Source organism: Talpa europaea, assembly GCF_964194135.1.
Source record: "Talpa europaea genome assembly, chromosome: 9".
Taxonomy (NCBI): Eukaryota; Metazoa; Chordata; class Mammalia; order Eulipotyphla; family Talpidae; genus Talpa; species Talpa europaea.
Window position 1 is genome coordinate 115619485 of NC_140076.1, and position 121896 is coordinate 115741380.

The following is a 121896-nucleotide window of genomic DNA, read 5'->3' on the forward strand; positions in this document are numbered from 1 at the left end:
CGGCCCCGGCACGGGCGGCCGGGCCGGCGCCGTCCACCCGGAGGCTTCGCCCCCGGCTTCGGCCCAGGGGCACCGAGCCGGCCGCCGCCCGCCGCCCGGCCCCCCCAGCGGCCCGGGCCGCGCGCCGGGAGCAGCCGAGCGGGAGGGGCGGGCGCGCCCCCGCCCGCAGGAGGGGCGGCTCTGCAGGGGGAGCCGCAGCCGCGCAGCCGCCGGCGCCAGCGCCAGACAAAGCCGCGAAGCCCACTCGGCTCTCCCCGCCGCCGCGAGCGCAGGCCCGGAGCCCCGGTCCCCACCGTCTTGGGAAGGCGCCGGCGAGCCCCGACGACAGGTGAGCCGAGCCGAGGGCGCGGGGGAGCGCGGCCGCTCGGGTCCGGGCGGAGACCCCAAAGGAGGCTGAGGCTGGGGGGCCGCGCGGGAGGGGGACCGCGGCGCGGGGACCCGCGGGCGGTGAGGCCGGGGCCCCGCTGTCCACCTCTGCCTCCAGCCTCCGCCCGCGGCCGCAGGCCCTGCACAGCGCTGGTTCCTGACAATTTCCGGGAAGTTAGCATTTCCCAGCTTTTATTTCTTCATTTCAAGCGCATTTGGCTGTAATTCACTGTTCTGCGTCCTTTATTATCTTCATCTAATTGTCGGTCTTTTCAAGGCATCATTTGTTTTATCAGGTTTTTGAGGAAGCTTTGTCTATCTGGATTGCTGGAGCCTCCACTTCCCGACATTTCCAATTTTTTTTCCAGTACCGTTGTACTGATGTCCCTACCCTCACCCCAAATTTGCCTTCATAGGAGGGAGCTTTGGGGGAGCATGTATGATGATATTGAGAGAATCCTGGCCTCTCCCTTAACAGCCCCTTGCTCCCCATCTCCAACCGTTGCTCCAAAGAGGCATCTTGAGGTACACAAGGAGGGGTTCTCTGTATTGGAGAACTGCCTCCTCGCGTATTGAAATCAGATTCTGTAAAAGGAATACTCACCTGCAGCTTGGGGGGGGAGAACATGGCTAATAGGAAAACCCAAGTCCAGAATGAGGCACAGATGAGATGCGAGAGCTTCCGTCACGCGCCACCACCACCCCTGTCCTCCCCACAGTGGCGGCATGACACAGCAAGGCCTTGCTGGGTAGGCCCCGCAGCCCACGGAGGGTCTGGACAAAGGGTATTTGGGTGTGTCCGTTCGACTCAAAGAGAATGTGTCCTTCCATACTATAAATTTGCTGACCGTGTACGAGTGACACTTAGAAATTACCTTTGCCTACTATATGTAGGTAATTTTAATGAGCGATAGTGGGAAGGAGCTATTGAGCACAGGGTGGCTAGAAGGCATTGTCCAAGCCCTTCAGACAAGCGAGCGGGAGATGTGAAGACAGAAGAGGTGTGGGTGGCGGACATCTGGGGAGGGGAAGAGCAAGCTAACGGAAAGGGACCTCTCGCAAAATTTGGGGGCTTGGGAGTTCATCCACCCTGATTACATTTGGCAGTTTCATTACTAATGTGAAGAGTATTTTAGCTTCAGTTTTCTGACAGTCAGTGTTCTTTACTTGAGTTTAAATGCCAGTATGAGCGTCTTCCTGCAACGGCACATGTCTCCAAGTGAGTGGCACAACTGGAGGTTTTTTGGCCCTTTAATAGTTCATAAAATTTCCTTTAGTTTTTTTTCTTTTTTTCTTTTTTTTTTTTTTAATTGCAAGAGGAGCCCTACCAGACACCCAGGGATGGTTTGGGTGATTTTTAAATATACTCCGAACTTAGGTCGGTCTATCAGAGCTTTCCCTCTCAGTTCTCACTTGCTGCCTTTGGCATTTTCACCTGTGAGGTCAGGATCACCAGAATAGTCATCTCCTAAACCACTGATTTTGTTCTTCAGGAACTAAGAATTGCTGCAAGTTTTGAGAATATTGGTACCAATGAACCAGACTGGGAGTAGGAGGCCCGGATTCTGTCCAAACTGGCTGAAGGTCTTATCAGTCACTAGATAATTTTGAAGGTGTTTTCTGGTTTTAAAATTCTTTGCTGCTTCCCCCCAACCACCATGGTTTCTGTTTTTTAAAGAGTCTTTTATGTGCCCAGCATTATACCAAGTTTGCTCTGGTGAGTGCTGGTAAGGGTTGGGGGACATTAAAAAAGAAAAAAACATTTTGGGAGGCACATAACTGTAATGTTATCGTAAAAAAAATTCCTGTGGCAAGTCAGTAACACGGCTGACTCCTAAGATCTGCTTCTTGGGATTTCTGAACATCCCCTGAGCAGCTGGTTAATAGGTAGAACCTTTACTTGTAGCTCCCTTCTGTGCATGTCTCTGCAAATTACATGGGGATGATCAGAGCGGAGTATCACAGGGTGATGATTTCACCTTCCAACACGCTCCCCCACCCAGTTCCAGTTCCCACACCACCCTCTTAAGCAGCTTCTCTGCTGAGTAATGCTCAGGTTCCAAAGCTTATTTTGGAGCATGAGTCTGAGGAGAAAAAGAGCAACTCAGTTCTTTTTAAACATTAAAAATAGCCTACCCATTCACCATTCCTAAAGCCCCCACTCATAACCGTGTTCTAGATTAAGACTTTTTTTTTCTCCTGAGTAGAGATTTTTCACATTATGCAGGGTTACAAAGTCTCTGTACTGGTTATCAGGTTTGCCTAACACATTATATGGTGCCATTTTAGGAGCTATTTTGGGCCACTATTTAGGAGTCTCAAGGCCTGGGGAGCACTAGTGGAGCACGTTGCAGGAAGGCCTCTGAGACAGGGCCTCTATTTTAGGAGGCAGTGGAATGTTTTTTCTGCTCCTTTGGGAACATTTCAACAAATGCTTCTTGCCCCTTCTCTTGGTGAGTAAAGCAGCTTGTGCTTGCAGGGAGGCAGAACAGTCATAGATCAGGATGTGGGTAGGATGAGCCAAAAAGGCAACAGAAATAGTCCTGAAGCATGGGAACTTAGCTAACTCTGTAGAGGACTTTCTCCTTCCAACCTAGACTTTCCTTTCCTTCCCTGAAATTTCTGATCCATTTGCTCTTGCTTTCATCAGATACGTTCTAACACTGGGATCAGAGAAGAGATTCCATTCAGCATAGGAAGATTCTTCTCTAGCACCAGGGGTTTTGTTCTGCAGGAGAGGTAGTCTAGAGAAAGAAAAGCAGATTGTTAAGGCTTATCTGTGGGCTAATATGTTAGAGTGACAAGGTATTCATTGTATTAAACAGTGAGGGAAAATTAATCAGCAGCCTGGAATGTCTTTTGTGTGCAAAGCCCAACACTTTTGACAAACGTACAGAGAAGATTGGTTTTTTCCCTTGGTGACACTCTCTGTCCTTCGAAGGCGAGACTATCCCTTTACACAGGAGACAAAACAGTGATCTATAACCCCAAACTCATGTAGTCAGGTAAAACTCTACAGGGTATTGGGGGCAGATGCTGGAGGAAATAGTGGAGATGGAGCTGAGTAAGCTTAAGGAAGTCAGTTGTCCAAGAAGAGACTGTAGACTTTAGAAGGTAGGGAGAGGAAAACAGCTGAAATGCCATGGAAGTCCTTTTCAGTGGTACCATTACCTATTAAGCCACAGAAAGGAAAAAGTCAAATATTGGGTCTCCCTGGTGGCGTGAGGGGTTAAGTCTCAGCACTGTGAAGCTACCTGCAGCCACTGCAGCACGAGTTCGATCCCCGGCCAGGGAGCTACCCACTTGGCGCAGCAGACCTCTCCTGTCTCCCCGCTGCTCCCCTCAGCAGTGGATTTCAGTGGACCTGTCCATTCTGCTCTTCACTCTGTCTCTAGGGAATCCTCTCACCCAGCCTTTGTATTCATAAATACATAAATCTCTTTAAAAAGTCAATAAAATAAAAAAAAAGAAAAAAAAAGAAAAAAGTCAAATATTTGCAAATATAGTTGGAATTCAGGGGAAGGATTCCTCTAGGGACTTGGAACGTGGGTAGCATTTAAGCTGAGAGTGGACAGGGTTGAGCTGTAGCGTAACTAGTAGAGAATGTCCTGCTAAGAGTGGGGCCAGATTCTGGAAAACCAGACCCATGGACTTGATGTAGTAGGCGTTAAAATGTCATTCCCCAATGGGGTGAAGTTAGGAAATGATAAAAAAAAAAAAAGGTTATAAAGGGTTCCTGGCTCTTGGGATTGGCTATATACACAGGCAGATGGGGATGTGAGTTTCTAAGCAAGGACAGGCCCAGGGCCAGGGAGCTTGCTATAGCAGGAAGACTGACAAGTGGCTTCTTTCTAGGAAGTTATGAGGGACCCTGTGAGCAGCCAGTACAGCTCCTTCCTTTTCTGGAGGATGCCCATTCCAGAACTGGATCTGTCAGAGCTGGAAGGCCTGGGTCTGTCGGATACATCCACCTACAAGATCAAGGATGGCAAAGCCGGCAAAATGGCTGGGCAAGCAGCTGGAGCAGAGGAGAAAAACCTGGACGGCGAGGCCCTGCTCGAGTACAGCACCTTCAACTTCTGGAGAGCGCCCATCGCCAGCATCCATGCCTTTGAACTGGACTTGCTCTGATGCCCTGACTTCTCTCTCCCGCCGCCTGGCCCTCATTGTCTCCTCTCCAAACCCCTCCTGTCCACCCTTTGCCCATTTAACCTCGCTCTCCCCTCTTCTGTGTTGAGGTGGTGCTGATGAACCTGCCAGTCGTGTTGTATTTATTTATTTATTATTTATTTATTTATGTAACTATCTTCCCAGTTCTCTCAAAGGCCCGCAAGCCACCTAGGGGCTTCAGCAATGGAGGGATGGGCGTGGGGGCACCAGAGAGGAGGCCAGTAGTGCGAAATGGAGGACTGGTCTTCACTTTAATCAGCTTCAGAGATCGCCTTCCTAATTTGCTGCTACACGCAGTGAACACAAGCATTTCTTCCAGGGTTGATGAAAACCAGGTAGATTTTGAGATTATCTCCTAGGAGGCAGGATTTCTAGAAGGCTAAGGTGATAAGGAAGATTTGCTTGTTTGATCCTATTCCTCCTTGTAATATACTTTTTCCTCAGAGATTGGGGTTAAGGTTACCTAAAACAAAAGGAGCTGATACGTTCTGGAAAATGAGAAGCACCGATGGCGAGCTGTGCTCTCAAAAGGGTGTCCCTTCTTCGAGTTAGCTCACTGGACAGCCTGGCTCCCCACTGTGGGCTGAACCGAGGAAATCAGTTCTACATTGTAAGCTGCAGCCCCGCGGGCGGGTGTAACCATCTGTAAGGTTCTGCCCGCTTCCCAGGGCACAGGTTTCCTGGCCGGTGTTAGTCTTGCCTCTGCTTCGCCATGTCCAGCACCGCCTGGGCCTCGGCTCAGGAATGAACACCCCTGACCCGCACCTCCCCGCCCCCCTGAAGTGTTGCTGCTGATTGTGCTGCCCTGACTGTTTCTTTAATAAAGACATGCAACCCCAGCTCCGCGCCTCTCTCAGGGAAGCGGCTGCGCCTCAGGGCCTCAGGGCCCGGCCTCCACCTTCTAGACCTTCCCTAGTGCTCGACCCTGAGGGACCAGAGTAGCCTTTATACTCACGTCACGAACCGGGAGGGGGGGGGCACATGGGGGAAATGAATTTAAGACTACTTTAGTGTTTGGGGAGGAAACTGCAGCCCCCGCCTCCGCTTGCCGCCGGCTGCCAACACTCGGGAGCATTCTAGATGCTCCGCGCCACGGTGCCCCGGGAAGTAAACGCGTCCCCCGCCCCAGTAAGCAACCGGCGCGCGCTCCCCCCACTGCAAAATCAAGGCGATCTGGCCCAGCTCACAGTCGGGGGTGCCCACGAGCCAGGGAGGCGCGCCCGACGCCGCAGGAGGACGTGACGCGGGCAGACAAGATTCTGACTCTGGGGGGGCCGGGGAGAGCGGGGGCTGTGCCGGGGCGCAGGGGGCAGGGGCAGGGCCAGCGGGGTGCAGGCCCGGCCGCCCGGCGCCCAGTCCCCGCGCGCTCCTTCCGGCGCGGGGCGGGGGCGCGGCCCACAGCCGGGCGCACTCACGCCCCATCCTCCCGGGCCCCCCGCGGGCGCGACTCCGCGCTCAGCCCCGCCGGCCCGGCCGGCGCCGGCGCCCCACTCCGCGCGGCCGGGCCGAGACCCGCCATCCCCGCCCGCCGGCCCGGCCCGGCCCGGGACTGCGCGCGCAGCGCCGCCTCCGCCGCGCCAAGTAGTCCGGGCGCGAGGCCCCCCCGCGCGCACCCCCCGCCCCGCCAGGCCGTCGGCGCGCGCGAAGGGGGCCTCGGGGGCGCCCCCCCTGCCGGCCCGGGGGCGATGTGGGCTCGCCAGGGGGGCCCCGTCTTGGATTCCTCCGCCGGCGCGGGCCTTCGCGGCGAGCGCACTTCCGGGTCCGCCATTTTGTTGCCTCCATTTCTCCGCGAGGGGGGGTTCCAGGCCCCCCAAATGTGCATACACGAAAAGGCCAAAAGGAACCGCCACTGACAGGGGCTCCTGACTAGCGGAGGGGCCGGGACCAAGCTGGCGGGCGCGGCGAGCGCGCAGGCGGCGGCGCCCCGCGCGAGGAGGTGAGCGGCGGGGGCGCGCGGGCTCGGCCGGGGCTGGCGGGGGGCGCCCCGCGCCGCGGCCGCTCCCGAGCGGCGCCCCTTGCCCGGCGCGGGGAGCTGGGGAGGGGGCCGAGAGGAAGGGGACGCCGCCGGGAGGAAGGGGAGGGGACTGCGGAGGTGCGGGGGGGCCGACCTGGGGCCGGGAGCGGCCGGCGGGGAGCCGGGGCCGCGGGGGTGACCGCCAGGGGGCGGCGCGGAGCGCGGCCGGGGGCGGCCCCCGAGGCTGACCCGGGCTCCCCGCGGGTTCGCTCGTGCTCAGAAAGAGAACTTGGCGCCGGGGGCCGGAGGCCGAGGGGGCCGGGGGGCCCCCAGGCCCGTGACCCGGGTCGGCGCCTGGAGATTTGGGGCGACCGTGGCCCGCGGAGCGCGAGCGCGCAGCCCCGCCTCCGGCTGCGCCCCGAGTCTGCACGGCGGGGGGCGCGAGGACGCGGGGAGCCTGGTCGCGGACTGGACCTCGGGCTGCAGCCCCGCTCCTGCGGCCTCCGAGCCGGCCGGCGCGCCCCTCCCCGCCCGGCTCGGGGCGCCGTGGACGAGCCCCGGGTCCCGCGCCCTCGCGCGCCCTGGCGGCGGCGGGCCCGGCCGGCCGGGTTGTGGCACAGGGCGTGGCCCCGAGGGCAGAGCGCCCGGCGGCGGCGCAGCCCTCCCGGTCTTTAAACAGCCGAGGACGGATCTGGGTGCTTCTTGCGGGGGTGCGCTCCTCCCCCGGGTCCTGGGGACTCCCTCGCCGGTGGGCGTGCCGCCTAAATGCGGTTATTTAGAAGATACACTTCACTTTCCTAAGATCAGTGTTTGGGGTTAGCACAGGAGAGAGTAACTTAGGACAAGGGGAGGCAGGAGCCCTGACGCGTTAGGAGACCTGCTGTGTGTACCAGCGATGAGTATAAAGACCCACTTAAGTTCTAATCCCAAAGTTCAGGTCTTATTTTTATTTTTATTTTTTTTTTGTAAGAAATAAGGCTTTTCACTGCCTGCTTAAATGGGTGACAGATTGAGATTGGCTACCATTCAGTGCTCACGAATGCATGGACTCCAAAATTTCCTTTTAGATTATGGAAAGACAGTGTTTTTTTTTTTTTTTTTTAAAGACGTGAATGTGGTTTATAAAGATTTATTTATGCATACAAGAGCTGAGGTACAGGCCAGAGGTGCTGGGGGCGGGGGTGAGAGGATTCACCAAGGACAGATTGGGGAGCAGAACAGGCGGATCCACTGAAATCCACTGCTGAGGGAGCAGCCAGGAGGCAGAGAGGTCTGTTGTGCCATGTGGGTTGCTCCATGGCTGGGGATCGACCTCTTGCTACAGTGGCTGGCAGTAGCTTGATAGCGCTGACTTTTAGGCCTGCACTACCAGGGAGGTCCAGTTTTAAATTTTTGAAAGGAAATAACCATGGGGAAATGTGAGGTATTAGTTTTCTGTAAGATTTTGTTATCCTTTTTTTTTTCTAGCATTTTCTTGAGTTGTTAAAAACTAACACTTAGATCCCATGATAGAAGTTCACACTGTTAAAGTTCACCCTCTATTTCTGAGCTTAGAGGACCTGGGCTAGAACCTTTGGTATTTTCATTTTTAACAAACCGCCCTGGTGGTCTCCTGGACACCCATGTTTGAGCACAGTATTCTGTGATGGGAAAATTAAGTTCACATAGTGAAGCATTGATTCTGGTTTCAGAATTTATTTATAATCTTAAAAATTACTGAGGGCTCCAAGATGTTACATCTGTTGCTATTTACTGTTTTAGAAATTAATTTTTTAATGTTCTTTAATTAAAATACAGTAACAGGGGCCTCCCTGGTGGCGCAAGTGGTTAAGTCTTAGCAGTATGAAGCAATCCACAGCTACTATAGCGTGAGTTCGATCCCAAGCCAGGGAGCTGACCCACATGGCGCAGCAGATTTCCACTGTCTGACCTGCTGCTCCCCTCTGCAGTGCATTTCAGTATAGCTGCCTGTTCTACTCCCCACTCTGTCTCTGGTGAGTCCTCTCACCACCCACCACCCCCGCACCTCTGGCCTATACCCCAGCTCTTGTATGCATAAATAAATAAAATAAGTCCTTTGTAAAAATACAGTAATAAATCTAATATGTGTTACAACACATTGTAGTGAAAAATATATTTTATAAGTTAAAGAAATAATGAGAGGAATGTACTTGAAGAAGGGGGGATATTTTAATACTTTTTTCTGGTAATTGTGGGAATTTAATGCCACACAAAAACTCGGTGAATGGCGTTTTCTTAAAAGTTAGTTGCAGTGAGGAATCAGAAACCTTGTCCATGAACTTTTTGTATTCTGTTACTTTGAAGTCCATTGATCTTTCACTTTGAATGACTCTTTTACCCTTGCTTGACTAACATTTATTGATCATTTGAAAAATAATGGTTCATATAATGCACCTCAGCCACATGTTGATTCATTTTATTATATAATAATAAAAAAAAGTCACCACTGATTTCATCAGAACCATTTGTAGTAGACTGTCAATTTATGCTGATGGATACGGGTTTCCTGAAATTCTAATTTTTACTTGAAAGCCCGAATTATAACTGATAATTGGCAATAAATGCTATCAGTTGATTTCCTTGAAGTGTCAGGCATACTTCATTCATTTTTTCAAAAAGTGCCTGCCATATACTTGAGTCTCAGTGACCTTGGTTTGTCTATTACTCTTTCCTCCACATAACATATGTACCCATACATTTTATTTCAAAGAATAAAATTCTACTTTATTCGTTAAGCTGGAGAGGTAATAATGTGTTACACATATTTCCTAACTATTTTTCTGGAGATTGAAAGTAAGTGCACTATCCTTAAGTACCTGAAACTTCCCCAGCCATCTGATTGCGTCAGGTGAGGTAGGCAGCGTAAGAAGATACTGCCGTAGGTTTGAGTACGAGGGTTTTTTCGAAAAACATTTTACAGGCACCTTCCCTTATGTTTGAGTTATAGCTTCCCGAAAACTTTTGTTCCTATGCATAAAGATGTCTTTGGTGGACTTGGGGAAGAGGTTGCTAGAAGCAGCAAGAAAAGGCCAAGATGATGAAGTGAGAACATTGATGGCAAATGGTGCCCCTTTCACCACGGACTGGGTGAGCCCTCTTCATTATTCCCAGTGTCAGCCGTTACCAATCTTTTTCTTCAAAGCTAAACAGCTTTTATTGATTTTTCTTCATTCCCTTTCTGTCTCATTCTTCTACAAGAGTTTTATTTTCTTTGTCTCATCTGAATATGTGGTTTTCTTTCTCTTTTAATTTGCCACATTGAAAAAGTCTCCTGTGAATATATTGGTGGTAATTGTAAGGTATTATATACTTGTGATTTTCTATAATACTTTTAAGACTTTTTTTTTTTTTTTAAGATTTATCTATTTATTTATACAAGCACTGGGTACAGTCAGAAGTGCGGGAGGGTGAGAGAATTCACCAGAGCCAGAGCGGGGAGCAGAACAGGCAGACTGACAAAGCACACTGCTGAGGGGAGCAGCGGGCGGCAGGAGAGATCTGCGGGACCCTCACCGGGGCCGGGGATCAAAAGGCACTGCAGAGGCTGCGGGCAGCTTCGCAGCCCAGTGCTCAACTGCTGTGCCACCAGGGAGGCCCTAGAGTATTTTTTTTTTTTTAAGATTTATTTACACAAGAGCTAGGGTACAGGCCAGAGGTGTGAGAGGATCCACCAGAGACAGAGTGTGGAGCAGAACAGGCAGAAAGCACTGCTGAGGGGAGCAGCAAGGCATGACAGGAGAGGTCTGCCGTGCCATGTGGGCATCTCCCTGGTCGGCCAGGAATCGAACCAGCGCTGCAGAGGCTGCTGCCAGCTTCGCAGTGTGGCGCTCTACCAGCTGCACCACCAGGGAGACCCGTTTTTTAGAGTATTTTTGTAAGGTTTAATTCTCCCTGGAGTGTACTTGGGCTGTAGGCTTCTATAATTAGCTGGAAATTGAATAAAATCAGTATGAGCGAAATCCCAAGATAATAAGCCCCTTTTTCCTTTTCTCTAAAATGTCCTGGTTCGTAGTCTAGCCATTTTGTTCCTTTACACTGTTTAAAAAAACATTAAAGAGTAAGGTGTGATTTCATGAGCCTAGACAGTCAACGTGGAGAGCAGTTCCAGAAGATCCAGGCCCAGGGTGTCACTGGGCTTGCTTAGCATGCGCAGATAGTTGTGAGCACTGCCTGATTTTACCAATTCAGTGAATGAGTATCCTCTATTCTGGGGTGATTAATTCATGACTTTAGAGGTCAGCAGGTTCTTAGCACTTCAAGAAAAGGGAACCCATGAGATTAGCATTTCTATAAATAGACCGGAAAAGAGCAGTGTGAGAATGAAACCCAGTCAGGCAGAGGGTGAACATATGAAAGGCAAAGAATAAATGAACAGGCAGAAGATAAAGCGCATAATACCGAGAAAGGGACAGGCTGCTGAGCACAGTGCGCACTGACAGATGACTCCGGAGAGATTTACTTTGAGATGATAGACTTTTTTTTTTCTGTAGATGAACTGGAGAGTTGGCCAGAGGTGGGGTGGGGGTGAGAGTTTTCACCAGAGACAGAGTGGAGAGCAGGACAGGGAGTGCTGAGACTTGAACCCTAGGCCACCAGGGAAGCCTGATTAGACTGTCTTACTGCTGTTGACACATCATTGCTAAAATTGTATCACCTCTTCATCACATTTTTTTGCTTTATTTTAATGTGGCAACAAACTTACTCCAGCCAATAAATGAACACCCCAAATACCACCTGTAACTTTTTAGGTTTTGAACTTAGTATCCCTTCTTTTTACCCCTGACTCAGAATGCTTTTGTCTTGTCAGGTATTTTACCTTCTTCTAAGCCCTGCTTCAAGCACATCCTTTAGGGGATCTTCCCTAATAAGCCCACTTCACTTAAATCCATTGGACTTAGCACATACTTAATTGCTGGTGTTTTTACTGGCCCATTAGTAATGTTATTTTTTATTAAATTTTTTAAATTTTTTACATCTTTGTTCATTTTTAAGCAATATTTAATTCCTCCCACCCCCTCGGGTGGAGTCCCCATAGAGTTTCCTTCCCCAGTGCACCATCACCTCAGTCCCCTGTGCTCCTCCCTGCCTGCCTCGGATCCCTCTCCCTCCTCCTCCCCTGCAGTGTGTCTCTGGTTTATAATTGTCCGTATTTGCTTTGTTGTGTTTTGTACTGTTACTATTTTTTCCCCGATGTCTTATTTGGGTCCCCTGTATTCCTGCTATAAGTGAAACCATCCGATATTTTTCTTTTTCCTTCTGGCTTATTTCACTGAGGATAATTCCTTCTAGCTCCATCCACGTTGCTGCGAATGGCATGAGTTTATCTTTTTTGATTGCTGAATAATATTCCATTGTGTATATGTACCACATCTTCCTGATCCAGTCATCTATTTTGGGGCATTTGGCTTGTTTCCAGGTTTTACCTATTATAAATAGTGCTGCAATAAACATAGGGGTACAGGTGGTCTTTTGAATCAATGTTTTTGTGTCCTTTGGGTAGATCCCTAAGAGTGGAATTGCCAGGTCTTATGGTAGCTCCATTTTTAGCAGGCTGAGGAACCTAGTATGTTATTTTTTTAAAGATTTATTTATTTATGCATACAAGAACTAGGCAGTGAGAGGATTCACCAGAGACAGAGTGGGGAGCAGAACAGGTGCATTGACTGAAATCCACTGCTGAGGGGAGCAGCAGGGAGACAGGAGAGGTCTGCTGCGCCATGTGGGTCAGCTCCCTGGCTGGGGATCGAACTCGTGCTGCAGTGGCTTCATAGTGCTGACACTTAACCCCTGGCACCACCAGGGAGGCCCAGTATATTATTTTTTTAATAAATAATTTCTTCTGTCCTATCTGCCCAGCTTCTCTCTCCAAGGACAGGAACCATAGACTTTACCTCTTGTTCAAGAGGTTTGTTCATACCTCTTGTTCATGGGATGAGTTAGCGCTCTGCACCCGCTTGACATTCAATGAGTATTATTTCCCTACAGCTTGGAACCTCACCCCTCCACCTTGCAGCCCAGTACGGCCATTATTCCACAGCAGAAGTACTCCTCCGGGCAGGCGTTAGCAGGGACGCGCGGACCAAAGTGGACAGGACGCCCTTGCACATGGCCGCGGCTGATGGACATGCTCGCATCGTGGACCTGCTCGTTAGGGTAAAGCGAGGCAAAGGTCCCACCTTCTTCTGTCCTTGAGTGGTGGCAGGACGCGGCCGGGGGAGCTTAAGGTCAGGGCAGTTCCGGCAGCAAGTTCAGGGCAGTTGTGGCAGCAGGTGGCATCTCTTGCAGGAGGCATCGTGGCTGTGACCATTTGTTTCCTACGCTAAACAGACTTTATTGATTTTCCTTCCTTCCCTTTCTGCAGGTGTTCCCTGCACTCACGCTTAGTTCTCAAGCGCTCTGCTCTCTATTAATAAATGCAACAAAAACCTGTTCTTTTCCTCTTTCTCTCCCATCTGTTATGACTTCCCAGTCATGTCCTTAGAAGACCCTCTCGCTGAAGCCAGTATGTCTGTCAGCATTCAGGAGAATGTGAGAAACGTTTTTCCTTTTGATATTTTTGAGACATGATCTAAATTTGAATACCTGTGATCTCTATGGAATCCTGTTTGGTGATGGGCCCTTGCACCTGTGCTGCTATAACCAATGTCTGTGTGAAAAAGCTGCTTTTCTGTGACAGAACGGCGCAGATGTGAACGCCAAGGACATGCTGAAGATGACAGCACTGCACTGGGCCACAGAGCACCACCACCGGGACGTCGTGGAGCTGCTTATTAAATACGGCGCTGATGTCCATGCCTTCAGCAAGTTTGATAAATCTGCCTTCGACATTGCCCTGGAGAAGAACAACGCTGAGATCCTGGTCATCCTTCAGGTGTGCTGCTTTTTACACCCCCGAGTATGCGTCAGTTAACGTTAAGGATATTTTTGGTAGGCGCTGAAGCAAAACTGAATTATCCATGTCTTATCAAAGTAGTAATTCCAGTAAGCCTCGGTCTTGTAATTCGTGTCATTAGTGTCTTTCTAAAAAAAAAAAAACAAGGTTCTATAAAGTCGTGACTTGCAGCGATTGAAGAACAGTGTCATGGCCAGTACACAAACGAGGTTTATTTCGCCTTGGAATATTTTTTCCCTGCTATGAAAATTTCCCTTTTTAATTAATCTTGACTTGGGACAGTATTAAATGCCTTTCTCTGTTTCCTGAATGTCCATCAGCTGATGTGAAATAGCATGTAGCTCTAAAGCATGGTAAGAGATAAGGAAGACATCTCAGAATTAAAAACTATCTGAAATTATTTCATCCATTAATTTCCTAAGCCAGCATTTGTTACCAGGGTGAAAAGGGATACAGAGATTAACAGGACATGGCCCTGCCCTTGGAATGAAGGAAATAAAGCATCACACTACCACAGCGTAAACACGTATCTAGCAAGTGCTACTGGAGCACAGAGGAGTGTTAATGATGCTTAAGGCAAGGATTAAAATCTGTATAGAATTTGTTTGGTTTTTAGATTTATTTTTTATTCTATTTATGCATATAAAAACGGGTGCAGGACAGAGGTGCAGTGTGTGAGAGGATTCACCAGAGACAGTGAGGAGCAGAGCAGGCAGATCTACTGAAACACATGGCTGAGGGGAGCAGGGGAGAGACAGGAGAGGTCTGCCACGCCATGTGGGTAGCTCCCTTGCTGGGGATAGAACTCGTGCTGCAGTGGCTGTGGATAGCTTCATAGTGCTGCATCTCAACCCCTTGCACCACCAGGGAGGTCCCTCCAACTAAAGCTCTTAAATGGTGGATTGATGTGATTAGGTTTTTTGTTTAAATGATTGTTTGGAGTGTGGTACACACACTGGAGTGAGGAGACACTTAATGCTGAAGAGCTATACGGTTAGGCTTTCATTAGGGCAGGTAAAAACCAGTGAGGGGGCCTCCCCAGTGGCGCAGCGGTTGAGCGCTAGGTTGCGAAGCTGCCCGCAGCCTCTGCAGTGCCGGTTCGATCCCCGGCTGTTCCCCGGCCACCGAAGGAGGGTCCCACATGGCGCGCAGACCTCTCCTGTCGCCCGCTGCTCCCCTCAGCAGTGTACTTCGGTCCTTCTGCCTGCTCTGCTCCCCACTCTGGCCCTGGTGGGTTCTCTCACCCTCCCACACTTCTCACTGTACCCCGTGCTTGTATAAATAAATAAATAAATAAAGCTTAAAAATACAAACAAACCAGTGAGGGCTTGAATTATAGAAGAGGCAGATTCAAGGAGTTTAACAGTAACTAGAGAGTGGATAATCTGTCTCAACCGAAGTTCTCAGTCAAGAGGATAATTACGCGAAACACAGATCACCTCTCCTGCCGCATTTTCAGGGGTTGGTTGGTTACTGCAGATGGTTGGTTCCCTGTAGACCGGTTATCCTGCTCAACTTTCAGGTCCTTGCTCAGAAGCCCTTTCATAACTGGGGTCTTTTTTTTAGGAGCGACCCTGTTTGTAAAAAACTGCTTCTGAAAGTACAATAAATGAATACAGATAAGCATCTTTATACTGGAATTGTACAACTGTCCCTGGAAGGAAGAGTCCAGCATATGGAACTAGAATTTCAAACCTGGCACTCGTTATTTGTTCATTACATGGTCTCTCGGGCATGTCTTCAGTGGCAGAATGGAACAAGTTGTTGGAGAAAACTCTGGAGAATTTTGTTCTCTGTAGAATCTCTGCAGGGACAATGACTGGTAGATAATTGATCATAGAATATTAGTGCTTGAAATTACTTTTTAGACGATTCAGGTAGCACTCTTGTGTTTCAGAATTAAAAAAAAGAATACTCAGGATCTGGATGTGAATTTTCTAGAAGTTTTTGCAAATAATACATTTTGCTTTTCTAAAGTTCAAATAAGCATGGGAAAGCAACCAAATATCTCTGTTCCCCTCGGTCTGAAAAAACAGTATCTTAATGAGAACTCTCAGCTGCCTCCCTGGGACATTGTGTGCCGGAACTAGTTCTGCTTGATAGAGCATTGTAGGGGGTGACTGTTTAGTAACTGTATAACCTGAGCTAGTGAGTGTTCTGACTTTGAAATATTCTGCCTTGCTGTGTAGGAAGCAATGCACAACCAGGTGAACGCTCACCCCGAGAGAGCTGCGCCGGTGACCGTGGCCACCCCTTTCCTCTTCACGTCAGGAGAGGTCGTCAGCCTCGCCAGCCTTGTTTCTTCAGCCAACACCAAAACAGCCTCAGGTGATGTTTTGATAATGTATCATTTATTTTGGACTTAAAATGAACAGAACTCCCACAGATTCCTAGGAGATGAAAGCACACCCTGTCTAATACCTGCTCCTTTATTAAAATATTCCCAAATAGAAGATTTACAATAAAACTTAAAGCTAATGGAGTTAACCTTCCTAAGGGGAGGGTAGGTCATACATAGGAATTATACCTGAGTGCTTACTGTGTTAAAAGTAAACAATTCCACGGATTAGTCTGTTACAGTGCTATGCCTGTCCCCAAAATGAATCCGTAGGGTGCTTCACTTCTGGACCTGTTCAGGAGAATAGTGAAATATTCGTAGTCTAAAGTAGCAATCAATAAAGTAGGATAAGTAATTATAAGTAAGTGGCTGTTGGAGTGAAGGATGTATATGTGATTATTTGAATAAAGTATGAGTCTTGATTTGTTCCTGAGAACATATATAACAACAAAGTAGAGAAAAGCATTTTCTGAGCATGTTTTAATGAAACATCTATCTAAAAAAGAGCAAACGGAGCTTATTTTCAACATCTTCTTACAAATTTTTTTTACAATGAAGAACTTTTATCCTCATTTAAATCTAGATTTTCCAATTGACTATTGGTTTCTTTTTCTGTTTCTGATGTTCATTTTAAAGTAAATGACTGTATTCCTGGTTAAGTCTATACAATATCAAAGAGCACTGTGGTAAAATAGCAAGACTGTATACAAAGTGTACACAGAATTTCCCATTTAGAACAGTGTTCAAATATTGATTTATTAATTGACTAAATGCCTTACATTGGCAAAATGATTTAATTCTGTAAGCCATCTTTGCTTATCTGTAAAATTGGGATATAATAATACATGCTTCATGAGGTGGTTGTGCGACTTCGAGATTCTGTAATTCAGCATTTATAGATGTCCACTTTATATAGCAAGGCTTCACGAGCAACTGAAGTTAAATGAAAATGCAACTTCCCAGTAAAAGTTGACTCTGTCATGCCCACAAGGGGGCAACAGTAACCTTCATTTTATACACCGACAACTGTCATTTACAAGTCATTGTGCTTTGCTTTCGGCCAGATGATGCAAAAACTTTAGCTCAGATACACACGCATATAATCACAGTGGTCACAGCCTTTTGGATTTGTAGTGGTTCAGGCCACACTGATAAGAACAAATGCTTTTGTAATCCAAAGTCTTTAGGAGCCAATAAAGTTGCATATTCACAAACATATGAAAGGAAGCAGAGTTGGTCTTTCATTTAACTACTGAAATTTTTTTTTTAAGATTTATTTATTTATGCACACAAGAGCTGGGGTACAGGCCAGAGATGTGGGGTGGTGGGAGGAGGGTGAGAGGATTCACCAGAGACAGAGCAGGGAACAGAACAGGCAGATGGACTGAAATACACTACTGAGGGGAGCAGCGGGCAAGACAGGAGAGGTCTGCCTCGCCATGTGGGTTTCTCCTTGGCCGGCCGGGGATCGAACTTGTGCTGCAGAGGCTGTGTATTGCTTCACAGTGCGGTGCTTAACCCCTTGCGCCAACAGGGAGGCCCTAACTACTGAAATTTTTAAGATCCTGTTCTGATGAGCAGAGTTGAAGACACTCAGGAATGAGGCTCTTAGCCTTGGTTTCCATGGGCCTACATGTTTGGCAGACCTCTCCTTTCTCCTGTATGTTGACAGTTACAGATTGAAATTGCTGAATCATCACTTTCAAGAGCTGGATTCTGCAGTGTTCTCTAACTCATGAAGCAGTTCTCCCTAACTGCCCCCTCAAGCTGATTGACCTCCCGAATGCTTAATCAGTACATATAAAAGAAAGGAGAAAAAATTATAAGACAAATTCAGGTTATGTTACTCAACTGGGTTAAAGAATTATTTTTTCCTGAATGTTTCCCATCATTCAGGAATATTTTTAAGAACTTAACTGAACTGGGGCCTCCCTGGTGGCAGAAGGGGTTAAGCAGCGCACTATGAAGCAGTCCGCAACCTCTGTAGCACGAGTTCAATCCCCGGCCGGCCAGGGAGCAACCCACATGGCGCAGCAGACCTCTCCTGTCTCGCCCGCTGCTCCCCTCAGCAGTGTATTTCAGTTAGTCTGCCTGTTCTGTTCCCTGCTCTATCTCTGGTGGATCCTCTCACCCCCTGCATCTCTGGCCTGTACCCCAGCTCTTGTATGCATAAATAAATCTTTAAAAAAAATTTAACTGAACATATCCTAGGATTTATATATATATATGTATTTAAAGAGCAGGTTTATTAGGGAAAGGGACAAAGGAATAAAGGACACTTGCATAGACACCAGCGGGCAGGAAGAGCTGCCCGAGAGGGACAGGTTTGCTGAGGGAGGCCTGCGTGGTTGCAGGCAGGTGGCCCTGAGAAGAGCTGCCTCTGCTGAGGGAGGCCAGTGAGCAGAAGTCACGGCAGGTACAGGTCACGGGCAGGCAGGAGGCTATTGTCCTGCAGAGGGAGAGAGTTGGTGAAAGGAAGCACCTGCATAGTCACAGGTGGGCGGATTTTTTATGCCAACATTTGCTTTCAGATTTCCATTTGTGACTAAAGACCCCAGACATTAGCAGCAGCACCACACTGCAGCAGATTGGGGAGGCAGACTAGTTTAAACAGTCACCAGGGCAAAACACAGTTGTGAAGATAAATTTCCTGTTTCTGGAGAATAAAAAGATGCACTCCAAAATCAAATATAAAGTTTTGTGTTGGTTCATAAAGAGAATATAGGTTTTGAAATCTAATGAATTGTTTCTAACCTGGACTCTGACATTACTAGCAGTGTGACCTTGGGCAAGTTACTTTGATTTTCTTGGTCTGGTTTTCACTAATGCACTGAGATTGTCTAGCCTGCCAGAGCGCACACCCCTAATTCCTGGACTGAGAGTTTATTTATATAGACCACATTCTGATTAAGTCACAAGAGTTGTTACTGATAAATGCCATTTCCTTTCCAAAAGCAATAGCACCCATACACACTGCACTTGATTTGATGTTGGGTTTTATATTGAAGTGAAGCAACAGTAAAGTACTTTACTTTCCTAGAATCCACTGGGATAAGTCTAAGGTAATTTACATTGTCTCTTCAGTTTCAGCTGTGTATGTCAGAATACTAAACTCAGTTTTTCACTATGTTCTTTGTCATTTTGCTGTTGAGGGGAAGTTGAGTGAGCCATTATATTTGAATTAAAGCACAACCTTAGGGTGAACTGTTCATATGCTAACTTGGATATAATGCTTTTCTCATCAATTCCATGCCGCTCTTCTCCGTTAGCTGGATAGCATACTTACTGTATTTGATTTTGGTATTTTGGTTTTTAGTTGCTAGTATGTTCCAATCTCCATAAATATGTATATAAGCTGCTTCTTCCTTGTTTTTCTTTTTAATTTGTGAGGTTTTTTTTTTTTTTTTTTATGTATACAAGAGCTGGGGTACAGGCCAGAGGCGCAGGAGGGCGAGAGGATTCACCAGAGACAGAGCAGGGAGCAGAACAGGCAGAAGGACCAAAATACACTGCTGAGGGGAGCAGCGAGTGAGACAGAAGAGGTCTGCTGTGCCATGTGGGAATTACCCTGGCTGGCCTAGAATCGAACCGGTGCTGTAGAAACTGTGGACAGCTTCACAGCGCTATGCTCAGCCTGCTGCGCCACCGGGGGATGCCCAATTTGTGAGTTCTTATATCAGCACTTGTTGTGATAGGATGAGTGATGCGGAAAGCATGAATTAAAAAGGAAAATTAGGGAAGCGACTGTAGCTGGATCTGGCTCTGCATGAAGTCGTCAGGTAGAAGTGGATCCTTTCTGGAGTTCAGGTACTGTGCTCGACTCAAGGTACTTGGTTCCCTGAGTATTTTAAAGAGAATTAGATAATATAACATCCCTATTATATCATTACTATCTCCATCCTCATCCCCACTCTAACAGTCATCTTCCAAAAGCTTTAAGATAATTTACAGGGGGGCCTTCCTGGTGGCGCAGGGGTTAAAGACACAGCACTGTCAAGCTATTGCCAGCCACTGCAGCACGAGTTTGATCCCCAGCCAGGGAGGTGACCCACATGGCATAGCAGACCTCTCCTGTCTCCCTGCTGCTCCCCTCAGCAGTGGATTTCAGTAGATCCGCCTTTTCTGCTCCCCACTCTGTCTCTGGTGAGTCCTCTCACCCCCAGGCATCTCTGGTTTGCATCCCAGCTCTTGTATGCATAAATCAATAAATCTGGGCCTCCCTGGTGGCACAAGGGGTTAAGTACCACACTATGAAGTAAGAGTTCGATCCCTAACCAGCCAGGGAGCTACCCACATGGCACAACAGACGGCTCCTGCCTCTCCTGCTGCTCGCCTCAGCAGTGTATTTCAGTCAGTCTGCTTGTTCTGGGCCCACTCTGTCTCTCGTGCATTCTCTGGCCTGTACCCCAGTTCTTGTATGCATAAACAAAATCTTTAAAAATAAATGAATAGGGCCTCCCCGGTGGTGCAGCGGTTGAACGCTGGGTTGTGAAGCTGCCCACAGCCTCTGCAGCACCAGTTCGATCCCCTCATGCCGGGCGAGGGTCCCACATGGCGTGCATACTTCTCCTGCCGCCCGCTGCTCCCCTCAGCAGTGTACTTCATCAGTCTGCCTGCTCTGCTCTCCCCTCTGGTTCTGGTGGATTCTCTCACCTACCCGCGCTTCTGACTCAGTGCTTGTATAAATAAATAAGTAAATAAGAATGAATAAATCTTTCTTAAAAAAGATAATTTATAGCTACGAGTACTCCACAAGTAATCCACCTTTTTAAGGAACAAAGTGTTTTATTTTTAAAACATATCATGACATAACTAAGGTAGATAATTATTGTTTTTTTAGCACTATTTGATTGCCCTCTGACGTTTAACATGTGAAACTTTAGTTTTTAACTGCCCCTGCCCAAGAGGTCAGTCACACTCTCCTCACCCCGCTACCTGATGACTAGTGCTTGGTGGCTGAGTGAAGTCCAGGAGGCGCCTGTTCCCTCACCACCACTTAGCTTGGGCTGAGGCCCACTGCACATGCTTGCTGCCCACTGCCAAGGAGGACCCTGCGCTGCCAGCCTGGGGAGTGGGTGGTACTCTCCTGGTTTGTTAGCTGCTGATGCTCAGCATGGGCAGTGCCCAGAGAGTGATCAGAGGAGGGAGGCAGTGCCCTGCACCAAGCATGTTACTTTAATCTGCTTTCAAGGGGAAACTTTTTAAAACTTAAAAGTTTTCAACACCATGATAATTGGTTTATTTCAGTTTGAATTAGCAGAATTAAGGACAGTTGGATGAAAAGCTGAGGTTTCGAGTTAATAGGCCATTTTCAGTTAATCTCAATTCGTTCTCTGCCTCAGGCCTCATTTGCCTCTTTTACTGAAATAGGTGGCCCCCATGCCTCCTCAGCAGCACACTTCTCAAATTGTACCACCTCAGTGCTGGCCCCCCTCGCAGCTCTTGCTGGGGCATCAGCCCCCCTCGCCAACTCACACAGAGCCACAGGTAGGTGAGGGCTCGTGGCCAGGGGAATCACCAGTTCTTATTTGTTCTTAAGCCTCCAGCAACTTGATTTGCACAAATTATTAAAGAGTTAGGATTAATTAGAGACAGCTAGGAGAAAGGGATGTCGACTCACTGAGCATCAGAGTGAAAACATCGGTAAGTGATCCAGTCAGACAGCTGCATAATATCAGGGAATGACTAAGTTATTCCTTTGTGTTTTTGCAGTTTCCAATTTGTTTGCCCTGACTCCAGTTGCTTCAGAAGGAAATGTTTAGCCTTATATTAGCAGATTTTTTGGGAAATAATCTACATTATGTTTTGACTGATGCTATCATAGACTGATTCAAAAATACAGCCTAGGTATCTTGTAGCAAAGCATCAAGCACATAGGACTGCTGTCTCTTCCGTGTTCAAGCCTGTGTGCTTCAGCTGGCTGGCTTGTATTTGCACTGGTAATTTTGATATTTCTGATGGAAATTGGGTAGATATTTGCTGTATAGTGTCTGTAGGGTAAGGAAAAATGTCAGGCTTTTCTGCCCTCCTGCTTTCAGGATAGATGATGGATCCTTGCGGTCCTGAATGCATGCCTGATGGCGGGCACCTGGAATAGGGTGTCGGCATAGGTAGATGGAATTCACCTGGGCTGAGACTGGGCTTTTAAGGGCGGCGTCACGGGGGCGCCAGCAGAAGCTGAGAGAGAAGCAGAGATCACCAGAGAGCCCAGATAGAGTGAGGATTTGCTGGGGGCTGCGAGGCCTGTCAGCCTCCTGGCCCCCCAGCACACTTTCCTGCTGTGTACCGGGTAAATCCCAATAAAAGACCTGCAGAAAAACCACTGAGGACTCTGACTCCTCCTTTACCCGGTCTGTTGGATCAGAAAACCTGCTCCATGTCCTGTCCTGACCCTACAGTGCCCTTCTGGTATTTAAAACAAGACGGTTTTATGTCATTTAGCTGGAGTTTGTGGTGTGTGGGGAAAAGGCGTAAGGCTTCATATAGGCAGGGCAAATAGAAGTAGAGTCATCTAGGACTCTGTCTGAACCCCCTGGCAGCCTCCTCCATCAAAGAAAAAGCAGATTATTCTGATTTCTTTCTGCCTTTGACCTTCAGATGGTGAGAACTTCCCTCTCATCATGCTTTTCTGACTAGCAGTGACCATAAAGGTCTCTAGTCAAATGTGTGTGAGTGAGAGTATGGAAGAGGGAAAAGCAATGTAATAAATTTGTGCTTATTTCTTTTGATTTGCTCTTTGGTCTTGACTTCTCTAGATCTCAGTTTCCTTATCTCCGAAATGATGGTTGGATTAAGATGATCAGGGTCCACTCAGCTATACCATTTGACTGTTCTTTGTTTCGAAGAGATGTTCATGCTCTGTTTCCATTGAAAAACCTGAATGTGTCTTCCTATGGAGAACCTGTGTGCCACTTATTGCAAAGTATTACTTGTGACTCTTTAGGTGGAAAAACTCCTTAGTGGTAGGAATGGTCTCCCCTACTAGTTACTATGGATATTGACTAAGCACACTGAAAATCTTGATTCAATATAACGCATGTGAAGGTACCTGGCACTAAGTAAGTCCATGTTAGTTACTGTCAATATTATTGCTGATCTGTCAGAGAGAGAAGCCACCTACCATTTTTGTCTGTCAGACTCCTTCAATGTGTTAACTACTGGTTATATTAATTTACTATTAAATACCTCAGTTTTCTTACAAAAATTATGTATTTTTTTCTAAGTTCTTTAAATTTATTTAAGCATTGAAGATGCCTCCTTAAAAAGCATTCCAGGGGCCTCCCTGGTGGCGCAAGGGGTTAAAGCACAGCACTGTGAACTTTCCATAGCCTCTGCAGCACGAGTTCGATCCCTGGCCTGGGAGCTCCCCACATGGCAGCACAGCAGACCTCTCCTGTCTTGCCTGCTGCTCCCCTCAGCAGTGTATTTCAGTCAGTCTGCCTGTTCTGCTCCCCACTCTGTCTCTGGGGAATCCTCTCACCTCCGCATCTCTGGCCTGTACCCCAGCTCTTGTATGCACAAATAAATAAATCTTAAAAAAAAAATAAATCTTTGGGAAAAAAAAAGCATTCCATAATAAATTTGCTGGGGAAATTCAGCATGTCTTATTCTCTGCTGGAGAATCACAGTACTCACTAGCTTGTCAGGGCCTCTGATACTTCCTACAAAGCAAACAAATATTTAAACATATTTGAAACAGCATTTTGAAAATATATTTGTATATAAAAACCCATAGTGAACACTATTAACATCTCGGTAAAGATATTTTAGAAAGTACTGTTCAGGGGCCTCCTTGGTGGTGCAAGGGTTAAGACACAATTTATGAAGCAATCTGCAGCCACTGCAGCACAAGTTCGAATCCCTGCCAGGGAGCTACCCACATGGTGCAGCAGACCTCTCCTGACTCACCTGCTGCTCCCCTCAGTAGTGTACTTCAGTCAGTCTGCCTGTTCTGTTCCCTGCTTTGTCTCTGGTGAATTCTCTCACCCCCCATACCTCTGGCCTGTACCCCAGCTCTTGTATGCATAAATAAATAAATCTTTTTAAAAAAAAAGTACTGTTCAAATATATTCCCTGTTTTTTTTTCCTCCTCTGCCTTAGCATTGTTGTAAAGGCTAGCTTTTGTGAACTGTTAAGCCTAACATTTTTTCCCGATTTTTCCTATCCCTGATATTATCAACTTCAAGGAGAATGAACGTGCTATGTTACTAATTTTTTAAAAAACTGAAATTCTGAATTTACTTTTCTCATCTCTAGCTAATACAGAAGAGATTGTGGAGGGAAATTCTGTTGAGTCATCAATCCAGCAAGTAGTAGGGAGTGGAGGCCAAAGGGTCATCACCATAGTCACTGATGGAGTCCCTCTAAGCGGTATCCAAACTGCAATTCCTGCTGGAGGCCTTGGCCAGCCCTTTATTGTCACTATGCAAGATGGACAGCAAGGTGAGTTACCCTGTTTAGACAACTGTTAATTAAACGGTATTGTAAACCCTCAACGTGCCTGTGAAAATGAGGCATTAAGGCAAGTAGTGGGAGTAGGGGAATGCCAGATGCCAGATGGGGCAAAGAAGCTCTAAAAAAAAGAAACCAGGCTGGCAAGGGCTAATTTGTCTAATATACAAGTATATAAAATTTATGAGTTAAAAAATAATAGCATGATAGAAAATAGAGCAAGTAACATGAACCATTAGATCACAGGAGAGAAAATACTGGTGATTCTTAAAAGTGTGAGCATATGTTCAGCTTACTTCAACTATAGTAAGAGAAATGCAAATGAAAAATATACTGAGATACCATTGTAATACTTCGTTGTCAAGGGTACGTGTAATCTTTTTTTTTTTTTAATTTATTTATTTATGCATACAAGAGCTGGGGTACAGGCCAGAGGTGCAGGGTGGGGAGGATGAGAGGATTCGCCAGAGACAGAGTGGGGAGCAGAACAGGCGGATCTATTGAAATACACTGCTGAGGGGAGCAGCAGGGAGACAGGAGAGGTCTGCGCGCCATGTGGGTAGCTCCCTGGCGGGCCGGAGTCGAACTCTTGCTGCAGAGGGTTCAGATAGCTTCACAGTGCTGTGCTTACTTGCACCACCAGGAAGGCCCAGGGGTATGGGTACTCTTATAAATCACTGGTATGAATGTAAATTAATACATCCTCTAAAGAGCAAATTGGCAATATCTATCAGTATTAAATATGCACATACTTTTTAGCTAAAAATTCTTTTTGTATGAATTATAGTCACACGCAAAGAAATGACGTATATACTAAGCTATTAATTATGGCATCATTTATAATCATAAAAGACTGAAAGAACCGTAAGTATATTTCAGTAGGGGGCTGGATAAATAAATTATGTGCACCAATATACTGGGATACTGTGCAGCTATGAAAAACAATAAAGAAATGGGCCCTCCCTGGTGGGTTTCATTACTGTTTATTTATTTATTTATTGCCATGCTGACAGCATGGCAACGTGTGTATATGCAGATGTGTTGACCTTGACTCTCTTCTCATTTTTTTTTTAAAGATTGATTTATTTATGCATACAAGAGCTGGGGTACAGGCCAGAGATGCAGGGGGTGAGAGGATTCACCAGAGACAGAGTGGGGAGCAGAACAGGCAGACTGAAAATACACTGCTGAGGGGAGGGTCTGTTGCGCCCTGTGGGTTTCTCCCTGGCCAGCTGGGGATCGAACTTTTGCTGCACAGGCTGAGGATTGCTTCATAGTGCGGTTCTTAACCCCTTGCGCCACCAGGGAGGCCGACTCTCTTCTTATTTAGAGGTTTCTTTAAAAATAATAATAGTAATAATAAGGGCCTCCCCTGGTGGCGCAGTGGTTGAGCGCTGGGCTGCAAAGCTGCCTGCAGCCTCTGTAGCACCGGTTCGATCCCCAGCCACTGGGCGAGGGTCCCACATGGCGCGCAGAACCTCTCCTGCCACCCGCTGCTCCCCTCAGCAGTGTACTTCGTCAGTCTGCCTGTTCTGCTCTCAGCTCTGACTCTGGTGAATTCTCTTCACCCTCCCGCTCTTCTGACTGTACCCAGTGCTTGTATAAATAAATAAATCTTTTTTTTTTAAAAAAAGATTTATTTATGCACACAAGAACTGGGGTATAGACCAGAGGTGCAGAGGGTGAGAAGATTCACCAGGAGAGCAGGGAGCAGAACAGGCAGATCTACTGATACACACTGCTGAGGGGAGCAGCGGGCAAGACAGGAGAGGTCTGCTGTGCCTTGTGGGTTGCTTCCTGGCCGCCTGGGGATGGAACTCGTGCAGCAATGACTGGTGATAGCTAGATGGCGCTGTCTTTTACCCCTGTGCCACCAGGGAGGCCCAGGAGAGATTTCTTTTTTTTTTTTTTTTAAAGATTTATTTATTTTATTTTTATACAAGCACTGGGTACAGTCAGAAGCGCAGGAGGGTGAGAGAATTCACCAGAGCCAGAGCGGGGAGCAGAGCAGGCAGAAGGACCGAAGTACACTGCTGAGGGGAGCAGCGGGCGGCAGGAGAGGTCTGCACGCCATGTGGGACCCTCCTCCAGTGGCCGGGGAGCAGTGGGGATAGAACCGGCGCTGCAGAGGCTGCGGGCAGCTTCGCAACCCAGTGCTCAACCGCTGCGCCACCGGGGAGGCCTGAGAGATTTCTTATATAAAGACATCAGGCCTTCTTTAGACAAGTTATTTCTACAAAACTGTAACTCACCCCTTCTGACCTAGCGTCAGATGTCTTCATACAAGTGCCTCAGGCCTGGATCCTAGCTGCATAGCTTCCAGCCCTGCAAATCTGTGCCCTTCCTTTCTGAGGCTTCCTAGCACCTCTTGAATTCTTTCTGTTTCTTCCTGCAGAGCCTTGCCGTATCTATTGATCCTAAAGTACAAAGGGACATGAAAAATAAGATGTGAGAAAACGTGCTTCAGTTTATTTTCTAATTCGAAGCAAGCTCACACTTTTATTATATATTCCTCACCTCCAATTGGCGTCCTTTATCTTGTAGTTCTAACGGTACCCGCCGGTCAGGTCGCAGAGGAGACTGTCATTGAAGAAGAGGAAGTAGAAACAGAGAAGTTACCACTGACTAAGAAGCCAAGGGTAGAAGAGATGACTGACAGTGTGGAGGAAAACAAGGTAGTGTCCTCAGCCTTGCTGGAGAAATGGCAAGGGAAGGAATTCAAAGCTGTCACTTTTCAGCCTCTCTGCCTTTTAGTCTACTCTGGATAATTTGTGATCAGGAGTTCTAACCTGCTGGTAACATGATTTACCTCTACAGGAAGACACAGAGAGAGAGTTACTGCAGCAACAGCTCCAGGAGGCCAATCGAAGAGCCCAGGAGTACCGACACCAGCTGCTGAAGAAAGAGCAGGAGGCAGAGCAGTACCGCCTCAGGCTGGAGGCCATGGCCCGGCAGCAGCCCAATGGAGTTGACTTCGCTGTAGTTGAAGAGGTGGCTGAGGTAGATGCTGTAGTGGTCACAGAGGGGGAGATGGAAGAGAGAGACACGGAAGTGACTGGGGCAGAAGGGACCACAGAGCCTCATGCTGGCGTTTCCATGGAAACAGTTTCATCTTAATGTGCCAGGTCCGCAACTTGTATTGCGTCCATCTTTTCCTTCCTTGTGAAAGAACACACAGAGGACAAACATTATATAAAAATTAAGAATGTCCTTAAGAAGAAAACTAAGCGGGGTACAGTGTTGGGGCTTAGGAAGGCTCTCTACACAACTGGAAAATTGAAAGCCAAATTTAGGGAACACTTCCGCAAGGCCGAGAGAAGATGGACGGAACTTCTCAGGTCACGTCTTTGCTGGAGCATGAAGCTGAGGGAAGGCTGGACGTCATAGTTGCTTATTTTTTCAATAACTGACTTTCTAACAAAAGATTTTAAGATGATATTCCTAATATGGATACACCCAGAGCCTTTAATAATTTGTCTCAGATTTTTGAGGTGTACCTGCTAGAGAAGAAAGCGGATTAGGGTGGGAGGCTGCGGCATGAGAAGCAAGCTCTGGGGAAGAGAAAGGAAGAGCTTCTGCTTCCCCGGCAGCAGGCATTCCCCACCATCCTGAGTCAGTTTCCCTGAAAAGGAATGTGATTGCTTGATGACATTTGCATCCATTGTGTGGCCTTAGTTCAGATGTCAAATTAAGAAACTGAAATAGAATTTTTAAAAACTGGAAGGGGAGGAAAAGTTGTTTATGTGGGAGAAGTGTATGTAAGTCCAGAATCCTCCAGGCTGTGCTTCCCCATGCTGGAAAGTGGCCAGGAAGAGGCTTGTGGGGTTATGAAACAATCTGGTCTCAAGATACAAACTTTGCTCTGGCTGCATTTTGTAAACTCACAATCAGGCCGGTAGTCTGTTGTTAGAACAACTTGCTCCCAAACACTTATTTATGTAATATCAAGCTTTAAAATCAACTCTTAATTTTATAAGATTTTGCTGTTTCCTAAGTGCCTTTCGTGGAACTTACATGGTATCCTCTGACATGCAAAAAAGGTAGAAGGCGTAAATGCTGAGGGTTGTGTAGTTTTTGTCTCCACTAGACTTGGGGAGAGTCAGTGGCTCTGCAGGCGGCAGGGTCACGGCTCCTTATAGGTGCTCGGTGTGTGCGCAAAGGGAGCAAGCTGGCAAGCGGAGGGAGCTTGTGGGCAGATACTTAGGCTGCATTGCCCCCGATTGCCCCCTGCCTCTGTGCCCGCTCCCTTTGCCCAGACACTTGCAGCGTGTGTCATTGCTGGGTTTTCTTTGTGTGTCAACTTGGAGTTTTCTCCGAAAGAGAGTATGGATGGAAAGAGAGCGGTCGTGGAAAAATTACATCATAGAGGTTATCGTCTTTGAAATTGAGCCCTCATCATTCTAGACTTGCTTGCTTGCTTTGTTGTAGATTAGAAGTCGAAACCAGAGGGAAATGTGCCAAGTAAACATTTGAATGACTGTTTAGAATACAGTTTTCTTAATTAGCGATCGTGGAGAAAACATACATTTTTAATTTGGCATAAAACTTGACAGTTGACATGGTTCTCTTTACCTTGATTAGTGGAGTAATTTGCTGCAGCTTTCCAGAGGTGCAGAATCATTTGGGGGCATAAAATAGACTGAAAAATTAACTCCCCAAACCAAATTCAACAAATAGGATTGACTAGTAAAAGCTTATAGGCAAAAAAAGAAAAAAACATTTTGAAGTTAATCTTGGCTACTGGCCACCTTAACTAGGGTTTCTCAAGGACTTGAGTACTGGACCCTCAAGAGGACCAGAGACCGGTTACCCCCTGCTGTTTGGGGTGACGGAAAATGTGGTGGGACATTGTAGGGGCAGGTTTTCTGACCCAGCAGACCGGGTCGAGGAGGAGTCAGAGGCCTCAGTGGCTTTTGCGGGTCTTTTATTTAGATTTACCAGGCACATGGCAGGCCGGGGCGCCGGGGGGGCGCCGGGGGGCACCGGGAGGCTGGCAGTCCTCCAGCCCCCAGCACATCCTCACTCCGTCCGGGCTCTCGGGCGTGCTCTCTGCTTCTCTTCTTCTCTCGGCTTCCATTCGTTCTTGGCTTCTGCTGGCGTCCCCGCGCCGCCGCCCTTAAAAACTCCGTCTCTCAGCCCAGCTGCACCCACGGCAGGTGCCACCATCAGGCCTGCATTCGGGACCTCAGGGTTCCCTCATCTGTCCTGATGGCGGGAGGCAGAAAAGCCTGATACTTTCTCCTTACCCTACAGAGATCCCAGGTCAGGGCGCAGACAAAATGCGGTCTCTGCTGTCGGCTCTTCCTGGTTGCCATGTTCTCTTTCTCCGAGCGCCCCTTTGAGCCGGGCGCTAACAATACGCTGCTATTGTGTCAGAGCTTTGCTGCTTGACTGGAGGGACCAAGCCTCGGTGTAGATGTACCTGCTTCTGTTCTTGGTGTGTATATTGACTTTAATTCTTTTTTCCCTCCTTCCTATTAAGGGAGTGGAGGCTGATGGTGCAGGAGCATCCAGGCCCAGCTGCCTCACTCTCTGAGGTGGTGTGATCCGGGCGGGAAGTTCCACCCAGCGCTCCCTCCAGAGCGTTCAAACCCTATTTGGGCGTCCCTGCCACCTCAGGCTCTGACTTCCTGTGGAGGCTGTCATCCCACCCGGAAAATCTCTGTTATAGCCCAAGTCACCTTTGATAACGGAGGGTCTCTGAGGTAGGGAGAAGAGCGAGATGGGAAGATGTCGGAAAGGAGCGAGCTAGCCAAAAAAAGTATTTGTTTTTATTTACTTGGAATAGACCTTTTAGCATCCCGGAGAATCAGAGAATGCGTCCCAGGACTTGATCTCCAGAGGAGGTGCCATGGCAGAGAACGGTAGATCAGGGTCCCCTGACCCCGTGGTTGCGCATTGAACAGGAAATGTATGACGGGAATACAGTTTATGATTTCGCATCTTTCTGGATCAGCCATGGAAGTTGGGAAATGTGACTCCACCTCCTGGGTTAGGGGATTCCAACTGGCGTATTGGCAGGGTTGGACTAGAGAATCAAGTAAACAAATGGCGAGCGTTGGTGTCTGAGCAGGAGAACGTGGAGCGGGGCTGGCTGCCCTCCCTGAAGTAAAGCTGCTTTGACAATGTCAGTATTAGCGCAGCAATTTCTAGACTATATCTGCATTTGGTCCTAAGCCTTCCCCCGAAAGAGAAGTACATTTTCATATTTCTGTTCTTGTTCCTGGCTTCAGGGAAATTAAGAATGTGTGAACGTACATTCCCTTGCTGTCACTACCTCTTGCTCCTGGTGCCAGCCAGCACCGAGGTCTCTTCATTGAAATGTGGGAGAACTTGGCTTCAGGTGTCTATGTTTTGAACTCAGTGCCTTCAAAGATGTTCTTTTTCTCTGTCAGACTGTGTTTGGTCTTGTTGGCTGGCCTTCCCCTCTCTCCAGCTTTATCATTGCAGAGTTAACATGTGTCTCCTCAGTGGTGTTAGAAATATTTGGCATTCGAATTACTTTTGCTTTGTATTGACGTAAAAGAAATGAATTTACCAGAGGCCCCTCCAGTTGAAGCCAGGTGTGTGGCCGGCGCACCTGAGGCCCCTTGCGGGGCTGCGCGCACGTGTTCACAAGCAACACGATTCCCCTCGTTTCTCTGCAAGGCTCAGCGATAAAGTTCCTGGTGTAACCCGTGAGTACTTTCATGTCAGCAGGCGCGTTCCAGGCTCCCTGGAAGGGGAAGACAGAACATCCCTTTGGCCCTCTGGCGGAGGTGTGCTGTGGCGGGGTGATGGGAAACCCGCGGGAGGCTGTCCCGGGCCTGGTTCAGAGAGGCCTGTCTGCGGCGTCTGGGTCTGGCGGGTGACTGCAGGTGAGCCGAGAGGTTGGAGTGGTTGGAGCAGAGCAGCGTCTGGGCGGGGGGGGGGGGGGGGGGGGGGGGGGGGGGGGGGGCTGGACCTGCCCCTCCTCCGCAAGCCTCAGCTCCTGGGGCTGCTGTTTGACTGGCCCTTGTGAAATCTCGCCCACCTCCGAACACGGGGCAGAAGGCCCTGGCCAAGCACCCACACGCTGCCCCTCTCCCCTCCCAGCCCGCGAGCGCATCCTCTGCGGCTGGAGCTCCGTGACAAATGCCGCTCTCCTGGCGCACACTGCGGCCTCCCGACCGGGTCTCCGGCCCCGGAAGGCTGGTGTGGAGCGGGCGTCAGTGCCCCGCGGAGAAGCAGCGGCCAGGACGGACCGCGTGCCCGGAGTGCCCCGTGCCCCCGGCGGTGCCCGCCTGACCCCGTGTGCGCGGGGCGGTGCCCGGCGAGGCCTCGTCCCTGCGCAGGCAGATGTCAGGGGACCCGCGCGAGGGTATGGGTTTGGATGAAGCCGCAGAGGAGCTCGTGGGAGTCGGGCGGGGACGTTCCTAGATGCCCCGTCGCAGTGTGGCCCGTGAACGGCAGGAAGTTCCGACTCCCCGGCTTCCTCCCTCCGCTTCCCCCCAAGTGCTTCTGCCTCCGTGACCCCATTGTTCTCATCTCCCCGGCCTTTCCCAGGCACCAGGACTTAATTAGTAGGTCACCCTAACCCGCGGGCCTCCCCTTTCCTCCTCCACCCCCCCCTTCCGCGTGCTTGTTTTCTGTTTGCTCTGAAGTGGTGGTGTCTGAGAATGAATCCAGGTCACACCCGGAGCCCGTGCGCTCCCCGTTGCCTGAAGCCTGCGGCGGCTCCTTCTGGCGGCAGTTTTGACCGCGGCTCTGTGTACGGCCCGGCGAGCGCCTCCGTGAGGGCGGGGAGAGGGAGCGGCGGGTGGGTGCCTGGGCTGTTCTCCCTGCAGCCTCCGTTTTTCAGGTCGTCTGGCAGCTTTATGTACAGCGTGATTGCCGTGGACTAAAGCGTACTTTTCTTTTTTTATTCAGATTTGAATGAAATAGGGTTTGATTCTAACGAGCGTGTGAGAGAGAGAGCGAGCATTCGTGCGATGCACAGCGATACGGAGCTATAGTATAGACTCGATTTTTGTACTGCCATTCAAAAATAAAGATGTTTCTTAATAAAACGGCGCAGTCTTACCATTTCGGGGCGTCGCTGAATTTTTTTCCCATCTCCCGAGCAAAAGTTCTGTCTACTCCCTGATCACAGGATGAAACTCAATAGCCAGTTTTCTCCAAAGGGGGGCAAGGCGTAGGGGGGCAGGCTTCTTCCCCTGCTGGGGCTCCTCTCGCCCAGCCACTCTCTCTCCTTGTCTGGCTGCTCAGCCGCTGCTCTGAACGGGCAGGGGCGGAGGTGAGCATGGAAGTGAGGCTGGGGAGAGCTTGTGACCACCCGGTAGACTTCCAGCTTCCTCCCTTCTCTCATCCCTCCCTCCCCCCCTCAAACAGCCCGCCAAGGGCAGAGACCAGCAGCTGAGGGAAATGGTTCTGTGCTTTGTGTGGGGGTGAGGTCAGTGCTGAGGTGGGGGGGGCGGGCATCAGGCTCAGGGAATCCTGGGAATAGTGGCTTCTCTCTGCTGGTTTCTCAGCTGTTCTAGTGAGCTCCTTGCTTGCTGTCTCGGTCTGATCCGGCACATGTTTAGTAAGCAAACTCGAGGAGCAGCCTAGTTGTGGCACAGCCCCCCGCCCTAGTAGCTGGGGTTCCAGGGGGTAACCCTAGCACCCTAGAGGGATGTGCCCACCTAGTGCACAGTGTTCTCAGCTGCTCCCTTGGCAGTAAGAAAGCCTTTCTCAAAGGAGGGTGGGACCAAAGTCATGGACACAGGAGCGTCTCCCCGGCACATGAGCATCAGCTAGACCTTTGGACAAGCTCTCTCAGTCAGTAATTAGGAAGCCCTACACCTGCCACTAACAGGTCATTGCTTTTTGGTGGATACGTATAGTCACTGTTGTGTGCGTGTATTAATTAAAGTAATTCTGGCAGGTCCCTCATAAATGCCTGTGCAGTTTCTGCTGAGAGAAAAAGCAGGGACTTGAGAAGCAAAGAACTAAGAGTCTTGTTGAATTAAAATCCTGGTGAGAGGGCCTCCCCAGTGGCGCAAGGGGTTAAGCTCCGCACTGCGAAGCTGTCCGCAGCCTCTGCAGCATTGAGTTAGATCCCTGACCTGGCCAGGGAGCAACCCCACAGACCTCTCCTGTCTCGCTTGCTGCTCCCCTCAGCAGTGTTTCGGCCAGTCTGCCTGTTCTGCTCCCCACTGTGTCTCTGGTAAATCCTCTCAGCCCCCACATCGCTGGCCTATACTCAGCTCTTGTGTGTATGAGTAAATCTTTTTAAAAAAAAATCCTGGTGGGCCTCCCCTAGTGGCGCAGCGGTTGAGCGCTGGGCTGCGAGGCTGCCCGCAGCCTCTGCAGTGCTGATTCCTTCCCCAGCCACCAGTGAGGGTCCCACAAAAAAAAAAATCCTGGTGAGAGAAGTGTCAGGACCATGGGACTGTTGGAGGGAATCAGAGACAGGAACCCAGAGTTGTCTGAAGGGTAATGTGCTTATGTGAAGGGGAAGTTGAACTGGAAGAACTGTCCTAAGAGCTCTCTGTGAAAGGGAGCCCCCCAAGGAGAGCAGCGGCCAGAATGTACAAGAGAAGGTTGAATGGGAGCCGCTTGGTGATACCCACCCCTGTGTAGGTTTGTGCAACGTGTCTGCGGGGAACAGGAAGGCCGTCAGAGCCCCTGAGCGTAGCGTAGGCCTGCCCTCTACTCCCACAACCTGCCCTACGGTTTAAGAAAGTTTTTATTGCATGCAAGAAGACACTAGCAGGACAATTGCAGTCGCTTCCACGTTTTACACCTTTGCTGAACGTCTGGCAGGAGGCGCAACACTTTGCGTGGGCACAGACACCGTCCCGGAGGTTTTCTCCTCAGCATATAGCTACAAAGACCAGGCCGAGACTTTGCCCCAGCACCTCAGCTTTCAAAATCTCTTCTATCGAAAATGACAGTTTGTGTGGTTACGAGTCCTTTAATCAGAACACCGCCTTACTCAACAGCATCTCAAGCTGCAGTTCAACAACTAGGGACCGAAGTAACTTCTCCAAGCACCTTTCCTACAAACTCCCTAAAGCAAATTTTGCTCCAACCTAACTGAGGAGGCATCTGCAAAAAGTGGCCACTCAGCAGTACTTATGGGAACTGCGCCTCTCTCCCAGCAGGGCCCAGTGACAGGAAACTAGAGCGTTGTCCTTGCAGACCACTCCCCTCCCTCCTGTACTTTTTGTCTTTCCCGGGAGGCTAATCTGTGTAACTTTCATTCAGGATCTCACGTGTTTTGGCTTCCAGTTGGGTTAAGCCATACTTTTGGATAAATAGTCCATTATTTTGAGCATGGCATCTGTTCCCCATTTATTACCCAGTCCAGTGTTAAAGGTGGGTGATCTAGAGCCTCCCTGGGGGCGCAGGGGTTAAGTCTCAGCGCTATGAAGCTATTGGCAGCCACTGAAGTACCAGTACGAGATCCAGCCCCAGCCAGGGAGCTACTCACAGGGCGCAGCAGACCTCTCCTGTCTCCCCACTGCTCCCCTCAGCAGTGGGTTTCAGTGGATCTGTTACAGGACAACCACAAAGCCTGTATGGAATTAGCAGAGGACATCCTTTCCCCCTAACAGATCCACCTGTTCTGGTCCCCACTCTGTCTCTGGTGAATCCTCTCACCCCCCACACACTTCTGGCTTACACCCCAGCTTTTGTATGCATAAATAAATCTTTAAAAAAAATAAAGGTGGGTGATCCTTAGAGAGGTTTCATAATTCATGGTGCACTTGACCCTGACACTCAAACATGTAATCTTAATTCTTGAGTCAACAGTTCTGACAGGTCAGCTGCTGGGTTAGCAGCAGAGGCTGAGTAACTCATGCCAGCGTGGCTCCCGAGTGCGAGGTAGTGGCATCGAGGAGACACAAATCCGAGAGACAATAATAGCTCAGGCCCCTGTGACTTGGTTCCCAGAGAACCCAAGATGCTGAACAGCTTTTCCAGCTTTGTGGCTGTGGAACCTTCTGTGTTTCAGGTCCCCAAAGTCTTGCACAAGCTGATGGACTCTGCCCGCTGGGGCTCTGGTTTCTCCATAACCTCCCGTGATGCCTCTGAGAAATCAGCTTAGAAAGCCCTCAGGACGCCAACTTTATCCTCCTGTTGGCACATTCTGTTTTTTTCTGAAGACAAAGTTGGAGCTAATTCCTAATTTTAAAAAAAGACTAACAGCCGATTTCTTAATTGAGGTCGTGTTTACCCCTCTGTTGTCAGTGATAACTTCGCTGAAATCATCCCTTTAATTTAGTCACTTTGTTGGGATGAGGTATTTTGTGAGTATTAATGAATTACATCCTTGATAGTCTATTTTGAGCACATAACTCTTTCCCACAGAGCAGTTCACTGAAGCCTACGCGTGTATGGCGAGTTGCAGACCCTGCGGGCTATGCTCTCTGCATGTTTTCCTCCGAAGAATGCTCAGATTAGTTGCACTGCTAACTTCCCATGAGAAAACTCCTTGAGGCCGAGTGGAAGAACCGCTGCTCTCACGGCAGGGAGGAGGTTCTGAGTCCGGCTCAGGACTGCGGCCTGCAGCGGTCAGCATGTTCCTGGGAGCCGACGGGCGAGCGCGCTTCACGACCAAGTGGACACCAGGGCTTCCACCTGCCAACGGCTGCTCCGGGCAGCCACGGGTTCCGTTTCTGTACTATTTCCCCTTGGGGTCTATATTCAAAACCGGGGGTCATTCACCACTTTCCCTTGTGACCACCTCCGGGAGAAGAGCTGCGAGGTGACACTTGCCCCCCAAGGCTGTGACATCCTGCCCTGTCCCGCCGCAGCACCTCGGGCTGAGCAGGCCAGTGACGTCACGGCACCGCCAGTCCCCATCCCCCGCGCTTCCCTCCGCTCCCCGGGAACCGAGCACTCTGGGCCCAGAAGGGCATCCAGCGAGGGACGCCGGGGCCCAAGGCCGTCGCCCACCACGACGGGGATGCGAGCAGGAAAGGGGCGGCCCGCGACGCCTCGGGGCGCAGGGGGCGCAGCGCGCGAGCTCGGGGCACGCGCACAACCTTGACAGCTGCACACGTGCCTGGAGGGGCGAGCGCGGCGCGCGGCTCGAAGCCTGCCCGGCCCAGCCCGCGGGGCGCCCGCCTGGGGCAGCGCTGCCCGGCGCGGGGCGCGCCCTCCGGGCTCCAGCCGCGGGGCTCGGCCCGGCCTCCAGGGGGCGCTCGCCGGGGCGGACGCGGCCACGCGCCGGCTCGAACCCGGCTCGTAGATCCGCGGGAGCGGCCACCGCCCGCGCGAGGCCTTCGGCGGCCTCCTCGCCGGGGCGCTAGGCGGAGCGGCCCGTCCCTGCCTTTGGCCCGGGGTGACCGGTAGGCGCCCGCGCCCCGCCCCGCCCGCCCCGCCGAGAAACCCCCGCCGCGACCCCGGGACGCGCGGGGCGGGGCGCGGGCTGCGCATGCGCGCGAGGGCGCCCGCGGGACGGCCCGGGCCCCGCCGAGGGGGCTGCGCTCGCCCCGGCCCGCCCCGCCCCCGCAGCACGAGAGCTCCCGAGGGGCGACTTCAGTCACTTCCGCTGCAGCTTCATTTATTTCTCCAAAAACGCCCGCCCCTCCCGCCGTCCGGGCCGCGAGGGCGCCCCCCGCCCCCCGCGGGGACCCCGCCTGTGGGCCGCCCGGCCTCGGGGCGCTCGGGGCGCGGCGGCGGGCCCGGGCGGGGGGCGCGGCCGCGCGGGATCCTACACAGTAGGAGGGCCCGGCCGCCGCCCGGGAGGCCCCCCGGGGCCCGCCGAGGGGCGCCCGAGGGCGGGTTAAGGCAGCTCGGCGGGGGGGTTGCCAGCGCCCCAAGCTGGCTCGCCGAGGCGCGGCTCCCGCGCCCCCCGGCGGGAAGACAGTCCACGGTCAATAAATTAACCCGAGGCGCGGCCCCGACTCCCAGAGTCCGGAGCGGGGGGCCGGGCCACGGGGTCGGGGAGCGGCGCCCCTAGAAGTTGAAGTGGCCGCCGCCAGGCCCGGCCGGCGGCGAGGGGGGCCCGGCCGGGGGCGGCTTCGGGGGCAGCTGGGGCTTCTCGGCGTCCACTCTCTTCAGCGCGCGGCCCCGGTAGCCCTCGGGCCGGCCCAGGTACAGGAGGTGCCTCCCCGGGCCCCCCGAGTACCTGGCGGGGCCGCCCGAGGGGACCCGCGTGAGCAGGGCGGGGGGCGCGCGGGGCGCGGGGCAGGGCGGCCGCCGGCCACCCCCGACCCCGAGCCGGGGAGCGGGGGCCGAGAGCGCGGGCCGGGCGGCGGGGGCCGCGCACCTGCCCTCGGGGGGCACGTCCAGCCGCAGGGGCGGGGCGCACTCGCGGGGCAGCGGGCCGGCGCCCGCCAGGAGCGCGGGGACGGGCTCGGGCGGGAGCGCCCGCGAGGTGAACGGGGGCGGCCCGGGGGGCTCGGGGCCCCCGCGCGGCGGCGGCGGGCCGTGCAGGTAGCGCAGCAGCTCCTCCAGGGTGGTCACCTCCACGGCCTGGCCCGGGCAGCCGGGCGGCGGCGGCCGCACCAGCACGCGCGGCGCGGGCCCGCCCGCCGCGCTGCCGCCGCGCGCGCGCCCCGGGCCCTCCTTGGCGTTGTTCCCGTTCTGGTTCCACTCCCAGGGCGCCCCGGCGCGGCGGAGGTGCTTGGCCGGCAGCTCGGGCGTGGACTCCGGCGTGGGCAGGCAGGCCAGCTCCGGCGGGGGCACGGCGTCGGGGGGCGGCAGGAAGGTGGTGTAGAGCTGGGGCGTCTGCGCCCCGTCGGCGTCCTTGGGCGGCGGCGCCGGCTCGGGGCCCGCGCCATGCAGCCGGGCCAGGCTGCGCAGGGAGAGAGGCCGCGGGAGGCCCGGCGCCTCCACGTCCTTGCCCCGACGGCGGTGCGCGCGGCGACAGGCGCAGGAGACCAGGAGGCCCGAGACGGAGGCGCCCAGGGCGAAGGCGGCGGCCACGCAGGCCAGGAGCAGCGGGATGGGGACGGAGCGGGCGGCGGAGGCTGTGGGCAGGTCCCGGCGCACGCCTGACCGAGGGAGGAGCGAGACTCAGCTCCAGGCGGCTGTGCCTGGACGACCAGGCACCTGGACGGCACCTCCCCGACCCCTGAGCGCACACAGCGGCCGGTTTGTGGGCCGCGTAGCCATGCCAGGGGCAGGCGCCACCCTGCGCGAGGTGTTAGTGAGCACCAAACACGGGGCGGTGAGGGGTGAGTTCTTCCAGTCAGCAGCCGCGCACCTCGCACCTGCCCCGCCCCCAGCCCCTTACCCTGCGTGTGCGCTCCAAGAGTGGAAGACTGGGGCCCGGGGTGGGCGTCACTGGGGGGGCTGGGGGTCTCGGGGGAAGGGCCAGGACCCAGAAGCACTGGTGACAGAGACCAGGTCAGAGCCAGTGAGGCCCCTCCTCGCCGCCCCGGTCACCCACTTGGGTCCCCCACCCTCGACTCTGGAACCCAAAGGTGCACAGCTCCAGCCTCTGCTCTCCTGCGGGTGTGGGAGGCTCGCCAGGCCCTCAAGGCCTACGGGCATTTACTAAGCACCTGGATGAGCCGCGCCCGAGCTCTGTGTGGGGTGAATGTGGGGCACGCTAACCCCCTCTGAGGCTGCCCAGCGTCCGGGTGCGGGGGGCTGAGCGCGGGAAGGGGCGGCGGGCCGAGGCGCTCACCGTAAGCAGAGTCCCCTGTGCCAGACTGACTCCCCGTGGATCCATCTGTGACGAACAGAGAGGAGGTCAAGATGGGGGCAGGGAAACCCTGAAAATCTGCTGGGGGTGCCTGTACCCCGGGTGGAGAGACAGACAAAAGGCCACCCGCGGAGCCAAGGCCACGAGCAGCAGCGGCTGCGGTGGCAGCAGCCCTCGAACGTTCACCTTGGCAGTCACCCTGTTCCGTGGGCTCCTGGCTCCCAGATGGATCCACATCCGTCCTGGGAGGAAAAGGGGGTGCTCAGGGCAGTTACATAGCTCCCCGCCCCCCTCCAGCCCTCCACTTCCTCTCTCAGTGGGACCGAACTCTTTCCTAGGGAGCCAGGGGCCCTTCACTTACCCACCAGGCCCCCTGATGTCCACACAGCCTCTGGAGCTGTGCCATCCACAGTAGGGGTCCCGAGAAGCCAGGCAGCTCCTAGGGAGAGCTGAGTCACGTGCGGCTGGGACCTCTCCCGGCAAATCGCCTTCCCTCCCGCCTCTTCTCACCCGGAGGAGGCGCCCAGCCTGCTGTTCCTCCTGCCCGCCAATCCCTATTCTGGTCCCATCCCCAGACACGCCAGGCAGCTCCCCGCACACCAGCCCCTTGCATCCCGCCATGCCGGTGGCCCGGGGGGCGCGTGTGCAGCAGGGCCTGGCAGCGGCCCCTCACCTGCGGCAGGCCCCGTGTCGGGCGCACCGGCTGAGGGGGAGGTAGATGATGCAGCCAGAAAAAGCCACAAAGAGCCTGTGCCCCTGGGCGTCCAGCTCCAGCCCGATGACTCGCCGAGCTGTTTGGGGAGCCCGCCTCCCACTGCACCTAGGGTGAGGCAGAGGGGTCAGGGGGGCAGGCGAGGCTCCTCTTCCCCTGGGTGAGTTAAAGAACAAGGCGGGCAGCACACAAGTAACTCTCGGAGCTGGGGCTGCCCAGGCGCCGCCCTGCCCCCCCCATGTCCAGCTTCCACCCTGCAGAGCCGGCGCTGGCGGCCCCCAGCCATCACCTCCCGTTACCACTTCACGTCCCATCCTCGCCAGGGCCTCACCGGGAGGGGCTGTAGGCATCAATCTCTTCCAACAGGACGGGCTCGTGGCCCCCAGGCTCCCCCCCGGGGGGCAGCACCTTCAGCACTGTGCCGTCGCTGGAGCCGAGGAACAGCACGGTGGCGTTCCCGTAGCGACCGGCCGTGCCGTCCACGGCTACCTGGGTCAGCAGGGCCCTGGGGGAGGCGGGACGGGCCTCGGGTCAGGGCGGCCTGAGCAGCAGGAGCCCGCGTGTCCTGGCTCCCACTCCCGGACCCAGGGTGTCCTGAGCTCCCCAAGGTGATTCACATTGTGGGGTCAGAGGCTGAGGGCGAGGGCGTGGTCAGCGCTTTGGCCCCATACGTACCTGCTGGTGAGGGTGAGCAGAGGCTGGTGGGTAGCAGGTGGCACGGCAGGGTCCAGCAGCGGGTGGGCCTTGATGAAGGTCAGGACGTCGTCAGGGAGGTCTCGGGAGGAGGGGAACGAGGCCGCTCCACCGACCCCGGCACACGACCCTGGCCTGGGGGCACAGGGGCAGGCCTTAGGGGCAGGGCTGGGCTTCCAGGGCCTGTGATGTGCGCCCCCCACCCCGCCGTTCCCATATGTGTAGGTGGTCCTGGCTCCCCTGCACAGTGACTCTCACGCGACCCCCCTCCCTGCGCAGCTCCCCCGCGGAGTCCCGCTCCAGCCCCTCCAGGCCCTCCAGGCCTCGGGCACCGTACTCCCTGCTCATAACCCCATCTGGGGAGCGGATACTGCCTGCTTCTGCCCCCACAAAAGCCACCCCCACCTTGTACCTGGGGGAGGGGACCCTGTCCTCGGACACCGGGGTCCAGGCCCCATCCACACTCCTCTGCTCCTTGAACTTGCCCTCAAACCCGCGCTCAACATCATCCAGGTAGAAGGCGCAGACTGCAGAGCCGGGGATGCTGAGGGAGCCAGAAAAGGGTGCGGCTAGTGTCAGAGGGACAGCCCAGCCCCTCCGGAGACCTGGCAGCTGCCCTTCAGGCACCATAGTGGGCACAGCCTGAGAGGGCGGGCAGGAGAAAAAAGATGGCAGGGCAGCAGGCGGGTTTTGAGCGGCGCTTCCCCTCAGCACCCCGTGGGCCACCAGGGAGGCTCGGGCACTGGGCCGCCAGGGACAGGCAGCCACTCTGCTCAGGCCGGCACCAACCTGTTGGTCTGGGTGGTGAAGACCCCGAAGAGAGCAGCGTGGCCATGCAAGTTCGCAGGCCCGGTCAAGGCCTGCAAGACGTCGAAGTAGAAGGTGGAGTCCCCGGGGACGGAGCAGTTGAGCCGCAGCTTCAGGAAGGATGTCCAGTGGCGGTCCAGGGCCCGCGGGGAGCCGCCCATGTCGCGCTTACACACTCGGGCCACCCGCGAGAACTGCACCTGGGCGGCGGGGACGGAGCGGGGGCAGCGGGAGAGGAAGGCGGTGAGGCGGTGAGTCGGGGCAGCAGGAGAGACACGGTCGGAGCTCAAGGCCAGGTGTGGGCGGTTGGTCCTCGGGATTGAGGATGAGGGCACCGTGGGGCCGGGGCGCACAAGGCTGGGGGGCTTGGAGTCCAGGGGGCTGTTGAGGTCGGGTCAGGAGCTCTCCCTTGATCCCGACTGGCCCCCGTGCCCGCCGCCTTACCCTCCCCAGCCGGACGTCCTCCACAGAGACCTCGCGGAAGAAGAAGTAGACGTGGTCCCCATGCTCCAGGGCGTGGACAAAGTGCGGCTCTGGGGGGCGATGAGAAGGGGCGTGAAAAGCACCTGCTCCTGCTCAGGCGCTCCTGGCGTCCTGCCCACTCCACCCCGTCCCCTGCTCCCTCCATGGCCGCCCCGCACCCCCTCCCCAAGACCGGTCCCCCAGGCCCGCCCTGACCTCGGAGCCACTTGGAGTCGTACTTGGCGGAGCGGAGTGGAGGCTGTGGCCCGAGGCTCCTGTAAACCACAGCGTCGCTGGCCTGGAAGTCTGCGGCGGTGGCCGAGTACAGGCTGCCCTCTGGAGGGGTGGGAGGCCGGGCTCTGGGGACATGCCCTGGCTCTGGGGGCCTCCTACGCCTCTACCCAGGCCCCACCCGGCTCCCGCCTCAACCCTCCACTGGGGAGCCCTGGGGAAGACCCATGGGGAGAGGAGCCAAGGTGGGCGCTTCCTCCAGTCACAGGCCCCGGTGCACACCTGCGAAGACAGCCACGTTGGACTGGGTGGCATCAAAAGGGCATCGAGCCTGCCCACTCAGCTCCTCCCCCTCCTGCTGCAGCGAAGTGATCTGGAGGCAGAGGGAACAGGTGCTCAGAACTCTCGGGTGCTGCAGTCCTGCCCCAAGGACCCCCTCAGGTCCCTGTGCCCCCCCGCCCCACCCCTCTGGACCCCTGCACTCTGGGCGGTCCCCCACCCCATGGATCCCTCCCCAGCAAACCAACCGCCCCGCTGATCTGGCCGGGCCCCTCCGCCTTTGTACCCCATAGCTGCGGCACACGGGGCTGAAGGAGTTTGTCCCACAGGCGAGCAGCGTCTGGGAGTCCCAGGGAACGAGGACGCGGATATAGTTGTGGCACTCGTCCTGCGGGGAGGCGGCTGCGTCAGGACCCGCTCCGGCTGCAGGGCCGCTCCCGTGGCCGTCGGCCCCGGGGGGAGGCCCCAGCGCCTGGACAGGCCTCTGGCCTCCCGGAGCCGGGCCTGCCCTTCACGAGGCACCGGAGGAAGCCGGAAACCGCGATTCTCTCCCCTTTGTGCTTTCCTCTGTGGCCTGGCCTGGGAGAAGGGGGTGGGAATGGGGTGCAGAAGGGGCCCGTGTGGGCAGCCAGGGGCGGGCGACCCTGCTCCTCACCGTCAGCTTCCCCCGCACGGCGCAGTTCTCCACATCCTGGCTCCGCCATGTCAGGTACTGGAGAGAAGGGGAAGACGGGGGTCAGGGGCCGCGCCCCGCCTCACCTCATGACTCCTCATGACTCCTCGAGGCTTCACCTTCCCGCCCGCTCCACCCCTGCTAACCGGCTCCCGCCCCGGCCAGCCTGCCCTCCCCACAGGGCCCTCACCTTGTTGGGCACCAGCCCCTCCCCTTCTTCTTGGGCTTGGAGATCGAAGGAGAAGACGTGGTCCCTGAGGGAGGGTAGGAGGGATGAGAGCTGAGCCCCGGGCCCCACCTGCCCGCGCGCCTGCTTGGGGCCCAACAGTGCAGCCCCGCCCCTCCCCCAGCCACACCTGGGCCCCTGCGCTCTGGGCTGCGGCTCGCACACCTGCGCGTGTCCCCTGCAAGACGCTGCAGGGGCCATGCAGGCATCCAGGCGGCCCAGGAGCGTGCAGGTCGGCCCGCGGCTGTGCCACGGCCAGCTTACCGGGCAGCCACCAGCAAGGTCTGGTTCAAGGTCAGGAATCTCTGAAAGTCCAGCCCAAGCTCTGCCACCCCAGTATCGTCCTCCAGGCCACGGAACCAGGATGATGGGGAAGTACCTAGAGCAAGGCGGCGGGCGCTGAGGGCCAGCAGGACACCACACCCCACGCCCCTCCAGCCGCGGGGAGCAGCCGCGCTCAGCCGGACGTGAGCTGAGCTGTGGGTACCAGTCCAGCTGGTCGTGAGGCTGGTTATAAAAGAAATGATCGGCTAACCCCAGCCCTTCCCCGCTGCCAAGCGCTGCGTCAGCATCGAGCTGCATCCTCTCGGCTAATACGGCCCGGGGGTGAGGACTAACAGCGGCCCCATTGGTAGGCCACGAGGCTGAGGCTTGGGGCCATGAAGGAATCTGCAGAGCTCATCCAGCGCATTCAGCGGCAGGTACCCGCGTTCAGATCCGCGCCGTCTGACTCCAGAGCCCAGCCGCATCCGGCCTTGGAGTCGCCGCCGAGCCAGCGATTTCCTGTCGCTGCCAAGCACACCCCGTCCCTTCTGCAGCCTTCAGTCACCCCCTCTCTTGGCACCCCCACAAGCCTCTTCACCTGAGCCCCCAGGCCTCCGCCTCCTCTGAGCAGCTCAGCGTCCCCCAGGCCCAAGCACAGAAGCCACGGTCAGCTGCACTCAAGGAAGCCCTGGGTTTAGGGTAAGTGGACACCGGCAAGGCGCATAGACTGCGTCTGGCGCCCGTTTGCGATTCTCCCCCAGTCTCCCCAGTAACCCAGCGACGCCTCCCTCACCCTGAGCCGAACTCCAAGTCCTACACAGAACAGGAACCAGAGAAAGGTTCTCCTCAGAGGTAGCGGGTTTCTGGGCCTCTGCTTGGTACCAGGGTCAGCAGTGGCACTGCGCTGGGTGCCCCGCCCTCGTGGGCAGCTGGGACGGAGCCAGCACGGACATTGTTCCCGGCCATTGACGCGCGTTACCTCGCTTTACCCTAAATAGCTCTACCAGGTGGGCAGGCTGTGGTCTACATTTGCAGAAGAGGAGACTGAGGCAAAGAAAAGTTAAGGCACCTGACGGCAGCCCCTGGGCTGGGAGCGGCTCGGCAGGGCCCGACTTGCTAAGGTTGGCCCGGCTGCACACGCTCCGCTCTTCAGCACAAACGAGGTTGCCTGAGTGAAGGAGGCGGCCGGGGAGGGCGACCGGCCCGAGGGACCCGCACGCTCCACCTCTCTGGGCCCCTTGCTGGCCGGGCCAGAGGCTGAGGGCCTTCCCGCACCTGGTCTCCCACGTAGGGCTGCGCCTCAGGTCTGGAGACAGCGCAGGCGCGGAGGCACAGCGCACGGGGGGGGGGCACTCACCTTGCAGGTCGGAGGTCAGCAGAGGAAGGGGGTCCTGAGGAAAGGCGGCCTGGGAATGGGGAAGTGAGAGCAGCAGCAGCAGCAGCAGCAAGGGCATGAAGTGGGGGGCACGGGGCATCCTGTGCGGGGCAGCTCAGGCCCCAGGGGGTGCCCCCTCACCCATATGCTGGCCCTGAAAGCAGAGAGAGAAAAGTGGGGGAAGGGAGCAACGGCCCCCACCCCACGCAGGCGGGCTCCGCCCTGTTCTATCCCCAGAAGACCCTGTGGAGTGGGGAGAAGAACCCTCTCTGGCACTGCCTCCGGCCCGGCCAGCTGTCACTGTCACTCGGGGCCCTTCCCGCCGCAACTGGTCCAAACTGGCTGGTAAGAGGCCTGCCGGTGTGACCCCAGGTGAGGACAGGACACACCCGCTCCCCCACCCCAGGCTTCTCGCTCGGCCTCTCCCCCTCCCGGCTGGGTCTGGGACATTCGGTAGGTGACACCTCCTGGCCCCCCTCTTGCTAACCCCTTCTCAGCTATAATTAGACGCTGAAGCCTTAAAATTATAAATAGTGACTCCTTGGCACCAGGAGGAGGAAGAGGGCACTGCGTCGGCCCCCTCCCCCCCAGACCCCGGGCTCCCGGGCACGGACAGGCCCGTGCCCAGACCAGGGCAGCGGCAAGGTGGCCACCACCCCCCGCCCCCGGCCACCCCCGGCCAAGGAAGGAGAGCCTGGGGGGGGGGTCCTGCTCTGAGGTCCACTTCAGGGGCCCTGGCAGAGAGAAGCTGGGGGTGAGGGGCTATATTAGCAAAAAACGAATCCGCATCAAAGCCAGATCAGAGGCTAAATTTAGCTCTAACTGCAGCTGTCTGCCCGACCACTGTGCCCCCTCCCAGGCGCTCCAGCCCCGTCCCCGCCGCCCAGAGCCCCTGCCTGCGCCTGCTGGCGAGAGCAGACCCGGGGACCAGGCCCAGGCCCCAGGACCAGGCCTGGCTGGGGTGCAGCTGAGCGCACCCCTTCCCCTGCCTCCTCTCTTCGGGCTGCCTCAAAATGGAAATATAAATAATTCAAAGATGGGCAGGCAGTTGTGGCCCCAAGTCCAGGAAAAGATGGGCATGCTGGAAGGCACGGCACGGGAGACGGGACGGGCCTCTGCCGGCCACGGCCTGCAGACAGGGGGGGCGGGGGGGGGGTGGTGGGAGGTGTGCAAGGGCTTCCTGCCTTCTCCAGAAATTGAAGTGAGGGGCCAGGCAGGCCCGGAAATCAGGTCAGGAAGCGTGAGACGTGCTCCCTCCCCAGCCCTCAAGCGCCATGTCCCCTAAAGAAGGCCTAGCGGGTCCATCTCCCCAGCAATTCCACTCTGGGAGCCAGGACCCAAGCACCCCACCCCCCGCCCAGCGTCACTGGTGGGAAGGCTGACGTCAGATGGGGTCCCAAGGGAGCTGGAGGAGGGGGGAGGGAGAACACCTAATGATGACCCCCTCCCCAGGGGCGCAGGCAGCCAGCTAACACCCTCCGGTGCCGCCAGGCCAAGCCCCCCTCCCCCACCACGTTTCCGGGTGCTGATGCTCTGGAGGGAAGAGAAAGGGACACAGCTTGTCTCTCATCCTCCCCCTCCTGCCCCCCCCAAGTTGCCCAGGGCAACTGGTATCTTCACCCAGGAAACAACTTTGGTCCTGGCAAGTGGGGAGATCAGCCAGACCCTCCTCCTGCTCCCAGCCAAGGTCGCCTCCACCCGGCCCCCCAGGGGCTCCGGCCCTTCCCTTACCTGGGGTGGCGACTCCCGTAAGGGCTGGAGGGGGACAGGTGACCTCTGACCTGATGAAGGGACAGAAGGAGGAAAGAGACTGAGGGGCACGCGGCAAGGTCTGCAGAGGCTAGGGCAGTGGAGACGCAGCCTGGGAGAGGTTGGGGGGCGGGGGGTACCTGGGGGGCTGATACTGAACTTGGAGACAAAGGTGCTGGTGATTCCAGCCCAGAGGCATGACGGCAAGAGGCTGGGGCTGGCCCAGCCAGAAACTCCTAGAACTGCTGGACCCGTCTTGGGGAAAAGGGTGACCCGGAGATTTTGGGGGGCATGCCGACCACTCCCATGGCAAAACCCTCAGAATCCAGCCGCCTTCTCAGCAGAAGCGCCCTAGCTGGGGACAATGGAGACTAATTTGCATCTCATTTACATGCTCTTCATTTCGAGGCAAAATGCTCTGATAGCAGCACCCCCAGCCCCTCCTTCCCGGCGGGCGCAGGCCCGGCCTCCTCCCACCCCGCCCCCACCTCGGGCCGGATTAGTCCAGCCTCGGAAAACACTCGGTTGGCCTTTGCCTTGGCCCCCTAGACTTCACTCTGGCACAGCTTTAAGAGGGCTTCCCGTGGCAGTTTTGGGGAGCGCCCCCATCCCACCGCGGGCCTGAGACGAGGCTCACCCGGCCGGGACCAAGCCCAGCGGCCCGTACCCCCATCTGAAGTCCGCGGGAGGCCTGAGCGGCGCCCGCCCCCTCCCCTTGCTGGGCCGAGGAAGGGGCCCTTCTCCGCTCCCGGCCCGGCAGCCACCTCTGGGGAGTGGCCGGGGTCACAGCCAGAGTCTGTGGGGGCTGGGAGGGATGGAGAAGGGGAGACCGGGCTGGGGACAATGGCAGGAAGCCCTCGGGCTGGCCGCCCGCCCCAGTCCACCTTCCTCCGGGGGGGCCGGCGCGCCCAGGACCCTCGCGGGACGGGCGGGCTCCTTCCGCGGACGCCCCCGGCCCGCGCCGCGCCCGCCCCCGGCGGGGAGGCCAGGTGTCCGGAGCCTCCTGGAGGTGGGCCCGGGCCGGAGCTCGACGTGTCTCCCCCTCACTGGATCCCTCCGAGAGGGGCGGGTAGCAGAGTCTGGGCCGGGACCGGGTCCCAGAGCCACGTTAGCGGGAGGAGGGGCTGGAGGGCTGCAGGCGCGGGGCCGGGGCCGGGGCCGGGCGCGCGGGCGGGTCTCCCGGGCCGGGCATCTGGGCCGGCGACGGGGGGCGAGGAGGGCGGGCCTGGGGTCCGGGGCGCGCGGGGCAGCGCCAGCTCGGCTCTCCCCGGGAGACCTCGGCGGAACAAAGCCCCGGGGCGAGCGGGGTGCAGGAGATGGAGGGGCGCTGGGACGCTGCTTCTCGAGGGCCCCACGCCCCGGCCGGTGCCCCGGCCTCCCGGGAGGCGCCCGGGCCCCGCCGCAAGGACAGAGGTGCCGCCGCGACGCCGAAGTGCGGGGGACGCGACCCCTTCCCGCTCCGCAGGGCATCGGGGAGCCGGTCCCCCCGGGCTCGGGCCTCAGCTCCCTGCGGGGGGCGGGGGGCCCGGCTGCACGCCCCGCGGGGCGCGCGCGTCCAGCCCCCCTCGCGCTCCCCAGCCCAGGGAGCGCGACTCGGGGAGGCCGGGTCGGAGGAGGCGCCTGACCCTGCGCCCCAGCGCGCGGCGGGGTCGGCCGGGCCCCCGCCCTCCGCGCACCCCAACTCCCGACCCCCCGCAGCGGGGCGCGCGGCGCCAGCACCCTCGCGGGCCCCCCGAGCCCGCCCGCCGCGGCGCCCGGGCCCGCCCCCGCCCCCGCCCCCGCCCCCGCCCGACCCCCGCGGGTACTTGCTCCGGGTCGGGCCGGCGAGACCGCGGCGGCGGCGGGCGGGGGGCGGCCCCGCACCCGCCGAGTTCGCCGTCCGTGGTGGGGCGCGGGCGGGACGCGGGGAGCGAAGGGAGGGGCCGGCGCCGGGTCCGGTCCCGGCGCTGTCGGGGCGCAGCCGGGTCCCCGCTGCGGTCGCTCCCGCCGCGGCTCGGGCAGGAAAACAATGCGACCGCCCGGAGCTCGGGGCCCGGCCCAGCGCCCCGCCCGCCGCCGCCGGCCCCGCCCCCGCCCGCCCCGGGCCGCGGCGGCCAATGCGCGCGCGCGGCCCGGCGAGGCCCCGCCTTCCGGACGCCGCTCCGCCAATAGCGCCGCGGGGGCGGGGCGCCGGGGCCCCGCCCACCGCGAGCGCTGCCCGGGAGGGCGAGCGGGAGCCGGACCCGCGCGCCGCCGGGGGAGCCGCGAGCGGTCCCGGCCCCCCGCCCCGAGGCGCCCTCGCCGCGGCGGGGAGGCCCCCGGCGAGCGCTCGGGGGAGGGGAGGGCCGCCGGGCGCACGGGCCAGCGCTGGGGCCGGGCTGGGCTCCCGGGGCCGGCGTGGCCGCCCTGCCGGCTCCCCCGGGGGCTGCGGCGACCCTCCGCCCCGCACGGCCTCCCCGCGGCGCCCCGCGCCCCCCCCGCGGCAGCCGCGCGTCTCCCCCGCGGTCTCTCTGCCTCCCCCGACCCCGAGCGATGAGGCCTAGCGTGCTCGGAGGGCTGGAGGCCCGGAACGGGCAGATGTCACCCAAACGCCCGCCTCTGCCCCGCCGCCCCCGCCCCGCCCGCCCCGCCGGCCGGGCAGGACGGGTCTGGAGCTCTAGGCCAGGGATGAGAAGCCGGGCGGCCGGCTGTCCGGCCGACGCAGAGGACAGGTGAGTGGGCTCAAGTCCAGAGACCCGGCGGGGGCACAAGACCAGAGACTCCTGGACGGCGGGGCCGCAGGGAGACCCAGGAGGGAGGGAGAGTGACCAGCTGGCCCCCCCGCGCGGCCTCGCCAGCCCGCAGACAGAGGACCAATGAGGCCCCATCTTCCTGCAGAGCCCTGGACGCCCCTCCAGTGGCTCCTCCACCCCCCTAGAGACCCTCTCTGATTTGGGGATGTCAGTGGGGAGGAGGAACGAGGCTGCTTCAGAGGCACTGCTCAGCTCCCGCCTTGGCACTGCCTGCCAGCATGCTTCCTCGCGTGGGGCTGGGACAAAGACCTTCTCAAAATTGCTGGGATAGTGGGTGGCCTGGGAGACACTGGCATTCTTGGACGGTTTTATCTGAGTGGCCAACCCCCTCCTCACACATCCTGGACTCTGGACTAGAGAACGGAGGGGCAGGGGTTTGCCACTTCTTTGCAGTCCTTAAAGGACTGAGATCAGGGTGGGTTGTATCATTGACTGGGCCACAGTGAGCAACAGACACACACACACACACAGGAGAGACCTTGTGATCCGGTGAGATAAACAGAATCAGGAAAAATACTTATAAAATGTTAACTGGGGCCTCCCCGGTGGCGCAGCGGGTTGAGCACCGTGCTGTGAGGCTGTCCATGGCCTCTGCAGTGTGGTTTCGATTCCCGGCTGGCCAGGGAGATTCCCACATGGCAAGGCAGACCTCTCCTATCTCGCCCGCTGCTCCCCTCAGCAGTGGATTTCAGTCAATCTGCCTGTTCTGCTCCCTGCTCTGTCTCTGGTGAATTCTCTCATCCTCCTGCACTTCTGGCCTGTACCCCAGTTCTTGTATAAATAAATAAAATCTTAAATTTTTTTTAATTTAAAAGAAAGGTTAACTGCTGAAGGTCTTAAGTCTAAGATGAATCAGTGGATAGTTGGGTCTGTTTTAGATGTTGCAAAGAGGGTTTGGGAGAAAGACACATCAAAATGTAGAGGCACGGGCCTCCCTGGTGGTGCAAGGGGTTAAGACACAACCTATGAAGCCATTTGCAGTCACTGCAAGCACAAGTTCAATCCCCAGGCAGGGAGCAACCCACATGGCACAGCAGACCTCTCCTGACTCGCCCGCTGCTCCCCTCAGCAGTGTGTTTCAGTCAGTCTGCCTGTTCTGTTCCCCACTCTGTCTCTGGTGGATCCTCTCACCCCCCACTCTGACACTTCTGGCCTGTACCCCAGTTCTTGTATGCATAAATAAATCTTTAAAAAAAACACATAGAGTCACTCAAACGGAAAGAAATCTCACAAGCTCCTATTTAGCAGGGGCTCAGGTACTCAAATATATGCTCTTTTTTCTTTTCTTTTTTTAAAAATATTTTATTTATTTATGCATACAAGAACTGGGGTACAGGCCAGAGGTGTGGGGTGAGAGGATTCACCAGAGACAGAGCGGGGAGCAGAACAGGCAGATTGACTGAAATCCACTGCTGAGGGGAGCAGCAGGGAGACAGGAGAGGTCTGCTGTGCCATGTGGGTAGCTCCCTGGCTGGGGATCGAACTTGTGCTGCAGTGGCTGCTGATAGCTTGATAGCATGAGGCTTTAACCCCTGTGCTACCAGGAAGGCCAGGTAAAAATAATCTGATAGAAATAGGATGTCATTTTAAGTTCTTGTTAAGGGTGTCACCTGTCAAATGCTTTATTTTAGCAACAAGACAAGGAGACACACTAGCAAGAGAACAGGGCAGTTCAAGGGTGAGTGAGACACAGTGGTGCTAGGGACAGGATGAAATGGGTGACCCTGAGAGCTATCTCAAAGGACAAATCCAAAATAGTCTGTTCCTACTGCCCAGGGGTTTCCAAAAAAAATGCCACAGATTAGCACCTTTAATAAATTCAGCATCCCCACACTAGGTTGAACTTAGAAGAACCCACATAAGAAGGTAAGAATCCTACTAACTTTTTACTCTCTGCAGATGCACTTCGCTGTATTCCCCCGAGCCCAGGCATCCAGGGTGAGGTCCACCTCACTGGCGGCTGCTTGGGGCATGGCCCCGCTGCCTCTCTTGCTCACCCCGAAGCCTCTGCATTTAGCTGAGGACCCAAGCACAGAGGGTGCTAAATAACAACACACGGGTGGAGTAAGTCTTTATCTCCTATTGGGGCTTCAAGCCCTATCTCTAAGCCCTTTCTCTTTAAAAATTTGTTTTATTTATAAATTAAAGATTTTTTTATTTTATTTATGCATACAAGAACAAGGGTGCAGGCTCGAGGATCCACCAGAGAGGATCCACCAGAGACAGAGTGCGGAGCAGAGCAGGTGGATCTACTGAAATCCACTGCTGAGGGGAGCAGTGGGGAGACGGGAGAGATCTGCTGCGCTGTGTGGGTCAGCGCCCTGGCTAGGGACCAAACTCCTCGTGTGCTGCAGTGGCTGTGGATTGCTTCATAGTGCTGCAACTTAACCCCTTGCGCCACCAGGGAGGCCCTCTGTATAATTTTTATTTATTTTTAAATTTTATTTATTTTGTAAGTTTTTTTTTAAATATTTATTTATTTATTTATACCAGCACTGGGTACAGTCAGAAGCACAGGAGGGTGAGAGATTTCACCAGAGCCAGAGCGGGGAGCAGAGCAGGCAGAAGGACCGAAGGACACTGCTGAGGGGAGCAGCGGGCGGCAGGAGAGGTCTGCGCGCCATGTGGGACCCTCCTCCGGTGATCGAACCGGCGCTGCAGAGGCTGCGGGCAGCTTCGCAACCCAGCGCTCAACCGCTGCGCCACCGGGGAGGCCCCCTCTCTATAATTTTTAATTATCGCTTTTCCAGCAAACCCCCCTTCCCCCAGCATATGTACACGCTTGCGTATCTCCCATGATTAGAAGGACAAAATTCTAGACTCTCCTTTGGTCCTTGTCTGAATTGAGCATCACTCAGTCCCTCTCTTCCCTTCAGTGAAACATCTGGGGTCACCTCTCCTTGCTGTACCCACGTTCCCCTCCTTTCATTCACTTCTGTGACCTCTGAGTCTCCATCCCCAGTCCCTGCGGGGCCCACTGAGCTCATCCTCATCAAGGCCTCTGACGCCCTCCTCGCCACCTTCAGGGGTTGGGGGGTTTCGCAGAAGATCGGACCCTGGGCTGAGAGCTGAAGAGTGAGCAGAAGTGGGGGGGGGGGCACAGGGAGAGAGTCTAGGCAGAGGGACAGGAAGCGGGAAAGTCCAGAGCCAGGACAGGAGGAGTGGACGGAGAGGGAGAGCACCCGTGGGAGTGGGAGGAACGAGCAGGCCAGGCTCGCCGCAGCGGGGGAGGCGCGCAGCAGCATTCTGGATCCAGAGCGAGTTACCATAGTTGTGTGTCTTCCTCAGTTTCCACTCTCTGTATTTTCCGACTCAGTGGTGCACTTCCTATGGGGGCACCGACGTGCTGTGATCCGGCAGAACCGTCTGCTGGTGCCCCGAGTGTGAGACACGCGTGACGGGCACACGGGAGCAGGCCCGCGCTCGTCACGAGACTGAAGTCGTGGCCTCGTAATCTTATGAGGTGACTGGGAGAAAGCAGAGGCTCGGGGGTCACGTAAGGTCCTCAGCCTGCCACCTACTCGCTAATCTGGGGAGTCGCTATTTAGCCTCCTTTACCTTCAGTCGAATCCATCAGCAAAAAGGACACGATGGCATTTAACTCCTGAAGGCGGGGAGGCCTGAGACCTCACCTGGCTGCACAGGGCACGTTCAGCAAATGCCAGGGCGTCCCTGAGGCTCCCCTCTGAGCTCCTTCCCAAGCCCCCTCCCGGCCTCCAGGGGTCCTCAGGCTCCAAGCTCAATGCCCCTCTGCCAGCCCACCCCTAAGGCAGCGGGTCTCCATCCCCGCGGCCCTTCTATTTCTCAGCCCTGCACCAGGCTCCTGGAAGGAGCTGACACTTCCCAGCCCGGTTCTGTCGGGGACCCTCAGCTCTGCACCCGGGGTGAGGCAGACGGGAGCCGAAGGAAGCCAAGCGCCGGCCACTGTTCCCCAGGAAGGGCAGTGGGCCGGGGCCAGCAGTGGGCGGCCGCTCCCCAGCCTCCTCTCCGCCCTCCGCCGCGGCGCCTGTCCAGTCCCGCAAGCCTAGAACCTTCTTAGAAGGCGACCAGGCCCTCGGGGCTCTCCCGGTTCTCCCGTGCGTCTGCAAGCGGGTCCGGCCCTGCAGGGGCGCCCCCTCCTCGGGCACCACTTGCGGAGGCCGCGCCTCGCCGCCGCCCCCCGGCAGGTGCACGACCTGGGCCTGTGGGCGCCCCGCTGCCCGCGACCGGCCAGGCCCGGGGCTCCCTCGGCCGCTCTGCCGGGCCCGCGGGGCCCCGCCGTCTCTGCTCGCTGCCGCGCCCCGCTCGTCGAGGCTCGTCCCAGCCGCGTGTCCCCGGCGGCCGGGCCCTCGCCCGCCTCGAGCGCCGCGGCAGCGACCGCCCCGCGGGCCTCGCGGCGTCGTCGCCGGCTCGGGTCCGGCGCGCCCGCCGGCCTGGAAGGTTCCGCCGGGAACGGGCGTCCGCAGCCGGCGCGGGGCCGCCCCCTGCCGGCCGCGCCGCGGGGTCAGGTGCGCGCCGGCCCCGGCCCCGGCCCCGGCGCCCCGACGCGGCCCCCGCCCGCCCGCCCGCCCGCCGCTTCGGAGCTGGCCCGCGCCCGCGGCCCCGACGTCCTTCCAGAGAGAGCAGAGCAGCCCTCAGGCCGGGCGGCAGGAAAGGCGCGGGGCGCCAGAGCGGGTGTCGGGGCGCCCTGCGCCCCGCGGCTTCCGCGCCCTCGCGGGTTCCGCCTCCCTGGGGGCTCGCGGCCGCGGGGCGGGCCGGGGCGGGCCGGGGCGGGGCCAGCCGAGGGGCGCTCGCGGGAGCTTCTCCATTCTGTCAGCGCCCGACACCCCAGGCGAGGCTGGGACACCCGAGGACACCGGCACCCCCCGCCGCGGCAGGTGAGGCGCGGCGACAGGGCGGCCTCGGGGCGACGGTGGCAGCAGCAGCCTGGCTCGGGCCTGGCTGTGCATGTGCCAGACCCTCCTCGCAGCGGCCCCGGGGTCCCCAGAGGCGAGGTCCGGCCCAGCGCATTTGCCCTGGGCGCTGAGCTGCCTGGGCTAGGCTTGGTTTGGGGTGCGGGCAGGGCTGGGGATGGGGCGGCGGGGGGCGTGACCGAGAACCGAGAGATGCCAGGAAATCTGGGAGACAAGGAGGCAAAGCAAGGGCCGGAGGGACGGCCCGGCCAGGGGGTCACGGCGGGACCCAGACCAGAGAAAAGGGAGATGGAAGCAGGGGGAGGGGGGACAGTGCACGGGGTGCGGAGTGCGGGGGGCAATGAGAGCTGGGTAACAGGAAGCCCTAGGAGGAAGGAAGGCTCACATGGAGCAATCTCTCCTTCCGGCGCTGAGCGTGGTCCAGAAAGCCCCAGGCAGAGGCAGGGCAGAGCAGTTGAGAAGCTTCCAGTTTCCCACTGGCCTGATTGAGCGGTGGAGGGAAAGAAACCCCCCCAGTCACCCACTCTGGGCTTGTCAGACTCCCACTTGGGTTGGGGGTGAGGGCGAGGCTGCTCCTCACTGCGGTCGCAGCCACATCCTGGGGAGGGGAAGTAAGAAGCAAAACAACCCGAACCACAGGCCAGGACCATGCGGAGTGTGCCGTGGGCACCTTGGCAGCCCACGTGTCCGCAGGGGTCCTCGGTTTCCCCCGCAGAAGACCCGAGATCTCCCGCGCCGCCGTCCCCTGGAGGTGCCCGTTCCCCTCCTCCTCCGCGCGTTCGGACACCTGCGCGGAGGACACTGTGGGGAAGGAGGCTGCTCTGGCTTATTTTGTTCAAAGCCCATTTCAATCATTTGCCAGTGACTTTGGCCAACTTGCTTAATTTTTCTTAGCTTCAGGCTTTCTCATCGCAAAGTGGGGATACCGAGTAGGGGAGACTGAGCTAGTTCACATCAAGCACTCAGCACATAGTAGGTTCTCGATAAACGTCAGACTCCTGGGCCCCTTGTATTTCTGTCTCAAGGGGGGCACAGCACACTAGCGGCACGGGCTCCTGGAATGGAGGGAACAGCACGTTTGATGTTGGGTAAACTCTTTAACGTAGGCCTCAGTCTGTTCGGCTATAGGACGGCGATACCCCCACCCGGTAGCGTGTTGGGCAAAGCCAGAGGCCAGAGATGGCAGCTGGGGCACCCTGTGCCAGGCTGGCAGAGCCTACTTCCCTGAGGACTTAACCTGGGCCTAGCCTCCTAGGGGCCCTCATCCCGACCCAAAGCTGTCACTCCTCTGGGCTGAGCAGAAGTTATTTCCTACAGCACTAAAGGGAAAACACGAACAAGGCGGAGCGGACTGAGGGGGCCGAGGGAGAGATGAGACGCGTCGGAAACCCCAGGAGAAAGGGGGAAAGCCATTTCTCTCTGAGGAAGTCTGTGGCTGTTCTTCCGGTGACTGACCACATTCTTCCTACCCCTTCCCACCCCAGGAACCATGGAGTCCTTCAGCTCAAAGAATCTGGCCCTGCAGGCGGAGAAGAAGCTACTGAGCAAGATGGCAGGTCGGTCCGTGGCTCATCTCTTCATCGATGAGACCAGCAGTGAGGTGCTGGACGAGCTCTACAGGGTGTCCAAGGAGTACACGCACAGCCGGCCCCAGGCGCAGCGGGTCATCAAGGACCTCATCAAGGTGGCCATCAAGGTGGCCGTGCTGCACCGCAGCGGCTGCTTCGGGCCCAGCGAGCTGGCCCTGGCTGCCCGCTTCCGCCAGAAGCTGCGGCAGGGCGCCATGACAGCGCTCAGCTTTGGCGAGGTGGACTTCACCTTCGAGGCAGCCGTGCTGGGCAGCCTGCTGACCGAGTGCCGGGACACGCTGCTGGAGCTGGTGGAGCACCACCTCACGCCCAAGTCCCACGGCCGCATCCGCCACGTGTTCGACCACTTCTCTGACCCCGGCCTGCTCGCTGCCCTCTACGGGCCCGACTTCTCTCAGCACCGCGGCAAGATCTGTGACGGGCTCAGGAAGCTGCTGGACGAGGGGAAGCTCTGAGCGCCCGAAACAGCGCCCTGCACCTCGGCAAGATGGCTGCCCAGAAAACACAACGGCCTTTCTAACCTTGCTCACCTGCACTAACGCGCTTCAGTCCTCGGGCTTCAGCCTTCCCCCAGAGTGCTCGAGACTCCAAGGCCACCCCACCCCCAAACTGCCGGTGGAGAAGAAGCAGGGCTGAGGGCTGGGGCCTCTCTCCCATTCCGGCCCCGGGACAGGAAACAAAGCGGCCTGAAAAAGATGAAGTGAAACCTGGATCTCTATCTCCCCCACGAGGGACATTTGAAACAGGGAAGCCCCCTCCCCTATGAGCCAGGGGAGGAGAGCAGAGCCCACTAACCCTTCTGGGGACACTAAAGACAGAGGGGGGTGAGGGGTTCCTTAGAGCCATCCTAGACCGCCAGTTCCAGGCAGAGCCTGCACTCCAGAATGCAGGGAGATTATTACAGGGAAAATAAAACGACTAAAACATGCACAGGGCTCCATGTTTAATGTCCCAGCTTCACCCACCTCGTGTCACCAGAGGGAGGCGGTACGTGAAACCACTCAGATCACCCCCCGCCACCTCCACACGGGACCCAGGCCCTCTGGGCTCCCTTGCCTACTTTTGTTCACGAAACTCAAACCCTTGTAGTGCAGAGCAGTGCTGCAGCCACACATCAATACACAGCGTGGAGCCAGGCCAGACAGAGAGGCTGGGGGCCGGGGGGCATAGCAAAGAGACCCCCACGTTGTCTTTTTCTTCAGACTTCAGACTCCAGGTTGTTCTTCCTCCCTGATCCTCACCAGAGGCGGAACAGAGGAGGCAGGTTAGAAGGTGAACTGGCGCGCGGAGAGTCCCGGCCCCTAACTGCTGTCTTTTCTTAGAGTAAGAGTTGCAAAAAGGTGAGCATGAATCGGTCAGTCAAGACAGAGCCCACATTCGTTACTCTGCGGCCGGGGTGAAGGCTGGTACAGCTGACCGTCCTCTACAGCAGGCTGACGGCCGGCTGCCTGTCCTCCATAAAAGGAGGGAGACCAGCAGTCACTGGCTTTCTTTTTCTGGGTTCCCCGTACCCCAGCAATACAAAAATGTACTTTTTCAGCTAAGGATGAAGAAGAGTAAGATACAGCAAATAAATATTCCTTCAGTATAGCACCAAATAAATTAGACAACATAGTAGGGAGCCGGGGAGGGAGGGGGCTGGAGGGCCCCTGTCGTCCTGCTCTGAGGCCAGGAGGGGAAAGGCAGCAGGGATGTGAAAGTTGCTGCTCCAGACTCAGCACGCCCCATGTCAATGAAATTGTCCCAGGCCAAGGAACTTGAGGGGCAGGCGGCGGGTAAGAAGGCAGGAGCGAGGGAGGCGGCTGAGTTCCTGAGCCTCACCTCAGGCTCCTCTCCCCCTCAAGTTGCTCCTTCAACATCTTGCTTCTCTCAATCAGCTCTGGAGACGTCAGAGTTTGAAGATTTCATCCTCCTGGTCCCGAAGTGTCCGGGTCCGAGAGGTTCGGGTCAGAGGCACGGGACCTAGGACCGCACGCTGCTGCATCCGAGGAGAGCTCAGGTGAGAACCTGAATCTTCCACAGGCACCCTGCAGGGGAGGGGGGGTGGGGAGAGAGACAGATCAAGGGAAGAACTTGAGAGTGGGCCAAGAGAAGGGGTGGCCGGGAAGCTGCCCTCCTTCCTGTGCAGCTCGCCTTAGAGCTGACTGCACTAAGGAGTCTCAGTACCTGCTAGAAAAATCCAGACCCAGATACTCCTTCATGGATCATGCAAGCAGTAAAAAAGGGCAATTAACTCACTCAAGTAAAACACAGACCCCTTCCCACTGCCTCCGCCCAGCCCAGTGGCCATGGCTCTGCTCTCTGTCCCTCAGCCACTTGGGAGAAAGGAACCACCTGCTGATCATGCTGACTGACGTGTGCATGTGGCCAGGCAGGGCTGGAAGGATGAAAGGGCCTATGGGGTCTCAGAGGAACCATGCAAGACTCACCCACTATCACCTCTCTGCAGCTTCTGGGCGGCAGCCTTCTTTGACAGGCTGATCTGAGAATCAAGCTTCTTAAGGAAATCAGAGGCGGAGAGGTCGTGGGCGGGCGTGCGGGCCTCCTGGCCAGCTGAGGGGGGCGCCTCGCCGTCGGCTCGACCCGCACCTGCCTCTAGCTTCTTCCTCTGGGCTGAGGGTGGACAAGCCTCATCCTTCCTTGGCTGTTTCTCTTGCTCTCCATCTCTCTCTTCTTCAGAGTCCAAACCGTTGAAGAGGTCCCTGGGCTCTGTCAGGATGGGGATGTAGAGGGTTTTCTTCAGGAAGATGGAGTCATTAGTATAAAGGCGGTTTGCACGCTTAATTTGTTCCATCTTTAAAAAAAAGTCACAATTAATGACAGTAAAGACAGTCTTATATCTGTATAAGTACTTCATGCCTTTTAAACAGTCTGGCCCAACCCTGCAGCTGCCAAGCCAGCGTGCTGAGAAGGGCTGCTGTTATTCTGTTTCACTCATCAGGGGTTTTCATACATTTTGGGGTCAGGGCCACTTCACATTTTTTTAAATTGAGGGAAGTGTCTATTTGTGTAAATTAGAACTATCAATATTGACTATATCATCAATTGAAACTGAAAAAATATATATTTATTTAAAAAAAATAAGCCCATGACATTGTAACATATATATATATATATATATTTTTTTTTTTTTAAAGATTTATTTATTTATACAAGCACTGGGAACAGTCAGAAGCGCGGGAGGGTGAGAGAATTCACCAGAGCCGGAGCGGGGAGCAGAGCAGGCAGAAGGACCGAAGTACACTGCTGAGGGGAGCAGCGGGCGGCAGGAGAGGTCTGCGCGCCATGTGGGACCCTCCTCCGGTGGCCAGGGAGCAGCCAGGGATCGAACCGGCGGTGTAGAGGCTGCGGGCAGCTTCGCAACCCAGCGCTCAACCACTGCGCCACAGGGGGTGGGGGGGGGGCTGAACATTTACTCTTTCACACCTTGGTAGCTTTATTATTCCCTCGCTCTGCCTGGAGAACATCTACTCATCAGCTCTGTGCTACCTTCTTCAGGGCTCCCAGCGCACACGGGCCGTGTCCCCCCAACCACTCCCAGTGAACACGGCCCATGTCCCCCCAGCCACTCCCAGCGCACACGGGCAGTGTCTCCACAACCCTCCCAGCGCACACGGCAGTGTCCCTACAACCTCTCCACCCTATCATGCTGCCATTGGACGCTGAGTGTTTGCCGTGTGCAAGCGCTGACGCTGAAGGGCAGATTGGTGACTTGCTGTCCCCGTGTCCTTAAGGCGTTCCTCAGCATCACACAAACTTGGCACACAGCAGAGGCTCAAGAATGCTTTATAAATAAATAAACTGGATAATAAAATCTAGGAACCACAGCTATATATCACCAGTATTTTATTATCGGGGTGAGTCAGGCAGCTTTACTAAAAACTCGTCCCATACTGGCACCAGTTTGGGAAATCATATTCCTTATCCCTGTCAAATATTAAAGCTGTCTCCACCCGAGGCAAGACTGCTATAATAAAGTTGACTTATAAAATATCATGCTGTAACTTGTATAAAGAGAAAACCAGATTAATTTGGTTACGACTGGCTTATGTTTTGTACCTTGACTTCACCACATGTTTTGATGCTATTAATTCTGTTTTTCCTGTGCAACATCCTAGGCCCCATCGAGGTCCAAGACGCTATGAATTCATTTGTGAACTGTCTGTCTTTTTTTTTTTTTTAAAGATTTATGTATTTATGCATACAGGTGCTGGGGGTGAGAGGATTCACCAGAGAGAGAGGGGAGCAGAACAGGTGGATCTATTGAAATACACTGCTGAGGGGAACAGCGGGCAAGACAGGAGAGGTCTGCTGCGCCATGTGGGTAGCTCCCTGGCTGGGTAACAAACTCTTGATGCAGTGGCTGCTGATAGCTTCATAGTGCTGACGCTTAACTCCTTGCACCACCAGGGAGGCCTTCATTCCACTTTTAATTTTTTTTTAAAGATTTATTTATGCATACAAGAGCTGGGGTACAGGCCAGAGTGTGGGGTGAGAGGATTCACCAGAGACAGAATGGGGAGCAGAACAGGCAGACTGACTGAAATCCACTGCTGAAGGGAGCAGAGGGAGAGTCAGGAGAGGTCTGCTGAGCCATGTGGGTAGCTCCCTGGCCGGGGATCGAATTCATGCTGCAGTGGCTGCGATAGCTCATAGTGCCGCGTCTTAACCTCTGGCCCCGCCAGGGAGGCCCTTCCACTTTTAAAAAATGGAAATAACCAGGGTCTCCTAATAAAGTCTTGCAAAAATAAAGCAACATGCACAGAGACTGGCACATACTAAACGTTCCTTAAAAGACAGGCAGGTAAAAACTAGGAAATTATCATTCTCTTCTACAGCTTCCCCAGCCTGCAAACGGCGAGGAAACAGGGTCTAGCGAGCTGTGCACGAGGCCAGAAGCTAGAACGCTGCGTCACCACACCGCGCAGCTTGTCTCTGCTCACAAGGGCACGACGCTCTAAGAAACTACAACAGCAACAGCCCGTCCACTGGCAGCTCAGCCCCCGGGCCCCGCTGGCAGGGAGGGCCACGGGCACTTTCACTTCCACTTCCTGTGTTCAGGCCGTGCCCTCTGCCTGACACGCTCACTTGCTTGAACTCCCAACCTTCCTGTGTAGAAATCTTCGCCAGTTTCATTCATTCAAAAAACATCTCGGGGTCTCCCTAGTGGCATAAGGGGCTAAATCCCAGCGCTATGATGATATTGGCAGCCACTGCAGTTGGATCCTTGGCCAGGGAGCTGACCCACATGGCGCAGCAGACCCCTCGTCTCCCCGCTGCTCCCCTCCAGTGTGTTTCAGTGGATCCGCCTGCTCTGCTCCCCACTGTCTCTGGTGAATCCTCTCACCACTACACCCCCACTCCCCCCGTACCTCTGGCCTACACCCCAGCTCTTGTATGCATAAATAAATAAAAATAAATCTTTAAAAAAAATCATGATAGAGATTAAGCTTCTATGTGCTGGAGGCTACACTAGACACTATAGATGCAAACTTGAAAGGAAACAGTTCCTTCCTTTAAGGAGAGCAGAGGGGCCTCCCCGGTGGCGCAGCGGTTGAGCGCTGGGTTGCTAAGCTGCCCGCAGCCTCTGCAGTGCCGGTTCCATCCCCGGCTGCTCCCCGGCCACCAAAGGAGGGTCCCAAATGGCGCGCAGACCTCTCCTGCTGCCCGCTGCTCCCCTCAGCAGTGTCCTTCGGTCCTTCTGCCTGCTCTGCTCCCCGCTCTGGCTCTGGTGAATTCTCTCACCCTCCCGTGCTTCTGACTGTACCCAGTGCTTGTATAAATAAATAAATCTTTAAAACAAAAAAAAAAAAAAAAGAGAGAGCAGAGGCTACTGGGTAGGCAAAGATATAAATAACCTGATCACACAGGCTGTAGAGAGACACCAAAGCAGCAGCTTTAAGTCTTTCAAGGTCCACTGTGATGGCTCCTTAAAATGTGCACTGATGCCCATCCCCCTCACATTCCCTCCAAGCCCAAGTGAAAATTAATCTTTTCTAACTTCCCACCCTTTGCTAAAATACCTCTATACACTCACCACATCTATCATAAACAATCATTACCTGTGTCCCTGTTCATTCCTCACCAGTTACAGGAAAGCGGCTGTTATACATTTGATTTATGTTTCTATCCCCCAAGATGGTGACCACAGTGCTTTAAACATACTAAGCATAAAAATGTTGGCTAAAATTGGGGGAAGGGAAACTCATGACTTTAATTTTTCAAAGAATTGGGGTGTAGACCAGAGGTGCGGGGGGTGAGAGGATTCACCCGAGACAGAGTGGGGAACAGAACAGGCAGATTGACAGAAATCCACTGCTGAGGGGAGCAGCGGGGAGACAGGAGAGGTCTGCTGCGCCATGTGGGTCAGGTCCCTGGCCAGGAATCGAACTCCAGCTTCAGTGGCTGTGGATAATTTCCCAGTGCTGCGTCTTAACCCCTTGCACCACCAAGGAGGGCCAGAAACTCATAACTTTAATGCAATATTTTTTTAGGCCTAGCAAATATACCCAATGCATGACCTGAAATGTTTGGCATGCTGAGCACAGGTTTTGCATCACAAAGGCCACCTTACTGGAAAGAAGAAAGTAGAGCAATGAGGAGGAAAAAAGAACAAGACAGGCACTTTAGGAACTAGAACTAAAAACCAATGTTCCGTTATTTGCTATGAATGTTTAATCCGGCTCAATTAAAAAGCCCCACACGGTTATTAATAGCATGGGCTTTGGACTCACACCTGCTTGAATTCCCACCCTAACGCTCACTAATTATCTGACCGTGATCAAAATGGCTAGCCAGTCTAGGTCTCAGGTTCTTCATCTGCAAAAAGATGACAGTAACTGTCCACTTGACAGGGGTGTGGGGCTCCCCGGGGCTCCGGCTGTGAAGCCCCTGGCACCGGGACTGGCATAGAAGCGGGAGCCGCGCCTCCCCGCCGGGGGCGGAACAGGGTTTGTCCCAAGCAGACAAGGCTGAGACGGGAAAACAAACCGATCAAGGGGCTCAGTCACTACACTAGTAGGGACATTTCAGGGGAGCTCCTAGCAGAGCCCCCCCTCTCCTGAGGAATGGACCTCTCCTAGCTGCTCGGCCGCACCTCAACCCGGGAAGACTCACCGTCACCCCGTACTTGAGCGCCAGCCCGGCCAGGGTGTCTCCGGGCGCCAGCTGGTGCTCCAGGCGTCGTTCCCTCACCGGGGAGCAGGCCGACTGCGCGAGGCTCCCGTAAGAACGAGCCCGGCTCCCGCGCAGCAGTCCCGACGCCCCGAGCGGGGGCTGCCGAGAGGGAGAAGCCATCTCCGCGCCCGCCGACGGCGGGAGGCCGGGCTCGGTGGCCGACGGTGCGGGGCCCCCGGCCCGGGGCTCCTTCCCGAGGGGTCTCCTCCGCGGGCCCCGCAGGACGCGGCCTCCGCGGCGCGCTGCTCCTCCACGGCCCGGCCGCGCCCGCGCGCCGCGTCCCGGGCGCTCAGGTGAGGGGCCCGCGCTCCCCTCAGCCGTCGGCCGCCCCGACGCCCGCGGCCGCGGCTCGGGGCGCCCCGCGTGGGGCAGCCGGACCTCGGGGCCCTACCCCGCCCGGCCCAGGGCCGCCGCTCCGGGGGGGAGGCCAGTCGGGCCCGCTCGAGCGGACGGTCGCCGAGGCGAGGCGCGCGGCGCCCGCGCGGGCTGGCGATCGCCCTTCCTCTCCCGCACGCTCAGGCGCCCGCTCCGCGCCGGCTCCGCCGCTCGGCCGGACGCGCGCCCCACGGGGAGGGCATCGTCACTCCGGCGGGACCTGCGAGGGCCCGGATCCGGCCCGGCGGCAGGCGCTTCGCGAAGGGACTTCATTTCCCGAGAGGCTCCGCGCCGCCGCCTCGCGGCGCCCGCAAGGCAACGCAGTCCCCGCGCCGGCCGCGAAGGGCGCTCGGCGCCGCGCGGTGCATGCTGGGCCGCGCGGCCCGGAAGTGGGGCCGGCCGGAAATGACGCGGCCGCCCACTCTTGCGACGGTGGCCTGGAAGGCGTGGGGGCGGCGCCGCCGTGGGGTTCGGGCTCCCGGGACTCTGTCGGGATGTCTTTCAAAAGGGAAGGGGACGACTGGAGCCAACTCAACGTGCTGAAAGTAGGTGCTAGAGGACAGCGTCGGGCTGCGCGAGCGGCCCCCCGAGCGCCGCGAAGCAGCCGTGCGCCCCACAGCAGCGGGGGCGGGGCCGGCGGGGTCCGGGCGCCGGGAGAGGGGTGCAGGCCCCCCTCCGCCCTGGGCCCCCTGTCCCTGGCGTTTCCCATCTGTGTGGTTGACCCCCTCGGGGCTTCTCCCCTGAACTCCTGCAGAGACGAAGAGTCGGGGACCTGCTGGCCAGTTATATCCCAGAGGACGAGGCGCTGATGCTGCGGGACGGACGGTGAGGGCGAGGAGTGCGTCCCGAGGGCGCTGCGTTAGTCTCCAGGAGTGTGTGAAGCGCGGGAGCGGCTCTTTCGCGCTCGCTTCTCTTTGGCGCCGTGAGGGACCCAGCTGCGGGAAGTGCAGTTTGGGAGACTTGGGAATAGGGCTTTGGTGGGACCTCCAGCAGACACCCCCACTCCCCAGGGACTGATTGTCTTTTGTTCTCTTCTCCAGCTTTGCTTGTGCCATTTGTCCCCACCGACCTGTGCTGGATACCTTGGCCATTCTGACTGCCCACCGTGCAGGCAAAAAACATCTATCCAGTAAGCTTGGGGGAAGGCAGGAGATAGAGTAAAACCTCCCAGTCTCTGCAGACGATTCTTGTTCTGCTTTTACTTCTCCTGTTTCTTTTCAGGTTTGCAACTTTTGTATGGTAAAAAGCAGTCAGGAAAGGGGGTGGATCAGAATCCAAGACAGCTGAATGAACTGAGAAGGGAAGAGACCAAAGCTGAGGTGATCAGAAAAGGGAGGGTGTGTTCCAGGCAGAGCTCTACTGCACACTTTAGGCTGGACAGTGCCTAATTTCTGGTTCTGAAGCCACCTACTCCGTCTCCCGTCTCCATGCCAGGCTCCTCTGTTAACCCAGACCCGGCTGATCACCCAGAATGCTCTGCATAGAGCGCCTCACTATAACAGTTGCTGCCGTCGAAAGCCCAGGTATGTGGGGTGGAAAAGCCAGGGGCAGGGAGGGACAGGAAAAGGTAAATGGCTCTATAATGTTTTCCAAGTGTAATAGGGCAGCCCCGATATTGAACTGGTTGCCTGGCTGTGGGTCCTCACCCGCGCGCTTCAAAGGGACTTATGAATACTCCACTGCAGGCACACACAAAAGGTTCATAAAAGGTTTATTTACAAGGGAAAAGAAAATAAGAAAAATGTACAACTCAGGGAGAAAATAGGGAAATAAAGTCTTTAATGCGTCCTACCCGATCCGCCGACCTGGAAACCCAAAAAGCACTCTCAGAGCTGGCCAGACGCTGCGAGCTGGTGGAGAGCCAAAATGGGGGAACCCTCCAAAGCCCACGTGTCTGGCTTTATACCAACCTGGCTGCTTAACCCCACCCTCAGGTCCCAGCCACCTTCCCTTTGGTGTTGATGGGATTTGGAGTTCCCAGTGTCTTCGGCTTTGGCCTGGGGTGGGGGTAAAGTCCACAAAGCCTGTATGAAATTAGCTTTAGGACATCCTGTTCCCCCTAACACAGTACTCTAAGGAATGTTAGTGTTCTGGACATGGTAGCTGGTATTTAAGGAAAGAGTTTTTAATCTTTGAAGAGTTATTTTAATTTATTTATGCATGCAAAGACTGGGGTTTAGGCCAGAGGTGTCAGGGGGCTTGAGAGTATTCACCAGAGACAGAGTGGGGAGCAGAACAGGCAGATTAACTGAAATACACTGCTGAGGGCATCAGCAAGCAAGACAGGAGAGGTCTGCTGAGCTGTGTGGGTCAGCTTCCTGGCCGGGGATTCATGCTGCAATGGCGATAGCTTGATAGCGCTGAGACTTCAACCCCAGTGCCACCAGGGAGGCCCCAGAGTTTTTAATCTTTTAAAAAGTTTGGGAAAGAGAACTTTTGTCGTTCTACACGAAGAATACTAATATTTCTATATTTTAAGGACTCTGTGACCTTTTTTTTTTTTTTTTAATTTAAAAAACTTGTAATCCTGCCCTTCCTAAATTCATTTGATTCCAAAGTCCCGCGTACGCAGAACATAACCCTTGAGGAAACCCTGGGGTGGAAGGTTTGGGAGTCACAGGGGAGTCGCCCTTTCCTTTGCAGCCTTTACAGGCTTTGATTCTTCTCCACCCAGACCAGAAGCCACTCGTCCCTCCACCTCCCATTCCTCCTTGCCGCCTCCAGAGGCCGCGCTCCCAGGTGAGGAGAGCAGCGGGCAGCCTGAGGCTGTGGCTGGCCCCCGGGCTGAGGAGTCCTCTGCCATCTCGCCCCCTGCGCCTATGAGCCCCGCGAGGAGACGGGCTCTGGCTCACTACCTCACCCTGAGAAGGTGAGTGTGCACAGTCACGCTGCTCACTTCCTGGCGCCTTCCCAGCCTCCTCATTCAGGCTTTCTCCTTTGTTTTTTCTGACCCCACTACTTCATCAACCTCTTTTCCTGATCAGTTCTTTTCTTCTCTGACATCTCCAGCTCTGGATGGATCCCAGATGGACAAGGTCGATGGGTAAAGGATGAGAATGTTGAGTTTGACTCTGACGAGGAGGAGCCCCCTGGCCTCCCTTTGGACTGACACCCTCTTTTCTCTTGCCCCATTCAGTCCGTAATAAAGCACAGCAGGCGCTGGGCTCGCCTCGTGTCTGCTTCCTTGTCCCATTTCAGGACTTCGGATCTGTTCACTCCCAGCCCGTCCCTGCCGTGTACACGGGGCCCCATGCTTCTGACCCCTCCCCCACCTACTCCCGAAGTCGTGCCAAGCGTCAGCTGCATGCAGCCCAGTGCCCTATTAATAAGCCTGTCAGAAGGAAGTCTTTGCCCTTCATGTCGTTTGCCTTCTCCCCACCTCCACTGAGTCTTTTCCTCCTTCAGATCACACGAGGGTTGTGGAGCTGCACCGGGGGCCTGGCCACCTTTGGGAATAAGGCCAAGACTAGGTACCCTGTGAAAGTAGAAGAGACTGAAGGCGTTAGCAGGGTTATGGGGAGCCCCAAGGGCGGGAGCTCCCCCACCTCCTCCTAGTAACTTGACCCTCCCTGCCTGTTGATCCCTAGAGTATAAATAATCCCCTGATGAGCTGGCAGTAACCCTTGGGGGTTAGTGCCAGGATTCCCATCCCAAAGCCCAAGGAAGGAGGCAGGCAGCGTGGACAGAAGGGCCTTTATTTACAGGAAAGGGGGAAGGTGATGAGCTGAGCATCCGTGGCATCGCCTCTACACGATGAAGGCGAAGGGCGTGTTAGCTCTTTTTTTGCTGGCGACCTGTGAAAGCAGGAGAGTGAACAGTCTTTATTCCACCTCATTCCCACCAGGTGCTTTTCTCTTTCTAGTTCTTTGGCTAGACTCAGAGGTAACGTCTTAAGCCACCAAAGTTGCACACCCCACATTGTCACAGCACCGTGAGAAATAACCTGGCAAATGAAAATCCCCTGCCTCTGAGCAGGGCCGTCCTCCTCGCCTCTGCTCTGCTGGCTGGGCCTGGGGCGGGAGCCCTCCGCCTCCTCTCTCGTCACTGACTGGCTGCCTTGTGTGAAGGCTGCTTTGCTGGCGCCCAGGCTCTTAGTCACTAGGCTTTCAGGAGCACCCATCTGTGTCTAGGGCCCCTGTCACCCCCCACGGCCCCCGGCAGGGACTCACGGAGTTCGTTGTTCCGCGTCATGGCCTGGGCTGCCCGAGCTCGTGGCCCCTGCTGAGTGAAGTGGTAGCCAAAGCGGACGATGGAAGGGCACTGTTCGAGCACCCTGGCCATCTCCATCTCCACCGCGTCTCCGGGCCACTGGCGCTGACGGAGGGAGGGGAAAGCTGTCAGGCCCCCTCGCTGGGCCGCTCACTGTCCCCAACCGTGCACCTCTGGGAAGCCAGAGACTCGTTTCTCTAGAGTGGACGGTGGGACGTGCTGACTGGGCCCCCACGCGGAGGATGAAGAGGAGATTGAAACAGGCAGCCCCACGCTGCCGCGGGGAGCAGAGTCAGCAGGCGCAGGCTCGGGGGAGGCTGCGCAGGGCCGCTGACCTGGTTGTCCACGCGGAGCTCGGTGAGAGTGGCGTTCTCCCGAACTGCCTGCAGCACGGCCATGAGCCCTGTGCTACTGATGAAGTTGGACTCGATGTTCAAGCTCTGCAGGCTGCGGTTCTCCCGCAGCATGTCGGCCACCGCCTGTGTAGTAGGGACTGGGGTTAGGGTTAGGGGCCGTCTCACAGATGGCCGAGGAGAGAGGACAGGAGCCAGAGGGAAATGCCCTTTGGGAAGGGTCCTCCCCGAGCTGTAGGTGGAGCCCCGGGAGATGGGAGTGCGGGAGACAGTAGGGGAGAGCGGGGTCTGTCTCCTGGGAGGATGACCTGAGAATTCCCGGGGCTGGGAGCTGTGGGGCTCAGGGAGGGGTCTCCATCGGAGCCACCCTAAGAGCGTGATGGGAACGGCGCCCTGCACAACCCTTCGCAACAGCCCTGCCAGGGGGGTGCTGGGGGAGGGCAGGGGGCGCTCTGGGGCATCCTCCAGCCTTACACTAGCGATGGGGTCGCCGCTCTTTGTGGCCACCAGGCTGAAGCTGCGGACATGGGTGTTGGTCTTCATGGCCTCGCACAGCTCCGTGAGCAAGGGTATCGGGATGTCCTGCGGGGCGGGAGGCGGTGGGCACTGGCACGCGTGTGCAGTCTGCTATTTGGACGGGGGTGGGGGGTCAGATACCTGTATGTTGTTGAGGTTCACTTCCTCCAGCTCCTTGTCGTTGCTGCGAACACTCTTCAGGATCTCCTCGATGTTTGTGGGGTTTGGGGGCTCATCTGGCACTGGCTTATACTTGTCAGGCTGCACCACACCTGGCAGGTGAGGAAACCCCAACATGGCCCCCCGGTCTCACCCCTGGATTCCCTCTCCGGGTACCACATCCACCCACTGACTCACCCTCGCGCTCTCCGTGCCCCACTTACTGCTGATGCCCTCCGTGTTGCAGATCTCGCCGCTGCATATGGCATCATAGTACTGCTTGTTGCTCATCAGCGTGTACATGCCCAGGATGGCTGCAGAGGTGAGGCCGGGCTGGAGGCGGGCTCTTGTCCCCGGCCCCTGCTCCACCCTCCCCCAGCCTCTGGGGTCCCTGCCTTGACGCCGAGGGTAGCGATTCTTTGGACACCGAGGCAGGGCTCTGCGGAGGTTCCCCAAGCAGCCACCACAGGGTGAGGGAGCCCATCAGAGTCCCTCCGTTTTCAGCCTGAACTGTGCCGCTGCTGTGCTTTACAGTCTGTAAATTGTCTCTGAGACTTAACTTACTGAGTCTAAAAATGAGTCAGTGACCATATAAATAAGAAAAATTTAAAGCCATTACTAGATGCGTTCTCCCACATCGTGTCCTGGTTCAGGGCCTTCCCCCGAGTCCCAGACCATGGCGGGCCCCCGAGGTCCCGACCTTCCCACCTCCTCGCCCTGCGCTGCCCACCTGCGATATCGCACATCTCCGCGTCCGTGGCGTTGGCCAGCGCCGCCTCCAGCTCCGGCTCCAGCGTGATCTGCTCCTGTGCGGGGATTTCCCTCTTGGGCTGAATAAAGGGTTTCCCTGACCGAGAGATGAGGGTGGTTCAGGCTGCGGTCATTTCCCCGGCGATCCCAGCCTCCAGCTGCCTTTGCTCTCCAGGGGGCGCGCTGCTGGGGCACTGGGCCGCCGCCAGCCCAGGGTGCCCGGTCCCTGCGCCCTCGCGGGGACTGGGGTGCGCGAGCTGGCTTGCAAGTGCCAGGGAGGTGAATCCCTAGGGCGGCCGGGAGCTGGAGGATGAGAGGCAGGCTGGGCTGGGGGAGACAGCGTGTGGGTTCAGGAGGCGTGGGTCTCAGGGTCTCCGTACCCTTCTTCTCGCCTGTGAAGGGCACCAAGTCTTCCCGCTCTTTGACCTCCAGGGCCTGCTGCTCCAGGTACTGCAACAAGGCCTCTCGGTCCAGGGGTCCCGTTGGGCTCTTTTTGGTCTGATCTCGTTGTCTTAGTCCAGCTGGCAGGAGCATGTTCTTAGGGATGAGTTTTGGGGAGCAAGTCAGACCGCCCCAGCTCCTCGAGGGTTCCCCAGAACAACTCCAGACACCTTTTCCCTGGCCCTCTTGGGACTCAAGGTCCCGGAGGTGACACCGGTCTCAGCGTCTGGGGGACCTACGCCCTGCCCAAGTGCCTGGGGACGGCGCCTGCCGCCCCGCGCTGGGGCGTACCTCGGGGTCCATCTCCTGTAGCTCACAGTCCAGCTGCTCCAGCTCCTCGGGGCTCAGGGTCCTCAGGATCTCATCTTCGTCTATGTCTCTGTACTTCTCCAGTTCCTTCTGATACGACGACATGATGGCCCCCGCCCCCTCCCCGACGGGTGGCGTGCGGAGCCTGAGGGGCGCAGGGAAAGCGGTTGGACAGGGCGGTGCGTGCCCGCGGAGGGGGTCGGGCAGCACCAGCACTGGGTGCCCCGCTTAGCAAGCTAGCTGGCACGGGGAGGCGGGAATGGTGAGGTTAAAACCAGAGCCGCCGCCGTCCTGCGTGCCCAGTTTCAGCTGCTCTGGATGGGGACCCCGCGTCTAAGCTGACTCTGCCTCCCCATCGTGTGATGGAGAAATCCTAGCAGCGCCCTCCCGTCACCCTCGCCAGTCGCTGGTGCCTCTTGCCCTCGCACAGCTGCCAGGGGCCCTGCCAACGCGGCTGGCCCCGTGCCGGGGTCCTGTTGAAAGGAAGGGGGGGAGGCAGAGGTCTTCGGGGAAATTCCTCCTCTCTCCCCCAGTCCAGCCTTGTCCTAAACGGGTGGAAGCAAGCGGGGAGCACGGGGGACAGAAGAGGCAGCTCTCCTTCCCCGCTGCCCCGCTCCTTTCTCGCGCCGTTTGGGGAACAGCTAAAATCTCACTCTGTTTGCTGAACTTCTGAATCCTAAGGCCCAGCCAGGGCTCAGGGGAGCTGGGGGACTTCCAGGGGGGAAGGGTGGCTCGGCCTCCGGAGAAAGGACTGGGTCCCTGTCGCTGTTCTGGCTCTGGGAGGGCGGGCGACACGGACCAGTGGACGGAAACGCCTCTAAATGGCAGCCTTTCTCTAAAAGGGGGGGGGGTCAACTTGCAGCCCTCGCAGTATGACACCCACGCGCTGCACAGCCACGCCGCGCTGAGGACGAGCGGCCCGGGTGTGGTACTTACACTCACGTCGACTGCGGCTGTGGGATAGGACGGGCGGTGGCAGAAACATACACTGAGTGACACAAAGACACGGCACGTCATTCCCGGTGGGCGCCGCTCGCCGCATCCCACCGGCTCCGATCAGCGAGCCCCCTTCCTTCCCCACGTACCGGTCCCGGAGCCACCTCCTCTCTCACCGCCCCTGTCTGCTGCTGGAGCCCGTCCCGGCGGCAGGAGGAGCCCGGTGCCGGGGGAGCGGGTGGGGGAACAGTGAGCTCAGCATTTTATTATTTTAGCTCTGGCCAGGTGGGGGGTAGTGGGAGATCACATATACACAGCGCGTACCCCACCCGCCCGGGAGCCTCTAGTGGCCACGCACGGCCACGGCACCTGCTCCCCTGCCCTTCCTGCCGCCTCAGTCTCAGAGACAGATTCCAGGAGAGCCCGGAGCGCCCACAGGTTGGGTGCTCGCTGTATTCCAAGCAGTGAATTTAAGTGACACAAAGGTGAACTTCAGGGTTTTGCTTTGGTGTCTAATTTTAGGGTGTTCATAATCTGGCTGGAGGATTGCTTTTAATTTGAAAAGGGGGGTCTCCCTGGTGGCGCAGGTGGTTGAGCACAGCGCTGTGAAGCTGTCCGCAGCCTCTGCAGTGCCAGTCCAATCCCCGCCGGCCGCAGAGCAACCCACATGGCGTGGCAGACCCCTCCTGTCTCGCCCGCTGCTCCCTTCAGTGTATTTCGGTCATTCTGCCGGTTCTGTTCCCTGCGGTCTCTGGTGAATCCTCTCACCCTCCCGCACATCTGGCCTGTACCCTGGTTCTTGTATAAATAAATATAAAAAAAAATTAAAAAAGGGGGGCCTCCCTGGTGGCCTAGGGGTTGAGTCTCAGCGCTTTCACCACTACAGCCTGAGTTCAGTCCCGGCCAGGGAGCTACCCACAGGGTGCAACAGACTTCTCCTGACTCCCCTCAGCAGTGGATTTCAGTGGCTTCTCCTGTTCTGCTCTCCACTCTGTCTCTGGTGAATCCTCTCCCCCCCATCTCTGGCCTGCACCCCAGTTCTACGCAAAGATAAAGTTAAAAAAAGTTCTAATTTAAAAAGGGCAGCTCCTAGTAAATGCCAGCAAGCAAATACCAGCAAGCAAAGCACCCCGATGTGTGCCGAGACACACACGTCCTGCTCCCAACCTGACAGACACCAGACAAGAGATCTCTCTACTTTATTAGGTTAAAAAAACATAAACAAAACCAGAAGGAACTAGGGGAAAGGACGGGGGCGACATGGCCATGGGCTGGGCAAAGACCAGAGCCAATAAAGGGGGAGCAAGGGCCCTAAGACCCCCTTGTGGGGCAGGAGCACGGGTTGAGGACGAGACGTCTCCTCATTTGATGACGATTTTCTGGCGCAGGGCCCGAGGGCCAGACCCAGGGAGGGGCTCGGGCGGTGGAGGGCCCGGGCCCAGGGCCGAGGCGGCGGGCGGCAGCCCGTGGGCAGTGATGTACTTCTTGTAGGCCTCGCGGATGATCTTGAAGGCTCGGGCGGTGGCGTAGGGGATGTCCGTGACTGGGTCTCGGTAGAGGGCTGGGCGGTGCGTCACTGGGCAGACCTCCCGAACAGGGACCTTTGGGGGCCGCCCTGGGGGGAACCATTCCTCAAAAGTTGCATCATCACTGAAGGTGATGAAGGTACGTGAGCAGCGAGCAGGAGGGATGACGGGCCCAGTCCCAGCACGAGGTGTCAACATGGAAGCCGCGGGGGCAGGATCCAGGCTGAGGAGAAACACAGAGCTGAGGAGACAGAACAAGCAAGTACAGAAAAGGATGAGATGGGCAAGGAGAGGGCAAAGGGCCAGGAACCTTCTGAGTGACCTGCTCAGCGGCGGACGGGCAGGCAGGAGGGAGAAGAGAGGCTGACAGAGACGGATGTGAGGTGGCGAAGGCCAGAGCTGGTGTGAGGAGAGCAGGAGTCACGGGGCAGAACACAGAGGGAAGAAACCCCCGAGGCTCACCCTTCCACGTCCACGTTCTCTTCTTTGGGGCCCGGCTCCCCAACAAGCGGCACCGTCACTGAGTGGTAGGTGATTATGGGCCCCGGGCACTTGCGCTTCTTGTGAACCTGCTTCTTTTTGTCAGCCTCGAGCCGCTCGTATGTCTCTTTAGGGCCAAAGGAAGGAAGGAGCCAGGGTCAGTCCTGGCTTCCGGACCCGTCTGTCGTACGACCTTGCTGGCCTGGGGGCTCTGCCCACCTGAAGCCAGCAGGGAGTCCTCCCTGACCCGCTTGCACCCCCATTTGTAGGTTTTCTCTCAGCCCCGCCTGCTCTCCCGTCTCAAGTCCACTCGCTGCCTCACAGAGTGGGGACCTGGGGCGTCGGAGCCGGCGGCGCCTGTGCTGAGGGCCCTCATCCCTCTCCCTGGGAGGCAGCGCGCCCCGGCTCGGGTGGTGTCCTCCTCTGGCCCGAGCAGGAACACACCCAGCCGCTGCCTCACCAGGGAGGGTCACAAAGGACACAGCCTCTCTGCCGTCCCCAGGCCAGCCCAAGCAGTCCCAAGTCCGTGTCCATGGCGACAGCCACGCGCCCGGACCCTGCCTGTCGCTGCCCCCGTCAGTCAGGAGAGGTGGGAGCTGGCAACCCGCCCAAGTGTTCCGTCTCACCCAGGCTGCGTTTAAAGGAAATTAGCAGCTGACATTTAATAATTAGGAAATTATACACAGGTGACTTCTGGTCCCTCCTAAAAATCAAGACAACCTGCACCCCTGGTGTGCATCCTCCGCAGCAACAGGCGGAGCTGAGCAGCCGCTGCTCCCTCGGGCCCTCGCCTGCGGCAGGTCGCTGTTGGCAGGTGACTCGCGCGTGCTCGGGGTCACGCGGGCTCCGCACGTCACCAGCACTGGACAGTACCTGGCCAAGTCCTGCTCTGGATTTATAAACCTGTAATGAGCCCTGGACCCAGTCTATTCCCTCTCACACCCTGCACAGCCAAACTGTCTTAAACCTAGAAAACGCTCCCTCACGTCACGCCTGATCTCAGCACCAGAACCCAGTGCATCCAGCAGCTACGCTCCAGCTCCATGGCCCCTCCTGAGACTCCTTCTAAGGCCCTCGGCTGCTGTGTGACCGCACCACTTTAGCAGGAGGACTCGGGGCCTCTTTGCTTTTCTCACACTGCGCTGTCTCCCAGGGTGATCACTCCAGTGTCGCCAATTGTCACCCATGTATATTTTCAGCCCGGCTCTCTCTGCAGGTTTGACTCCCCGCTCGGCAGCGCTCACACACGTTCATGCTGCTCACAGACGCCTCAACTCAACGTGTTCAAAGTCGAGCCCATTATTTCTCCTGCTGAACCTGCTCCTCCAGGGCCTGCTGTATCACTTTCTGGGGTCGGAGGCTCGCCTGGGAGGCCCCCTCTTCACAGAGGCCCAGTCAATTAATGCAGTCAAAGGATGCAGCTGTCGCTGCAGCCACATCACCATCTGCGATGGGGCTCAGTCATTTACACTTTTGAGAGGTGGCTCCTGGCTACTGTTACAAAGACTAAGCCGCCACTACCCAAATAAAGACAGTTTTGATTTTAAAGTCAATGTAGCAGGAAAAAAGCCCTGAGGCCACACCCTGCAGATGCCGGAAATGAACAATGGCCTTGGCCTTTTCTCCTTGTCGCTTTAGGAGCTGTCCACGTTTCAAAACTGCCGTTAAACTGCAGTAGTTGGGTCCCAGATATTCTGGGTGAACAAGCCCCCACTGCCAAGTGAAACTGCATCTGGGTTATAATGTTTTACAGTAACTATTCAGTCAGAAAAGAGACAGATTTAAAGAGCAGAGGGAGAAACACCAAATTCAACTCTGTGGCCGACTCTGTTATTTCACTCAATGAAAGTCTGGATGGCAAGGACGAAACCTGCTGTTCGCCCGCTTTCCCGTGTACCTCTCGGGAGCCGAGACCCTCACTGCCCTGCAGAGAAGGGTGTGTTTCGCACGGTGCGTCACCACGCGTGGCTCCGCTTTTCTCGTCTTTCTTCCTGGATGATCTGACCCAACTGTGACCAACAGGTCTTAAAGCATCTTCACCTTAGAGCAGTTTGTCTCACGAATGACTTATCCTACTGAATCTCTAATTCCCATGACCGCTGAAGCAGGCACGGCCACCCCACCTTGGAACACAAGATGCAAGTAGGTGAAATTATTTGCCTGTGGCCTTCCAGCGAGTGAACAGAAGCGGGACCCGGCTGCAGTTCCACGCCACCCTTATCCAACACCCGAGCACTTCCACACGACTCGTCCTCAGCGTCCTCGCAACCGTCCAGTTCCTGTCCTGACCACTTTCTTCTGACTCCCATGCCCAAACCTTCTCCCTTCCAATAGTCTGGTCCTCAGGCCTCCGTGCTGCTCAGTGCTCCCCACAGCCCTTGGACCACAGACTGACCTAGTGAACGTAAGTTGAGCTCCTCTGTGATCTTGGCCTCCCTGAGCAGCTCCTCCTGGGTCAGAGGCCGCTCACAGTGGGGCCCCTTTCGCCGCCTCGACTGGCCCTGCCGCTCTTGTACACGAAGGAACGTCTGTCGGGTATGCTCAGCGGTGGACTGACGCATGGACTTCCGACCTGGAGGAAAGGCAGAGAGGAAGACATCTTTTGAGTTCATGCCTACCTCTTTATTATTATTATTATTTTAAAGATTTATTTATGCATACAAGAGCTGGGGTACAAGCCAGAGATGCAGGAGGTAAGAGGATTCACCAGAGACAGAGTGGGGAACAGAACAGGCGGATCTACTGAAATACACTGCTGAGGGGAGCAGTGAGGAGACAGGAGAGGTCTGCTGCGCCACGTGGGTTGCTCCCTGGCTGGCTAGGGATCGAACTTGTGCTGCAGAGGCTGTGGATTGCTTTAGAGTGCGGTGCTTAACCCCTTACGCCACCAGGGAGGCCCATTTATTATTATTATTTTAAAAGTTTTATTCAGAAATCACCTCAAACTTATAAAAAAGTTGCAAGAACAATACAAAGGCCACCCGCAGACCCTCAACTCAGACCACCCACTATGGACATTTGCCCCATCTTGCTGACTCTGTGTGCGTATTTTTCCTGAATGCTCTGGGGGTTGAGTTACCAATGTTATGTTCTCTGTACCTAAATAGCTCAGTGTACATTTCTTAAGAATAAGGATTTTCCTCACATAATCATAGCGAAGCTACCAACTGCAGTAAGTTTCCATGCATACAATGCTTCACCATCCTATTCCAATTCTGTCAAGGGACCCCGACACCCCCACTCACTGTCAGAGCCATCATCCTGCAGTTCCAGGGGTAGCAGCGCCTTCTCTTCCCGGGCCTTCTGAGAGCTACCGGCTGGGGTGCTGACCTTCCGAGGTCTCAAGCTCTTGAGCGGCTCCTGGGGACAGAGTGGGATGAGATACCAGGGAACAGAAGATTGAGGAGACAGAAGATGCAACGCTTAGGGTTGGGCGTGCTGGGAGTACCGAGGGGGAACCAGAACAAGGAAGCGCGAGCAAACCAGGAAGCTCCCCTGCCCCTGCACCTTATAGGCTTTGGTGACCACGCGGCGCTTCCGCCTCGGCTCTTCGGCTTCCCCATCGCTGGATGGCTCGTCCCCCTCGTCGATGTCGAAGTCGGAGTCCACCTCGTCCTCCGTGTCTGACTGGTCCCCTTGGTACTCGTCATCGCCCGACTCCTGGGACACAGGGAGTGAGGCTCTCGCTGGCCTGTGGCGCAAATGCCCCTCGGGGAGAGGACCTCGCAGTGCTCTCGGCGAGGCCAACTCAGCCTCCCTCGCCACCCCACCCTCGCCCCTGGCAGGCAGTCTCCCTCCTTCCCAGCATGAGCGGCCCAGCACTGTGGCCGGCTATGTAAGCGCTGGCACGAGAAGGTGCGGCTAGGTCTCTACCTTCGTGGGTCTCGCGATCTAGCAGAGAACACGTCATAGTTATAAAAGGCGGTTTTTAGTGCATGGCCGCACCACAGTTCTGAGTAGCAAGCAACCGTCACAGGACTCAGAGGAGGCAGGCTCACTATGGGCAGGCGGCCTGGGAAGGCCTGTATCTTCTAGGCCGGGGGCTGCCAAGCTGTCTCTGTGAAGAACTAGATTAAAACGGAGTGGATCATCTGGGCCACTGCGCTCTAGATTGCTAAATGCTGTGTAGACTGTGCGGGAGACTTGAGCGGTGGCTAAAGATACTGGTAGCACTTAGACAGCCAAGAGGGGCACGGGACTCACGCACATGGGAGTGGAACGAAGGCGCAGAAGCAAGGGTGTGCACAGCGTGTTCATGAATAAGAATTTAGGCCCCAGCAAAGCAGATGGTTTCTCGCTGGCAAAAAGGTTTCCTAGCTGACTGCCTCTGGCTCCACACAGCCGCCTTCCACACTGACCGACAACCTTGTAGGGCTGTTGGATCTGAAAGGAAGATTGCCTTCGGGCTGCAGAGAACCCGAGAGCTAGGCTAGGAACCCTGTGACTGCACCCTGCAGACCAGTGACTCTCCTCTCTCTCCTCTCCTTACTGTCCCAGCACCGATCATCATTGTTGAGGTGACCTCAAGTTACCATGAAATGGCCCATTTCTTAGCAGGGCCGGAAAAACAGGTGGGTATTGACACCATATATATAATGGGGACCCAGTGAAGAGTTCGGGGGACAGGAAGACGTACAATTGGTGTCTCAGAATGCTCTGGGGGTAGCTTTTGGGCTGGGGCAACACTATGGCGTACTGCTTATATGTGGGGTGATGCAGGTTAAGGCTAAAATGGCAGCCACAATGGAAAGGAAAGGGAAAAAACAAACACTTGGGAGCTGGGGAGTTAACTGGGCAGGGCAGCACCTCCAACATGTGGTCATCTCTTCAATCAGATGTGGACTAACGGGCTAATCCTGGTGCATGCGCTGCCAAAGCAAGCAAATAGCACAACAGTTGACACTCCAAGCCAGTCACAGCCCCATCTTTGCTGCGATGACCATCACTTCCTTCTAGCTCATGTTTGTGAGACAGTCGGGAACACACTAATCCCCTCAGCTCTAAGCTGGTATTAAATCCTATCTCCACAGGGTAGTAGTTCAAGTACATGTTAGTTTAGTGCCCAGATGAAATGCTTTCACTAGGTTATGGATTTACTATCATCCCTTTGGCTTTCATCAAGACCATTAATAGACGTGACTAGGTAAAAAATGTTTTTACATCCTCTACCAAAACCATTACTTTATATAAAGATGTGATTTCCCTAGGACTTAATACCAAGTAAGTATTTCTCTCTTAAGGAATGTATACACTTCTTTCTTACTAAAAAAGAAATTCAGGTTTGACTGCCAGGAAGCTCACAGCTAGATTTACTATCAATTGCCATTACCATTTCAGCAGGGAGGCCCCAGGTACAATTACTTCTGATCTGTCTATTTTTACTGCTCCTACTTTTTGTTTCTATTGTAAGCCTCTTTAAATCCTTTTTGGAAGCATGAAAGGTACATATTAAATCATGACTCATAAAATGACAGGAATAGGAAAATGGCCTTTGGAGGAGGGGTGAGAAAGTTCTATTTTAAATAGCAGGTTAGGGCTGTGTAAGTAAGACTCCCAATCAGTCCCCAAGTCCTGTGGATTTTATTTCATTAATTTTTCTTGAATTCTCCACTTTTCTCTACTCCCACTGCCCACTTCAAACCATTCTCCTTTTTATAGAGCACCTTTCTAAAGTACAACTTTGATCATGGAACTTAAACCAATCTCAGTCCTCCAATGAAGGGCAAAACTTAACATGGTTGACAAGCCCTACATGATCTGGCCTGTGTCTGTGTCTTCCGGCCTTAACAACTTTTATTTTCCTTCACAGCCTGGAGAAAGACACTGGATTTTATCATCCCAGACCAGGATTTCATTCTGCCAGCCCCTCTGTGGAAGAACCTTTCTTCTCCCTCCTCCATCCTGTTGATCTTCATCCAGCCAAGGTCTACTTTTCCATATGGTCCTCAGCTTAACGTGATGTCCCCCGGGGAAGCCCCCCGCCCAACAACTCTGCCTCCCACCTGTTATCACAGCACCCTAACCAACTACTAATATTCCTCCTTATCATACAACATTTTAATTGTCAATCTTCCACTGGGGTCTGTAACATGTAAGGGAAAAACGGTGTTTTGAATATTCCCCAATCCAGGCATTGGAGATATTACTGTGGAGCCAAACAGATCCTCTAACACTATTATATAACAGTTAGATATAAAAATGAAAAGCAAGCCAAATGTAAAAGTAAAATGGAAAATGATCTATGAAGAAATAAACAGTGGCACTTTTTAGGACTGTCAGGGACACGTTTACATTGAGAGCTGAACGCTGAAAAAGGAGCCCACTAAGCCCCTCCTCTTCGGAGAGGTTCTCGTCTCCACTGCAGGTGAATAAGTCGGCTGCGGGCAACGCGTCTACGCCGCGCGTCTACGAGGTGCCTCTCCGAGGTTCTGCCACACTCTGGGGTGCCCTGACCCTTTCAACCGTGCCCAAGGCCGCCCCCCCGGACTCCGCCGTACCCCCACCTGGCCCGCCCGGCGCCGAGGCTCCGCCGCCAGGGCGCCCCTGCTCCCCGCCCCCTTCTTTGTCCGAGGTTTCTTTGGGGACCGCTCTCAGCTTCCTCCCCTCCCTCGTCCTGGGCCCGACTCTTGCCTCCGTGAAGCCCCCATAAGTCGTTTGGTAGAACTCATCCTCCTCCTCTGCCTCCAGGAGCCCCGAAAGCCGGTTCCCCGCGGTCTTCCGGGGGGCCCGGCCCCCAGCCAAACTCATAACGCCCCCCGGCAGCCGCCGCTCAGCCAGCGCGGTTCTGGCGCTCGGCGCTCCACACCGCGGCCTGCGCCGGCGCCGGAAGTCCTCCTCTCCAGGCAGGAGCAGCCGAGCGTCGAGGGCGCGCCGGCCCGCCCCTCAGCCGGCGTCCTCGTCAGCCCCGCCCGGCCCGCGCGGAGCCACCCCCGAGTCCCGCCCCCGCTTCCCGCTGGGGCTGGGGGGCGTGGCCGCCCCGCTGACGCCGGGAGCCGCGCTGCTGCAAGGCCAGAGCTTGGAAGTCGGCAGCCTCAGTGAGAAGAGGTCGGGCTCCCTTTGCTCTAGTCCGTGGTCCACTCCGCTGTCAGTGGGAACCTTTCTGAAACCCCAGACTTTGTCACTCCTGCTCAGAAATCTTTATGGCTTCCCGTCATCTGCAGGATAAAGTCCAAAATCCTTGAATTGAGGCGGAGATGTCGCGTGGTTGAGCACAGACTTAGAGCCAGCCAGACCCGAGTTTGAGTTTGAACCCGAGGTCTAGCTGGATGACTGTGAACAAGTCGCTCTAGCTCTCTGAGTCTCAGATTTCTGATCTGTAAACAGAGACCAGTACCTACCTTTTAAGTTTGTTGAGATGATTAGGAGACCCTTGTCTCCTGATGAGTACAAGGGTGTCTGGTAGGTGATAACTGCTATTATCAAGGTAATTTAGCCTCTCCCTGTCTTTCTAGCCTTACCTCCTGCCACATCATCCTAATCTAGCACCTTTCCAACACCCAGTTCCCTGTCACACCTCCATGCTTTTTCTTCTGAATATTCCTACCCTTTCTTGTCTACCTGACAGAATTTTAATTCCACATGACAGGACAGTGAAGTTGTCGTTTACACTCATTGCTCTCTTCCCAGGCACGATTCCCACAGTCATGGAGAGCATGCCGCCTAGGTTCTCCAGAATAGTTTCGATCTCGAATAGTCTGTGGTTTTGTCAAGACTCAATATATTGACTTCTTGTTTGTTATCCTAAAAATATGGTTGTCAAGCTTTAATATTTGTACTGCTATGACACCTATTACATTTTATTGTAGTGATTTATGTGTTTTCTTTTTGTGATCTTTTTGAAGGCAAGAATCCTCATAGTGCCTGGGCTATAGCCAGGGCTAAATAATATTAACTCAATGGATGAGTTAATGGATGACTCATTTAATGAATAAGGTAACCATCTTATTTTGCCTCTACATTGTTGATCTTGCCAACACCTAGCCCCTCCATTGTGACCTTAGGAACTATTCTAAGACAGGAAGGTTGCTTTAATGAAGTTGTGCATGTGCGTGTGTGTGCATACATGTGTATATGCAGTGTGCCCTTTAAGTCTTTATGTGTGGCCCTATTTTGAGATCACCAGATTGCCCCCCTTTTCCAAAGTATGTGTTGTTGAACTCCCTTTCCCATTCCCTTGGGGGCACCAAAGCAACATGTTCTGCTCTGTCCCTGCTTCCCACACCCTGCCACGTCACCCCAGTTCTGCTATGCCAGGAATGTTACTGGTAAAGAGCAACTCTGTGACTCAGAGGGCACCCCACGGATTGAATGGAAGTGGGGGCAGAGACAAGGTTTAGGGAGAAAAGATGGGAAATTTCTTTTGGCCCATTTAAAAAATTTAGCCTTTCTCCATTTATATATTTAGGCAACATCCATATATGCACATATTGGGCACCTACTCTCTACCAGGCACTATTCTAGATGCTTGAGATATAAAAATTGATAAGAGGCAATCTTTGCCCTGAAATGTTCGGTCTTATGAGGGAAACAAACAAATATACGGACATAAAAGAAGGTGGTAGGTGTATTAGTAGCCATTTTTCTGGTCCATAAAGGAGAAATAAAGACTCCTAAGAAGCTACAGAACAGGAATCTCTTCTTTCTGGAGTACTGAAATTAAATTCATAGATCAAATCCCAAAGAAGATTCCTCTGTTTGATCTTCCACCTTGGTAAGTCAGTTTCATTGATTTCCAACTTTTAAATCAGAAACAGATTTACCTCTGCACTAGATGATTTCTAAAGTAACTCAGGAAATGTAGCAACTCCATGCCTTTTTACAGAAACGAGGTTAATTTATTTAACAAATATTTATTAATTGACTCTCCAGGAGCCAAATCCTGTGCTAGACAATGTACCCCAACCTCTTTAATTCTGTACCTATAACCTTGAGTGAGGAGTTATGGTAGAAGCAATGATAAATTACGTTAATAATATACCATTTGCTATGGAATTATATGTAGTAATCCAAGCTTTTGAAGTTTATCTACCTTCAGTACGCAAGGGAGAATGAATATTCCAGCAGGTGGCAGCAGGGAAACAATTATTTTAGATCACGATGAGGGGTAGAAGGCAAAGGCTAATGCGTGGAGATATTCTCTGGATGATTGGAGCCCAGGTTCACGTCCCAGGACCCAGACTACATCCAGATAGAGGATAGTCAAGCCATCTTGGGGGCTGCAAAACTTAGTATTTCCCCTCTCTCCTTCCCATGTATTAAGTTCACAAGTGATCATTGAGCCCCGGTATAGGCAGGTAATGGGGAGGAACTGGAGGTCCAGGAGTGAACCAAGCAGATCTCAGAGACTCTCGGGTCACACCCTCCAGGGTACTGTATTCAAGCTGAGCAGGGTTAGCAGAAGCTGCACCCGAGCGGGGGGAGGTCTGTGTCTCCCAGCCCTGTGGGTCCTAGACAGCAGTCGGAGGGCTTGGGCCCGCGGGAGGCTGAGACGGTCTGGTCTCTTTCCGTGGCCCCTTCTGACCGGCCTTCGCGCTTTCACAGCTGTGTGCTGAGCTCCGGGCCGCCAGCGCAGCGCTCGAGGCAAAGCGTCCTTCTGAGGAAGGCGAGGCGCGCGCGCTGACAGAAACAGTCCACAAGGCAAAAAAACCGGCGAGAATTCGCGGCGGCACGTGAGGCCCCGTGATACTCGCCAGCCTAACAGCTCTGACTGGACCCAGCGCTAGGGTCGGGAGTTCCTCCCCGGGTCGTGCCCTGCGGGGGCCGCCGGCGGACCCCTCCCGGCCCGGCCCCGGCCGCCCAGCCCTTTCCGAGAGTCCAGTCAAAATCGACCGCCCGGCCACCGTAGCGGCGCCCGCGGGGCCGAGTGCGTGGGTCCTCGCGTTCGTTAGGGCGCGAGGCCGCGGTCACGTGACGGGCTCGCGCTCCTGATTGGCTTCGCTCCCCTCCAGGCCGCCTCCCGCCCGCGGGGGGGCGGGGCGACGCGGCGGGGCGCATGCGCGGTGCCGGGTTTCCCCGGCTTCCGAGGTGGAGCGGCGGGGCTGAGTGACAAACGGGCGGCGGCGGGCTGGGGGAGGGGGCCTCGCTCCGCCGGAACTTCTCACGCCCCCTGGTTCCTCCAGGCGCGGTTCGGTCCTGACGCGCGGCCCGGCGGCCCTGCGCCCAGCGAGCCGGGAGAACGGCCCCCGCGGGAGGCCGTGGGGCGGCGGAGAGCGTGCGAGCCGCGAGGTCGCCCCCGGCCGGCGGGATGGTGCGGCCCTGAGCGGGCGCGCGCGCCGGCCGCGGGGCCGGAGAGGCCGGAGGGGGCGGGGGGCGCAGAACGCGGGTCTGTCGGCAGACGTGGGAAGATTCGACTCCGAGAGAGGAAGCGCTTGCGGCGGGCGAGCCGCTGCGGGGGAGGGGGCTGCCAAGATGGCGTCGGCCCCGGGGCCGTCGGCGACCGGGCTCTCCGCCCTGGACCCCGGGGGCTCTTCCTGCGCGTCCACAGGTGAGCGGGGCCGGCGGCCGCGGCGCGCGGGGCGGGGAGGGCGGGCGGGCGCCTGTGGCGGGGCCGTCCGGCGGGGGCGCTGAGGGAGCCCGCGCCGGGCTCTCGGGCGGGCGCGCCTTCCGGCCGGCCCGGGGGCTGCGGCGGGGCAGGGAAGGGCCGCGGAGGCCGCGGGAGGCCGTGGCGGCGTCGGGAGGGGGCGGAGGGCAGGGGGGTCGGGACGCGGGCCCGGCTGAGGGGCGCCCTGGGCCAGAAGTGGGGAGGCGCGAGGGGACGCGCAGGGTGTGGAGAGCTGCGGGCGCTTCCGGCTGGGGAGCCGGGGGCCGGGCTTGTGGGGTGAGTGGTCGGAGCCGCCCTTCCCGCCCGACTCCCTTCGGGGTGATGCTCGGTTCTAAACTGCCTCCCCCGGGCAGGAGCGAGAAGTCGCGAGGGGAGCCTGGGGCCCGAGGATCCCGAGAGCAGGTGGCGAAGGGGCAGCGCGAGCCTCGAGCGGCCGGAGAGGAGGCGCCGGCGTCGGGGCTGGGGCCGCGGGGGGCCCCGAGTGCGGCGGGACAGCGCGGGGGCGCTGGCGCGGGGCCGGCGTCCTCTCGCCTTCGGGCGTGCGGAGCTGGGAGATAAGCCGGGAGTGGAGTTTGGGAACTGGCAACACACTGCGTGTAGGAGGGGAGGGTGTGGTGGTGCTGTGCGCGGGGTGGGGGTGGCGATGAGAGCTGGGGCGGGGGGTCCAGAAATGTCTGGAGATCCGCGGCGCTGCTGCCCCTGCCCAGGGCCGGGGAGAGGCCGCCTCCCGCCGGCTGCCTCGCGGGGCTGCGCCCGGCTTCTCGGCCTGGGCTTGGGTCCTCGCCTTGCGAACTGGCCACAGGGAGCGTTTTGCTTCGCTCTGTGTTGCCGCTCGGATGAGCTAATATATGGTCACAAATATCTCCTTCATAAGCTGCAGCTTTATTTATGTACATCTATTTTTAGTTGCTTGGGAGGTGATTTTTGCCTTTCCTATAAAAGCATCAGAGGGCTAGAAGAACTCACATTGCATTCTGAGTGCGACCGACGGGAAAGTAAAACGGCAGGGTTTTTTTTAGAGTGGCCCCTTAATTTAAGAGCTCTTCACCCCTCCCCCCAATGCAGGAAGAAAAATGCTTGTGTGTGTGCAGACCTCAAACTTCTTAACACTGACTCAGGTGTCCTTTCTGTTAGAGGCCAGGGCAGTCTCAAGTCACCTGTTTATGACCCAACGTTTGCTTCAGCCTCTAGCCCACGGGAGGATTGGCACGGTGGAGAGATTTAGTAGAAAAGGGAAATATTTAGCACTTATTGGCATGTCTTTTCCCTTTTCAGATAGTGGTACTTCAGATACTCCTGATATTTTTAGATGTCACTCTTTGATATTTTTGCTTTCAGCCAGAGCAAAAGGCTAACAGTAATTCGGATTGCGTAAATTATTTTACCAGAAAGTTAAATATGACTTAATGTCTCCTTGACTCTGTTATGTTCATATGTGAAGTCAAGTATATTAAAAAAGTCTAAGTTAAAAGTAATGAGGGTCTCCCCGATGGCACAGGCGGTTGAGTGCAGCCCTCTGAGGCTGTCTGCAGCTTCTGTAGTGCGGGTTCAATCCCAGCCTGCTGGGGAGCTACCCACATGGCGTGGCAGACCTCTCCTGCCTCACCCCGCTGCTCCCCTCAGCAGTGTATTTCAGTCAATCTGCCTCTTCGGATCCCCACTCTGTCTCTGGTGAATCCTCTCACCCTCCCGCACATCTGGCCAGTACCACTTATTTAAAAAAATGTTATGAGACAGTGTTACTTCAATTTAAAAAAATGCAAAAAAAAAATAGCTTTAGATTCCTTTTTTCTACTTTTGTTTCTTATACTGTCTGTACATTTCTGACATATATTGAAACAGTTGGAAAACATTAGATTTTTGCGTGCAGGTAGTTTTGACTTTCCATGTCTGCACTTCCCTTAGGTTTAGGCTTAGTGAATTAAATTTAATAAATTTTTTTAAAAGATTTATTTATTTATTTATACAAGCACTGGGCACAGTCAGAAGCACGGGAGGGTGAGAGAATTCACCAGAGCCAGAGCAGAGAGCAGAACAGGCAGACTGACAAAGTACACTGCTGAGGGGAGCAGCGGGCGGCAGGAGAGGTCTGCGCGCCATGTGGGACCCTCCTCTGGTGGCCGGGAAGCAGCCGGGGATCGAACCGGCGCTGCAGAGGCTGCGGGCAGCTTCGCAACCCAGCGCTCAACTGCTGCGCCACCGGGGAGGCCCCCAAATTTAATAAACTTTTGAAGAGAGTGAGGCATTTGATTCTGATACAGAAGAGGTTATTTAGAATAGTTTTTTTTTTTTTTTTAAAGATTTATTTAGGGGCCTCCCCGGTGGCGCAGCGGTTGATCTCTGGGTTGCGAAGCTGCCCGCGGCCTCGGAGGCGCCGGTTTGATCCCCGGCTGCTCCCCGGCCACCAGAGGAGGGTCCCACATGGCACGCAGACCTCTCCTGCCGCCCGCTGCTCCCCTCAGCAGTGTCCTTCGGTCCTTCTGCCTGCTCTGCTCCCCGCTCTGGCTCTGGTGAATTCTCTCACCCTCCCGTGCTTCTGACTGTACCCGGTACTTGTATGTATGCATGTATGTATGTATAAATAAATAAATAAATAAATCTTTAAAAAATTTATTTATTTATACAAGCACTGGGTACAGTCAGAAGCACGGGAGGGTGAGAGAATTAACCAGAGCCAGAGCGGGGAGTAGAACAGGCAGACTGACGAAGTACACTGCTGAGGGGAGCAGCAGGCTGCAGGAGAGGTCTGCACGCCATGTGGGACCCTCGCTGGTGGCCGGGCATCAAACCTGAGCTGCAGAGGCTGCGGGCAGCTTCGCAGCCCAGCGCTCAAGGGCTGAGCCACAGGGGAGGCTCTAGAATAGGTTTTGTAATTAGAATGGAGTAGTGCCCTGTCTGGAGAATACCAGGGGAGTTAGGACATTGGCAGGAATAAGAGGTGGTTTATGTTTTCTTACGTTGCTAAAGGGTAAAACACTAGCCAGCCTTGTAGAAATTCAAGAGTGTGTGTGTTAACTACCTAAAGTCAATTTGTTCTTAGATGTTTAGCTGAACCCACCTCAATCTTTTTTTTTTTTTTTTTTTTTAAGATTTATTGGATAGAACTGGGGTACAGGCCAGAGGTGCGGGGTGTGAGAGGATTCACCAGCGACAGTGGGGAACAGAACAGGCAGACTGACTGAATACACTGATGAGGGGAGCAGCGGGGAGACAGGAGAGGTCTGCGCCATGTGGGTAACTCCCTGCCTGGGGATTGAACTCAGGCTGCAGAGGCTGCACACAGCTTCACAGTGCTGTGCTTAACCCCTTGCACCACCAGGGAGGCCCAACCCACCTCAAATCTTGTGAAACTCTGAAATCTTAAAGACAAGATTCTCTGGCAGAGTTGAAAATAGATACAAAATAAAAATGTTAAGATTCAGGGACATAGTGATTATTAGATAAACCATTTCGTAACCTTTGGTGGTTCAGAATCATTTGACATTCAAAGTAGGAAGAATAGGTTATATGAACAATTGTTCCAAGCCGGAGTATTAAACCTCTACTTTGATTATTTCACTATTAGCCAGAGCTGGTCTTTTATACTGCCAAGTGAAATTCAGAGGAGAGATAAGCTCAGAGCGGCTCTGAAAGATGTTCGACATCTTTCCGCATTGGCGTGATTAAGATGTTTGGATTTGGGGAGACGGTTGTAATTGAATGTCACCTTGTAACAGCCATTATCAATGTACTTGTTCTTACACTTTGGTGGTTAATAAAAGGTGACGCTGTTTGCCCTTTAGTCTCAGCTGTTTGGTGTGTAAAGGAAGTTCATTTCTTTCTTTCTTTCTCCTCATCCTCAATTGGACAGGGGCACCACTTACTAATCAGCCCTGAGAAGGTGCTGTTCACAGCGTGACCATCTGTCAAGCCTGGATTGAGAGAGCCTGTTTCCCTAGGTGTAGTTTGACTAGTCCACTTAGAGCTTGACATTCAGCTGCTGAATCCCCTTCTTAACTACTGTGAAGGGAGTAAAGAGTTTTGTTGTGGTTCTTGAAGTTGTGGAGGGATTAGAGAGTAAACTTAGAACGCTAGAGTGTGCTTGCTCCCCTGAAATAAGAGCTGTGTGATAAAACCACGTTTGACCCCCGCCCGCCCCCCAAGAAAAAAAAGCACTTGAAACCTTAGAAGATGGTGAACCTAGGGCTGCTGTGGCTTCACCCCAGAGCATTTCTGAAATTGTCATCCTGAACCTGTGATTTTTATGATGCACGCAGATGATGAAAGGTAACTTTACAGCTCCTTCCTTGACTGCCGAGGGACACCTCGGGGGGCACAGGATGGTGGTGTCCTTCCTAGCAGAGCCAGGCCAGCAATCTGATAACCTTCAAAGGTAGGGATTTAGTTGAGGGTGTTTTGTTTTCCTTGTGTGCAGCGTAAGCCGTGTGTGGGTTGACTTCTTGTCTCTGCCTCCATTGACTGGTGAAAAAGAGTGCACCTTCACTGCTTTCCTGGGGTGAGAAACCGAAGTTTGGACATGTGAAGATAGAGCAGAGTACCATGTAGTCAGAATATCACCACTTACCATCTTGGTTGATGTTTTAGAAGGAGGAGGGATCGTTTTGTTTGCTTTCTCCATGGAGGCTTTTGGACCCCTCCCCCTGCGCCCTTTCTTCCTCTTGTCCCTTTGGTAGATTCTGCCAGACCGTTGCCATCAAGATGGCATGATTTTTGATTAGTCATTTATTTTTGTCCTGGCTGTTTTAGCTCAGAGTTATGTATAATTCTATAGATACACTAGGTCTCCTGTCGCTGATATTGATGGGAAATATGTATTCACAAGTTAGCTTTGAATGTCAAGTGTTTTTGCTTATTTGTGCTGTTATGGATTGATATAAAACTTTTCTGCTTAATTACTTGACTCAAATCTATGCTAGCTACTAGCTATTACCTATTTTATCAACCTGCTTTTCTTTGATAATATTTGGAAGTTATATTCTGTGAACAACAGAGATGACACCAAGCCAAAGAACAACAGTCTGTTGTCAGTTTTCTCTTCTGTCTCCTTGATTTTCTTGATTAAGGGTAAAAGCAGACTTCTGCCTTCTGATCAGCCCCCACTGGGAATTTGTCTCTTTCCCGGTGATGCAAACCCAGCCTAACAGTCTCAAAGAGGAAACCCCCTTCCTGATTTCCCCTGTGTACCTCACTTCTTTATTTTTTAAATTAGATTTATTTATTTATGCATACAAGAGCTGGGGTACAGGCCAGAGGTGCGGGATGTGAGAAGATTCACCAGAGACAGAGCAGGGAGCAGAACGGGCAGATGTACTGAAATACACCACTGAGGGGAGCAGCGGGGAGACAGGAGAGGTCTGCTGTGCCATGTGGGTTGCTTCCTGGCAGGCCGGGGATCAAACTCGTGCTGCAGAGGCTGCGGACAGCTTCACAGTGCGGTGCTTAACCCCTTGTGCCACCAGGGAGGCCCCTACCTCACTTCTTTATTCATTCATATTAAGAGTATTGTTTAGTTTCTTCATGTGTGTTCTCCTATGAGTTTCTGTTTTTGTTTTTGTTTTTGTTTTTGTTTTTTAAAGATTTATTTATTTATACTGGGTACAGTCAGAAGCGCGGGAGGGTGAGAGGATTCACCAGAGCCAGAGGGGAGAGCAGAGCAGGCAGGCTGACAAAGAACACTGCCAGGGGAGCAGTGGGCAGCAGGAGAGGCCTGCGCGCCATGTGGGACCCTCACCCCGTGGCCAGGGATTGAACCACCGCTGCAGAGGCTGCAGGCAGCTTTGTGCTTAACCGCTGCGCCACCAGGGAGGCCCTTTTGTTTGTTTGTTTGTTTGTTTGTTTTACTGGTTTCTATTTAAGTGAATTCTTTTTTTTTTTTAAACATTCCTTCCATCTTTGTAAACTTTGTCTCCAATCATTTTTCTTTCTGCTCTGAAGTTCCACTGTTTATTTGTAATAGCTATATGCTATATGCATTAATATGTAAACATCTGATTCTAGAAAAGTCTCCTTGTTATTAGAATAAGAGGAAGACTCTGGTAAAATGAGAGGAAGGCAGGCTCCTTGTAGGACGTTAAATATATCTTATTTGCCTTGTATACCTGACTAAGCAATGTGAACTTTACCAGGAATAATAGGTACTATCCCAAAGAACCCTGATGTTGGTGGGGAGTGAGCAAAGGTAAGCAAAGGAAGTTGGGAAAGAATGGGAAGAGTTTTTTTAGGATATATAATTAGAGTATATTAGCTTTTCTGTGCACAAAATAGGTAAACAAACCTGATTAACTTCAAGTACCCTTAAAAAAAAAACCTGTATAAAAGGGGTGGCAAAGAAGTAATTTACTTGGCCGTGTCTCTGATTTCTTTGCAGGGGATGGGAGTGTGCTAGTGCCTTGAAGTGCATTGTTGGGGCAATTATTGCTTATTATGATAGAATGAAAGTTAGACTTTCTCAGCGCAAGTATGTATATTCCTATCCAGCAAGAATCATTGCTTTTCGGGCCTCCCCGGTGGTGCAGCGGTTGAGCACTGGGTTGCAAAGCTGCCCGCAGCCACTGCGGCGCCGGTTTGATCCCTGGCCACTGGAGGAGGGTCCCACATGGCACGCAGACCCCCCCCTGCCTCCCACCGCTCCCCTCAGCAGTGTACTTTGGTCCTTCTGCCTGCTCTGCTCCCCACTCTGGCTCTGGTGAGTTCTCTCACCCTCCTGCACTTCTGACTGTACCTAATGCTTGTGTAAATAAATAAATAAATCTTTAAAAAAAAAAAAAAGAATCATTGCTTTTCAAGGTAGAGCCAGCTTTGAAAGCAGAATTGAGGGCCTCCCTGGTGGCACAGGTGATTGAACGCCGCTCTGTGAAGCTGTCCGCAGCCTCTGCAGTGCTGGTTCGATCCCAGCTGGCCAGGGAGATTCCCACATGGCGGGGCAGGCCTCTCCTGTCATGCCGCTGCTCTCCTCAGCAGAGTATTTTGGTCAGTCTCCCTGTTCTGCTCCCCACTCTGTCTCTGATGAATCCTCTCACCCTCCCACAGATCTGGCCTTACCCCAGTTCTTGTATAAAAATAAATCTTTGGGCCTCCCTGGTGGCCCAGGCGGTTGAGTGCCACGCTGTGAAGCTATCCGCAGCCTCTGTAGCGCGGGTTTGATCCCGGCCGGCTGGCGAGAATCCCACATGGTGAAGCAGACCTCTCCTGCCTCGCCCGCTGCTCCCCTCAGCAGTGTATTTCATCAGTCTGCCTGTTCTGCTTCCCTCTCTGTGTCCGGTGAATCCTCTCACCCTCTAGCACATCTGGCCTGTACCCCGGTTCTTGTATAAATAAATAAATGAATCTTTTTAAAATAAATTTTTAAGAAAGAAAGAATTGGGAGGTATCCGTCTGCCAGAAATATCTTGACTGTTGTTATCTTATCCAGGAGATTTGGGTCTTGTAAAGAAAAACCTGTATTTATTTTTTTCATAATTTCAATCACAGTTTAGATAGTAGTGTGTGTGTCCTGAGAACCATAGAATTTGCCTTTTAGACCTAGAAGCAAACTTTATCAAAAATAGAGGGAAGTGACTTCAAAAAGATTTAATACGTTAAGTTTTTAAACTGCAGGGAGATGTAGAGTTTTTTTTTTTTTACAACTATTTTTTTTTATAGAGGCATTTTTTTTTTATTTGTTTGTTTGTTTATGCATGCACTGGGTACAGTCAGAAGCGCTGGAGGGTGAGAGAATTCACCAGAGCCAGAGCGGGGAGCAGAGCAGGCAGAAGGACCGAAGGACACTGCTGAGGGGAGCAGCGGGCGGCAGGAGAGGTCTGCGCGCCATGGGGGACCCTCCTCCCGTGGCCGGGGAGCAGCCGGGGATCGAACCGGCGCCGCAGAGACCGCGGGCAGCTTTGCAACCCAGTGCTCAACCGCTGCGCAACAGGGGCGGCTCAGATGTAGAGATATTTTAATTCAACCTTTTTATTTTCCAAATTAGGAAAATACTGTCCAGAGAGATTGTTTTAGTGGCAAAGATGTTGCATACGGCCCTATGGTATCAAGTCTTTTTTTTTTTTTTTCTTTAAGCAAAGATTTATTTATGCATCCAAGAGCTAGGGTACTGGCCAATGGTGTGGGGGGCGGTGAGAGACAGAGTGGGGAACAGAACAGGCAGACTGACTGAAATACACTGCTGTGGGAAGCAGTGGGCAAGTCAGGAGAGGTCTATTGCGCCATGTGGGTAGCTCCCTGGCCGGCCGGGGATCGAACCTGTGCTGCAGAGGCTGTGGGCAGCTTCATAGGTTGCGTCCTAACCCCTTGCACCACCAGGGAGGCCCTCAAGAGGAGTCTTAATCAGTCTCTGGCTCATTCCATGCTACTTAGTTGGCTCTTAGCTGAGGTGACCTCAGGACTGGTAGATCAAACTGCTTTCAAGTTTTTGTTTGTAGGAGCATCCTTGCCTTTCTTTTTCTGAGACTATCCTTAGAAAAAAACTTGCTAGGAAACCGAATTTAGCTTTTCTCCAGAATATGGCTTGTCTTTCTTAATTGAGTTGGTTAGTCCTTAACGTGTAGTAGTGGTCCTTTGTTTTTTAATGCTACATTTTAGAATTGTGTGCTCAGCAACTTCTAAAGAGACAGGTTGACATTTCAGAAATATTTCTGAGTATTTTATTTTAACATTTATTTATGCATACAAGAGCTGGGGTATAGATCAGAAATGCAGGGGGTGAGAGGATTCACCAGAGACAGAGTGGGGAACAGAACAGGCAGACTGATGAATTACACTGCTGAGGGGAGCAGCGGGTGAGACAGGAGAGGTCTGCTGCGCCATGTGGGTTGCTCCCTGGCCGGCGGGGATCGAACTCAGGCTGCAAAGGCTGCGGATAGCTTCATAGTGTGGTGCTTAACCCCTTGCACCACCAGGGAGGCCCTATTTCTGAGTATTTTCTTTTGTGCCTCCCTCCTGCGGGGTTATGGACAAAGAGATTGCTTCTGATAAACAGCTGGTCTGATTGTGTTTTTGTTTGGTTTTATGTGGTTTTTTTTTTTTTTTTTTTTTTACTCTTTGGTTCTCAATCATAGATAGCAACAAGAACCCCTAAAAATTACCATTTTCCTGGGCCTCCCCGGTGGCGCAGCGGTTGAGCGCTGGGTTGCAAAGCTGCCCGCAGCCTCTGCGGCGCCGGTTCGATCCCCGGCTGCTCCCCGGCCACCGGAGGAGGGTCCCCCATGGCGCGCAGACCTCTCCTGCCGCCCGCTGCTCCCCTCAGCAGTGTCCTTCGGTCCTTCTGCCTGCTCTGCTCCCCGCTCTGGCTCTGGTGAATTCTCTCACCCTCCCGCGCTTCTGACTGTACCCAGTGCATGTATAAACAAAAAAACAAAACAAACAAATAAATAAAAAAACATGCCTCTATTAAAAAAAAAAAATTACCATTTTCCTTCCAAAAAGTCTGCCTGTCTCTTGTGCTCTGGGTAGGAATTATTGACACACTTCTGTAGCGTTAGTGGTGGTAGGTCATTGGGCTGGGTCTCTGGAATTTCATTCCTATGACCTGTTCAGGCAAAACTCCAGTTGTCTGAGGAATGCACATCCGGCCGGCCTCCAGCGTCCCCAAATTATATGTGTACTTCAAACATTGAAGTCAGTCACACACTGCCTCTTAGTTTCTCATCTGGTAGATGATGTCATCTCATCTCTGACGGAAATGCTTCTACTCTGAAAGCTTAGGGAGAGGCTCTGGTATTAAGGCCAACTGTGTTTTGTTCTAGATGCTGGGGGGATAACAACTCTTTGGAGCTGTTTAACTATCTGAAAATATCTTTGTTCAGTTAAGTCCAGCTCATTTCCAACTCTTAAAGTTTGCCTTTTTCACTCTTCTCAGAATTATACTGATGGATTTTTTTCTTCCTCTAATGCTCCTTCCTTTCCAGATGAATCTTCATTGGTTCCGTAGTAGCAAGCAAATGTATGGAGATTCACAATGATGTTTTACGTGACTAGAAACCAGCCCTCCAGTATCTTTTCTTCCACAAACACAATTAGGGAGAGGTCATGGACCAGAGTGGAGTGCTTCCTTAAGACTAATACAGGGTTAGTCAGAAAAATTGTCTGAGTGATGTGATGATTCACCCTTTGCGTTTTAGCAAGAGTAGATTGCGCTGTAGCCACTTTGGCACTTGACTTGGCTGCTTGGGCTGTTCTGAAGTTAGTAGCAGTGAAGAGTTCCCATCTTATTTTCATAATTTAGAGACTAAATCTTTCATATTTTAGAAGCCCTTGGCATTTAGGAAATAATGCTGAAATTAGCTATCTCCATTTTATAGGAGAATATTGAGAACAGGAATATTCTGCGGAATATGAAAGCGGAATCTCTTCAGAGAGAACCTCTTCTCTGCTGATGCAGGTTACTTTCAGATTGTATAGGAACTGACAGAAACACGCGGAGAAAGAGGGTGTTAGCGTATAGACGTCAAGCTTACTTGTAGGTTGGGACTGTCAGCAGCAAGCTAGACATTTCCTTTTCACATTTGTCCTTGCAGTTTCTCTCCACAGCAGCATAGGATTGCAGCGAGCTTGAGTTAATGTGCGGGGAGGGAGTATGGTCTGCGCGTATGGGCTGTTGGGTTGTGGTCTACTGGGAAAAGTGGGTTAGAAAGCAAACAGAATGACCGGAAAACCAGCCTTGTGTATCGCTTTGATTGTTAGAATATATAATACCTATATAATATTTGTTACAGGAAATTTATGTACATAAGAAAAATAGAAACTTAAAGTTATAGGGTCACTAATCCCGCTATCCAGAAATGGTCATATGTTAACATTGTGGTGTATGTTCCTTTGGGTCTCTCCTATGTAAGTTTATGGGTGTTTTTCAGAAAATATTGTTCTCTCTCTCTCTCTCTCTATATATATATATATATATATATATATTTTTTTTTTTTTAATTTTATTTTTGGGTGGGACCCTCGCTGGCGCCCGGGGAACGAACCGGCACTGCAGAGGCTGCGGGCAGCCTCGCAGCCCAGCGCTCAACCACTGCGCCACCAGGGGAGGCCCTCTATATTTTTTTTAAAAATAATTCTTTGACTTTTTTCCACTCAGCAGTTTGTGACATTCTATCCATAAGTGTATACAAAAATAATAGTAATCAATTTTATGGCTACACAATATATACTACCAATCCCCTGTTCATTTGAAACTTTCCAATTAGAGTAGATATCCAGTAATAGTTATATATATTGCCGTGATAAATATCTTTATGTATATATCTTTATTCAGGTGACTGATTATTAGGATAAATTTCACTTGTAAGTCAAATTGTACATACTTTACTCTTTTTTTTTTTGAGATTTTATTAATTTATACAAGAACCGGGGTACAGGCCAGATGTGCAGGAGGGTGAGAAGATTCATCAGAGACAGAGCGGGGAACAAACAGGCAGACTGGGCCTCCCTGGTGGTGCAGGGGGTTAAGCACCGCACTATGAAGTAATTTGCACCCTCTGCAGCACAAGTTTGATCCCCTGCCGGCCAGTGAGAAACCCACATGGCGAGGCAGACCTCTCTTGTCTCATCCGCTGCTCCCCTCAGCAGTGTATTTCAGTCAATCTGCCTGTTCTGTTCCCCACTCTGTCTCTGGTGGATCCTCTCACCCCCCCACATCTCTGGTCTGTGCCCCAGCTCTTGTATGCATAAATAAATAAATTTTTAAAAAACAAACAAACAGGCAGACTGACAAAATACACTGCTGAGGGGAGCAGCAGGTGAGACAGGAGAGGTCTGCTGTGCCATGTGGGTTACTCCCTGGCTGGGGATCGAACTCATGCTGCAGAGGCTGCGTATTGCTTTATAGTGCGGTGCTTAGTCCCTTGCGCCACCGGGGAGGCCCTGTACATACATACTTTTGAGGCTTTTTGCTGGATATTACCTTCCAGAAGTGGAAGTTGTTCAAATAAATTGTACACCCATTTTTTTTAAAGATTTGTTTATGCATACAAAAATAAAGGCAGGGGGTGAGAGGATTCACCAGAGAGAGTGGGGAGCAGAACAGGCAGATCTACTGAAATACACTGCTGAGGAGAGCAGCAGGTGAGACAGGAGAGGTTTGCCCTGCCATGTGGGTAGCTCCCTGGCCAGGGGGTTGAACTCTTGCTGTAGTGGCTGGCAGTAACTTGAAAGCGCTGTCTTTAACCCCTCTGCCACCAGGGAGGCCCCCCATTTTTAATTTTTTTTTTAAAGGATAGATGCTCTCATGCAAAGGATCCATAAAAAGGTTTTGCCAATCTGGAATCACTCCAGAGTGAAATGTTTTAGTTTACAAGTTTTGTGACCACTTCTGGAAAATTTTTTCCGAACTTCTCCCATTTTTGTACATTTACGTGTAGCTGTAAAGTGTAACCTCACATTTCATAGTCTGGTGCTGGGGATCAGTCTATAATTTTAAACTTTAGAGTTTTTTTAAAATATACTTACTCTGCTATAAACAAGTAGAACCCCAGCAATAAGTGATAACTTTCTGTTTTTCCTCATTTAGGTTTCAACTTTCTGTGCTGTGGGGTCAGCCGTAAGAGAGGTAGATCTGATGTGTATCTGCTGAAGAAGCATGAGCTCCTTGCAATAACTAGCAGCCAGCTCTTCTTCCCCATAACAATCCAGGCTGTTTGTGGTGCCAGTGCATGGTCTTCTTCTAAGAAGGCTGTGGGTGTCCTGCAGACGTTATCTGATGGTAGCTTCTTTTCCCTCTGCCCACTCCAGAAGAGATGCTGTCTTAACATAGTTGTGTATTTTCTCCCAGTTCCACAGTATGATGTGACTCAATTGACCACTTTTTGTTTTCTCAAATTTGTCCCATAACTTCATTTCCTTTTGTGTCAGTAAACTGGTCTCCACCCTTGCTCTGTCCCCTTTCTGCTGCACCTCTCATTTCCCCTAACCCTTCTCATCCTGGATATGGGGTTTCATAACTCATGATGACAAGTGCTTATGGAGTATTTACTCTATGTTAAGGATTATACATGGCTTATTTAATTTTTATAGCACCCCTATGAGGTACATGTTGTTACTTCTCCATTTTATAGACGAGGTAACCAAGACCTAGACAAGTTTTAATCAAACCCACATTCCTAGACAAGTTTTAATCAAGCCCACATTCCTGCCCCACTGTGCTGTTATTGGTCCCTTCACTAATCTGACAGTCTGTGTGTGAACTAACTTGACTTAAAACAGATTAGATATTTGTTGTTGAATGTACTGACTGAACCAGCTGTGCTTGCTGGAAGAGAGAATGGTACAGAAGGGGAACTTCCTCCCTGACCTTGATTCTCCTAGAAAAATAACAAATTCTTTCTGAGCTCCTTTATGTGCTCCTAATATTGATCATTTTAGAAAGTTAATGTAGACTTTGCCAGTGAATGGTGACTGAGTCAGCGGATTCCAGGATCCTTAAAACAGTTTGCCCATCAGGAGCTGCCTTTTTGTCCAAGCACATTCAGTAGTCGTAGCCTATGCTTTTAATCAGACCAAGTCATTGTCCTGCACAAATAAAAAAAGAAGATTCTAATCTAAGAATGGAGTTCTTTTTTCTGTTAAAGTTGTTGAGTCTCATTACAAAGACAAAAAGGTACTGTCTACTGCTGGTGAGGGCCTAAGCAGCTATCAGACCGAGAGACTGCTCTTTCAGGTGTCAGACTTGACAGTTTCTCCTCCTCTAGAAATGGGTGGTTCTTAGAAAGATCATCTCACTAGGTAAAAGAAGCGAAAGGTACTGTTTTTCCAGTACCAGAGAGGAATAGGATGTTGTTAATTTAATTGAGGGGAACTAAAGGAGGACTCTGTTGTTTTTCCCCCAAAGATTGATTTATGCATACAGGAGCTAGGGTGCAGGCTAGAAGTGCAGGGGCATGAGAGAGCAGAGTGGGGAGCAGAACAGGCGGATCCACTGAAACACACTGCTGAGGGGAGCAGCGGGCAGACAGGAGGGGTCTGCTGTGCCATGTGGGTAGCTCCCTGGCCGGCCGGGGATCCAACCCATACTACAGTGGCTGGATAGCTTGACAGTGCTGAGACTTAATGCCTTGCACAACCAGGGAGGCCCATCTAACTCTTGTCAGTGAAAATGATGGGGGGGAAAAATGTTCTTCTCCCCTTCATGGGTGGGAGGTTTACCTGAAAGGGAAGAAAATTGTTCTTACTGTCCATTAGCAATTCTGAGTTTTATTTAGTTTTTCAGTGCATCCTAATTTCCTTGGTGCCTTCTTGTCTCACCTAAGTGACCAGGAAATTGAAAACAAAAGATTGTTTAGAAGAAAGAGACCTCAATTGAAGATTAGCAATGTGAATTCCAATTCTGACTCTGTCACTGCCTTTCTTTACTTTTTACTACGTCCCTTAACTTCTGTGTGCTCTTATTTAAAAAAAAAAAATTAGACTAAAATCTCAAGACCTTTTCTGAATGACTTTTTTATAATATAAAAAAATCAGACGTTAGCTTGATAATGAGCAAGTAGCTTTATTTGTGACTGAGAAGCTAAAACGTCAATTTGTTCGATTTAAAAACCATCTTTCATGTTATAATGCAATATTACTTTAATTCAAAAAGGAAAAGAGTAAGTAAAATCAACTTTTGTTAACAGCTTAGATTTCAGCCAGACTGAGCCTTGGGCAGGATAAAAAAAAAAAAGTCCCCAAAGTGAGTACACCCTTGCTCCTCTGGGCTGTTTACATTCTCTTTCTGCAGAAGGACTAGGGGTCAAAATCGTCACCATTGGCTCTATTGTTTATTGACTCACTAAAAACTAAAGTTATCTTAGCCATTTTTCTGATGCAGCCTTTTTGTCATGGCCTTCCTTTTTCTGCTTCCAGTATAGCAGCATTAGCACGTTGGTTAGAATACTTCTCAGCCCAGGGCCTGTTACTAAGTAGGTGTTCCATAGTCATGAAGGACACAAACTCTGTGGACTTGAATTGGGAAGTTAGTATAATAGGAAAAGAATTTCACTGTTAGAACTTCATCTTTGCTGCCTACTTTTAACAGAAAATCTCTAAGAAAGAAACCAGCTCAGATGCAGAAGCTTGATTATCCAGATTTGTTATCTTTTTCTCTTGTGTTATCTTTTTTTCTTGTATTTATAAAAATAAATATTTTCAAACATACACAAAATAGAAGGGTACAATGAACCTTTCTGTGCCCATCAGCTAGCTTCCGTAGCAGCAGTCTGCCAGTCTGGCTGCATTCTTCTCCATTGCCCCACCTCTATCGCATGGAATGTTTTAAAGCAGATAGTCTCCATATGATTTTACCCATCAATACTTTAGAATGTATTTCTATAGGTAAGGATGCTTTTTTTGTGGTGGCGGGTGAGGGGTGGGGAGGTTGGGGGAGTTGTTATAAAACCATAGTAGCTTGTCGCATATGCAGAATTAACGATAGTTAATTTCTCTTTTTGAGATTTCTGTCCAAGAAATCTTTTTAGGTTTTTTTTTTTTTTTTCCTAATCAGCATCCAAGTAAGTTTTACACATTGTCTTAGGTTTTCATGTCTCATACGTCTTCTATTAGAACAGTTCCCGCCCTCGTGTAGTTTTGAAGGCCTAATGAGATGTGTTTATAAGCTTTTAAAGCGCTATACAAATATAAATCGGTGAGTGGAGATGAATAATCTGGCTACCATTGCATTGGCATCTCAGTTTAGTCAACATTTAGGGGAAGTTGGGGAATGTGGATATGCCCATTGGTGGAGTAGCAAGCAGAAGTGTGAGTGCCTCCAGGTTAGGAGCAAACAGCTGGGCATAGTGCTTGTGGTGTCCTTCCTGCCATGACAATACGTGATCCGTAGGCAGCCATTGGATAAATGAATGGGGAGGTGGGAGAAGCAGAAATAGTTGAGTATCAGAGTCGTGCTGAGATGTGTTACAGTTGAGTCACTGAGAGGAAGCTGGCCCTAGCCGGCTGCAGCGTTACACTCGACCTGCCAGCCTGTGCCCACCTGCCCTCGTAGCCAGTGTCGTGTTTCCTGGTGTGGACGGATGATGATGTAGCGTTTTCATAGTAATCCCTGAGAGTTTTGGCTTATGGGTCCTCACATCCTCAGGAGAATGGTTTTTCTGAGGAAGAGTAAATTTTAAACTGTCCTGTAGTCAGTTTCCCCACATACAGAAAGCAGCAATATAGCTGGATTATGGATGTGGATTATAAAATGATGATAAATACCTGTTAGAGATTATTTTTCACAGAGATACTAGAAAACAATATTCTAGTTTACCCATAGGGATAAATCCATTTCCCGTAAGCTTTTGCTGGCTGGCATTACCATATAGCAATGCCATTACCATATAGTATGCCTTGCTGAGTTGGTCTTTTTCTTTCTATCCTCTAAAACAACACACACACACACACACACACACACACACACACACACACACACACACACACACACACACACACCCCCACCCACCCACCCATAGAAGAGAAAACTGATTATCAGGTGAAAATGTGTGTTGTATGTACTGTTGGTGGCTCTTCAGTCTCATGGACTTACCAGACCTGGTTCCCTGTGTTGTCTCTGTTCTTTCTTGGGTTTCTGGACCAGACAAGGCAGCGTTGATACAATTTTCTAGGCATTTTTCTTTTCTCTTCCATTCTTTGCTAGGTTGACTCTGATCTGTGCCCAAGGCCAAAACTTCAAGCATGGGAGAAGGTAAACCTTAGGCCCGATTCTCCTCCCTTTATTACTTGGTCCGATTATTATTATTTAGACCCCAGTATCTTTCTGCTGCAGCAGTAGAATTTTTGGGATTAATCCCAGTTTTGCAGTTGCTGAGCTATGCAATTGGCACCAAAATTCCACTGAGCAAAGTCCTCCCACCCCCATTCTGGGTACTTCGCAAGAGTGTACAGCCCTAAAGCCACATGTTTGAATGATAAAAATAGGAAAGGCAGCAAAGTAGAACTTCTTAGGAAGAAAGCCCCAAGTCTACTCTGCTTTGAAATCACTTAACTGCTTTTTCCCTTCCATTGTTTGTCCCATGACTCCTTGCATACAGCGGTTACCCTCTAGGTGATACCACCACTCGGTGAGTGGATGTTGGCTCTTGGTTGTGCCAGTTGCTCTGCAAACCCCTTCTTCTATAAGGGAATAGGCCAAGAACTGACTAAGGAGTTCAGAATCAGTGTCTTTACTGAAATCATGCCGATTTCCTTGATGAGAGTCTGACTGTGGCTGAGTGTCTGCCCTGCAAGTTGGTATATTGTGGGTTGGGGTGGCTCAAGGGCTTGGGTGAGCCCAGTACTTTGAAATGCTAATTAGAATTTCATAAAGGTCTCGGTAATAGAACATTAAACCTTGTGGGTCCAGCTTTGCTCTTGCACTAGAAATCACATGCAGTGCTCACCTGGTGCTCACACACTGAAATCAGAATGAGACATAGATTAGCATGACCCCTATGCAAGGTGACATGCTGATTCCTGAAATAGTCCATATTTTAAAAAAAAAGCCACACGGAGCAGCATATTTGTATAGCACTTTAGAGTCCATAAAGTATTTTGATTTAGCTTATCTCACATCTCATCTTTACTTACACCTTAAAATAAAGGTTTTGTTTTTGTTAAATAGAGAGAACAGTTTTCCTCATGGGCAAGGGATTTGAACCCGGGTCTTCTGATTTTTAAATAGCATGGCATGTTCACTCTCAGCTAAGGGGTTGTAGGATTTAAGGGGCTTGACTGTCTCCGTTGGTGGACACCTTAAATTTTGCAGTAAGTCTGTAGCAGTTTTCATCATAGATCTGAGTCTGTTCTTGGAAGCTTCATCTGCGGGGTCCATCCCTAAATCACTGAGTCTTTCTCCCATCTGAAGTCAACCTGACTAACCGTGAGGCATCTACACCTGTAAAGGTGTCACTTACTGGGCCCTGCTGGAGACCATATATCTGATGGGACAACTCAAGAGTTAACAGTGAAAATTGTGTGGTTTTCCAGTGTTCTGAGTCACATATGCACTGTATCTTCCCAATAGCTAGGTGACATTTCTCTTGCTTCCTTTATTGGGAAGAGAATAAAAACCATCTGTTCCCCATTTTTGCCATGCTGACTCACTATGGGGAAGGCACTTTTGCTGCTCTGCTATTGGTATCAAAACACAGTCTCTCCTCTGAGCCCAACTAGATTCTGAATTCTCAGGCACCTTGATCATTGTCTTAAACAACCATCATGAGAACATTACTCGATTGCCCTTCATCCCATGTGTCTCTGTTCCTTCGTCGTCATTATTAATCCTTACACGTGTACAGGACCTGGGGTCTTCTTACTCAGATGGTAACTTAGCTTATTGAAGATCCATCCACTTGGCGTCCTCTTTTTAATTTCTTTTAATATGGCTAATCTTTATCCCCCTTGAATTCTTTAGAACTAAATCCAAGTGATTCACCAATAGTCTTTGAAGGTAAAGGCCAACATTCTCCAATATGAAGGGAGGAAGGTCTGTCTGTCTCCCTGACTGTGTGTCCGATGTAATCATAGGTGAAAATGATGGGGATGCAAACCCTTAAGAATTCATTGGATCTTTCAGAGTAGATTTCCTGTAGATGGACTAAAGAGTGAGTCACTTGCTAAACACACCTATTCTTGAAATCATTCTTAAATTTTGGATAAAAGGCATACGTGATACTTGTGAGATTTAACCACACACTTGTCTTACATCTGTACCGATTAAATAGTAAGCGGACAGCTCAGGCAGGGTGCCCACGAGGATGCAGCAGAAACCAGGCGAGGACGTGGAGAACCCAGAACAGCTCCCCTGCACTGAATGCTTTTGCAGTATTTCCATACAGTATTTTCTCATCCTCAGCCTTCTCGTTAACTTTTGACTTTTTTCCTGAAATGAATAATAGAGGGAGAGTGGAGCACCGTAGATGTGCCCTGCAAGTTCTATACTTGTAGGTGTAAGAGAGACATTATCCATTCAGCCCAGATACCAGTGAGTCGTGGGTGTCTCTCGGGGCCTCCCTCTCACCCATGGCACCAGCTGAGGCCCTCTGGCTCTGCTAGTTAAGTGTTTCCAGGGCAGACTGACTTCTCAGAGAGCATACAAGGGCTTGAGGAAGAAAAGGAACGACAACAGGAGTGGACTTTACATCAGGACTCTGTCTGGAGGAGGAGGGCGAGGGCACACTTAAAATTCCTATTAGAAAGACTCTGTTCTCCCTGAGCAAGAGACAGGAGCCTGTTGTCAGGTTTGATTTGACTTAAACCCTGATTACTTCAGGGTGTAATATCCTTGGTAGAGGCAGTGTGTGTACATACTAAAGATTCTGTCTTGTTTATTTTTTTAACAGCATCTGGAATCAAAAAACCCATGACATCTGAGGTAAGTTTCATATTGATGTAGTAGTTAAAACAACTCATTCTGGCATAGAAGGTTGTGGGTTTATAACAAAACAAATTTGGAAGCTAGACAGGGTTCTTACATTTCTTTGGTAGAAATTAATACAACTCTACTTTTGTTGCATTTCACTATGGTATCAATAGCTCACAGGAATTGAGCATTTTTAATGTACCAAAGTGTAAATAATATACTTAATGTCATTTATATATATCGTTACCCAATTCTGCAGACAACCTCTGTATGGAAAGTACTGGTGTTGTGCATGTTTTCTGTTGTTTTACAGTTGAAGAAAGTGAGGATTGGCAGTTCTGTAATTTCCCCAAGATCGGGCAGTTAATAAGACTGAGATTGGACGCTGGCCCCATTCTTGTCTGTTACTGCTTCCTGGTTGGACAGCTTTAGCCAATACGAGTGCTGCTCTCGACCATACAGAAGTCATTCAGTTCCTGTTTATCTTTTCTGTGCAGAGTATCTTCCATTTGCTTGACTTTCTTCCCATGGGGAATTTCTCCTGTTAACCTCTTACCTCTCTCCTGGGTTTGGTGACAGGGGCCTCATAAAATGGACCCTCTTGGCCTGGGATTTTTAGGCTTTTATCTCAAAACAAATCTCAGATGTGTTAGGTTATATACTAAAGGTTGTCTGGCACTGAGGGCCTCAGCAAGAAGAGGGGAACTTAATATCAGGCCCGCGGATCACGGCGTCTGTTTCCACTGAATCCTTGCCTTCTGGCTAGTGACTGAGTGCCGAGGCGGGGAAGAGCGCCTTCACGGCTGTGGGCTGCTGTCACGGCTGTGGCGTCTGGAATAGCCTTCCACACTCAGCTCTGCTGGTTTCATGCCTGCCTGCCTTCAGGGCTGCTGTGTGGGTGGAAAGCAAAGCCGTAATCATGGTCTCAGGAATCTCTTTAAGACACCAGGGCCCCATTTCTGTGAGGAGTCATCCTGTTGCCTCAGCCTGTTAATTCCTAGACTTGTATTACTTGAATTTGCCAAAAGTTAGATAATTTTTCTTCCTTCCTTCCTTCCTTCCTTCCTTCCTTCCTTCCTTCCTTCCTTCCTTCCTTCCTTCCTTCCTTCCTTCCTTCCTTCCTTCCTTCCTTCCTTCCTTCCTTCCTTCCTTCCTTCCTTCCTTCCTTCCTTCCTTCCTTCCTCCTTCCTCCCTCCCTCCCTCCCTCCCTCCCTCCCTCCCTCCCTCCCTCCCTCCCTCCCTCCCTTTCTTTCCTTCCCTTTCTTTCCTTCCCTTTCTTTCCTTCTCTTTCTTTCTTTCTTGATTTAATTTTTATTTATACAATAGCTGGGGTACAGGCCAGAGGCACAGGAGGGTGAGAGGATTCACCAGAGACAGAGCGGGGAGCAGAACAGGCAGACAGACCGAAATACACTGCTGAGGGGAGCAGCGGGCGAGACAGGGGAGGTCTGCCATGCCAATCTCCCTGGCTGGCCGGGAATCAAACCTGCATTGCAGAGGCTGTGGACAGCTTCACAGCGCTGCGCTCCAGCCGCTGCACCACCGGGGAGGCCCCCTAAAGCTAGATAATTTCTGCTGTTGAATTCACTCTGAGCAAATAATGTTCAGGTTGGGCTGAAGATTACAGGGGTAGAAATTTCTGAAAAATTTGTTTTGAGATAAAAGCTTAATGAAAAAGCTAACAAAGAGAAAGAATCTGTAGAATTCTATATAACATGTCTTGCTTTTGTGAATTTAGGTTTTTCCCTTTTTTCTGGTGTTATTTCCTATTTGTCTTCTATGTCATCTTTCTGAAGATCACAGGTGAAATATGTGTCCTGGGAGTTTTCTTCTCTGTTCTTTGTAGTTAACCAGTTAATTCACTGGGGGGCAACTCTGGGCCCGTGTGTGCTCACCTATAGGGCCCATCTTCTGAAGATTTTAGACAATGTCCTTATCTAACATGTGTTTTGTTTTGATAAACCACCAGGGTGGTGGTTTGCTGGGGCTCATATACTAATTGCAACTCTTCTTTTCCTAGGTGTCCTATACCTCTGGCATGCCCATCAAGAAAATAGGCCACCGAGGTGTTGATTCCTCAGGAGAGACAACATATAAAAAGGTGTGTCTGGGCAGAACCCTTTCATTTACTCGGGAAGGGATAGTTCTGCCTCCTTGATGTTATCTCCACCTTATGTCTCATCTCTTGCAATCGTAAACCTTCTCACAATATTTGTCATACAACTCGGATTTTAGGGTGTACTTCACAAGGGGTGAATTGTCTCGTGTGTGTGTGTGTTTTTCTCTATTAGGCATGAACATGTAACAAGTCCCCAAGTCATTCTTACCTTGTGTCAGCAGCCATGTCTCCTAAATGTCTGTCTGTCCTGTGGCACTGGATGTGTGTAAAGGCGAGATAGCCTGTTGTGATACAGGAGAGACTGCAGGCTGAGTGTTTTCTTTCTCTCTTGTGTGCAGTTTGTTACTTTTTAAATGGCAGTTTCAGCTGGTGAATAGGACCTAGAAGACTTGCACTTTGAGCTTTAGATATCACATGTATTGGAAAGATAACAGGAATAGTCAAGAAGATAGTAATAGGCAAAAACTGAATGGCTGAAGGGAGAACGGGAGAGAGGCCTTCTGGGGTGAATCCCACTTCTTTAGTTCTGGGCTGATTCGGAAATGCTTAGGCGTCCCAAGAGGCAGTGTTCAGCCTCCCATGCAGCACCTGTGCCTCATCTGATGTAGGACGAGAACATTTGTTAGAGTTCTCTTTCTGGCCCATGTAAATTTTGCTTGTTTTTTCTCTGCCTTTATGGCAGTGTCCCAAGGAATAGATTCATTCTCAAGAAAAAGACTCCCGGGAAGGGGTTCTGAGACCCTTGTCAATTCAAGGGAAATTTTTGAGTTCTTATGTGTTTTTTTTTTTTTTTTAAAGATTTATTTATTTATTTATTTATTTATTTTTATTGCTTGATTGATTTATACATACATGCATACAAGCACTGGGTACAGTCAGAAGCGCGGGAGGGCGAGAGAATTCACCAGAGCCAGAGCGGGGAGCAGAACAGGCAGAAGGACCGAAGTACACTGCTGAGGGGAGCAGCGGGCGGCGCGCCATGTGGGACCCTCCTCTGGTGGCCGGGGAGCAGCCGGGGATCGAACCGGCACTGCAGAGGCTGCAGGCAGCTTCGCAACCCAGCGCTCAACCGCTGCGCCACCGGGGAGGCCCTGAGTTCTTATGTGTTAATGAGCATTGAGCCACTACTCTAATTGGAGGGGCAAGCATTTTAAAAAACTAGCTACAATTTTAATTCCAATAAGGACTAGGAACAAATACTCGGAGAGTTGGGATAAGGGAAATCTTTCAAAACAGACTGTCCAGTAGAACTTTTTTACAGGAATTGAAATGCGCTTTTGTATCATCCAGTATGGTGGCCACCAGTCATACTTGATGTGCATGCTGTGGAGTGCATGCCAGTAAGACTGACAAACTGAGTTAAATTCAGTTTAATTTTAATTAACTTGGGCCTCCCCGGTGGTGCAAGGGTTAAGTCTCAGCACTATGAAGCTGTCAGCAGCCACTGCAGCACAAGTTGGATCCCTAACCAAGGAGCTACCCACATGGCTCAGACCTCTCCTGTCTCACCTACTTACTGCTCCTCTTAGCAGAGTATTTCAGTAGATCCGCCTGTTCTGCTCCCCACTCTGGTGAATCCTCTCACCCCGCACACCTCTGGCCTGTACCCCAGTTATTGTATGCATAAATAAATCTTTTAAAATAATAATTTTAATTTAAACAGCCACATGTGGCTAATGTCTACTGTATGGGACAGCACGGCTCTAGATGATATTTTCACATGGAGTTAGAATCCTGGGTTGTAAGAGTGGGGGTGGGGGTAATTAGTGTTTTGACCATAGTATTATTTAAAATCCAAATACTTTCTCAGAATTAATTTGACTCTTCAGTTCGGAACTCCGGCCCTGACTCCACCCCGTTGTCCCTGGGATACCCAGTCGGATCTGCCTGAGAGGACTGAAACTTCTGTCACACTGTAGTCAGTCAAAGCACCCCTTGATTCTCTTTCCCTTTTGTATCAGATGAATAAAATGTTTAGAGGCCCACACTCCTCTCTTCCCCCCCCCATACTCTTAGTGGGGGCCTTTGGAGGGAAGTGAGCACTAAGACTCTTCTCCTGGTGTGTCTTCCAGTACAGATAGATGGGGGCACCGTGCCTGCTGGGGCTGCCTCAGCGAGCCCCACTCTATATCTTCACTCACTGGCAGGCTGTGCCAGATGTCACTGCCATCTCGAGCAGGGGTGGAGAGCCGGCCGCCTGACCTGGTCTGAGGCTGGGATGGTGTTTGCTTTCCTAAAGTATGTCTCCTCCCGACTGCATTCCTGAGTTTTCATTGCTGTGGTCAGGTTTTATGTGTGTTGTCGCGTTTGTTTGTTTTCTGTTTGTTTTTTCCTTTGCTTGGATTGTTTTATTTAGTACTTGAAATTTAACTCGTTTCTCTTGTTTGTCAGACAACCTCATCCGCCTTGAAAGGTGCCATCCAGTTAGGCATTACTCATACTGTGGGGAGCCTGAGTACGAAACCAGAACGGGATGTCCTCATGCAAGATTTCTATGTGGTGGAGAGTATCTTCTTCCCCAGGTACAGAGGTTAATTTCCAGGGGAATATGCTGGAAAATGTGACACTTTTTTGTATCAACCTCAGCGCAGCTTTAGGGTCTAATTTGGGCTTATGTCCTGATGGTGTGGGATTGGAGGTCTTCATCAGGGTGATGTGGGAATAGAGAAATTGGGGAGCAGCTGCTCTCTGTGCTGCTTCCGTGAGCCTCTGGCCTGTGGCGTGTGTGCAGAAACACAGTTCAGGCCTTGAGGAGGAGGCAGCGTGATTCCCTGTGTTCTTGTCTTAATCCCATATTACGCATTTGTCCCACTAACAGACTGACTCATCTAATCCCTCTGATTATGTCGGGAGGGAGGTACTGGCCTGCCTCTGGGTGACTACGCGTCTTCCCAGGGTGGATGTCAAGGATTGGTGAGTTATGGCTTCTTCTGTTCAACCCCACAGTGAAGGGAGCAACCTCACCCCTGCTCATCACTACAATGACTTCCGGTTCAAGACTTACGCCCCTGTGGCCTTCCGCTACTTTCGGGAGTTATTCGGTATCCGGCCTGATGATTACTTGGTAAGCTTTCGGGTCTCAGGCCCCTGGGATGCCAGTGTCAGAGGCAGCTCCCAAGGAGCACTACGCCCGTCTTGCTCTGCCTGTCCCTGAGGACAGAATGGCACGTGCAGTTGATCCCTGTGTGGGCGGACCCTGGTCTCTGAACCTCTGTCCTCTTCTCTCCGGGCCCAGTACTCCCTCTGCAGCGAGCCGCTGATTGAACTCTGCAACTCAGGCGCCAGCGGGTCCCTCTTCTATGTGTCCAGTGATGACGAGTTCATCATCAAAACGGTCCAGCATAAAGAGGCGGAGTTTCTGCAGAAGCTGCTTCCAGGATACTACATGGTGAGGAGGAGATGACCGCTGAGCACTGGTGTTACTGCTCCACTCCTGGACAGGTCTTCGTGGGGTGGACGGCACCGCACGTCTGTGGAAGAACTCAGTCCACTTTCATGCTTCATACTTCTCTCCCTCTCTGTCTTTTGCTGTCTGTGGCCACAAGGAGTTCTTTTTTTTTTTTTTTAATTAAAGATTTATTTTTATTTATGCATACAAGAAAGAGGGTACAGGCCAGAGGTGTAGGGGGATAAAAGGATTTTCCAGAGAGAGAGTGGGGGGCAGAACAGGCAGATCTACTGAAATACAGTACTGAGGGGAGCAGAAGGGAGATAGGAGTGGTTGGCTACGCCATGTGGATAGCTCCCTGGCCGGAATCGAATTCATGTTGCAGTGGCTGGTGGTAGCTTGATAGCGCTGAGACTAAACCCCTGTGCTACTAGGGAGGTCCCCACAAGGAGTTCTTTATCAGTCCTGTTTCAGTTATTTGGCTTACTCAAAGGCAAGATTCAGTGATGATTTTATCTTCTGTTCTTAGTCTACCTTCTAGATTGAGATGTCGAGTGAGGTTGGTTACTTACCTTGATTGTACTCTGTTTTTGTTTTTTTTTTTTTTAAAGATTTATTTATTTGTTTGTTTGTTTATACAAGCACTGGGTACAGTCAGAAGCGCGGGAGGGTGAGAGAATTCACCAGAGCCAGAGCGGGGAGCAGAGCAGGCAGAAGGCCCGAAGTACACTGCTGAGGGGAGCAGCGGGCGGCAGGAGAGGTCTGCGCGCCATGTGGGACCCTCCTCTGGTGGCCGGGGAGCAGCCGGGGATCGAACCGGCGCTGCAGAGGCTGCGGGCAGCTTCGCAACCCAGCGCTCAACCGCTGCGCCACCGGGGAGGCCCATTTGTACTCAGCTTAAGCTTACTCTGCTTGATTGCTCCTGCAGGCTCTGGAGAAATTAAAGAACTCCTCTTTACTTCCCATCATATCCCCCAAGAGTGTACTATACCAAGGACTTAAGGTTAAAATGTCTCAAACATCTGTGAGGGAATAAATCCAACATAAGTTTACTCTTCAGACTGAGTGGATATTGAAGACCCTACGGTGGAGGGTCTGTGACTCAGCTGGTAGTGATCCATCCTTTACTCAGTTGCATTGGAAATTTTTGAACAAATAAGGTGTGGGCTTAAGGACAGACAGATTGTAACTGAATCCCAAAGGAAGCTGGGTGACAGCTTTTTTTTTTTTTTTTAAGATTTATTTTTTTATGCAAGCACTGGGTACAGTCAGAAGCGCGGGAGGGTGAGAAAATGCACCAGAGCCAGAGCGGGGAGCAGAGCAGGCAGAAGGACCGAAGGACACTGCTGAGGGGAGCAGCGGGCAGCAGGAGAGGTCTGTGCGCCCTGTGGGACCCTCCTCCGGTGGCCGGGGAGCAGCCGGGGATCGAACCGGTGCTGCAGAGGCCGGGGGCAGCCTCACAACCCAGCGCTCAACCGCTGCGCCACCGGGGAGGCCCTGGGTGACAGCTTTTGCCCATGAGTTTCACTAAAAATTGGCTAACTTGCTCTTCTGCCTCCTCTTACTGCTGTGCCTTCAGAACCTCAACCAGAATCCTCGGACATTGCTGCCTAAATTCTACGGCCTGTACTGTGTGCAGGCAGGTGGTAAGAACATTCGAATTGTGGTGATGAACAATCTCTTACCACGGTCGGTCAAGATGCATATCAAATACGACCTCAAGGGCTCAACCTACAAAAGGCGGGCTTCCCAGAAGGAGCGAGAAAAACCTCTCCCCACGCTGAAAGACCTGGACTTCTTACAAGACATCCCCGATGGCCTCTTTTTGGATTCCGACATGTATAATGCTCTCTGTAAGACCCTGCAGCGCGACTGCCTGGTGAGTTGTCATACTTGCTTCTGTCCAGAAACTGAAAGGCGTGGAAACAGCTTGGTGGTTCTTAGGCGTCACAGCTGTGGGAGATGGGACTCTGTTCCTTCGCTCCCTGCGTCCCCCAGTAGGAGGCAGATTCTCATTCAGAGTAACTCCCAGGCTGCGGCACCCCTGCTTCTCCTCCACCAGCCTGTGCTTTGTCCCCAGCCCCCCTGGGCCACACGGTCGCTCATCGTCCTTATTCTCACGCCTGCACTGTCATTCCTCACACCTGTGGTCTGCCTGCCAGACCCGAACTTACAGCTCGCAAGCTGTGCGCCACTGAAGACACCACAGCTGCGAGTGCCGGCCTCTGCTCATTTCGGACCCAGCTCCCCGGGCCTGAGTGTCGCTCATCAACCCGTTTGCTTTCCTCCCAGCTCTTCTAGCCCCAGCCCCTGGCGTGCCTCCCACACACGCCTCAGCGCTCTCTGCTCCCTCTGTCCTGCCCCGTCACCACTTTCTAGAGTGTCTGCACTTCACCGACTCTCCCCTGGGAAGACACCGTGCCGGTGGCGGTAGGGATTTGGCAAGCACTGACCTGAGCTGAAGCCGGTCATGTAAGATCTAAGATCTGCAACAGATCTGTCACGAGACATGCTTGGTACAGATGCGCCTTGCTGCTTGCTTTTCACGGGGTGGGGCGAGGGAGAAACAAAGGGGCTAATAGGCTAGGCGGTAACCTAACTTTTTTATATACTCAGATGAAAGAAAGTTGAGGGATATAAATGGAGAATAATCAGAGGAGGGTAACTGCCTTCTCTGAGGAGGAGCAGCAAAGGCTAATCCTGGGTTAGCTAGCCCTGGAGGTGTACCATCAAGAATAATTAGAGCGAATCAGGACAGCTGTGAGAGCCTGAAAAAAAATCCTCATACCTCGCAGTACTCAGAGCGTGATTTTCCTTCCCGTAGGTGTTACAGAGCTTCAAGATAATGGACTACAGCCTCTTGATGTCAATCCATAACATAGATCACGCCCAGCGAGAACCCTTGGGCAGCGAAGCACAGTGCCCAGTTGACCTGCGCAGACCCGCCCCGCAAAAGGCTCTTTACTCCACAGCTATGGAGTCGATCCAGGGCGAGGCTCGACGCGGGGGCACCATGGAGACTGATGACCAGTGAGTGGACACGGGCGCTGGGAACGTGACAGTAGGCTCAAAACTTGATTTTTGAGGAAGGGACCCGGCTTCTGGGAAGGGAGTGACCCTTGAGTTAAGTCAACAGTTAGGTCAACAACTTGAGAGCTTTCTTGGGGAAAATGTCTTAACTTGGGATTTATAGTATATCTGGGAAGGAAAGAGATTCAAAATTAATACTTTTTTTTAAAAAAAAAGTACACCCGGTCTTAGACATGCCTGCAAACCATATCAAACCATCATCAGGAGGAGTCGTGTGTTCTGGGCTTCTCTGTGGTGGGCGTTGGCCTTGGGTCGCAATGGTGTCGAGGTGCAGTGACCAGTGACTGCGTGTGGTCAGTGTAGTGCCACAGAGGTCTTCTCGGTGGTGTCACTCACCATTAACATGACTCTTGAGACTCAGATGTTAACATAATGAAAGTACTGAGGACGTTTTGAGTTAATTGGAGTATTCCCCCAATGAACTGCTCAGTAGGAGAGCTCTTAGATTCTCCCGGGTAGGGTAGGCATGGGAGACAAGTGAGGTTTGGAGAGAAGTTTGCTGACACATACTCCATCCTGGCTCTTAGCCTATGGAGGGAGCTGGGTCTCAGCTCCATGTCCTGACTGACCTGCGATGACAGGCACCTGCTGTCATGCAGAGGATTGTCTCACTCTGTCCTTGTCTTTCCCAGCATGGGTGGCATCCCTGCCCGGAACAGTAAAGGAGAAAGACTGCTGCTCTATATCGGCATCATTGACATCCTGCAGTCTTACAGGTGAGGAGCACCTGGCCCCACGTTGGGGGCAGGGTGGATGCAGCTAACTACTTTGACACCAGATTTGCCTGAGGCCAGGGCACGAGTGGCACTGTGGCTGCTTGCCTCTTTGGGTGGTCTGTTTCCTTGACTCTGTCGCCCGGCTTCCATGCCGCACCACCTCTTGGGACACAGCGTGTGCCCCTGCAGAACGCTGAGTCAGCCCCCGGTGACACCGGGGTAGCACACACCATCTGGCTCTTTGTGAAACACCCGCGAGATGAGTCATCCTCCACATAGGGAGCTGGGAACACATTCCCCTTGCGGGGGGGTTGGGGTGTCACAGTGTCAGCGAGGGTTTCAACCTGTGGGACTAAGCAGCGCTGACACGGTGGTGAGGGAGGAACTGGATTGCCCTCGTCCAATGCGGGCGTCATGACCTTACCTAGAAACAGCTTTGTCTCCCACGGTGAGCAGGTGCTACCACGCCTGTTCTGTGGAGACCAGGCGTAACAGTGGAGTGCTTTCCTAGTTTCTTTCAGTGTTGCTGTTACCATTGCCCCTCTAACTTCCTAAAATAGAAAACTGAAGTCATTTATTTTAAGACGGTGTGAGTGCATGATAGACGTCTTTCTTGGCAGGTTTGTCAAGAAGCTGGAGCACTCTTGGAAAGCACTGGTGCACGACGGGGTGAGTGGCAATAACTAGAGATTCTCCTGCCTGCTTCTGACTTGCCTACTTAGTTTCTTCTTTCATCTGTGGGTGCTACCCTTCTGTCAGGGCCTCAACCGAGGGTGGCCTGACCCTTGGCCTAGAGGTTCTCTTGCCGGACCTTCCCTCTGACCACAGCCATTCTCGTGCTTTGCAGGACACTGTGTCGGTGCATCGGCCAGGCTTCTACGCGGAGCGATTCCAGCGCTTCATGTGCAACACGGTGTTCAAGAAGATCCCCCGTAAGTGCTTCTGCCAGATGACCCCTGCTGGCTCGCTGACCCTGAGAGATGGGGCCAGGACACCGCTCAGGGAACTGCTTAAAGTCAGACCTCTCCTGCTCCACTGACCCCCAGTGAGAGCTGCTGCTGCGCCTCGTGTCACTGTCTGACCCAGTCGTGTGCGAGTTGCTGCTCCCCCTGCTCTCCTTTACATGTGTCGTTGAGGCGGGGACACTTCTGGGAAATCGGTGGGATTGCAGAAGTGTGTCATTGTGGGTATAGGAGCTCTGTCACAGGCTGAGCTTTAGGCAGAACTAGACTTTCATGGACGGAGATACCCCAGAGTATTCCTAGCGTGGTTTTCTGTCCCTATCCCAGATGCCTGGGGTTCTCACACTAGGATCGGGTGGTTGGGAAAATAGTGTTTCTGCTTAGCACATGTCCTTGGTCTCTTCCTTCAACTTTCTTGGTTGGGAAGAGCTAATGATGTTCTTTCCAAATCTCCCCCGCTGCTGCCACCAGCAAGTTCCATCTCCTCCTCCCCAGCTTCTCCTCATCAGCTTCAGTTGTCCCTCAGTGAGGCAGAAGAGGATCTGAGTGTGCCAGTCTTAAGAAACTTTCTAAGTCCTTTCAGAACAGTGTATGAAAGCGTAAAGTGTCACAGTGCCGTGTGCTGTGAGATGCAGTGAACGGGCCCTCTCTGCCGGGCTTCCCTGGAGGGCACTCTCCATGCTGACCACAGAGGGACGACTGGCCAGGGGACCTCTCATCAGTGGCTGTAGCAGGGGAGATACACGTGTGCCGCTTTGCCTCTGGATTCTCTGCTGCTTTCCAGAGTCAAGGGAACGAGATGCTCCCTCTGAAGAGCAGTCCATAGAGCCTGCCTTAGTTGACATTAAACCTTCCTCCTGCTTTGCAGAAGAACAACTTCCGGTTTGTGCTGGGGAAACTAGTAGTTTGTGTCTTGGTGATGGTTTCTGAGGTGGGTGCTAAGTAGGCTCTCTCTTTCCCTTTTAAAGTGAGGCCCTCTCCTTCCAAAAAGTTTCGGTCTGGCTCATCTTTCTCTCGGCGAGCAGGCCCCAGCGGCAACTCCTGCGTTACTTACCAGCCATCCGCCTCTGGGGAGCACAAGGCACAAGTGACAACAAAGGCAGAAGTGGAGCCAGGTCAGCGCCAGGGCTGGGGTCTCCATGTAATTGGGCCCGCCCTCCCCCCTCCCTTCCTTCTGTACCCTTACCTTTTGTGCCTAGGACCTCTTCTCCCCATTCCTGTCCAGGAAAAGTCAACATGCTACCTGTGTCCCCTCTATAACCCAGCCCATTTTCTCCTCCTTTTTATTCACTGATTTTCTTCCCCTTTCTTTTTTCCAGGCGTCCACCTCGGTCGTCCTGATGTTTTACCTCAGACTCCTCCTTTGGAGAAAATCAGTGAGGTCTCGACTATTCCTGACCCCTGTTTCTCGCCTGTAGTTGGAGAGACTTTGCAGATGCTAACTACAAGGTTGGTTCCTTGGTCCTTTCTTCACTTAATCTTTTCATCTCTTGTTAGGGTCTTGGGAACCTCAGTACTGTATAATTCCGTTACTTCCAGGGGTCATTGTTTGCCTTCTTTACTGCCCTTGGCGATCTCACAGCCTTCCTCTCCTCGGGTGTGTCTCTGGTAGTTTATGAAGCCATCAGCATTTCCGCATCCTAGGGGGTGGGAGCCCACTCTGTGTAACCTGATATTCAGTCAGAATACCAGCCCTTCCTCTCCTGGTTAGCTAAGTGAGAACTTTCAGCTCAGGATTTAAGGCTGGAAAGATTCCCAGTCAGTGAAAGCAACAGTTTTTCAAAAGACTCCATTGTCAAGACTGAGACTTAATTTTGTTACCTAGTGTGTTATGTTTATATTAATTACCCTAAAATTTAGTGCTAAAATACACACATTGTACTTTCTGTGGGTGCAGCTTTGCTGGGTCCTCTGACTCGAGGTCCTTCCATGGGGTGGTAGTCAGCTGTGGGCCAGGGCCAGGGTCTGGTCTGAAGACTCAGCTGAGACTCTCCACTTCTCAACTCGTCTATGTGGCTGTTGGCAGGTTTCAGATCTTTGGGTGCTGGGCTGAGGGCCTCAGTTTCCTGCTGCCTGGAGGCCTCCCTCAATTCTTTGCCCCGTAGCCTCCTTATGTGATCTCCATGGCACAGCTTGGGGCATGACAGTCACTTCCCTCAAGTGAGTGTGCGTGCACCTAAGTAGGATCCACGTCTTCCTGTCCTCTGTGTCAGAATTAACATCCTGCCTCTTGTGCTTCGTTCTCTTTAGTGAGGCTAGCCCACTCCCAGGAGGAAGGGGTACCAAGAGCGCGGTGGATACCAGAAGACGGGGTTCGCGGAGGCCTTCTAGGAGGTGGCCTTTCGCAGTCTGCCCTGAGTCCCGTGATTTACATTCTGCCCTGTGCAGAGTACATTCATTCCCTCCCATGGTCTCCAGGAGGAGACCTGCAGGGCTGCTGCAGGGCTCAAAGCCTGGAATTTTGTTTCTAAGTTAGGTCCAGGTGTGGGTGATCTCCCCAGGTGGTGGTCCTTGAATTCAGTTGTCTCAGTCCCTGGATCTGTGAAGTCGGAGACTGTTGTCTCCTACACTCAATGAACAGTGGTGAGGCAGGTATTGGAGAAGCACTGTACCCATTCCTGTCCAAAAAGTGGGGTAAGAGGCACAGAGGAGTCCCTGAGCCATGGCTGGTTCAGGGCCTGGCGATAGCAGCGTTTAATCAGCTCTCAGAGCACAAGAATAACTCTCAGTGGCTTTTGGCTCTGTCCTCAAGATTTCTACCAAAATCATGGTTTTGCCTTCTGAATCTCCCTTTTTCATGAAAGCAGCAATATATTTGCAGCTGAGTAGTTTCGTCAGCCTGCTGGTTGTCAGTAGAAGTTTGGGGGTTCAGTTGTCTCTGTTTTTGTCCTTTTTAGTCTAGAGTGGTAACGTCTGCTGGAGTAATACCTTCAAAGGTGTGTGGGCCTCCTCTGACTCTCAGTGGGATTCATTCTGTTAGACAAAAGCCTCGCCCATGGGTACCTCCTTGACAAGCCTGTGACTCGCAGAGCACTGTTGTGACGGGGTCTTGCCCTGCCCTTAGTGGCTTGAGTGACTGCTGTGTGTCCGAGTAGTGTTCAGAAGCTCCAGCTTTGACTTCACTCAGGTCTTTAAAAAATTCTTTTTCATCTGTACCCTTGGCTTCATCAATAGACACATTTTCTTGGTAGTGCCTGGATTTTATTCTTCCTCAGAAGCCATCTCTTAATTTTAGATTTGTTTGCTAGCTGGAGAGGTTTAAAGGAAAGACCAGAAAGTCCTGGCTTCTTTGGTTTCGGAGTTCTTCCCTGAATATATTTTTTCTCGTATTTTACTATAAGCGGGTAAAGAAACCAGGTGATACCACTTCAGCATTTCACTTAGAATTCTTCATAGCTAGATCATCCAGTTTGTTAGGCCACATACTCTACTGCCCACGTAATGTAGATGATTTGATGCTAAACTTAGTTTCTCTACATTATAAGGATCCCCTTTCTTCTAACTTTTGGTAAGATTTTTCTCACTTTCCTTTAAACCTTCAGTGGCTTAAAGTCCAAAGTTCTGTATTACATTCAGGGCACTTTTAAAACTCTCCTCAGAGCCCACTTCCCTCTGTCAAAGCCACTTCCATTTACAGCAGCACCGCACTTCCAGGGACGTATCTGCATTATCTGCTGTTGTGTAACACTATAACCCATAACTTAGCAGCTAAAAACAACACACATTTATTACCTCAGAGGTTATGCAGCTTAAAAATGTAGGTGTGCATTTTGTGACAACATGGGTAGAACTGAAAGGAATTTTGGTAAGTGAAGTAAGTCAGAAGGAGTAAGACAAACTGAATCATTTCTCTCTTGTGGAATAGAGAGAAACAAAACAAAGAAACAGACAAAACTAAACCAAAGCAAACCCTAGAAATGGGACTGTAGAATTGAGGCCCGCAGAGAGTGAAAATGGGGCGTGGGGGGGGCACCTCTGGGCTGTGGTAGAGGACAGTGGGTGCCTTGGTGGTGGGTGTGGTGAGAACACACGCCTGAAGAGGTGCTGTATTTTGTACATTATCAATAACAAATAAGTAGGAACAAAATTAAAACGTAGGCGTGATTTAGCTGAGTGACTGACTCATTGACTCAGGAGGTCACACTCGGTCTGTCAGCCAGGACAGTGGTGTCCCTGGAGGCTTACCGGGGAGGCTCGGCTCTCGGCTCCAGCAGCCCACGCGTGGTGGTGGCAAGGTTTAGTTCCTCTTGGGCCGCTGGCCAGTGGCGCCCCCCCCACCTCAGCTCCACAGCATGGCAGCTAGCTTCCTTTGGAGCAAGCAGGAAGAGCAGTGGCCAAAGGAAGCCACAGTCTTTTTAATTTTTTTTTTATAGAGGCATGTTTTATTTATTTATTATTTGTTTGTTTGTTTTGTTTATACAAGCACTGGGTACAGTCAGAAGCGCGGGAGGGTGAGAGAATTCACCAGAGCCAGAGCGGGGAGCAGAGCAGGCAGAAGGACCGAAGGACACTGCTGAGCGGAGCAGCGGGCGGCAGGAGAGGTCTGCGCGCCATGTGGGACCCTCCTCGGGTGGCCGGGGAGCAGCCGGGGATCAAACCGGCGCTGCAAAGGCTGCGGGCAGCCTCGCAACCCAGCGCTCAACCACTGCGCCACCCGGGAGGCCTGCCACAGTCTTTTTATAACCTAACCTTAGAATAGCCATTCCATACCTGTGCCGCATTCTAGACGTTCCCTAGAAGCAGTTCAGTAAACCCAGCCCACGCTCGGGAGGTGCGTCACCCAGTGGCATGAGTGTCGGGCAGCCATGCTGAGTGGGTACCTGCCACACTGGACTTTGAAGAAATTTGCAAAGGAGGGTGTTAAGAAATAACTTCCTGGGCCTCCCCGGTGGCGCAACGGTTGAGCGCTGGGTTGCGAAGCTGCCCGTGGCCTCTGCGGCGCCGGTTCGATCCCTGGCTGCTCCCCGGCCACCGAAGGAGGGTCCCACATGGCGCGCAGACCTCTCCTGCCGCCCGCTGCTCCCCTCAGCAGTGTCGTTCGGTCCTTCTGCCTGCTCTGCTCCCCGCTCTGGCTCTGGTGAATTCTCTCGCCCTCCCGCGCTTCTGACTGTACCCAGTACATGTATAAACAAAACGAACAAACAAACAAACAAATAAATAAATAAATAAAACATGCCTCTATTAAAAAAAAAAATTAAAAAAAAAAAATAATAACTTCCTGGGGCCTCCCCGGTGGCGCAGCGGTTGAGCACTAGGCTGCGAAGCTGCCTGCAGCCTCTGCGGTGCCGGTTCGATCCCCAGCCGCCGGGTGAGGGTCCCACATGGCGTGCAGACCTCTCCTGCTGCCCACTGCTCCCTTCAGCAATGTATTTCTTCAGTCTGCCTGTTCTGTTCCCCGCTCTGGCTCTGGTGAATCCTCTCACCCTCCCACACATCTGGCCGGTTTTTGTATAAAAATAAATAAATCTTTTTAAATAAAATAAAAATAAAAGGTTGAATTATATTGGCTAGGAAGCAGCTAACACTAGGATATTAAAAAAAAAAAACAAAAAACAAAACAGTGTACTTACACACACACACACACACACCCTCCCTCCCTCCCTTCCCCATAGCCTCTTAGCCTCTTCTCTCTGAATCCCAAATGGGTTGTGAAGTAAAATACGGAGAAGCCGTATGGGATTTGTCTTGAGAAGAGAGGCTGTTTTCATTTTGATCTTCTAATTCTTCTGTTTTTTTCTCCTGTCAGTTCAACCCTCTTAGAAAAACTTGAAGTTACAGAGTCAGAGTGCAATCATGTGAGTGTCTGGGGTGTGGGGGCGGTAAATGCTTTGAAGGGTATAAAGGGGATCCCTGATGGCGTGGAGGGAGCAGTGAGTTAGCTGGCAAGGTTAGGGGGCCGGGGGCTGTGTCAAGTTTCGTCGTTGTTACCGTGTACTTGCCAGCGGAGGCCAAAGTAAGAGAAAACTCTTGAACGGTGCCCGCCGGTCACTGACTTGCTCGAAATTAACTTGATTTCCTTTGTGACCTCCTCCTCTCGTAGCCACACCCTTCACTCTACACCCTTTCCCTTTCCAGTGAGTGAAAGTCCTCAGAAGATCTGGAACAAGGTCCTACCACCATCTGCGTGATGCCAAGAAGTCGGCCCTTGCCCAGCAATGCTGAGTTTTCTTCTTGGTCCTCCAGCGGGAGGGTGACGGAGGGTCGTGAGTGCCCCCTCTCCTTCCCCTTCCTCGTGAATGGGCATTAGCTAGTGCCTCGGACGGCTGGGGACCACAGCACCCCTCCACTCCGTGGCTCTTCAGACGGCCAGCTTTGGCTTCCGCAACTGAATTGTTTTCCACCCCAGTTGTTCCTGCTGGACGTGGTATTGCTGAGCCCGGCGGTTTCCTTGCCCCTCCCCTGCCTTCCACCCGGAGCTGGACTCTTAGTTTTCTCAGGACAGACCGGCTGGCGCATTATTTCCACCGTAACTCTTTCTGGAAGGAGAGCCTTGTAATCTGTGTAAAGATTTTGGTGGGAGTGAGGTGGTTTAACCACCTCCCAACCTTTTTTTTCCCCTTTAAAAAAGGAAAGTCAGCTCATGGCACAGCCCCAGCCGGTTTCCAGGAGCCTCCAGAGCATGAGAGGGGCCGCTTGCCGGGCGCCCGTGTCCTGGCAGGCAGATGCGGATTCCGGGCCAGGAGCAGCCCCTCTTCAGCTGTTCCTCTCGATGAATTTCTCAAGATGGAAGCAATGACGCAGACAGGACATGGGGTGACTCTGTGCCCCTTTCTTTAAAACAGTGGGGCAGTCACAGGCTGAGTCAGACCCCTCCCCATGGAGCCTTCCCACTGCCAGGCCATCATGACTATTACTGTTTTGCCATTTGAAATGTATTCTGGTGGTTTCTCTAAATATGAAGACTTATCAAATGAATTTTAGATCCTTCTCCAAAGGAGGTTTCTTCCTTACTCTTCCCACCTTTTGCATCAGTATTCTGCCGCGTGTGGAGCTGAGGCGGAGCGGGGGCCACTCGTGTCCGGCTAGCAGGCTGTCCGTAGCTGTAAGGCCAGAGAACATGCTCAAGTTCTTGGGGATTCAGCCGATTCTTGCCTCGGCGAGTTACTGCTGAATCCCTCGCCCGGCCCCCTCTTCATGCAGAGGACTTGGAAATGGGGGCTGTCACCCCTTCCTCACCCGCTCCAGGAGCAGGTGTGCGCCCCACACCCGCCCGGGCCTGGCCGGCGGGGCCTGGCCGGCCCCATCGCAGGCAGCTTGTTGAATCCCGCACTCTCCGCCCGCCCCACCCGAGTGGGTGAGCCCCGCCCGAGTAACTGTCTATATTAGACGCCCCCAGCCGGCTTCTGGCTGCGCTCTTTGCTGCCCTGTTCTTTTTTTTACAAGACGGAAAAACAATTCTTGCTATTTTTTTCATAATTTACTATTTATGATGTATTTAAGTGTTTTATCCAAGACTATTTGAGGGACTATTTGAGGGAGGTCTGGGGCTTAGGGAAGGGAATGGGGTACAACATTTTTATGAAGTGTCACTATTTGCCCCGCTTTGTATTGTTCAGAAATGGGAAATACAGTATAAAAATGATAAATACCTGGTTTTGATGTATTAAACTTTCATCAGTTATTTAGACTGTCTTGTTTCTTCCTGGCTCTTTCTCACACCATCCCTTCCACCCTCCTGTCCCGCCCCCGGGCTCAGGTGTGTTCAGGCTGCCCTGAAGCAGGGCTGCGCCTCTTCTGCGTCCCTCACCCCCGCTTCAGGCCACCTCAGACCGAGAGCTTTGTTGCTTCTTCCTGCTTCCAGCCTCCTGGGAGAGGCTGCAGGGCACGTGCAGGGAGTTTCTGTAGATCTCTGGTCCCGATCACAGCGCACTTGGGGAGAGTTGTGGGTACCAAGTTCAAAATATGACTCACGTTTAGGAAGAGAAGGGGGGGAGAGGGAGAAGTGCCTGAGCCTGGCCGGCCTTAGGGCGAGACCTGGCCTCCCTCTCCCTCGGCCTGACGAGGGTATCGCTCTGCTCCTCGGCTGCGCGATTCCCTCTGTGAGCTTACGAGACACTACGGGTGTCGAGAGGGGGCAAGTGGGTGGGAAAATTCTGGAGAAAAGTCCATTTCCACACCGCTTCCTGTCTTGTGAGATTCCCCCTCCAGCGTCTGCGGCAGCTGATGAGCCGAGCCCGGGCTGTCGCCCCGTCCTGCGGGAGTCGGGATGTGCAGGCGGAGCGCACGCGCTGCAGGAAAATGGGCTCCGTTCCCTGAAAGTGGCGTGGAACTTGGTGGTGTAAGACCCTGGGTGGTCACCGCGGCTGGGGGTGTTGAGGAAACGGCGCCCGAGCACAGGGGCCCGCAGGCACCGCCGTCTGCCCCAGAACCGGGCCGGCGGGACTCCTGGGGCTGCTGCCGTGGACGCCACCTGGGAAACCCTGGCAGCTCGTCCTTTTTGCTTTAAACTGGACAGTGGGGAATCAGTTTCTGCCTCCAGGTGGAATATGATCAAAACAAACTCAATCAAACTAACCTCTTGACAAAGCCCTGCCGAAGGGGGTAGAAAAAGCGGACTGAAGAGTCTTGTAGGTGATGGGGGCTGAGTCAGCTGCAGTGGAGGGGAGAGGGTTAAGGTGGTAAAAAAAAAAAATAAAACTGCATGTAACATGCGGAAGGAAGATGGGGGCAGAAGGATTGAATGTAAGTTTCAGCCACAGGCTCAGACCTACTTTAGTCTGGATAAAGGGGCTGCTCCCCTGGAATTCAGAGCTTGTTTCAGGCATCACGGTCCTTCCGCTGCCCTGTCTGTCGATGCCCCTCACAGCCAGAGGCTCCCTCCAGTGGTGGCGGCCGCCACTGCCCCTAGTGTCCTCCCAGCCCCGCCCCCCAAGGGGGAGCCTGCAAGACACGGGTGGGGGGGGGGGGGAATCAAACAGGAGCCTGACAACGCCGGAGACCTGGTCCATCTTAGCTGCTCTTGCTGTGAAAATTACTCACAGACGTCAGAAATTCATTCATTCCTAAAGCGT

General features: G+C 53.4%; 9 protein-coding genes across 17 annotated transcripts; 5 read left to right on the forward strand and 4 right to left on the reverse strand.

Annotated features, from left to right (window-relative positions):
• Positions 1-4227: 4227 nt before the first annotated feature.
• On the forward strand, positions 4228-4526 carry MLLT11 (MLLT11 transcription factor 7 cofactor; the record flags this gene model as incomplete). Its single annotated transcript, XM_084242683.1, has 1 exon — positions 4228-4526. The coding sequence occupies one exon, from the start codon at positions 4228-4230 to the stop codon at positions 4495-4497; it is 270 nt and encodes an 89-aa protein (XP_084098809.1). The 3' UTR covers positions 4498-4526.
• Positions 4527-9490: 4964 nt separating this feature from the next.
• GABPB2 (GA binding protein transcription factor subunit beta 2) lies at positions 9491-27309 on the forward strand (the record flags this gene model as incomplete). 6 transcript variants are annotated; one of them, XM_084243377.1, is made up of 9 exons in its annotated part: positions 9491-9623; positions 9779-9810; positions 12497-12664; positions 13188-13382; positions 15593-15731; positions 21112-21228; positions 23998-24183; positions 26737-26867; positions 27010-27309. In XM_084243377.1, 9 exons carry the CDS (start codon positions 9491-9493, stop codon positions 27307-27309), a joined length of 1401 nt encoding a protein of 466 aa, XP_084099503.1. The 6 variants fall into 6 exon arrangements, with proteins under 6 accessions (XP_084099503.1, XP_084099504.1, XP_084099507.1 ...); XM_084243378.1 differs by lacking the exon at positions 9779-9810 and having other exon boundaries at positions 9491-9598; XM_084243381.1 differs by lacking the exons at positions 12497-12664; positions 21112-21228.
• A 9792-nt stretch (positions 27310-37101) lies between these two features.
• SEMA6C (semaphorin 6C) lies at positions 37102-44619 on the reverse strand (the record flags this gene model as incomplete). Of its 3 annotated transcripts, XM_084241639.1 has the most annotated exons (18): positions 37102-38141; positions 38384-38479; positions 38780-38824; positions 38984-39039; positions 39159-39236; positions 39471-39617; positions 39841-40014; positions 40185-40337; positions 40615-40746; positions 40992-41209; positions 41454-41542; positions 41688-41807; positions 41985-42075; positions 42268-42369; positions 42637-42693; positions 42845-42908; positions 43145-43259; positions 44502-44619. In XM_084241639.1, the coding sequence occupies 18 exons, from the start codon at positions 44617-44619 to the stop codon at positions 37102-37104; spliced, it is 2895 nt and encodes a 964-aa protein (XP_084097765.1). The 3 variants fall into 3 exon arrangements, with proteins under 3 accessions (XP_084097765.1, XP_084097767.1, XP_084097766.1); XM_084241641.1 differs by lacking the exon at positions 41688-41807; XM_084241640.1 differs by lacking the exon at positions 38384-38479.
• Positions 44620-55420: 10801 nt separating this feature from the next.
• TNFAIP8L2 (TNF alpha induced protein 8 like 2) lies at positions 55421-56365 on the forward strand (the record flags this gene model as incomplete). The annotated part of the gene is made up of 1 exon (XM_084243115.1): positions 55421-56365. One exon carries the CDS (start codon positions 55421-55423, stop codon positions 55973-55975), a length of 555 nt encoding a protein of 184 aa, XP_084099241.1. The 3' UTR covers positions 55976-56365.
• A 1043-nt stretch (positions 56366-57408) lies between these two features.
• LYSMD1 (LysM domain containing 1) lies at positions 57409-62816 on the reverse strand (the record flags this gene model as incomplete). The annotated part of the gene is made up of 3 exons (XM_084243383.1): positions 57409-57547; positions 57950-58314; positions 62637-62816. 3 exons carry the CDS (start codon positions 62814-62816, stop codon positions 57409-57411), a joined length of 684 nt encoding a protein of 227 aa, XP_084099509.1.
• A 139-nt stretch (positions 62817-62955) lies between these two features.
• LOC311177625 (sodium channel modifier 1-like) lies at positions 62956-66214 on the forward strand. The gene is made up of 7 exons (XM_084243800.1): positions 62956-62989; positions 63826-63896; positions 64112-64200; positions 64293-64390; positions 64506-64594; positions 65746-65940; positions 66081-66214. The coding sequence occupies exons 2-7, from the start codon at positions 63880-63882 to the stop codon at positions 66178-66180; spliced, it is 588 nt and encodes a 195-aa protein (XP_084099926.1). The 5' UTR covers positions 62956-62989; positions 63826-63879; the 3' UTR covers positions 66181-66214.
• Positions 66215-66752: 538 nt separating this feature from the next.
• Positions 66753-69913, reverse strand: TMOD4 (tropomodulin 4; the record flags this gene model as incomplete). Its single annotated transcript, XM_084241835.1, has 9 exons — positions 66753-66865; positions 67241-67385; positions 67616-67759; positions 68108-68215; positions 68291-68421; positions 68533-68622; positions 69039-69155; positions 69439-69595; positions 69791-69913. 9 exons carry the CDS (start codon positions 69911-69913, stop codon positions 66843-66845), a joined length of 1038 nt encoding a protein of 345 aa, XP_084097961.1. The 3' UTR covers positions 66753-66842.
• Positions 69914-71947: 2034 nt separating this feature from the next.
• VPS72 (vacuolar protein sorting 72 homolog) lies at positions 71948-79519 on the reverse strand. Of its 2 annotated transcripts, none has more exons than XM_084242248.1 (6): positions 79381-79519; positions 76258-76410; positions 75996-76110; positions 75146-75322; positions 72733-72877; positions 71948-72493 (listed from the first exon to the last, which is right to left on the reverse strand). In XM_084242248.1, exons 1-6 carry the CDS (start codon positions 79495-79497, stop codon positions 72106-72108), a joined length of 1095 nt encoding a protein of 364 aa, XP_084098374.1. In that variant the 5' UTR covers positions 79498-79519; the 3' UTR covers positions 71948-72105. The 2 variants fall into 2 exon arrangements, with proteins under 2 accessions (XP_084098374.1, XP_084098373.1); XM_084242247.1 differs by having other exon boundaries at positions 71948-72511.
• A 3638-nt stretch (positions 79520-83157) lies between these two features.
• On the forward strand, positions 83158-121141 carry PIP5K1A (phosphatidylinositol-4-phosphate 5-kinase type 1 alpha; the record flags this gene model as incomplete). The annotated part of the gene is made up of 16 exons (XM_084242492.1): positions 83158-83233; positions 95795-95833; positions 102591-102622; positions 104631-104711; positions 107121-107251; positions 107676-107793; positions 107965-108117; positions 109697-109996; positions 110942-111147; positions 111840-111923; positions 112544-112592; positions 112771-112855; positions 113854-114000; positions 114205-114334; positions 118632-118755; positions 121034-121141. 16 exons carry the CDS (start codon positions 83158-83160, stop codon positions 121139-121141), a joined length of 1863 nt encoding a protein of 620 aa, XP_084098618.1.
• Positions 121142-121896: the final 755 nt, after the last annotated feature.

Bases quoted from the DNA above. Each gene is read 5' to 3' on its own strand.
- VPS72 (XM_084242247.1), bottom strand. From the start codon at position 79,497: ATGAGTTTGGCTGGGGGCCGGGCCCCCCGGAAGACCGCGGGGAACCGG. The intron at 76,411-79,380 runs GCAAGAGTCGGG...CCTGTGTCCCAG, and splicing joins CTTATGGGGGCTTCACGGAG to GAGTCGGGCGATGACGAGTA. The intron at 75,323-75,995 runs GTGAGTGGGGGT...CCTTTCCTCCAG, and splicing joins GCAGGATGATGGCTCTGACA to GTCGGAAGTCCATGCGTCAG.
- LOC311177625 (XM_084243800.1), top strand. The intron at 64,201-64,292 runs GTAAGCTTGGGG...GTTTCTTTTCAG, and splicing joins AGGCAAAAAACATCTATCCA to GTTTGCAACTTTTGTATGGT. The intron at 64,595-65,745 runs GTATGTGGGGTG...TTCTCCACCCAG, and splicing joins TGCTGCCGTCGAAAGCCCAG to ACCAGAAGCCACTCGTCCCT.